Here is a 143,437-nt window from a genome sequence, read left to right as displayed (position 1 = left end):
CCATCAGATATTACTGGGTGCCGTCTGTATGGCAGGCACTCTCCGGAGCCCTGTGGTTATGGTGGGAGAGAAACAAAGTCCTGGCCTTTTTGGAGCTTATGTTCCTGTGTGAAAGACTGATGATAAACACGCACACACACACCCAACCACACATACACACAATGTATATCTTATATACTGTATATATATAATGTGTCTATATGATTACATCCACATATTATATATAACTATAAACTATATATAACTATATATATGTAAATGTACTATACACCCAGCACAGTGTGTATATTATATGTACACATTGTGTGTGTACATATGTGTATTATATGAATAACATGATACCAAATAAGAGCTGTTAAAAAACAAACAAGAGAGTAGAGTAATAGAGGGGAGAGAAGTTAGGGAAGCTCTTCTAAGGAGCTGGCATTTGAACAGAGACCTGAATGAAGTAGAGGAATGACCTCGATGAGCTCTGAGGGAAGTGTTCCTGGCAGAGGGAACTGTGTGTGCAAATGCCCTGAGGTTGCGTAGTGCTTGCTGTGGAGTGAGTGAGACCTCTTTGTTGTGCATTCTCCAGGCAAGTCTCCTCATGGTGGTCAAAGTGACCAGCCATTCCAGGCACCATAGGCAGACATGACATAGGCCAGTGAATAAGAGGGTATCCCTTATCTGTTTGTTTCTGCTTTGTAAATCTTTGAAGATACCATTCCCAGGAGTCCCCAGTGGGGTTTTCCTCAGTCTGTTTGGCCAGAGACACAGGCCCATGTCTGACCCCATCCCGACAGGGGAGTGGGACTACAGTGGTTGGCTTAAACCACTGAGGATACGTCCTGGGAACTGGAGCCAGGGCTGTCCTTTGACTTGTAGGATGGAGGGGGTAGATATACCTCTAATAAGATGAGATCCTGCCAGGGAGGAGGAAAGGGGACATAAGTAGAAAGGATGTGTACAACTATGGGCCATGACTTTAAAAAGAAGGGGCGTGTCCTTCCCTTCACTGGTTGGAATGTGGGCTTGCTGATGGTCAACAACTAGTGACCATGAGGACAAAGCCTGCTGGCTTGGGTTGGCAGAGCCACGAGACAGAAGGAGACTGGGAATCATCAAATCAGCTGGAATACTTGCCATTAGATGATGTATAGAGAGAAAGGAACAGGAAGTCTGATTTAGCTCCAGCCCTGCCTCAATAAGACTAAGTCCTCTTTACAAATCAGGGCTCCTGTCAGGCTTTACTATGCTTAAAACAAGACTTTGACAATGGCTGCTGTAGTCCAACCTCCTTGTGTGACAAACCGTACACTGAGATCCAACAAGGGGAAGGGACTTGACCAGGATTACACATTCAGCTGGTGTCAGAGCTGGGGCCAAACTCAGACCCTGCCCAAAGGGAGCAGGTTCCAGATTCCTGGATCTTTCCAATCAAGCACACTCTCTATTGGGATCTTGAAACTGTGCTATGGAATGAACCTTGGTGATCTCAGGCCTAATGGAAGGACAGCCTCATGGTTCCCAGGCATTACATTCTCATGTGGTCACTTCGGGCTTTATTTCTATCATCACATTCACCTCAGCCAGGGTGTAGACCTGGGCAGGGAGGTGGTTGATCCTGGCTTTTGTTAGCAGGTCTCAAAATATTCAAAGAATCACTTGGGTGTGTGCGTGTGTGTGTGGGGGGGTGGGCACCGATTTAGAATGCATATTCCTGGGTCCTATCCTGAAAGATTCTGATCCAGTGGGTTTGATGTAGGGCCCAGGAATCAGCCTCAGAATTAAAGTCTCCCTGGGAAGCTGTGCTACAAGTTGCCCCCAGGCTACTACACCCTGAGAAACACTGGCCCAAAGGATTCCCTCTATCAAAAAAAAAAAAAAAATCCATGACCAAATCTGAGACTTGACATTGCTTGTCCCCATGCCGACCCATTTATTATAGCTGGAGATCAGACTTGCTTCCTGGGGAAGAGGGTTGGGGTTGTTCTATTTCGATTAAAATGTGAAAATAAGTGGGATGCGCTCTTTCCTGAGAGAAGGTTTTGCAGGAAGCTTAAGGGTGCACTGGTTACCCAGGCATCATGAGTAAAGGACATTATAGCTTCTGCCTCACGGATCTGTCTCCCGCATCCCGCTCCCTCTGACGTGCAGTGGGCAGGCCCGGGGTACTGTGCCCCTTTCTTCCTGGGGTAGTTCTCTCCTTCATCTCCAGACCCCATGGATCCAGGGGCTCTACCTCAATATTTGACTTTCAAAATATTCCTTGCTCTCTATGGCACAGCTAAACTAAAACAATAAACAAAACCCCTGTCTTTTGACAAAATTCATAGTTGGAAAAGTAAAAAAACAAGTATGTGGATCTCTTGAAAATTAAGATTGCATAGTTCTATTTAAAAGAACACTTCCCCTCTTGGGTAAGAAGGTTGAGAAGGTGACAATGTCCAGCAGGCTGGTGTCTTCACCCTGCTGCATTGTGACCAGCACCTATGGCTGGATAGCCAACATGGAGCAGGTCATGGGAGCCCAGGTGCTTCAGGACAACTGGACAGTGGGCTATGTGATGGCCAAAAAGCCCCTGGAGATCTATTCTGATCATCCCATTGCAGAGACGCCCCAAGGTGGCAGCGGACGAGGACAAGGCCATCGAGGACCTGGTGGTGCTGCTGTTTGAAATGGCACTGCTGTCCTCTGGCTTCTCACCTGAGGATGTCCAGACTCACTCCAACCACATATGCTGCATGATCCAACGAGGCCAGGCACAGCCGAAGACGAAGTGACAGAAGAGGAACCTGGTGGTGTTGATCCTGACGAGATCTGCCCCTTGAGGGTGAGGAGGGTGACTCTTGTGTGGAAGTAGATTAGTTTCTACTAATCTAATGTGTGCCCTCTGCATAGTGTCCCCGTGGCTCCCCGGCAGCCCTTGAGTGGCCCCAGTTCAGTTGGTTCCCTCTCCTGACATCTAGTGGGGTTTTCCTCCTGTCTTTGTCTGAGGCAGGATACCCAGGCCTTAAGCCCTATCTCTTCCCATATTTGACAAGGGGCTTGGATATGTATTGTGGGTTTTTTGGTTTATTTTGTTCTGAAATTAAGGTATGTAGAATAAAGAAGATACAATTTTATCCCCCCCCCCCCCACAAAGAACATATCCCCAAAAGTAGTCAGGTCCTGATATTCCTTGCCTTTGGCTTAGATTTCCCGAGATCTAGGTTTCAGAACCCCCAAAGCCACTTGCCCTGCTTACCTGTAATCAGGAATTCCAGGGTTCATTGGTTTCAGGAATGGCTGGATCCAGGAGCTCTATGTCTATCTCTCTTCTACCTCTTGACCCTGCTTTCCTCTATGTGTCTTCATTCTCAGGCAGGCTTTCTCCCTGTGTTGGAAAAGATAACTTCTGGAAGCCTGAGGTATGCATGGTGCTGACAGCTTGGGATCCTAAGGAGGTACCCCATATGGATCTCTTCCAGCATCTATATACCAAATCTCATGAAAGGACTCTGATATGCCCTACGGAGGCCCAATTCTTGGATCAATCACTGTGGACTACAGAGCGGAGGTTCCATGGTCTGCAGGTGTGGATCCTGTGCCCATCTCCATCATCTAGGGATCAGCTGAGCACTGAGATCGTCCCTCATGAGCTGTGGAATGGGATGAGGGTGCTCTAATAGACAGAGGGCCCCTGCAGAATAATAAGAGCTGCCCAGCTAAGAAGTGATTAGTCTGGCATCATTCTAGTGTTAAAAAGCAAAGTCTGATTCAACCTAGTGGTCAGCCCATGGCTTGTCCCATCATGCCACTGGCTCTTAGGGGATATTGGGAGCCTCCTCTTGAGGCTAAGGTGTCTGTGGATGATGAATAAGGTAGGGCTAGGGTGAAAGTGGTCAAGGTCTTGACCAAGATCTCAGGCAGCCATGACATAACGGGCAGATGACTGGTCTCAGCATCAGTGATGTAATTCTCCCATTTACTCTGTATTTGGACTCTGCCACTTACTTGTAATTGTGAAATGTAGCTAACCTGTCTGACTCAATTTTCTCATCTGTAGAGGGGGACACTTTGCTCAGCAAAGCCTGGCATGGCATAGGGGTAGGGAGACAAGGTCACAGCTATGCCCTGGCCTTCGGAGTGGACTTGGCAGGAGATGGACAGTGTGGCTCCTCCACAGTGGACCTGTGGGGTTGGGGAAGGTTTGTGAGATTCAGCAAAAAAAAATATAGGATGCCCCGTTAAATCTGAATTTCAGATAATTAACAAATATATATATATTTATTTATTATTATTTTTTATTTATTTATTTATTTATTTATTTATTTTTTAATTAATTTTTTTTATTGGTGTTCAATTTACTAACATACAGAATAACACCCAGTGCCTGTCACCCATTCACTCCCACCCCCCGCCCTCCTCCCCTTCTACCACCCCTAGTTCGTTTCCCAGAGTTAGCAGTCTTTACGTTCTGTCTCCCTTTCTGATATTTCCCACACATTTCTTCTCCTTTCCCTTATTTTCCCTTTCACTATTATTTATATTCCCCAAATGAATGAGAACATATAATGTTTGTCCTTCTCCGACTGACTTACTTCACTCAGCATAAGACCCTCCAGTTCCATCCACATTGAAGCAAATGGTGGGTATTTGTCATTTCTAATAGCTGAGGAATATTCCATTGTATACATAAACCACATCTTCTTTATCCATTCATCTTTCGTTGGACACCGAGGCTCCTTCCACAGTTTGGCTATCGTGGCCATTGCTGCTAGAAACATCGGGGTGCAGGTGTCCCGGCGTTTCATTGCATCTGTATCTTTGGGGTAAATCCCCAACAGTGCAATTGCTGGGTCGTAGGGCAGGTCTATTTTTAACTGTTTGAGGAACCTCCACACAGTTTTCCAGAGTGGCTGCACCAGTTCACATTCCCACCAACAGTGTAAGAGGGTTCCCTTTTCTCCGCATCCTCTCCAACATTTGTTGTTTCCTGCCTTGTTAATTTTCCCCATTCTCACTGGTGTGAGGTGGTATCTCATTGTAGTTTTGATTTGTATTTCCCTGATGGCAAGTGATGCAGAGCATTTTCTCATATGCATGTTGGCCATGTCTATGTCTTCCTCTGTGAGATTTCTGTTCATGTCTTTTGCCCATTTCATGATTGGATTGTTTGTTTCTTTGGTGTTGAGTTTAATAAGTTCTTTATAGATCTTGGAAACTAGCCCTTTATCTGATATGTCATTTGCAAATATCTTCTCCCATTCTGTAGGTTGTCTTTGAGTTTTGTTGACTGTATCCTTTGCTGTGCAAAAGCTTCTTATCTTGATGAAGTCCCAATAGTTCATTTTTGCTTTTGTTTCTTTTGCCTTCGTGGATGTATCTTGCAAGAAGTTACTATGGCCGAGTTCAAAAAGGGTGTTGCCTGTGTTCTTCTCTAGGATTTTGATGGAATCTTGTCTCACATTTAGATCTTTCATCCATTTTGAGTTTATCTTTGTGTATGGTGCAAGAGAGTGGTCTAGTTTCATTCTTCTGCATGTGGATGTCCAATTTTCCCAGCACCATTTATTGAAGAGACTGTCTTTCTTCCAATGGATAGTCTTTCCTCCTTTATCGAATATTAGTTGCCCATAAAGTTCAGGGTCCACTTCTGGATTCTCTATTCTGTTCCACTGATCTATGTGTCTGTTTTTGTGCCAGTACCACACTGTCTTGATGACCACAGCTTTGTAGTACAACCTGAAATCTGCATTGTGATGCCCCCAGATATGGTTTTCTTTTTTAAAATTCCCCTGGCTATTCGGGGTCTTTTCTGATTCCACACAAATCTTAAAATAATTTGTTCTAACTCTCTGAAGAAAGTCCATGGTATTTTGATAGGGATTGCATTAAACGTGTATATTGCCCTGGGTAACATTGACATTTTCACAATATTAATTCTGCCAATCCATGAGCATGGAATATTTTTCCATCTCTTTGTGTCTTCCTCAATTTCTTTCAGAAGTGTTCTATAGTTTTGAGGGTATAGATCCTTTACATCTTTGGTGAGGTTTATTCCTAGGTATCTTATGCTTTTGGGTGCAATTGTAAATGGGATTGACTCCTTAATTTCTCTTTCTTCAGTCTCATTGTTAGTGTATAGAAATGCCACTGACTTCTGGGCATTGATTTTGTATCCTGCCACGCTACCGAATTGCTGTATGACACTAAACTCATATCTCTCAATAGTAACTCTGAATGTGAACGGGCTTAATGACCCCATCAAAAGGCGCAGGGTTTCAGACTGGATAAAAAAGCAGGACCCATCTATTTGCTGTCTACAAGAGACTCATTTTAGACAGAAGGACACCTACAACCTGAAAATAAAAGGTTGGAGAACCATTTACCATTCAAATGGTCCTCAAAAGAAAGCAGGGGTAGCCATCCTTATATCAGATAAACTAAAATTTACCCCAAAGACTGTAGTGAGAGATGAAGAGGGACACTATATCATACTTAAAGGATCTATTCAACAAGAGGACTTAACAATCCTCAATATATATGCTCTGAATGTGGGAGCTGCCAAATATATAAATCAATTATTAACCAAAGTGAAGAAATACTTAGATAATAATACACTTATACTTGGTGACTTCAATCTAGCTCTTTCTATACTCGATAGGTCTTCTATATTTAGTATAGGTATGTCTCCTGCAATATCTGGGATAGTCCTATTCTAAAAAGTTATTTATTTGCCTGCAATTCAAATTTCCTAGATTTTATCTGGGACCATTAATTAAGTCAGGGGCAGGGAAATCTGAGGATCTCATTGGTTCAGGTTGATGAACCTGATCCTCGGACTGCAGCCTATTTGGGGCTCTAGTTCTATCAGCAGGACTTTGTCTTTCTCTATCTCTTGGCTCTGCTTTCTTCAGTGTTGCTTCGTTCCCAAAGGCTGGGAAGGTGGCCACCATCCAGGCTGTCTCTCCCACAGCTTAGGAAACCCAACAGGGAAAAGCTTGCCTCCTTCTCATATTACCAGCAAAAGTTTCAGGCCTGACTCTCATTGGCCCAAACTGGGTCACACGCCCTTCCCTGGACCAATCACTGGGGCCTGGAAAGAGGAAGTGTCCTGATTGGCAAGGCCTGGGTCAAGTGCCCTGGGTCAAGCGCCCAATGATGGCTGTTCAGCTTGCTCCACCTGGATTGAAAGATGAGGAGTTCCCTGAAGGAGAAGTGGGGTGCTGTCTGCACCAGAGGAAGTAGAATCGGGCTGCGGAAAACAGCAGGTGTCCTCAGTGGGGCACCCACTTCCTCCCGCCTGGAGCCTTGTCTTCAGGATGGGTGGGGCCCCCTCCGCTAAGCCCAGGGAGCACCCGCTCCTCCCCACCGCAGGTCAGGCCTGTCTTTTGCTGCTTCTGGAGAGGTCTGGGGGCTCCAGCCAATGCAGACTTGGGATGAATCCCAGCCCTGTGTGACCTCAGGCATGTTCTTTTATGGCTCTGAGACTCAGTTTCCTCATTTATAAGTCAAGAGCTTATAGCAGCAACCTCATCAGTGTTATCAAGTCAGTAGGGGGCCTGGCTCTGGGGCTGGCAGGTGGCCAGCAGTCAATACGTGGTGACTCCTTTTCTGGAGATTATGGCTCCAGGTGGGAGCCTTTTAAGGGGTAAGTGGCCAAACTTTGGTCTCTGGATTGTAGGAAGGCACCGTCCTTCCGTATTTGGGTGGGTAAAATGTTTGAATGGCCCTAGCCCACCTGCTGTACCTACCTTTGAGGCTGTTGACTGGGGGTAGGGGTGGGGTAAGCAGGTCCCTCAGAAGGTTTCAACGGGTGGAGTCCCAGCCCCAGTGGTGAGTCAGGTGTCAAAGTCATGCGGAGAAGCACATGGACCCCAATGGTTTAGAAAGCCTAATGTAAGCTGTCCCCTCTGGGATCCATAACTGTCCTCGGTGGATACTCCCAGACTGACCTACAGAAAGGACCCGTGTGGGTTTTCTGAGCAGCCAAAAAAGCTCTGGAGTTATCCATTTGCAATCTACTCCAAGTTTGAACTTTCTTATCATGGCTGTGTGCCTTAAGTCTCAGACTTTCATCTTTTCTTTTTCTTTATTTAAGATTTTTATTTATTTATGATAGAGAGAAAGAGAGAGAGAGAAAGAGAGAAGAGAAGAAAAGAGACACAGGCAGAGGGAAAAGCAGACTTCATGCAGGGAGCCTGACGTGGGACTCGATCCCAGGACTCCGGGATCATACCCTGGGCAGAAGGCAGACGCTCAACTGCTGAGCCACCCAGGTGTCCTTATCTTTTTCAAGATATAAATATTCTGGGGTGCCTGGGTGGCTCAGCGGTTGAGCATTTGCCTTTGGCTCAGGTTGTGATCCTAGGATCCTGGGATCAAGTCCCACATCAGGCTCCCTACGAGGAGCCTGCTTCTCTTTCTGCCTAGGTCTCTGCCTCTCTCTGTCTCTCATGAGTAAATAAATAAAATCTTATTAAAAAAAAGTTAAAAAAAGATATAAATATTCCTGGGAGGAGTTCAACTTTATTCAGTTCATAACTGTTGACACCTCTTTGTGAATGAAGGAGGTGAGAACAGCTTTATAAGGAGAATGAAAGAGGGAGGGGAGGGGGTACTGGGTAGGAAAGGAGGTGGGTTCAGGCCCTACCAATGGGGAGAATTATTAGCACTGGGAGGCTGGGGCTGCTTCCTCCATTGGGCGCTGCCCCAGAGTGCGGGCTACTCACATTGTCCTGCTGTTCCCTAGGATTGTGCCAATGTGGGCAGCGCAAATGATGAAGAAAGAGAAGGTGGGCTTTGAAAACGTTGAGAACAAGGTGAGAATCCTGACTTTGCCTCCTAATCACAATGTTTGGTTGGCCTCAGGCAAGTGACTTGACCTCTTAGAACCTAGGTTTCTCATCTGTTAAATGGGGATCCCCTACCCCCTTTTATAGGGCCTTGTATCAGAATTTGTGGATTATAGCTCAAGACCCTTTGGCTTACCAGCTTAGGACTTTCCCAAAAGCAGTTGGATTGCTCTAGATATTTCCATGTTCTCATGCAACCCCACCTGAGGGGTTCCCCTGCTGTTCCTGGGACCCAGTCTGGACTTCAGAGGACAGACCCAGGCAGTGCATCAGATGCTTGAGGAAAGGCTTATGGGGTTTGGTTCTGGCCTGGACTTCACCACCAGATCCCCCAAATCAAGAGGCATCTTTACCTCCAGCACCCCCCACCCCAAGCACCACAATTTGCCTGTCAAGGAACTTGGGTCCACGTAGAGCTCAGACAATAGCAGCTTTGTTCTTCATTAAAGAATCTTAATTGACTGAATAAGAAGAAAAAAAATCTGAGCTCTTCCTTAAGAAGCTCATAATTTAATAGGTGAAATGTCAGGGAAAAATCATTGCCAGGCTGTTTCCTGGCGGCCTCATTATGCCGTCCATTAAACAACTTTTATGTTTTGTTTATAGTTGCTCGTTTGTTCCCCCCCCCCTTATTCCACCCCCTGCCTTTAAAAAAAATTTATGATGTTAAAAAGGGACATGGGCTGAGAAATGGAGTTACAAGAAACCTACTGGCTGTCTCCGGCAGGGCTGAGAAAATCAGGCCACCACAGAAGGGAGACCTTCCCAGGAGCAGACTCTGCTGAGGGCCGGGGCCAGCAGGATGGGCGCAGGGTCAGTACACTCTGGACATTTTGAAGATTTGGAGGGGTTTTTCTGAGGTAGAAGGGTCCTCATTTATTGGGCAATGGTCAGGGAGGCCCTGGAGGGCCTCAGGGGGACAAAAGAGCAAGTGGATCTTGGAACTTTCCTTTCTCCTTCGAGAAGAGAAACTCCAGGCTCCATTGTCTGGCAGGACCTGGTGGGGCAAGGGAGATGCTCGCCGGATGTGGTACCATTTATGGTTCTGTAAAGGAGCAGCTCCACACACAAAGGAAAGTCTTAAGAAGCAAGGCCTCCGGCACCATCAGCTGGGTCCTTGCTTGTTCCTGGTCATGAGTGTGACCACTTGGGGGACACCTCAAGATGTGGGAAATGACCCAGGTTGAAGATTAAGCTATGCCCAAGCTGGGGGTCTGGAGACTCGGTCAAGGCAGTTAGGCAGAGGTCAGTCTCTCCGGAGCTTCTAGAGGATGCTTTTGTGTCTACTATCCTTGCTTCTGCCAATCACCAGGGTCCGGACCGACTCCTGCCAGCCTGTCGGAGGGGAAAAGGTATTCTTTCCAGAGTGGTAGGAAGGTCTCTCAGTTTTAGTATAGGTTTCCCAGAAGCTGACCCAGAGACAAGGAACCCAGTACCAAAGGTCTATGTGGAAGCTGATTCCAGGAAATGCCAACGGAAGAGTCTGAAGTGAGGCAGGAAGAGGAAGGGCTTCGGTCAAGGGCGGATTAGCAAATGGATTACCCCTGCAGTGATGGGGGGTTTAAGTATTGAACCTGCAGAACATGCCCCAGGGAAGGCCATGGGTTCTGGAGTCAGAGCCTCTCCCCACTCCCCTTCCTTCTCCACTCTCAGCACAAGGATGTGGGGATGGAGAGGGGAGGGGCTGTGGCCTCTGTCCCCAAGGAAGTCCCCGCCCCTGGAGATCCAGAAGAGGGCAGTTCTACACTGGGGGCTGGCGTGGCTGCTGTGAGCGTACAGGGCTGGAGGGCCCCCTTGCTGGGCTCCTGATCTGCATGGCAGCCTGGGGTCAGCCCGTGGTCAGCCCGTGGGCCCTCTGCTCCCTCCGCCTGCAGAGCGGAGGTCATCATGCCTCCCAGTGGCCTGAGCCATGGCTGTAGAGGTGGTCTGGTGTAGTGGCTAGCTCTTCGCATGGACGGAACTGTGTCTCCTGCTCCCTAAATTCATATGCTGAAGCCCTGACCCCCCAATGTGACTGAACTTGGAGATAGGACCCTAAGGTTCAGTGAGATCATAAGGATCGCGCACTCAACCAGTAGGATTAGTGTCCTTACAAGAAAAGGAAGAGAAAAAAAAATAAATAAATAAAAAAGAAAGGAAGAGACCCTAGAGGTCTCTGTCTCTCTCTGTCTCTGTCTCGGCAAGCCAAGGAGAGAGGCCTCCCCAGACACCAATCTTTTTTTTTTTTTAAGAATTTATTTATTTATTCATGGGAAGACACACACACAGAGAGGCGGAGACATAGGCAGAGGGGGAAGCAGGCTCCCCATGGGGAGCCCGATGTGGGACTCGATCCCAGGACCCCAGGCTCACGCCCTGAGCCGAAGGGAGACGCTCAACCACTGATCCACCCAGGCGTCCTCAGAAACCTATCTTGATGGCACCTCGATCACCAGGCTCCCGGCCCCCACGCTGTGAGAAGATGAATTTCCATTGTGTAAGCCCCCCGGCCTGTGGGGCTTGCTGAGGGCAGCCTGAGCCCGGCAACCCGACGCTGAGGGTTTGAACCCCACCACTGTTCACGTGTAAGCTGTGGGACCTTGGGAAGTTTTTTCTTATTCTTGATTTTCTTATCTGTAAAAGGGGAGAGTAATGATACCCGCCCCACCAGGAGGCTGTCATACCCCAACTCGGTGGCTGGAAATAAACGACTCTTACTGCGTGTGAGCCCACATTTCTGCTGGTGGCTCTTGTCCTGGTGGCACATGTCTGCAGTTACGTGCGGCCGAGTGGGCAGCTCTGCCCCTCTTGGCTGGGTCCTCAGGTGCTCGGTGGGCAGCTGACCGGGAGCTGAGCCGGGCTGGTCTCGGCTGCCACCACACGCGTCACCACGGGCACACATGTATGCAGACGCTGCACGCGCCACCTCACACACCGCGCGTGCAAGGCCGTGCCTCTTGCCCTCGAGCTCCTCCGGAGCATATGGAAGCTGCCAGGCCTCCTGAGGCCTAGCCCTGGACTGGCATGACGTCGCTTCTGTCACAGTCTATTGGCCAAAGCGAGAGTCCCAGGCCAGCCTGGGTTCAAGGGCAGATTCAGACCCTGCTCTGCATGGGAGTTGCTACAAAGTCAGTGCAGAGGGTGGAGGTTGAGGGAGGCCATTGATTGCCATCACTCTACTCATAGGGTGTTTGCAGGAGGAAATGGGGTGCTCAGAGGGCTATGGCTGAGATGATGCTCTCCCCCAGTCTTTGTGAGTGAGCCAGGAATCTTCAAGAGGAGACTAGATGGTCAGGAGTCACAACCCGGTTCTTCAGGGCCACAGCTTCTGCTCACTCAAACCTTCCTCTATGAGGGCCGACACAGGGGTGCACTGTTTTCTCTCTGCCTCGTACGCGCACACACACACACACACACACACTCACACACTTAACCATCCGTAGGCAGACACACATACATGAGCTGTTCATACGTACCTAGATACACACAGGCGCATGTGCACACACACACACACATCTGGACACACAGATGGAGCACAGCACCAGACACACCTTCCTTGCACATGGGCAGGGATCCAACTGTGCCCTGCCAGGGCCCAGCAGGCCTTGTTGTCTCAGCTTCTAACCTCCACTGGGCCACGTGTCCTTTGGGCTTTTGGCAAGACCTCTTCAAAGGGGCTAGAAGAGGAGAGGGCAGGTGGGGTGGGTGGTAGGCAGGATGAATGTTCTTGTCTGGCCCCAGTGCCTGCCAGGGACGGAGAAACAGTAGAACCAGGTTGGCATTAGTTGAGGCAGACCTGAAGGATGCAAGACAGGTGGAGGATGAGTTCCAGCAGGAGAGGCGACCCTCCCCAGCGCCAGGCCCAGGACCTGAAGACCAGATGCTCCCTTCTATAGCACCCCAACACAGCAGGATGATTGCAACTCTCTAGACCCGACTTACCTCCCCACTCAGGGGCTTCTTAGCAGGCAGTTGGAGGTGATGGTCACAGGCAAAAGGCCCCACCGCTTTGTTGGTCATGTGGCCTTTATTGCAGAGTCTTGGCCATGGGCCCCAGCTGCTGCGGTCCCGGGTAGAACCAGGGGAAGCAGGAAGCTTCTGAGGCTTGGTCCTTCACCTCTCAGATGGCCTGGCAAGCAGCCACAGACCTTCTCTGTAAGTTGTGATGATAGCTTTTGAAGGGTTTATCATTTTCTGGGTTTCTGCATCTTCAGGGTGACTCTGATCCAGAATCCAGTCCCTCGGGGTTTGAGATGTGCTCGGGGCAGAGCATGACGTGCTCCAGGAGGCTGAGAGAATTGTCTGTGGCTTGAGGAACCCAGGCCTCTGCAGGGAGACGTTCATCTTTGTGTGCCTGCCCCAGGGACTGGGTCTACACCCCTCAAAGAAGGAAACCTTCTGGCCCACGGGGAGAAAGTGGGGGTTTGTATCTGTGGATATGGTGGGCAGGTATGTGAGACAAACCAGAATTATCTTTGTGTTCTTGTTTTCGGTTTTGCTGGTGGTGGTGGTGATGGTGTGTGGGCAAGCTTTCCTCCAGTGATCAGCAAAGTATGGCTCATGGGCCAAATCCCACCTGCTGCCTATTTTTATAAGTAAAGTTTTATTGGAACACAGTTGTGTCCACTCTATTATGTATTGTCTCTAGCTACCTTCAGGCTATAACCAAAGAGAGAGCAGTTGGGACAAAGCTCTGATGGCCTACAAAGCTAAGAAATATTAACTATTTGGCCCTTTATAGAAAAAGTTTGCTGATCCCTGAGACTAATGACCTGGGCTCCAGAATGAGAAAGCCCTGGAATTGAACTCCACTTCCTAGCTCCGTGACCTTGGGTAGGTCACTTAACCTCTCTGAGCCTCAGTTGCCCCATATCTACCTTGTCGGGTTGTGTGGAGGGTTGTAGCACTCAGCCCAGTGCCGGGCATGCATGCATGAGGGGTTGCTCAGTAAATGACTGTTATTCTGTGTCTTGCTAGAGGCTCCTATAAGTCAGTGTCTCCCCAAGGGCCTGGAGATAAGAATCCCTGGTTGGGGAGCTTGATAAAAATGCACAGTCTTTGCTTCAAACGTAAATGGGATCTATTCCTTAATTTCTCTTTCTTCTGTCTCATCATTAGTGTATAGAAATGCAACTGATTTTATATCCTGCCACTTTGCTGAATTCCTATATGAGTTCTAGCAATTTGAGGGTGAAGTGTTTTGGGTTTTCCACACAGAGTATCATGTCATCTGCGAACAGTGAGAATTTGACTTCTTCTTGCTGATTTGGATGCCTTTTTTTCTTTTCATTGTCTGATTACTGAAGCTAGGGCTTCTTGACAATATGGAAGTTCCTCAGAAGGTTAAAAATAGAGCTACCCTATGACCCAGCAATTGCACTACTAGGTATTTATCCCAGAGATACAACTGTGGTGACCTGAAGGACCACCTACACCCCGATGTTTATAGCAGCAAAGTCCACAATAGCCAAACTAGGGAAAGAGCCTAGATGTCCATCGACAGATGAATGGAAAAAGATGTGAGATATATATTACTCAACCATCAAAAAAAATGAAATCTTGCCATTTGCAACGACGTGGATGGACCTAGAGGGTATTATGTTAAGCGAAATAAGTCGGTCAGAGAAACACAATTATCAAATGATTTCAATTTCATTCATATGTGGAATTTAAGACACAAAACAGAGAAGCATGGGGGAAAGGAGGGAAAAATAATACAAGAGAGAGACAAACCATAAGAGAGTCTTAATCATAGAAAACACATTGAAGGTTGCTGGAGGGGTGGAGGTGGAGGGATGGAGTAACTGGGTGATGGGCATGAAGGAGGCTCATGATGTGATGAGCACTGGGTGTCATATGCAACTGATGAATAACTCTACCTCTAAAACTACTAAATACTATATGTTAATTGAATTTAAATAAAATTTAAAAATGTAAAAATAAACATCTATTATAAAAATAAAAAAAGCAGAGTCCTGAGCCTCACCCAAACCTGCTGAGCCAGCTGTGCAGAGCTTGTGGCTCACCGGGCAATACAGCTACGAGGGGTAGGGCTAGAGTGGAGGTGGGTGGTGTTTAGGGCAAACAACTGCCCTGTGTGCTTGGGACTAACCAGGAAAGTCACTGTAAGTGGCTCATTATAACAGCTATCCAGAGGGGTGGCCTGGCAGGCAGAAGCTTAGACCCCAGAGCACTGCTCAGTTGAAGAGACTTGCCCCAGGTCACACAACCTCTAGAGAGTCAGGGTCTTCAGAATTCTGTAGAGGGAACACATCACTATAGTTGTCTTAGGTGGCCTCACCCCACCCCTTCCTCCCTGTCCAGCTCTCGTCGTTTCCACATTAGGTGGGTTTCCACCATTTTTGGGGCCCATGCCTGCCTCCTCCCGTGCTCCCATTGAGACTAAATCTCTCAGGAAAGGATGAGCGATCAGTTAAACCTTAAAACTAATTTCAGCAAGTGAGATACCTTTCCCAGGGGCTTCACTTTTGAAGCTTCATGGTTAAGAATGAAAGGGGTGATTTGTTTTTGGTAGGGAAGATATTTTCTGCAATGAGATGGCAGGCACTAGGAAAGAGATGTCTGGATTCACACGGAGCAATAACACCTACCCTTACAAGGCCTGCCCCAGGAGCCCCAAGGAGAAACTCGGGGGGTGTCCTCTCACCCCCGAGGGGAGCCTGGGCCCTGGGCTGCCCTGGCCAGCCTTTGTCTTGACTCCCCTGAGAATGGTGAAATCTTAGCTTTTGAGCCAGGAATATTGTTTTGAAAAAATGAAACGCCCAAAGAGTCCCTATAGTCCCCAAACCTCATTTTAAAGGGATTATAGCAGCTGGCTTGTAAATCCTGTTTCTTAGGTGGGGGGCTTAGAGCAGGGCTCAGGCAAGCACTGGGGTGGGGAAAGAAAGAAGGTCATTTCATTTCCTGGAGAGGAAAACCCAGGTTCCTCCCACTGCCGGGCCTGGGACAGGCTCGCTACCTCTGCTGGGGAAGAGAGTCAGAGTCAAGCAATGAGTCCCAGCTTTGCCATCAATTCACGGCTAACCTTGTAGTTATCCTATTATTTCCTCTGGGGCTTGGTCTTCTGAGTGACAAGGATTTGAAAATAAAGAAGAGTTTTGCCATCCTCCTTTCTTTTCTTATGCTCCAAGTAGGGGTCCTATGCTCCGGGGCTCCCCCACAAGTGAAGTTCTGATAGAGGGTGGATAAAAGGAGGACTGGTCAAAATGCTCTGTCCAGGGATGGTGGGGAGCTATCAGAGGGCAGCTGTGTAGCTGAGAGTCTTCAAAAGCTTTCTTATTTTTATTTATTTATTTATTTTTTAGTGCATGAGAGGGGGAGGGAATGGGAAGGGGCAGAGGGAGAGGGAGAGAATCTTAAGCAGGCTCTCTGCCCAGCCTGGAGCTGACATGGAGCTCATTGAAAAACCTTGAGATCAGGACCTGAGCCGAAATCAAGAGTCAGTTGATTAACCCACTGAGTCACCCAGGTGTCCCTTGAAAAGCTTTAGTTAAAAAAAAAAACAAGGCTGATTTTTGGGGGAAGGGGGAGGTGGAATTGGACAAGGAATTTGACATCTGCCAGGAAGAGGGCCGAGGGGGAGGGTAGAGAAGTAGAGTAGAGAAGAGGGTAGAGAAAGAAGATTTTAGGTGCATTTTGCTGCAGTGCTGTGCAATGTAATTCCCCTCCACTGCCACCCCTGCAGAAAAGCTTCTCAAGGTTGATCAGCTATCAGAGAGTTTTGGGATCGCATTAGCAGTTCTTTTCGGCAAGTACCTGTGCAGAGGCAGTCCTTGTGGAAAGAATTTGAAGGCCCACTTTTTTTTTTAAAGATTTTATTTATTCATGAGAGAGAGAGAGAGAGAGAGAGGGGCAGAGACACAGGCAGAGTGAGAAGCAGGCTCCATGCAGGGAGCCCGACATGGGACTCGATCCCGGGACTCCAGGATCACGCCCTAGGCTGAAGGCGGCGCTAAACCACTGGGCCACCAGGGCTGCCCCTGAAGGCCCACTTCTATTTAGCTAGTATTTCTAGAATACCAAGAATGGTCCAGACCGGTGCTGACCTGAGTGTGGGGGTTGAATCACTAGTGCCTTGTGAAATGAGTTTGGATGGCACCTCTGGGAACTTAAGAAAATTGTTATTTATTAATTTAAACGGGTCTCAACAGAAAATAACTCATGTGTTGAACCTGCAATATTGAAGATATTATTGCTTAGGACAAGGTCAAAATAGGTACTTCTGTTAATAAACTGTGAGTTGGTTCAAAGGGAATATGAAGTGATGCCTCTGAGCATGGAAAAGGTCCAGAGCAGCCCTTAGTGGGACAGGATGGGAGCATCAGCTGGCCCACCTCCAAAGGACCTGGCTCTTTGTCCAGCCCCAACTGCTAGGAGGTTTTAAGCCCCTTCCCCAAACACCCAGCCACTACTTTGGGGGGCAATAGGGAGAGTCGAGCAGGAATCGAAAAGAATGAGTAGCGAGAGAGTTGATCCTAATTAAGTGTTAAGATGGTTGGATTGGAATGAATTTTAAACCAGACTGAACGAAACTCAGCTTCCTTCTCTCCTCTCCTCTTTTCTCACTCTCTCTTTCCATTCCTATCTTCTTCCCTTCTACCCACTGGGCACAGGTTCATAAGGGAATTTAGAGTAATTTTAGAGAAATAAACTACATATTCTTGGCATCCTTGCCTCACCTAGAGCAGTCAAGCTACTGGATGATCCTCACACACAAAGATAATACTAACCAAATTGAATAAATTTTTGGTCAATAACACCCTATGCCCCTTTCTTGGACAGTCAGAACATCACATGTGCAAATGTTAAGATTCTGAGAAGTCCTGCACTTAAAAAGGATACACTTGACTGTGAGCATTTTTTGAGTGCATTTGACTCTGGTATGCTACTTCTGTACAACACATGTTAATATCCAGCATAATTGGTTCCTGAAGAACCCATTTTGGAAAGTGCTGGACTGGAAGCTGGTGAAGGTGCCTTCCATCCTGACAATTTGGGCATGGATGATCGATAAGTCCCTGGAGACAGCTGCCTCCCAGGCCAGCCTCTCCTGGGTGGGCAAGAGGATTGGTTATGCTGTAGGAGGCTTCCGGCCAAGATCTGTCCCCCACTCCATCCCTGTCTCCACCAAAGAGAAGTCAGAGTGACCCGCCAGTCGTGGGGTGGGGTTTTTAGAGCTCCTGAAGAGTTTCCAAAAAATGCCTTCCCTCTGCCCAGGCTTCCTCTTGCCTCTGTTATTAGGATTAGAAAGAGAACAACAGCAATAAAAATACAAAACACCAAATAACAAAATCCCCGAACTGAACAATACCCCAAGCCACATCAGAGGAGCAGTTTCCCTGCTGGCCCCCCGCCTGCGCAGTCGGGATGTCTGGGTACAGCTCCGAGCTCCGCCCCATGGTCAAGAACAGCATATTCTCTGGGGGCCTTGGTTTCCCCAACTCTTCCCTCCTTCTGGGCCACCCTCCTTGGGTGGTGTGAATGAGTCGGAGGGTAGGGCAGGCCCCATGGTGAAATCTCAGCCTTATGGTGGTTGGGAGCTCTTTATTTAAATATTTAAAATTATGAACAACCTGAATACTCTATTCATCACAATTAGTAAATTAACATCTGTTCAGCATTTGACAGTTTACAAAGCAGTTATATAGTCATTCCTAAGAAGAGCCCATGAAATTAATAATGCTTCTCCACTCCATCAGTGAGGAAACAGGCACAGAGAGGATAAATAGCTTGCCCAAGGTCACAAAGTAGTGTGTGGTATTGCCGGGATTTGAACTTAAGTCTTCTGCTTTTTCAACCGGGCATTTTTATAGGGCAGAAGATCTAATCCCACCATTGAGAAATTTCCGTCCTGCTGAGAAAAGGAAGCTTGTTTCATACTATTTTTTGTTGTCTGTTTTTCGGATGTGTGTGAATAAATCCGTCTATGAGTACTGTAGACACTGACTCACTCTGGAGATCTGCATTCAGAGAAAAAAGAAATCCCTGTGGGATGATGTGGTTAAGTGGCTTTCTAGGGGAGGCAGACCCAGGGCTGGGCCTTAAAGAATAGCTCAAAACACAAAAAAAGTCTCTAACATATCAGTTATTCATACCATAGTATAAAATTCAGTTGGTACCCCATTTTTAAAATATTTTATTTATTTCTTCATGACAGACACAGGCAGAGGGAGAAGCAGGCTCCCTGCAGGGAGCCCGATGTGGAACTCGATCCCAGGACCCCAGGATCATGACCCAAACCAAAGGCAGACACTCAACCACTGAGCCACCCATGTGCCTAGTACCCCATTTCTAACTGTAGGATGAAAATAGGGCTTTCTTATTCATTCACTTAATACAGCATTTTGAGCCATTACTGTGTGGCAACCCTAGGGTAGGTGCTGAGAGCAGCTTGTCCCATGGAATAGGCCCCTCAGGATCAAGATATGCCTCCAAATGTGAAGAGGAAGGAGGCACAGCTCCCATAGCCAGGGGGTGATGGAGAAGGACCTACACCTGGCTCCCAGCCTATGCTCTCAGCACACTTTTTTCTATCAAAATGGTTGACCTGTCCTGGGAAGCAGCATCCAGGGCTCAGACAGGGCTGAGGACTCAGATGCTAAGCTTAGGATTTCAGTGGGAGGGGTATCAACCCCCCCCCCCCCCAAAGCAGGATTTGGACCTCAGGAGGTGGGAGCCTGCAGTTGAAGCAAGGAGGAACAGGTGTCTTAAGCACCTGGTTCCCTAAGAAGGTGGAAGAAAGAGAATTCTAGAGTATAGATTAGTAAAACTAAAGAAGGTCAAGAGGTGAAGAGGTGGAGCAGGATCCAGGGGAGGCTGAGCCTGTGGGCACTGGGGAAAGAGCTAATGAGGCTCTGGGTCAGGGTGGATAATTAGCAAATGAGTTGTGTTTCTAAAGGTATTTCTGATCCCAACCTGCTCATCTAGCGAGTGAATTGATAGGAGATGGGAAATCTAAAAAGTAAGATAAACTTGCAGTGGAAAGTGATTTATGAAACTTCATTAGGGGCTGTTGGCTCATCTCTCTAGTATTTATCAGCGTGGGTTGCAAACAGGGGAATGTCTTGTTCTTCTTTTTTAAAAAATTAATTAATTAATTTACTCATGAGAGACACAGAGAGAGGCAGAGACACAGGCAGAGGGAGAAGCAGGTTCCCTGTGCGGAGCCCAATGTGGGACTCGATCCCAAGACCCTAGGATCATGCTCTGAGCAGAAGGCAGAAGCTCAGCCACTGAGCCACCCAGATGCCCTGTCTGAATGTCTTCTTTTTGCTTGATGTTTGCTCACTGCCTGGTGATCTCTGGCCCCATGGCTTTTAACGTTTGTCTGAAAGCTTGAAAATCCTGTGTAGCTTCTCCAGTTCTGGTGTCTCCTCTAGGCTCCACCTCCATGACCGCCTCTTGACATCACCTCATACGGCCTCCCCTCTCCTCTCCTAATTCAATCCAACTCCCATCCTTGCTGTCCACACAGCACACTGGGTTTTCTGCCCCTTGAACATACCAAGTGTGATCTTATCTCTGAGGCTTTGTCCATGCTGTTTGCTCTGCCTGGAATGCTCTTCCCACACCTTACGTGGCCAAATCCTTTTCAGGTAGGGCTAAGTTCAAAGATTGCCAACTTGAAGTGGCTGTCGGTGGCCGCCCCATCTCAAGAAGCATCCCACCAACACCAGTCAGTCCCATTACCCACTATATGTTATTTATTGTCTTTGACATTGTGAAATTGTCTTCTTTCTTCCTTCCTTAATTACTTTTTTGAGATGTAATGTCAATTTTATTAAAGATATATGTGGCTTTGAAAGTCAGAGCTTTTATCAAAAACCAGCAATCTCCTGCCCCTTTCCTTTCTGCTTCTCAGAAGCAAGCATTTTTATTTCTTTCTGCTGCTGCTTCTAATCTACTTGTATGTTTGTAAATCATTTGCTTGTATTAGAAGTTCTTGATTTTTGTTTTATTCATAATCCATGGTCCCTCTCCTGATGGTTTAACTTTTATGCACACATATAAATGTACATGCAAACACAGGGCAGCCTTTCCTTCCAACCTCCCTCAGTAAATTATTGCAAGTTTTGGTAAAATCCATTATTTAATTCTTTATGATCATTGCCTATGTAAGTATTATTCATGGATAAGCCATGTGAAATAATATAATTGTTTGTGTGGTATTATTGGGGAGGGACCCAAGCATTTATTGGGAGTTTCCCAGACCAGTATCTCTGGGTCTTTCTGGGCATCTCTTTCCTCCTGTTTCACTCATTCATACCCCTACTGTTTACTAAGCACGTACTATGAGCTTGACATTGTGCAAGACTGTGGAGACACAGTAACAGACAAGGCGGGTAGAGTCCCTGTCTTTAAGGAGCTACAGTCTAAAGGGTGAGTGGTTACAGTCAGGTAGGGTAAACATCGAGAGAAAAACAGACAGGACTCTGGAGGGAGGGAGAGGGACTAAAAAAAAGTGGTGATTACAGTGACACCTGATGGCCAGTGAAAATTAAGCCATCCTGTTGAGGATGAGCCTGGCTGGAGTGTCCTGGGCAGAAGGGAAAGCATGTGCAAAGCCTGGTGTATTGGTTAGCTACTGCTGCATAACAAATACTACCCCTCCCCAAGTAGCAGCTTAAAACAACAGCATCTATTGTCTGAGGGTCAGGAATCTGGTCATGGCAAGCCTGGTTCCTCTGCTTTGGGTCTCTCCTATGTCCTGTCAGGCTGACAGCTGGGGTTGGGCTTATCTGAGGGCTCATCTGGGCATGGATCTGTTTCCATGCTCATTCAACTGGGTTTTTGCAGCATTCACTTCCTCCTGGGCTGTTGGACCGAGGGTCTTAGTTCCTCCCTAGAGGTTGGCCCTCTTGGTTCCTTTCCATGTAGGTGTCCCCACAGGACAGCTCACAACATGACAGATGGCTTCGTCAGAATGTGCAGGTAAGAGAAGAAGACAAAAGCCAGTGTCTTCATAACCTGATCTTGGAAGTGACACCCACCACTTTTGCTGCCTAGAGAGTTAGAAGGGAGTCCTGGGTCCAGCCCACTGTCAAGGGATGGGGACTCCATAGGCCCTGAGTCCCCAGAAGTGGTGACCCCTGATCACTGGGAGTCACTTTAGAAGCACCTTCCCTGCTTCTAAATGCAAGACTGGGGTGTTTGGCTGGAGCATACATACCCACAAAGTTGGGACCAAGAATGTGCAGGGGAGAATGGGGGGGGGGCGTGGAGAGACAGACGGTGGCTGAAGCTTTCTCAGCGGTGTTTTAGCTCAGGCTGTCATAACAGAATGCCATGGGCTGGTGGCTTAAACAACAGGCAGTTATTTCTCACAGGTCTGGAGGCTGGGGAGTCCAAGATTAAGGTGGTGGCAGATCAGTTCCTGGGGAGGGCTCTCTTCCTGGTGTGCAGATGGCCACCTTCTTGCTGTGACCTCATGTGGTAGAGACACAGAGAGACAGCCAGCTCTCTGGTGTCTCATGGGGCACCAATCCCTTCATGAAGGACCCAACTCATGACCTCTTCTAAACCGAATTACCTCCTGAAGGCCTGCCCTCCCGAACCATCATTTTGGGGATAGGGCTTCACATACGAAGTTTGGGGGAACACAATTCAGTTCCTAGAAGTAGGTAAGGTTCACGATCAGATGTATGGTTTTTGGAAGACCAGCTGGACTGCTTTGAGAGGTCTGAAGGCACCAGACTGCAGGATAGGGATGAGTTTGGATGAAGGGAAGTGGGCAGAGCAGACCCAAAGAGGGGCAGCCAGTGAGGCTGGGGGAAACCGGGTTCCGGGTGATGGCCTGATACCGAAGGAGAGGAAGCATTTCCAGGAGGTAGGAGCATAGGTTTGGCCCACTGGTCCAGCCACCATAGGTCCAACCTTCTTATAAGTTGTCACCTGGTCAAAGTATCCATGGTTCAAAATCCCGAAAAAGAAACTGCATGACTCTAGCCCCTTCATTTATAGGTGAGGAAACCAAGGCCCAGAACAGTGATTTCTTTGGGGCTGACAGGCTGAAGGCCACATTTTAGCACCATGGTTTCCAGGTCTTGTCAAGTGAGCAAATCTGGGTTCTGCTTGCTCTCAGCATGTGACGGAAAGCTCATGATTCTGCATGTGACGGAGGCCAAGAGAGAGGGTGGCAGAAATGGAGAGAAATGTCTCTTCCTGAGCCTTCCAGAACATGAGCTGATGGGGGCTCAAGGGGAAACGGAGTCTGACAGAAGAACCAGCTTTGGTGATATTAATTGTTCTCCTTTTGGGGTTCCTGACCACAAGTCCCCGTGCCCAGCCCAGATTAAAGCCCCATGTTGCTGCAATCCAGGCCTCCAATGAAGAGATTTCTAACAATGCAAAACCACTAATGAAGCAATCCTGGTGGAAGGCGCGAGTCCCCCTCCCTGGACCCCCTCTTGGGTTTGGCTTTGAAATCCCATCCAGGGTGTGGGTGGGGGGAAGCTGTGGCCCTGACTGGCTGGAAGTCCCCTCTCCACCGTGCTGGCGTCCGGGACCAGCCAAGGGTGGGGAGCACTCCCTGGATGGAGTTCAGCCCCTCCCCGACCTCCTGCTCTTGGCCACGCTGCACTGCGAAGCTCACTTTCTTGGCGGGGGTTCGCCTGTTCCAAGAGTCAGATCCCACCCTGGGAACCTCGCTGGCTGGGGCCTCCTTGCCAAGTTGCACAAGCGTTTACCACACGCAGGCAGGCTGGGAGCAGGGGGGGAACTGGGCTCCCCACTCCCCAGAAGGAGCAAGAGGAGGAGCTGCTGCTGTCATTCTGCGGTGCCTGCGCCTGACAGGAGGCCAAGGCAACACCTCAGGGACCCCTTCCCACACCCTCCTGGCCCACCCAGCCCTGCCTCAGAGCTGCCAGGCTGCTGGACTTTAAGATGAACATCGGGAAGGCGAGGTCCTGCCCTGGTGCCCCACCTCCCAGTCATAAAGAAGGAATGGAAGCGTCTTCACAGAGCCTCTAAGCACGGCCAGTCCCTGAGACAAGATGTGCTCTGACCCTGTGCTCCAGGCCGGCTGCCCTCTCAGCGCCTGGGAGACCTGGGGCAGGAGAGGGGCACAAACCCAGCAGAGAGGTGGTTGGCCAAGGCCAACCCCTCTATTGAGTATAGGGGAGAAACTGTAGCCCATGAGAGGGGGTCGCTTTGGGAACCCTCTGGGAACTCATATTTGATGCCCGGCAAGAGGCCATTTGGTCAAGGGGCCAGCTAAGGAACCTGTCCCAAAGTAGTCTTCCTGGCAAAGGACCATGGAAGGTTCTAAACCCTCTGAAAGATGCTTCATATGTTCTCAGGTGATTCAGGGGGGAATTGAAAAGACATTCAGTATATGTGAAGCACATTACATTCAGGATCATATTTGTTAAGAACTCTGCACCAGAGGTAGTACTATTATCTCCATTTTACCAATGACACCATCACCGAAGCATAGAGAAGCTAAGGAATATCTTTAAGGTCACCCTGACAGTAAGGGCCGAGCTGGGACTCAAGCCCAGGGCTGTTCGCGTGCACGCTCAGGGTCAGTGCCTCTCTCTCCTCTCTCGTATCTCCTTGGGCACCAGCTCCTGATGGCCACGTGCCCCCTGAGCAGATGCCCCAGGAGTTCCAGAGCCTTCCATCCTCCTGTGCTCCAGCCCCCACCCCTACCCCCAGGGGGCAATGTAGAGGAGGGGTTGGTTGGCCAGAAAGAGGCAGAGTTTCCCCTTCTCCGTTCTGCCAATTTTGCAGCTGGTGCCCTGAGTCACAGCCCACGTGCAGTGGTGCTGCAGGGCCCGAGGCCTCCGGACACCCCTTGCAGGCTCTGGTTTGGATCCGGCCTCTCTTGATGCGCCTCTCTTCTCCGGGGAGGAGCTGCGGGCACAGTGCAGAAAGAGCACTGGGGTCCAGAAGCTACACAGCCTCAGACCTGAGTTTCTGTTGATTTGCTACCCCTGCAGCGTGTTCTTTCTCTCTCTCTCTCTCTCTCTCTCTCACACACACACACACACACACATCCTGCATAATAGCTTCATTCTTGAGCAAATGACTTCATCTCTCTCTCGCTTTTTTTTTTTTTAAAGATTTTATTTATTTATTCATGAGAGACAGAGAGAGAGGCAGAGACACAGGCAGAGGGAAAAGCAGGCTCCCTGCAGGGAGCCTGTTGTGGGACTAGATCCTGGGACTCCTGGATCACGCCCTGAGCCAAAGGCAGATGCTCAACCACTGAGCCACCCAGGTGTCCCAGACTTCATCTCTCTTAACCTCAGTTTCCACGTCTGTAAAATGAGGATAATCTCAGTACCTAATTCTCAGGGCTGATGTGAGGGTTCAATGCAATGATGTGTCATTTTCATTTTCTCTACTTTTAGCCCCAAATCAAGCCTGTGATCCTCATCGCCATACACGGTCATCCTTGGGGGTGGGGGGAAAGGGAGGGAGTAGGATAGGGAACTTTAACCCCCATCCCAGAATCTTAACCCAGGCCAGCCTGGCCATCGGCCAGTACCAATGTAGACGTTTGGGGGTGTTCCTTTTTTTCCCCACCTTGCATTACTTCTGTCCTTTTTTTTCTGGTGACAGGATTGAAATCTTTCTATGGTTCCTGAGGTTCAAATGGATCTGACTTTGGGTTCCAAGACTGGGTATGTGATCATACCTGCCTGCTCAATCAGAACACTGCATTCTCTAGCCTAGTGTGGGTTCAGGGATGGTCATGTGATCCGAGATGTGCCAATGAGAGCCTTAGCTGGGACTTGGGCAGGGTTTGTCCAGCCCTCCTTCTTTGGGATTGCTCCCAGGAGAATGTACATTTGAAGAGCCCCACGATGTCTTTGACATCACGTGGGGAGAATCTGCCTGAACTGGAGCCATGAATCTACGTTGTCTGTCTTCTTTTTCTCAAGAGGGACTCAGATGAGGATAAAAAGAGAGATGTCGCTGTGGCTGTAGACTGTAGAACCTATGCTCTACAAGATTCTCAGTTGAAAGGAGTCTGTGGCCCACTGAATCTTGAAGGTACCTGCTGCACCTGCTTAGACATCAGAGCACACAGGGGCATATGGAAGGTTCCGAGAAGGCCTGAAAGCTGTGTCTCCTGACTTATGGCACGTTTACCAACTGACTATGAGATTCTCATTTCTGTTGTTCAACACATGGCTACTGAGTTATTGCCAGAGGTAATAACTCGGGATTCAGGAGTGAAGAGGACAAAGGCCCAGGCCTCAGGGGGTGACATGCTCCCATCACTCCGGTTAGCACCTTGTGGTTAATCAGAGGACACACTGGGAAGCCCCTTTAAATCAAGCCCTCAGCCCGGATGGTGAACCTGAGCCAAGTCCTAAGGATGCACATGGCCACAGCCCCGTTAGGCTTTTGTCACCTTGCACGTGACTTGTCGGTGCAGCATGGGATTGCCCAGGGATGTTGCATGCCCACTTTGCCCCAGGCACGCAGCCAGGAAGAGCCCAGAACTACCCTTCTGTGGTCACCTCGGCCAGTTCTGAAGTTGGGCCAAGAGAGCTGTGATCGGTCCAGGCAGGTTGTGCTGCTCTGAAATGATCAGTGGTGGGTGGAGGGTGCAGGCAAGATGGGGTGGGCCCTTTATTGTGGAGTCTGGCTTAGGAGGTACAGGTACAAGTTCTGATCGTCACTAGCCAGGCTCACTGGAGCCAGAGGCTTCCTATGAAGCAGTCACCTCAAAACGTTTGTGAATTGTGGGGCATATAAATACATAGCAATGCTAACTTTCAGGGGATTTTTACTTATTTCCTCCCATATGAGAGAGAGAGGCAGAGAGGCAGAGACACAGGAGGAGAGAGAAGCAGGCTCCATGCAGGGAGCCCGACATGGGACTCGATCCCGGGACTCCAGGATCGCGCCCTGGGCCAAAGGCAGGCGCTAAACCGCTGAGCCACCCAGGGATCCCCTGTGTTCTTTTTTAAAAAAGATTATTTACTTACGAGAGAGAGAGAGAGAGAGAGAGAGAGAGAGAGAGAGAACACAGGGAAAGGGGAGAGGGAGAAAGAGAAAGAATCCTCAAGCAGACTCCTCACTGAGCACGGAGCCCAATGCTGGGCTTGATCCCACAACCCTGAGATCATGACCCAAGCTGAAATCAAGAGTCGGTCACTCTACTGACTGAGCCTCCCAGGCGCCCCAAAACATGTAGGCATTCTTGGTGGCTGTGTTCATTTTCACTGTAGGCATTTTCACGTGCCTGGGCCAGTGCCACCTGCAAGTCTACTTTAAGATCACCAGACCTTATCTGGTTCTTTTCTTTGAATGGCTGCGTAGACATGGCTCCTGGAAGAGCCAAGAGTCAGAGAGAGCAGCAGGATGTTATCCAGGGTCCTTGACAGGGCGACAGGGTCGCTCTGTCCCATGCACATCCATCAGCAGGTACGTGCTGCACATGATCAGAAGCCACTGAGTTATTGGCTCTTGGGGACTCAATTTTCTGTGCAACGTCCTGACTGGTGCCTCTTTACCAACAGATTTTTAGGTGGCTTCTTTCTTCTTTTCATTGCTTTTTCTCTTCAGTTTTGACATTTGAATGATCCATCTTGGCTTTTCCCCCTCTTTCCTTCGAAATAATTCACTATAGAGACACTTCCTAGTTTCTGCCACTCACGAGATGGCAGCAGGTCCGCCAAGCCTGTGCCCCCACCACCAGTTACTTGCATCCTGTGGCCTTTTCTGGACAGAGGGAATAGGGACCCTGCAGAGGCCGGGGGCAGCAAGGACAAGCACAGCCCATTGCTCACAGAAGATGGTAGAGCCAGGGAGGAGGCATTCCTGGGATGTATGTCTTCACTCATCAACCAGATCTTTCCATGGGACTTCAATCAATTTGACCCAGTCTTTTGGAGGATCTTGCTGTCAAAGAATTCCAGAACTTGGCAGGCGCCTTAGAGCTCTTGTGCCAGGGTGTGCAGTCTCTGAAGTGACTCAGCCTCCTAGCAGTCACACCCTATGTAGCCCCCAACCCCTGGCATGGGCTGCATTGAAGACTTGCACTTAAGGAAAAGAATAAGCAAAGTGATGGGATGTCACTTTTGAGATTAGAAGATTGTGACTTCTGTCTTCAGGCTCTCTCTTGCTGTCTGCCACTTGCTCACATGGATGAAGCTGGCTGCCATATTGTGAGTTGCCCCATGAAGAAGCCCCTCGTGTGATAGGGAACTGAAGGCGTGCGGTCTCTGCTCAGCAGCCAAGAGGAACTGAGTCCTGCCAACATCCGTGTGTATGAACTTGGAAGTGGATCCTTCCTCAGGTGAGTCTTGAATAACCATGGTCCTGGATAACACTTTGATGGCAGCCCCGGGGGAAACCCTGTGCCAGAGGACCAGCAATGCCATGACTGGATTCCTGACCCTCAAAACTGTGAGGTAATAGGGTTGTTGTTTTAAGCCACCTTGTTTTTAAGGGGCATTTTGTTATGCAGCAGTTGATAACTATGACAAGTACAAACGCTCTATTTCCCCTGGAGACTTCTAAGGCCAGAGAGAGAAAGAGGCTGCCTAAGGTCCTATAGGCAGTGGTTGGGTGGGTGACCAGGGGCTCCCACGCAACCTCTTGTTCTCCAGTGCTGAACACTGTCCATCACACTTGGGGAAAGACGTGGAAGAAACCCCACCAAGATCATCCCCATGTATTCTATACCTAATGGAGTGAATAATAATTAAGTGGAAGGTGTATAGGTACCACATAGAAAGCACCTAGTGTGTGGCACACAGGAGGTGCGTAGTATGGAGAAGTCTTCCGAGAAGAGAAGCCTCACCCAATACCATCTGTGTTAAGCCTCTTAGAAAATCAAAGCAGCCAATCAAAGGGGGGAGTCCTAAAAGCTATACACATTTTGTCTTACTTAAAACCATAAATGGACCCATGGAAGGGTATATATAGACAGGTGTGGTGGTTGCACACCTTCTGGTAAGGCTGAAACTCAATGTTGGAGCAGAAGTACATGGGCGAGTCAGCGGCTGCTGGAGAGAGTTCCATGACATCAGGGGCCGACCTGGGCTGAGTCTGCCTGCCACACCCTGCTCCCCTCTGGTCCATGCGGGGCCCCTGTGCCCCATAATGGGATGGCCCGGGAGAGTGTATCCCCTTGGCAAGCCACCAGGAGCATAAAGAACAGCCATCAGCTGCCCCCCCGGATGGAAAAAGCCCAAACCTCCAAAGACAGAGGGACAACTTAACTAAATAAATTGTTACATGTTCATCCATAGAATGGAGTATTACACAGTAATTTAAAATGATGTTTTAGAGAAGTCACCACTTTCTCCATGACCCGCCCTCAATTCCATCTAGCACCTTTGTCTTTTTCTCTCTGCCCATGGTGTCAGCTCCACAAGGGCCATGATCATATCACTCTTCCCCCTCCTGTTCCCCAGCGGGCGCAATGCCTGGAGGGAGGGGGGACCCCGTAGATGTACAACACATGCCTGTTATGTGAATGCACGGATGGAGCTCGCTGCACAGGATGCTTCCTATTGGGAATCACCCTGGCCCCACAGCCAGTAAAAGTAAAAGCTTCATCTGGTTTCCAAACCCCAGCCTCCTGTTTTCACCAGCAATAATTTGCTGCAAGCCCTGCCAGCAAAGGGCAGACCATTTGGGATCCATAAAGCAAAATGGAATCATGTGTGAGATCTTTGGGGTGGGCTGTGCTGCTCATCCAAAGTCTGGGGGGCCACAGGGGCATGAGACAAGGCTGGAGGAGGAGCTGGGCTGGTGAGAAAGAGGGGGTAAGAGAGAACATTTGTCCCGTTGCTTGACTCCTTTCTCGCTATTTAAGAAACGAGGGGTGGGGTGGACAGTGAGGGGCATATAGACTGTGCAGATGGGCTAGGGGTCCCCCCTCCAGGTGGAGCTTGCTGATGGCAGGTGATCTCTTGGGCAGCCCCACTAATGGGTGGGCTTGGACACTGGAGTCTCATGCCTAGAGGGCTGCTGAAGGTTCTCGGATGATTTGTGGGGTTCCATCCAGGCTGCTTGGTGATCTCTTATAAAAAATACTTACTATCATATTGTTGGTTTTCTCTGATTATACATAAAATGAGGGCACACTATAGAAAAGAACATGAGAAAATCATTAGGCCCCCACCCATCACCCAGAGCTATCCCTGGTACCATGCTGCCATAGAACCTTCTGCTCTTTTCCCTCCTCCCTTGTTCAATGAGGAGAAGCTGGGCATGAGAATGGTTAAGAATATCGATTTTGTAGACTGACAGCCAGAATTAAAATCCTGACTCTGCCCCTTGCTAGCTGCATGACTTAATGCAAATTCCTTAACTCCTCTGTTTTGTGCTCAGCACAATGGGGCAGCAGCCTACCCGTAGTGCCCGCCTCTGAGAACGGTTGCGAGGATGTTCCGAGGTAAAGTGCACAAAGCATTTGGTTCCTGGTTAACACCGAATAAATGTGTGTAAATAAATAAATAGCTCTGCAGTGTCAAACTCATTCAGTCATTCGGTATTTATTGAGCACCTACTGTGTGCCGAGCAATATTTGAGGAGCTAGGTATGTAAGGGTGAACAAAACAAGCAAGTTGTCTGGCCTGGGGGCAGTTTACAGCCTCTTTGGGGTGAAGGTTGGGGGTAAACACGGTGCACATAATATGCCAATGAATTCATGCTTATGCATTGTGATGAGCCTCACAACCATAAAGAACAGGGTGGTCTGAGAAAGTTCTGTTTCGGCAGAGGCCTGAAGGACACGGAAATGCAGTGTGGGGCAGGGCATTAGGCAGAAAATGGGAAGACTCCCCTAGAGCGGGGTTTGGGTGTGTTGAGGTGTTGATAGCTGGTCTTGGTGGCTGATGGAGCTGAGCAAGGGGATGGATGAGCCACATGAGCGGGGCTGGAGGGGCAGCTGGGTCAGCTTACATAGGGCCTTGTCAGCGTCCTTGAAGATTTTTAATACAGTTTCATGTGCAGACTGGATGTCCATCGTAGGCAAAAGTGTCTGAAGAGGGACCATATATGTCCACCATTCTCTGCCCTGCTTTTCCCTCCCTTGACATGGAGCCCGACTTCTCTAAAACATCATTTTATTTATTTTTTAAATTTTTATTTATTTTTGAAAGATTTTATTTATTTATTCATGAGAGACACACAGAGGGAGAGAGGCGGAGACACCAGCAGAGGGAGAAGCAGGCTCCATGCAGGGAGCCCCGTGTGGGACTTGATCCCGGGACTCTAGGATCACGCCCTGAGTCAAAGGCAGACACTCAACCACTGAGCCACCCAGATGTCCCTCTTCATTTTAAATTACTGTGTAGTACTCCATTCTATGGATGAATGTATAACAATTTATTTAGTCGAGTTGTCCCTCCTTTGTTGGAGGTTTGGGCTCTTTCCATCTAGGGGGCAGCCCATGGCTGTTCTTTTCTTTATGCTCCTGGTGGCTTGCCAAGGGGATACACCCCAGGGACCACCCTATTGGGCACAGGGGCTCCCTGTGGACCAGAGGGGAGCAGGGTGTGGAGCTACCTCCCTTCCCAGACAGACTCGGCCCGGGCCGGCCCCTGATGTCATGGAAAGTTGGCCAGCAGCTGCTGGCTCTCACCGGAGCTGGCTGTACAAGGCGGGCATCCGCCCCTTGACCGCAACTTGGAACCCAGACCCTCCACCAGGACATCAAGGGCCCGGCAGAGCCTTCTGGGGCCTCATTGCTCCATCTCCTGCCTCCTCATTTCATCCCTTTGTTCCGTTCCCGAGGCCCCTGCCCCTCCCCCCAGTCCTAGCTCCCATGGGATGGGTGAGCTGGGGAGGGGGTCTCTGGCCTGTTACTAATTATTTCCAAATGCTACTTGTGAGCAGACAGGTTGGAATAGACACCAGTTCTTCTACTGTCCTACAGCTCATCCTGCAGAAAGCCCATTGCAGGGGCAGTGGCCAGGGACAGGGGCAGGGGCACGAGGGGAAGGGTTTCCCTGGGAGGACAAGTCTCTGGGGGGAGTCCCAGAAGACAGGATTGACGTGGGACCTGGCACAGCTGGTGGGAGGGCCCCACACCGGAAGAAATGTATGGGTGCCATATTCATGTTGTCTTCTCTCTTCTAGAGCCATCTTGGGAATGGGGAGCCAGGGGTCCCCTAAGGGCCTGGCACAAATTCCTTGATCAGTTTGCGTGCAGGAGGGACTGAAAGTACCCTTGGATTCAGAATCTCAGGGGGATGAAGATGCTTCGAGACCCCTTGGTTCCATGTTCAACTTCTCTTGGGCCAGGAACTTTTAGGAGAATCTGATAAAGGTTATGGTCCACTTTTCAGAAGCTTAGTCTGAGCCCCCCACCCCCATTCAAAGCTTTAGTATGGTTTGGAGGAATCCTCAACCTCTGGCATTTTCCTCTGACTGCCCAGCCCTCCCGCAGTCAGGGAAGTGGCTGCCCAGAATGGTCCAGGAACCCGCCTGAGTCCTCAGCAAGTGGTGGCCAATGTCCTCTTATCCTCTCCCTCCTCCCAGCACTTGGAGCCCCACGCGCTGGGATCCTGGGTGGGCCGTTCATCATTTGTGGGATCCTGTCAAGATCCCCGAGCTCTCTGGGGCCCCAGCTTCCCCTGTAGATGGGGATAAATAGTCCTCATGCCTGTGGCTCTGTATTTGCACTAAATGAGTACGATTGTTGACTTCCTGGATGCCAAGGCTGCTCGCTGGGTCTGGCACGTCCCCACCGCACAGATGGAAGTTAGGGCTTCTGAGAAGGGAAGTGTTTTGCTCAAGTTTCCCACTCAAGGTAGAGCATGGAGAGTCCTCCCTTCACCCAAATACGAGTCCCACGACACCGGGTCCGTCCCCTCCCTCTGTGATGTCAGAGAAATGCCCACATTTGGGTTCCGGGTGTCCCAGGCAGGCCATGTGGCTTTGGGTCTCCGCCTTCTGATCGAATGAGGTAAAAATCCAGGACCTTCATTCCTTCAATGCCTTAGCTCCTGTCCTCTTAGAAATGATCTCTTCTGTCCCAATCATAAGCTTTGTGAGGGCAGGAGTTGCATATGACTTGCCCTCTTGCATATGCACAGCCTGGCACATAGGAGGTGTTCAATAAATATTTGTCAAATTAGTGAGCCAACCGGTCTACAAGGGCACAGGCTTTGCTGGCTCCAGTCCCAGCCTGAGAACCTCGTTAGCCAGACTCGACAGTGGCAGCCCTGAACACAGCAGCACCCATGGACATCTGTGCAGCCGCCAGCCAGCTCCCAAGCCCCTGTGACGTGCAGTTGGCATTTGGCATGTGGAGGCATCCGCTGGGCCACTGAGCGCTTTCCCATGCACGAGGCCCCATGGAGGCCCCAGGGAGTGGGGCATTGTCCTGCCCAGAAAGCTTCCACTTGGGTCATTAATAATAGTGCATTTTATTAAAGGAAAGCGGGCTTCAAAGAGCTGTGGGTTTATGGGAAGAGGCTTGGATGGAAGTCATTATTCTTGCCATCCCATCTCGCTCCTCATTCTCTCTCTCCTCTGTCTTCCATTCAGCCCACGTTTGATCTCCTGCCTGTGCTTTCTTCTGCTGGCTTGGGGTCCAGGGGGAATGGGCTATTGTGTCCATGATGGGAGGGATGGGGAAACCCTTTGAACTGGCCTCTGGTCCGGGACAGGCGGCGGGCATGGTGGGGCGGGGTGGAATGGCTCTGAGAGGTGTCTGGGAGTGTGAACTGAAAGCTGGGGTGGTGGTAAGGACGTGTGGAAGGTTCTCTGCTGGATCAGGTAAAGAAGGAGGCTCCGTTTACAAAAAGCCTGAGAAAGAGCCAGAACCTCTCTGCTCCATCGCCCCTAATAGATGTAGTAGTAATCACGATGATTAGTGTAGCTCATGCTTACTGAGCGCTCACTACGTACCAGGTCTGTGCTGGGCAGGGGCATGGTTTCATTTCATCTTCACAACAACATCTATTCCCATTTTACAGATCATGAAACAGAGGCCCCTGTAGTCTGGCACCTGTCCACGGCCACACAGCTGATCTGTTTCCTCAACCCACAGAGATGTACCCAGGATCCTTGTTTCAGCAGCGCAGCTCCTGGGTCCTGGGGGAAATACATGGCAGGGAATTCTCTAGTAGGTGCCTCTCCAATAGCAGGTGAGAACACATGCTGATAAAGCTGTGGCTTGAGGATGAGTTCTAGTCCTTACTTGCCATCAGTGGAAGGTGGAGATTGAAGAAGGATGGGGCCTTGCGTGCAAACCAGACCCTGGGGACCCAACTGTGGGAGATAGAAAAGGAGGGGGACAGAGATATAGGAGAGAACATGAGAGAGATAGAAAATGGGACATGAAGAGAAAGATAGAGACAGTCGCACAGAGAGATGGTGATGGAAAAACAGAGTCAGAGAGAGGAAGAGAGAAGAAGGTCAAAGAAAGCCAGAAGCAGAATAAGACAGGAAGGGAAAGGAATTCAGGGAGAGGAAAAGTCACAGGAGACTCTTTTTTTTTTTTTAAATAAGATTTTATTTATATATTCATGAGAGACAGAGAGAGAGAGAGAGAGAGAGAGAGAGAAGCAGAGACACAGGTAGAGAGAGAAGCAGGCTTCCTGTGGGGACCCTGATGTGGGACTCGATCCCAGGACCCCGGGATCACACCCTGAGCTGAATGCAGATGCTTAACCGCTGAGCCCCCCAGGTGTCCCAAGTCACAGGAGACTCTTATGGGGAGAACATAAAGGGAATGAGAGTGGGGGTGGCCCAGGGAGGCCCCGCTTGGCACTGGGCTTCACCCTTCTGTGATTGTAGGTGTGCAAGCCCGAAGATAGTAGCTGAGAAGTGAAACCCAGCACACCCCAGACAGCTGCCCAGGCCGAAGGGCCTGGAAGGTGATCTAGAGATGTGAGGCCTTGGACAGTGTTCGAAGGGGAGAGAGAAACCTGTGGTTCTTTTAGTTAAACCAAAATTATGATTGTCCAGCTCAATTTCAGGAGTGAGCGAAGATGCCCCAAAGCAGGCCTCGTGTTCTCTCTGTGTTTTATGGGAGCTGGAACATTGTGGGTGTTAAGCAAACATGCTCTCTCAAGTTCAATCATGGAGGGAAGCTGGATGGGGAGCTATTAAGCAGAGCAGCTCTTGCAGCTGGAAAAATAAACCCATGAGCTGAGGCATTGCTCAGTGAAATGAGCTGTCCTCCTCATCCAAAATGGCAGTGGGAGTCCTTCTGTTGTAGGGAACCCTGTTATAAATGGGAGCCCTGGGGTGGCCAGTGGGCCCAGGTATCCACTTAAACTCTCAAGGCCACTGATGCTCAGATGAGACAAATTCTTGGAGATGAATAATAATAGCAGCTGCCCTTTATGGGGCAGTGACGATGGGGGCCAGCCTCATCTAGTGCCTTGTAAATATTCTCCTTCATCCTCAAAATAACCCTATGAGGTAGATCCTATTATTTAACCTATTTATTTACTGTCCTTAACTTGTTCTTTAATGGAGTAGCCCCCATTTTATACGTGGAAAAACCGAGCCCTCTTGATTTGTCCAAGGTCACAGCTAGGAAATAGCAAAGCCAAGAGTCAAATCCCAGTTCTCTGACTTTCCTGGCCATTGCTCTCCAGGTGGTCATGATGAGATCTTGCAGATGCTTCCAATAGAGAAGGCCTGGGCTATGGTCACAGATCCACCCCGCCCCCATGTTTTGGGGATAAGGAACAAAGGGGATTGCTGGAGGTCATGACCTGGGACTGCAGCCTTGTCTTTTTTTTCTAGATCCTCTCTTTTGTTGTAGGTAACCTGTACCCTTTTGGGGAAGTGAAGGGGGGATGAGCAGGTTGCAGGGGTGAGTGATAGGCAATCACTGACTTGTTGGCTCAGTATCTTTTTAGCTGCCCTTTTGCCAATGTAACACTTTCCTTTTCCTCCGGGGGATCCCTCCCCACCCCATTCCATGTCATTCTGGGGGAGATACCCATCCCCAAACTTGCCCCTGCCCTTTACAGAAGCGCATATATGACATCCTCTGCTAGTCATGCTTCACCTGCAAGTAATGGAATGCACAGCTACGAGAAACTTCAACACTTAAGACATTTAATTGAGAAAAAATTAAATGAGAAAAAAATCTGGAAGCAGAAATTTATAAGTTCGGTGCAATAGTTAAACAATAGCATCAAAGACCCAGATTTTGATCCTTCTCCTGGTATGACTGTACTGGATTTTTGTCCTTGGGCTTTTTGCCTTGTAGCGGCAAGGTGGCTGTAGTGGCTTCTGCATCATGAATGCATTAAAAAACCAAAGATGTGAGACTCTTCTGGCAAACCTGGCTCTTACCAAAGAGAGAAAAACTTTCCCAGAAGATACCAACATTCTTCCCTTTATTATATATATAATTCAGGTTTTCTACCCGGACAGCAATCTATCCCTCCATCTACCTGTCTACTGTCTATCTTTCTATCTGTTTATCTATCATCTACTTATGCATCTACCATCTATCTATCTAAATTAAAGTTGTCTAGGTGTAAAATCTGAATTTTAAATTTCTGACATGGCTAGATTATAGGTAAAAATCCAGTGAGATCTTACCCTGGGGTAGAAATGAGTACTTGTAGAATTGTGTGTAGAAGGCAGTCTTGTGAAGCTGTGGGGATGGAAGGACGATGCGCGGGGCTGCCTTCCTTAGAGATCTTTTGAAGGAGAACTCTATTTGTTTTCCATTGTGGCATACTAAATGACCGCACACTTAGTGGGTTAAAACAACATGCACTTTTATCATCTCAGTTTCTGTGGGCCAGCAGTCTGAGCACAGTCTCTACTCAGGCTTTACTGTAGGTGCTGGCTGGGGCTGCAGTCTTATCAGAAGCTTGACTGGGGAAGGATCCATTTGCAGATGCGCTCTGGTTGTTGGCAGAACTCATCTTCTTGTGGTTGTAGGACTGAAGTCCCCACCTTCTTGCTGGCTGTCTGCTGGTGGCTGCTGTCAGCTTCTAGAGGCCACCCCCAGGTCCTTCCACATGGTCCTTGCTCAACAACATGGCAGTTTACATCTTTACAGTCTGCAAGGGAGTCTCTTTCTAGTCTGTTAAGATGGGGTCTTTTGGAAGGAAGCATAACCATACAAATGGCATCCCAGCACTGTCACCACATTCTTTTGATTAGAGGCAACACAGGTTCTATCTCAAGGAGTCTCAAGGAGAGGGGATTCCAAAAGGCATGACTTGGTATTGGGGAGGTTCATAGAGTCATCTTAGGGTGTGTCTGCCACAAGAATTGCTCTTCAAGTGCTTCTTAGAGGAGTTTTGCACAAAGGCAGAGGGGTAGCTTTGATGACCTTTGACATGTCTGTGCATGTCAACAGTCCAACCAGAATGTCATCGAGAGCCTCACTGGGCTGAGTTTTAATGGCCATATGTAAAAGGCACTATATCACCCTCCATGGATTCCTTGATATGAGCCTGGTTTGCAAGCCTCTGATTGGCTGGCATACTCTGCTCTCTCCCTGGAACATGTCCCCCGCATTGTAGAGGTTGGCTGTGACCAAGAGTGTGACCACAGGTGTCTGGGCTTGAGCACTCCCCACAACTGAGTGCCCAAGTGTCTCTAGCCTTTTAAGGTCCTATGTCTCTAACCTTTTTAGCTCCCCCTACCACCTGCTTGCTCATCGGGCACCTGCCAGGCTGAGGAAGGAAGGTCTAGAGGAATTGGACACATTCTGACTTCCACATTCTGTTGGCTGCAACTCTGCTGTGTTCTCTCTCTGGGTCCTGCTTGCTGCTGCAGCGCTGCCCTCTTGTCCCACACACTGTCCCTGCCCCAGCCCAACCCTCCCCTTAGCTTTCCTCTGCATCATTCATCAGCCTGGTCTTGTTTGCCACCTGCTTCTGAGTCTGCTCGTTCATTCACTGATTCATTCATTATGTATTTACAAACCATTCACAATAAGCCAGGCACAGGCTAAGCACACTTAGCAGTGAACAAAATGGAAAAAAAAAAAAAAAACAAAAACAAAGTCCCTGCCTTCTTGGAGCAAATAGGTATATGGACAAATATGAACAGATAAATAGATAACAAGTTGTCAGATGGTGAGAATCGCTATGAAGAAGATGGAGGAGAACTTAAGGGTTTTGAGAGCGAGGCTGCTGCTTTATACACATGGTCTGGGGAGGCCTTTGATAAAATAGCAGCTGATTAGAGCCCTGTGGGGGGTCTGTGGTGAGTGTTTCTGGGAGAGGGAACACACATGCAAAGGCCCTGAGGCAGAAATGTGTTTGGTGCGTTTGAAGAAGAGCGAGGAGGCAGTGTGGCTGGCACAGAGTGAGAAGGAGAGTGGTGAGGGAAGAGAGGGGAGAGATTGGCCGGAGCCTTCTAGGCCACTGAAGGACTTCAGATGTGTTCTATGTGGTGGGAGAGTCCAGCTCTCCGTACTTGAAATGCTGAGAACAAACCACCAGGAGATGTCACCTAGTAGATCTCTAGGACTTATCAGCCATGTGACCTTGGAAAGGGACCCGAGTTCTTTGGGCCTCCGTTCTTTTTGTAATCTGAGAAATGGGGGCAATGATAACATTTATATCAGAGAGCTGTCAGTCACTCATCCAACAATCAGGTGTTGAGCTCCTCCTGGTGCCAGGCCCGAGCTACGAGCAAGACAGCTCACTGGAACTTGTGGGAAAGATCACAAGGGCACAAGTACACACATAACAGAACTGCAGGTTGTGACACCGACTACGTGGGAAATGAACAGGGTGCTGCTGGAATGATAGCAAGTGGGACTTACTTCAGCCAGGTTCAGGACATCTCTGAGAAGGGGACATTGAAGCCAGGCCTCAAAAAGAAAAACAGTTGCTCAAAGTTGAGGAAGGAGGAGGGTTTAAATGAGATGGGTTTGGAGAACATCATGCCGGGCACATAGAAAGTCAACGGCCATGGTTTCATTGGCTCTGAGGTCAGGGAGGTGGCGAGTAGGAAGCCTCAAGGCCTATCACCCCCCATCTTACAAGCTCGGGTTAAGAAGATTGAATTTTGGCCACAGGGCAGGGCAAGTCTGTGATGATTTCTGCCGTTGAGTTATTGCCCGTGCTGCTGTTGAGAGAGGGCTGGGAGGCCCCGGGGACAACAGAGAGCAGGGATTTTGGTGGCCAGTGGGTGGAGGGTCCCCAATCACCTTTATGGCCTCTCCTTCGCTCCCTGGAGCCGAGTCCAGGAGGGGACAGCACCATAGTGGTTATCTTCATACCCCACACGGGAGCAGCACTTCACAGTTGGTAGGGTGACTTGGCGTCTTTTCTCCCACTTGCTCGGAACTGCTCTCTAAGGGAGGGAGGGCAGTTGTGTACTCGCTCCATTTCACAGCTGAGAAGCTGAATCCCGGAGAAGTCCGGGGATGTGCCGAGGGCTCTCATGTCAGGTGGCTTTGCCCCCGTGGCCAAAGAAAGCCTGGGGAGCCTCGGACCCTTCCCTGTGTTTGCGTGGGGGAGGGGGCATGGACGAGGGAGACCCACCCAGAGGGGAGACACCCTCGTGGTTAACCAAGGCATGTCGGGCACATCCCCGTGCCAACCCACTTGCCCGCCAGAAAAGCAGCCACACGCCCCCACAATATGACAAGGACATTCTTCTCCTCTCCCTGGGGTTCGCCAGCCTCAAGACAGAGAGGAAACCAAGCAGGTTTATGAGCTGACGCGACGAGAGACACAGGCTCATAAACCCGCTCCTCTCCATCCCCTGGAAGACTGTGTTCGTCAGAGGCTCTCTTCTTGCATTTTTTCCTCTGCTCGTCTCCTGGCCATTAATCTACAGGCTTTGCCAAGGCTCTCAGGCCCCTCTGTGACCCCCTGGCCTTCCCAGGAGCTTCTCTGGGACAGGGGACTCCTCCACTCTCACGTTTCTATTTTCCTTCTTGTATCCACCCATCCATCCATCCATCCATCCATCCATCCATCCTTCTGTCCATCTGTCAATCCGTCTATCCATCCACTATCCATCCTTAAAGTCATTACTTCTAGGGGTTATAAGGAGGGGCAGGAGGTGGCCCTGCCCTGACGGGCCTGGCTGCGCTGTCATATAGCGTGAAGGAAGAGGGAGGGGTTGGGGGAGGCGGTGGTGGTGACGGTGCGAGGCTTGGGACCCTCTGCTCAGGGCTCCGTCTCCCCAGAAGGCGCCGGAATTTAGGAACTTGCTTCAGATGGTCAGGAAGAGACGGCTAAGGGCTTCTCCGTGGGCAGGCACCTTGCCTCTCAGGGAGAGGAGTCACAGAAATCCTGAGGCCTCGGGAAAGAGCCTTCTGCCCAACAGCCCTCCTCCCCGCTCCATCCTCAGAGTGGGCTGCTAAAGCACAAGTCTGACCAAGACCCTCCCCTGCTCAACAACTTACTGTGGCTCCCCGGTGCCTTCGGGTTAAAGTTCAAGCTTCTTTGCTTTGCCTCACAGTGTCTTTTCAGTCCCCTCTTCTGTAGTATTTTGTCCCCAGAACTCTGTGTTCCAGCTCATCATCACAGGCACTTATGCCTTCTCTTTGACTTTTTCTTTTTTCCCCTAAGTAAACTCAAAGCCTGACGTGGGGCTTGAACTCACCACCCCGAGATCAAGAGTCACATGCCCCACCACCAGAGCCAGCCAGGCACCCCTCTCGCCTTCTCCTATGCAAGTGGCGTTGCTGGTCAGCCAGCTCTCTGGAATAAATAAAATTTAAAAGCCCTGATTTATAGCATTTGACGATTTCTGCAGGTGCAAATACTGTCACCAGGGGCGAGTCCAAGCTACCAGCATGGACTGGTTGACATGGTTGAAAGCAGAGTTGGGGAGAGATGCACAGGATGAGTTCTTGCCAGTTGCTCTCCCCTCTTCTCCATCCGGGGCAGCACTGGGTCTGAGTTAAGAGTGCTGCCCTCCCATTTTCCCACCTGGAACCATATGGCATTGGGAAAAGCCCCTTAGGCTCTCTAAGCCTTGGTTTTCCCTTCTCTAAAATGGGCACAGGGATCACATCTCCACACGACCATTGTAAGAATGAGATCAGCGGATGCCTCTGAGTGCTTAGCACAGAGCCCGACAAATAAACACTACACCCCACCTGCCTATGAAATGCTCCCCATCTTTCATCCTCAGTCGAAAGCCTCCTCCTCCCCAGAGACTCCCGTGACTTCCTCACCAAATCAAGTTACTACTTTTAGACACCAAAGCACATGCCTCATATCTCTCTTTACCACCAAGGTTGTTTCACCTTGTAACACAATTGCTGGATCTTTGGCCTCACTGAATGGCCTGTGCCTGATGCCTCGCCACATCCTCAGTGTGTTTGCAGAGCCTCGGTGTGTTTGCAGAGCGTGCCGTAGGTGCTCGGATCCGTACTTAAGAGTGGTGGGTGAGCTTGTGCAGGAAGAAGGTGTGTGTGTGCGGTGGGGGGAGTGGGGGGAGGTGGAAAAGTGGGGGACGTGTGTGCGCAGGTAGGAGCTGGCGGGGCGGCAGGGGGAGTGGCACACGTGGGGTGCCCTGCTCCACGGACTCGACAGGCGAGGACATCGGGCCAACGGTGCCCACCTGGAGACCCGGGTGGCCCTCGGTGCATCCCATCGTGGGGGAAGGAGGGGGCTCCTGGGGTCGGGCTGGTTATTGGAGAGAAGCCGGCACTGAGCCGCGACCCAACGGAAAAATAAATCCCCATCGTGCCAGACGAGGCTGGTTCCAGGCGGGGGGAGTTAATAAAGCGGCTCTGAGGTGGTTTGGAACCACCCCGGCGGGGCTGGGGAGGAATTTGCTCATTTCTCGTAAAACCTTAATCAGTGTTAGTCACTTCGAGTGATTATGAGGGCTTAAAATAGCCGCAAACAGGGAGCTTTGAGGGCCCATCTGAGGCCGTTTGGGTTTACTCCTCTAGGGAGCAGAGCTGGGCCCTGCGGGACACATGTCCTCACTGGACCGCGGGCGACCCTGAGCTCCTGGGGGACAGGGATGGGTTCGGCTGGTCCAGCACCCCCACGTCTGGCACAGCGCCTCGGATGCCAGGGGCCCCACAGGCCCGGCTGGGCTGCCACTGACGGCCTGAGGGGGCCTGTCGCCTGACTCTGATGTCGGTCAGCTGCTCTCCCTCTAACACCTCTTTTTGTTTGTTTGCTTTTTATGTTTCCGTCCTGAGAGTATCAGTGTTCTGTTTGCTACTGTAGTCCTGGAGCCTTCAACGGTGCTGGCATGTGGCAGGAGGAACGGATGAGACGGGAATCTTGGGAGGGCACCCGTATCACCATCACCCAGGGGCCTTCCAACCAATGTGTTTGTCCCACAAATTCCTCCCCGGGCACACTCACGCTTCCCTTTCACCTCCACTCATGACACCTGATAATACGTGCTCTGAGGGAAGGATTCCAGGGCAGTCATTGACACTCTAGTATGAATTTCAGGAAGCATGTCACCTCTCTGGGTGATTTGTGGAAGTCTCCATCCTCACCATGGGTGACTAGGCTTTACTGCTTCTATAAATTCATCTTGGGCATGAGAGGAAGAGGGAGAGAGTTTAGTCCCAGATCTGCCTAAGGGAGCTTGGTATGTAATCATTAAGAAAGCAGGTTTTGGAGTCAGTCTGCCTGAGTTCAAGTCCTAGCTCTGCTCCTTCCTAGCTTTCTGAACTCGGTGTTCTCATCTTAAGATGGGGCATGTCAATAGGCTTTATCTTCCTGAGGTCGTGAAGCACAGAGGATGGGACACAGGTGCACAGTGGGCACCCAGGAAACACTCGCTGCCGCCATTCCTTTTCTTCTCTGAGCATCAGACTCAGCCCAGAGTCACATGCTGTAGTGGTTAAGACCACAGGCCATGGAGTCTCACCGGCCTGCCTTTATTTCCCACAACTGCCATCGCCAGCTGTGGGAACGTGGACACAGACTCATCTCCTCTCATCCCTGTAACTCCATGCCAGTCATCACACAACACTGGTAAAGTCTGAGCGCCTGGGGCCCAGTCTATGCCAGTCATGTTGATCAGTGTCCTACCTCTGAGTGGAGAACGTGACCTGGCTCATCTCCTGGACCCTCCCCCCACCAAGGCTAAACCAAGAGGCAAACCTTTGCCAACAGAACATCCATCCCTGCTTGTCACCTGCCCAGGGTTCTCATTCCCTAACAAGTGCCCCCTCTCCCCAGAGCCAGCTGGATCTTGGTGGATCAGACTGTGTCTTTGTGTTGGAGGGGCAGGTGGTGCAGGGGAAATTCAGGGAGGTCCGCGTCTGGAGGAATGGAGGGGAGAGAACCCGCCAATGGCACATTGGGCGGCTGGGCCAGAAACCCTTCATGGGTCTCCTCCTTGCACCTACAGTCATGGCCAAATCTCCACCAGTGAGGAGACCCCCCTCCCCGCACTCACCACTCTTTTGCCACATTGGCCTTTCTATTGATGTTGCTCCTTCCTGCTTCATGGCCTTGGCACATGCAGTTCCCTCTGTCTGAAATACCCTTCCTTCCGTCTACATGGTCAATGTCTACTCACCCGGTCAGGTCCTTTTCCTTAGGGAGGGCACCCTTGACCCTTCCCTGGTACTTTAGGCCCTCTACGACATTGTCATAGCCTTCATCGTAAATACCCTCGGTTAGTCAGTCAATCAATCGTGTGAGTTAATGGATCAGTTAGTTCGTCAGCTGTGTAACATCCACCTGCACTGGCCTCGGGGCTTCCACTGGAGCAGGGATGGGGTTTGTCTTGTTCACCTGGTGGGTGTCCGAGAAGTATTCATTGAATAAATGTGGGGACTGCCCGAGTTACGATCTACTGGATCGGCCTTTGTTACTAGGTAAGGCTGTTTGCAATGAACACATTGTGTGTTTTCATTCAGCAAATATTTGTTGAGCACCTCCTGTATATCAGGCATGTGGAATTCTTGCTCCTTTCCCTAAGGGGGCTGATAGTCCAGGAATCCAGACTGACACGAAGAGAGACAATTGGAAAAACGTTGCACTGGGGGAACGTTCTGGGTGTTATGAAATCTGAATGGAAGGGGTTACAACACAGTATGGGGGAAGGCTTGGGAGGGGATGAAGTGAAGGCTGGGAAGGCTGCAGGCAAATCAGAATTGGGTCTTTGCGGATGCATGGGAGCCTAAAGGGCATTCCAGATGTATGCACAGCATGTGCGAAGGTCCTGAGGCACCCCAGAGTAAAGTGAGCTTGAGCATGTGAGTATTTGGTTTGACTGTGTTGAGTGGGTTGATGAGAGAGAAGGTAGGAGTGTGGGCAGTACCTAAGTTTGGGCTTATCCTGTAGGCCAGTGGTCCTCAAGTGGGAGCAGTTTTGCCCTCTTCCCACATTCCAGTCTGCTCATCAAGTTGATGGCTCCTGGCTTGGTCGGGAGGCTGTGTCTGAGAATCTGAGGGGCGTCCAAAGGCCCTTAATTCACAACACCCCAGATGCCTGTCTGGCCATGCTTTACCCCTTCTTTGGTCACTAGGGTGCTCCTGCCCGTGTTCTTTACACCACCTGCTCTCTGGCTGGGCAGGGGACAGAGAGAAGACACTTGCCACCCCCGCAGGTGGGATGGGTGGCTCCTGGGCTCTACAGCCAGGCCATCTAGGTCCAAATCCCAGTTCAGCCCTCCCTGCCTATATGAGCTTTGGCAAATCGTCCAACCTCTCTGTACTCACTTTCTCCCTTGGGAACCATGCCTGTTTGGCAGTACAGTTGTAGGGATGACATGAGATGAAGAGAGTATAGAGTAAGATCCTGGCTGTGGCGTCCAGCTGACCCAGCCGTGAGTCTCGGCTCTGCCCCTCAATGACTGCGTGGCTTGAGGCAAATCACTGAACTTTCTGGATCGCAGCTTCCTCCTTTGTAAATTGGAGGATATTGCAGTACCTGACTCATGTGTTGCTCTGAGGGTGAACTGAGGCCATCCCAGCCCCGCGCCTGGCACCCCAGTGAGCAATGAACACACATTACTCACATGGTCCCCTGTCCTAGCGTGGAGCCCGGCACATGGGACGTGCTCTGGGGATGTTCATTCCTTCCACTATTGTCCCGGTCAGGCCCCAGAGAAGCCTTGGCTCCTGCTGGGACCTCTCTGTTTGTGCAGCCTGCCTCCTGGGCCACCGTCTGCCTGGGTCTCTGGGGAGGGGCAGGCACCCTAGGTCAGGCCAGGGCCTGGAGCAAGGCGGGTCTTCAGCTTTCAATTTCTGCAGCTCCCCCATCCCTCCCGCAGCCCAGCCCAGCCCTGGCAGCTTCCTGGATGCCCCAGCTCTTCCTCTTCCCCTTTGAAATCCCTGCCGCTGTCCCGGGTCCCTCCAGATATTGCACAAAGGCCTCTTGGATTCCAGCATCAGCCCCAGAGGCCAGCACAGTAATTCAATTACAGCGAGGAGGCTTTCTCCTTGCTTTCCCCCCCTCTTCCTCTCCCGTCCTTTCTTCCTTTTTTTTTTTTCTTTTTTAGATCAAAAACGAAAAGACAGACATTGTGACCCTCAGAAGACGCTGTGAGTGAAAATTCGCTTCTTGGCTCCAGCCCCCACTAATGAAATACCAAGAATTTTCTCCCCTCGGAACACGTGTGCACAGCATTTGATGTGTGTTCTTTGTTTGGGGCTTTTTTCCCTTGCGTCTCCCGTCTGAGGCCAGGGACCCATAGAAGTTTCCTACCAGAGCCACGACGGCTGTCCCTTCATCTGCCCAGCCTCGCCTGGGGCACCCTCCGGCTGGACCCAGGAAGAGAGACTGTCTCCAATAACGCCCCGCTCCACTTCTGAGCTTGGCATTTATTCTTTGCAGACTTCACACATGTGACATGTGTGGATGGGGTCACTGCCTGGAAGAGAGTGGGCCAGAGAGATGGGGGACGGGGCAGCTGCGGTCCAGGGGCCAAGCCCAGGCCCCCCGTCCTCATTCGGGCTCTTCCATGCTGTGTGACGGAGGCAGCTCACCGGCCCTCTCTGGGTCCCCGTTGTGTACAGACCACAGTTCTGTCTGCGGTTCAGCAAACCTGCGCTGGGTGTTTGCTTGAGCCCAGCTCCGCACAAGGAAATGAAAAAAAATTGTAGCCTGGACCTCCAGGATTTTGGAGAAGATGCTCTTGGGAGCCCCTTCTGTCTCTGACATGCTAAAAGCAGCCAAGGTGGGCAGAAAAAGCTGATTTAGCCAGGGGCCACCAGGAAACCAGGTGGCAGGGATAGATTTTCTGTTGCCTTTATAGTGCTTCTTCCAGAACAAATAGAGTTTTAGAGGCAAAACGATTCTGAGTGTTTGGCTGCCCCAAGTCCTCTCTGCGGCATGAGGTCCCTCGAATGCCCTCCTCCCCGCATCCGCGGGGAGACAGCTGCCCCCAGGGGGCAGCACAGAGCACGCTGGGAGAGCAGGCCTCCGCGGCCCCTCATACATCCTACTTCTGCCCCCCAGGGCCTCCCAGAGAACCCGATCCCTGCCCCCTCTCCCCCCAGGCAGATGCGGGAAGATGGTGATCCTGTTTCCAAAAGCCCTTCTGTAGGTTTTCCTTCCCTAACACACCCCCCAGTAGTCCCGATTCCCGTGCTCAGGGGACCCCAGGGTACCAAGAATGACCAGATGGGGGAAATGACAGGCAGAGCAGGACAGAGTGACATTGATGAGCAGAGACGGATCCATGGGCTAAAGAGCCAAGACAGCGTGGGCAGCCCGGAGGCGCACACCTCGACGGCAGCCCTATGCCAACGTGTGGAGAATGGCCGAGAAGGAAGGCTTCTGTTGGCAAGTGGGAGGGAGGTCCAGAGGCTTGGGGGTGCTCGTCCTTTTTCACCTCGGTGCTTCTGCTTCCATTCTCCCCTTCTTCCGGGAATGCGCTCCCCGAAGCTCTGCACACTCACACCTTGCCCAGCCATCCCTGCCCGGCTTGAAGGGCCCCTCCTCCTTGAAGCCTTCCCAGATCTCCCGGTATGGGGGCGCAGGGTTGGGGGGCTGCTTTTCCCTCTTTTCAAACTCTCATTCATTTTGCCCGCCTTGCTCGAGAGACATTTAAGACTCTCCTGCTCTGCGTCCCACGTGTGCTGGTCCCGGGATGCGGGGCTGTAAACTCCTGGGATGGTACTGATTGTGTCTACTCCTTTCCAGACCCTCCACGGCTGGAGCACAGGGCTTCCTGCTGTTGGTGAGTGAATCAGGGAGAGAAAGAGCGGCCAGCCTCCACGATAGACGCTTTCGGTGCCTCATCCCAGTTTCAGCCCCGCACAACCGTAAAAGCTGTGGATTGCTGTTGGACCCACTCTGCAGATGAGGAAAGCAAGGCTCAGAGACTCCTACACATTCTCCAAAGCTGCAGAACTCAGTTATTGCCGAGCTCCTCCCACTCTTTTCTCCCAGAGCAGTCTGCTCATGATTCATATGTGCTCTAAGCAGTGGGTTGGTTTTTTTTTATGTTTGGTTCCCCCCCCCGCCACCACTGGGATGATTTAAAAAATTGTAGTCCTTATTTACTTCAACGTTTAGCAGAAAAAAATGTAATCAACACAGTGAACCTGTTATTTTGTAAATGTTACTGCATAAAATGAAGCCAAAGGAGGTAGATGGGTTTAAAAAAAAAATCAGAAGGTTAGTGATGGATGAATTTAAATTGGATTCTAATTAGAGAGTGTGCATGGAGAAATCGTGAATGTGGTTAGAAGTGACTGGAGCTTGTGGGACATGGGTGTGCAAAGGAATGCAAGGCCTCCAGGTGTTTAAATTTTTTTTTTAAATGACGAGGAGTAATGGTTGCATATTAACTGGAGAAAAATTGGACAATGGAGATAAGCTGGGAAAGAAAAGCTAGAGCCCTCCTCCATGCCACGGGGAGGTGCTGTAGGTAGCTGTGGCAGGGGTGAGGCTGCTCAAGGGGACAAGGAACAGCCTGCAGGGGTGAGCCTGCCCAAGGTGATGGGGGGCAGCCTGCAGGGATGAACCTGCCCAAGGAGACAGGGGACAGCCTGCAGGGGTGAGCCTGCCCAAGGAGCCAGGGGACAGCCTGCAGGGGTGAGCCTGCCCAAGGGGACAGGGGACAGCCTGCAGGGATGAGCCTGCCCAAGTCCAACACTGTGGACAAGGGGGTCGTAATCCCCTTTCCCCCATCCCTGCTCCAGGAGTTCAGTGTAGGCCCCAGGGGGCTCATGCAAACATCCCCCTGCTCCCACCCTTTGCCTCCTCCTGGGGAAGTTTATCCCCATATTCAACATCCTCCTCCAATCCCCTAGAGCTTTCATGAGGTCACAGATGCTTTCCATAGGCCTGGGCACATAGTAGGGACTCAATAAATACAGATTTCACGTCAATGCCATCCTGTTTGGAGACTACTGCATGTCAGATTGGTCCTGAAACCCAATGGGACCTCGAAGAGAAAGCAAACTTGGAATCTAGATTCTTCACCTATGAGACAAATTGTCTCTCTTACTGCAGTCTTCTTGGCTTTCACTTTTCCTAAAAAGTAATCACTGGATACCCAGCTACCTATTTGTCTGTCTGTCCATCCATCCATCTGTCTAGATCTTCAAGGTGGATAGTATTGCTCCTTTGGGACAGCCGGGGGAGGAGGGCAAAGGCCTTGATGCCAGGTCACTCCATGCTCCTTCTGGCTTTTTTCATTCTGTCATCACACCTGTCTGAGACGCGATTCTTCTTCCTCTTTCCATGGAGAGGAAGCTGACACTCAGAGAGCATAAAGACTTGTCCGAGGGGCTGGTGCCCGTCATGAGGGTGGTTCACCAAATATATTTGGTTGAACTCCGTGGCACATGGTAGGATCGTCCTTCCTTTGGAGTAGTCTGTGGCCAGGTACTTGTTCTAGCCAATAAAACGTGAGCACCACATCCCCTTCCATGGCCCAGGCAGATGGTGGCATTTCAGATGCCGGAGACTCTTGACAGTCTTGGCTCTGGAGGGAGGGTGTCATGGGAACAGAGCCTGCCACCCACCAGCTAGCAGGGGATGCGTAGTAAGCTCCCGAGTCTCGGGGATGTTTGTTACTGCAACATAACCGAGACCTTCCTGAATCAAACACTTACAAAGCGAATGAGTTGGCAGGGCTAGAATTTGAATTTTAGTACCTCTGGCCCTAAAGCTACTGCTGGTCTTTCTATATTCCCATCGTTTGTGACCAAGTCGACCTATATTATAGCAGAGGATGGCTTCCTAGCAGTCAAGGCAAAAATTGACAGCAAGGGATCGTACACTTTTGCATCATCTGTTGGAAGGAAGCATGCCACATTTTGTGCTAGGGAAAAAGTCTGCCACCCCAAGAAAATTAGAATCGTCCCATGGATCATTTTATGGGGAATACCGTGGAGTGCGTGATTTTTTTAAATGAAGCCTTTTGTTTTGAAGCCATTGCGGAGTTCTAGAAAAGTTACGAGAACAAAGAACCCCTGTATGCCCTTCGCTCACATCCACCTGTGTTGACATTTGTGTCATTTGCTTTAACATCCTCTGTCTGTAATGTATGCCGATGAGTTTTCCAAACCGTTCGAGAATAAGTTGCAGACATCATTCCTCATCCAGATTCCAGCCCAGACTCACACATTACTACATGGAGTTGTAATGTCTCTTTGGTCACATTTAATCGGGAGCTGTGCCTCCGTCGCTGACATTTCTCCAGAGCAGATAATGTATTCGTAGAATGCTCTTCGATTTAGGTTCGTCTGATGTTTCTTTGAGAGTCGATGTGGGCTGTGCGTGCTCAACAGGCATCTCACCAAAGTGTGGCTGTCGCGGTGCATCACATCCGGAGGCACGTTGTGTCCGTGTGTCTGTCTCATTGTTGTGGATGTTGGCTTTATCCTCTCGAAGGAAGTGGGTGTCTTCCAGTTTTCTCCGGCACAGAGTTCCTACCTCTCTGTTTGTAATTAGTAAGTGACTGAGGTGAGAGCCTTTTGAGGTTATGTAAATATCCAATTAACCTTCAAATTTTCACACACTCGTCTTAGCGTATACTAATGATTCTCGGTGTGATTTTTTTTTTAACCGTGGTTTTATGAACGCTAAAAACAAATTCTTCCCAAGACAATTTCTCATACAAGAATCACTATGAACATCTGGGATATCACCTCTGCTCAGAAAGGCCATTTTCAACTCACTGGGCTGACGGAAGAGGTCTTGATATTCATTGACTGCTTGTCCCCAGAGCGGAGGGGAGAAGGCTGGAAAACCTGGAGGCATTCCAAGTATTTGGGGGTACGCAAAGGTTGCTACTCTTTGTAGGAATAGGTGACAGAAGGAAGGGGAGGTTCACATCTGGAGAGCCCAACCTGGTATATTAATTTGCTGGGGCTGCCACATACAAAATACCAGAGACTCAGTGGCTTAAACAATAGAAATTTATTTTCTGAGTTCTGGAGGCTGGAAGCCCAAGATCTAGGTGCTGGTGGGGTTGGTTTTCTCTGAGGCATCTCTCCTTGGCTTGTAGATGGCCATCTGCCCACCATGTGCCCCCAAACTCCTGAATGGCTTTCCCTCTGGGGGCACACATCCCTGATGTCTCTTCTTCTTATAAGGACGCCGTTCGAATTGGATTAGGGTCCCACACCTCAGACTCATTTCACCTTAATTGCCTCTTTAAAGGCCCTAGCTCCAAATACAGTCACACGGGGTGGGGGGAGGTTAGGGCTTCAACATATAAATTATGGGGGTTAGGACACACGATACGGTCTATAACAGCTGGATGGAGGACATAATCAGGATGGTTAAAGAATGATCTACGGGTGTGTGAATTCCTGTCCTTACTCCTCTGCCCCATGTACTCAGTGGGTCTGTTCATAACCATCATGAGTGAACAGGCCTCACCAGGGCAGGCCTTCGCATTCCTTCCTTCAGATAATACGTTCAACCCACTGGCAACCCCACAGGGTACAAACAACTTCTATCTGCCTAATGTTGTTCGCCTAAAGGGTCTTCCAGATTATTCCAGATTGAGGAGTAGACATGAACAATGGAATGCTAAGGTGCCCCCTGGGTGTCTCTCAAAGAAGTGCCAGATTAATCTAGGGTCTGTGCCATATATCGTCCCCAAGCCGGCTTGCATAGGGAGTATCCAGGAGGGCCAACTGAGAGCTACAGCAATAATAAACCTATAGGAGTCAATCCCTTAGATCTCAGCATGTGTCTTCTATAAACCGAATCCTCGGCTCCCTGTGCACTTTGTCTATACCTTCTTGGTGGCAAGGGATCCATCTATAAAGAGTCACTCCTTGAATCCAGACATAAAGTCTTTTTTCTATGCTGGAAAGACTCCCCTCCTCCAAGCAGCATTCGCAGAAAGCTCATTGGTGAAGCATGTTGGGGGAGGGTCCTCCCAATATTTTCAGTTTCTTGATCCTGAAAGTCTCCTGGGCAGCTCAGTGCCACTGTCTTGGGGGTTTAGTGTTTCCCCCCATGCCATCAGCTGCAGCTACCTCTACTCAGGCCAACCTCCCTATTCCAAATTCTGTTTCCCCTCCCTATAGTCCTTCACCAAGTCTGATGCACGAAGCCCACAGCCACTTGGGAGTGGTCCCAAAAGTTTTCTCTCTCTTCCAGATCCTGCAGGGTGGTGCCAAGTGGGAGGAGGTGGGGCGCAATTCTCCGCCTTCCTGCAACTCAGCAAATTGCAATTTATGAGTTTCAATCCACATGAAAGGGCCCCCACTAAGTCTCTCTGGATTCATTTGGAATGTTGAATTAATTTGGAAAACAAGGGGAAAAAACAACTTGGTTTCAGCCCAGCAAGGGCTCATGACATTTTACCAAGTCCTGTCACCCTCTTTACATTTTCTTCATCTCCTACTCCAGTATCTCCTTCCAGAATGAGCATGAGTAAAGTGGGGATGGTGGCAAAACTGTTTCTCGTGGTGAGGGTCCCATTGAGTGGGTCAACATTCACCCAAGAGAGTGCAGAGAGCCCGGGAGTGGGCACAGGACACCTGGGGTCTGGTCCTGCTCCGCACTGTTTGCCTTCTCTCATCTTTCAGACATCTGTGACTCTGCACGAAGTCTAGGGACCCGTGAGGGGCTTTACTCACATGAGAGTAGCAGCTACTGACAATGCCTTTTCCCAAGGGCCTCCTCCTATGGAGTCTTATACCCCAGATCTGTTCTCTGCCTGGCTGCTGGAATGATCTGGAAACCCAACTGGATCACGCCAACCTACTGTGCTTAAACCCTTCAATGACTCCCTGTTGCTCAGATCATAAAATCTGCAAGCAGCATTACGACCTGGAGTCCCTGCATGGCCCGGCTTCTGCCCACCTCTGCAATTGCTTCCTGAAGCATGCCCACTCCCCTCCAGCCACCCAGAGCTCTCCACTCCTGCATGCCCTCTGTGCCCCTCCATCCAGCCTCACTGCCCTTGCGTGTGCTGTTTTTCTGGCTTGGATGCCTTTCCTCACTGTGCCCTCAGCTGTCAGCTCAGACTTTGCTTCCTCAGGGAAGCCTTCCCACACTGAGTCAGACCTTCCCTTTACTCACCCTCAGCTCAGAAGTGCTTACCCAGGAGTTGTGTGTGTGTGTGTGTGTGTGTGTGTGTGTGTGTGAGATGATGATGATTTCATGAACTTCTGACTCTCCCACTAGACAATGGGATGCAGAAGGCAAGACCATGTCTGTTTGCTTTCACCACTGGGTCCCCAGTGCCTAGTACAGTAGCTGAAACACAGAGGGTACTTGGGAATAATTGGCACAAGAATGAACTAATGAATGAATGAGTACAGACAAGACACTGGTTTCCTTTGTTTTAAGCCATTGGTTGCTAATGACCCTACAAGTTCTTGAAGAGAGGCTGGAGGGGTCCTGCCCAAGCACAGGGGTACCCAAGCACAGGGGAATGACATCTCTTGAGGAGGGGGTGCAGAGCCAAGAGGAGGACCAGCTCCTGCTCATCTGTTGTCAGGTGGGGACAACTGTAGCATCTAGTCATGGGGCTGATGAGGAGAGTCCAAAAGAAACAACATGTATGATGTTTTGCCCAGTGCCCGGCACAGAGTGAGTGCTCAGTACGTGTCTCTGTTCTTCTTTTTTACTTTCTTCTTCCTTCTATTGCCTGCCAATTGACTTCTCCGAAGTAAATTAATCTAGAGGCCAGGCCCGTGGTCCCGAGTGTGCCTGTACTTGCTCCTTTCCTGCAGATTTTGTTGGCCAGGGCTCCTGTAGGCCCTACTCTTCTGACCTGCGAAGGCATTGATGTCCACATGCACCTCTGTGTTCAGGAGCATTCACTCAGAACATCATTCTGGATAAACACATGGATGTGGAAGTAGGGGCTTTGCCGGGGGGCATATCTGACGTTCCTGGTGCATGCGGAGGAGTTTGGCCCTTTGCACATCTGGGCGGAGAGCAAATGAGCTGAAGGGAAAGGAATCTCTCATGGGGGCGTTCCTGGCATTTGGGAAGCATGAGCCTTGAACTTCAAGGCCTACAGACTGGGATTCGAATCTTGCCTCTCGGCAGGATATATATTTCTTGATTTCTTGAGTGCCGCCTTTCCAAATAGTCCTGGGGGTGGGGTAGGGCAACAGAAGGTGCCCCCTCCAAATGCATCCTGTATCTGCATGTCTCTCTCTCCTGAGTTCACAGGCCTTGCTTCGGTGCTTACTGCCAGTCTCCCACTTTCCGCTGTCCCCACCCTCCCACCTTCAAACCAATTCTCCATGTAGCAGCCAAAATAGTCATTTTAAGATGTACCTTGGATCATGTCTCTGCTCTGCTAGGCCTTCCATTGCTTGTTGTCATACTTGGGTACAACCCAGACTCCTCTCTGTGGCTCCCTGGGTAATAAAACCTGGCCCCTGCCTTCCCCTTGACCTCCTCGCTTCCCCCCGCCCCTCACCTGCATAATCCCCTTCTCTCTGCCCCTCAAACCCACAGGCTCATTTGCTAGAACCTTCTTCCCCCTTTACCTGCTTGGCTCCTTCTGGTCCTCTGGGTGTCAGCTCAATGCCCCCTTTTCAGAGGGGCTCTCACTGACCCCTTGATTTATAGACATGCTCCCTCTCCCCCCATCTAGTTTGTCTTGTTTTTGTAGTTATTACCAGTCGAAAGGATCCTCTCTGTTTGGTTGTTGTTTGGTTTGGTTTTTTGCCTACCTTCTCCACTGGAATGGCAGATCTGTGAGCACAGGATCTTTCCAGTGGGTCTTGTCTACTCCTGAATCTCCAGGGGCTCAAAAGGGGCCTCCTGGCCCACAGCAGTTGCCCAACAAATGTCCATCAACTGAATGAATGATCAGTGAGGGGACAGGAGCGGGCAATGGGCCCCTCTCAGCTATGAACTATAAGGGCAGGGTCAGCCGTTATAACAAACAGCCCCCCAAATTACAGTGGCTTAAACTACCTGCAGTTGCAGTCCTCTCTCACATAATAGCCCTGGGCGGATGGGCAGCTTCACCATCTTTAATATATGGCTCTCAAGTGGCTGCTCGCATTCCAGCCACCTCCCCACCAAAGGTGGAGGGAGGGCAGAGCGCAGGGATCCACAGACTCAGCATTTTAAGGGCAAGACGTAGAAGCACACTGCTTACTTTTGCTTGCATCTTACTGTCCGGACTGGGGTGCAGAGGAGGCTGGGAAATATAGACATGTGTCTAGTACCTCAGAGAAAGGGAAGAGCAGGTGTGCACGTGCAAAACGCACAGGCTGCTACCGGTACCCAGAGCTGCCCTCGAGGGCTGAGATGCCTCTTGCTCCCCTTCTGCGACACAGCGCAGCCTCCCATGAATGTTGGGGAAATGAATGAGACCGTGGGGTCCAGAGAGATCCCTCGTGACCTGGATTGAGAAAGCAAAAACTCAAAGTTGCCTAGATCTTCCTCCAATCCCACTTGTGTGAGCCCGGGCAAGTTGCTTGAAGTCTTTGAACCTCAATCACTTGATTTATAATGTGTGGACAGTAATAGGACTGTGCTCATAAGTTGTCTGAGGATGAGATTAGTTCATGATATAACGTGCCTAGAGCACTGCCTAGCACACACTGAGCACTCGAGAAGTGATAGCTCCCAATATGATTATTTTAATGTAATTATCATCAGTGCCACAGATGCTCTCTGTAACTCTAAGGAGAGTCTCGGGGGTGCGACGGTATCTAGGGTTGGTTTTCTCTCCAAGGGATGTCCTTGAGTACCCCCATGGTGGTGGATGCCCCCTATCATGCCCTGCCCTTCGGAGGCCCTGGATTGTTGGCAAGAGCATCAACTTTAGTCAAATGGAGTGGAGTACAGGTCCCAACTCTGCCATTTTGAGCAACAGACAAGATCTAATCTCTTCAAAAAGGAGATTCAATAACTCCCTATTGTTGGAAGGGTTTCTGACACCCAGCAGGTTCTCTGTAAAGTTCCCTCCCCAGAGAGTCCGCCTGGGCCCTGCCGGAGAAGGAGGAGTTAGCGGGGGCTTCTGGTCTCCCTGGGAGGCCAGCATACCTGGGCCCCGCCACCTCTCTCCGTGCTCGGCTGCTAGGCACTTGCCATCTTTGAAGAAACCGAACATTCTAGGGAAAGTGACGCCGGCCAGGTTGCTAATGTCCAAGACGCAGCAGGATCTGGAGGGCCTCCCCGTCTCCCATTGGAGCTGGCTTCCCTCCGGCAGTCCCCCCTCTCTCTCGGCCCTGGGTGCATAATAAGGCCTGGCGAAAGGCTCCCCGTTCACCCAGTACTGGTGTGAGTACTCATCACAGTGGCCCAGCTGGCTGCCGCCGCTGGAAGGCAGTGGTTAGATTCTCGGAGTCTGAGCCAGGCATGGGCTTCAAATCTTTACACCACTATGTATTGTTCAAGCCCAAAGGGCTGCAGCCACATTGAATCCCATGTCTGAGGAACCCCAGGAAGCAGGGATTACACAGAAGTCATGCCCCCAAGTTTGCATGGGTTTGTGCAAACACACCTCAGCGTCCTCATCTGTACAACGAACATGCAGACGCGATTAAACAAGACAACATATGTTAGCAAGGAGGTGAGCATAGGAAACGCTCCGTAAGTGGCCACTGTGGTTCTCTTTCTTTCCCTCTCTGGGTATCCCTGGGATATTCACCTGTGTAAAGCCCTGAGGTCTCACTCCTGTCTGCCCAGAACAATCTCCCCCAGGCCAGAGCACTGTTCTTGAGATCTTCAGAAGCAAACACACCCTCCAGCACATCTTTCCAGTGGAAAATACCCAGGGTGGCTCCCAGCTAGTCCTTCCCTCCATTCTTCTGACTGTCCAGGGGGGCGAGTCTCCCTTGGGTCCTGGCTGCCAGGGTGCATTTAAGCAGCGGGCTTCCGCCAGGGAGCAGCTACAGCCCGAGGAGCTGCTGGTGTGGGATGGAGCAGCGAAGCCCTAACCTCTCCCCAGCCTGGAGCATCACCTCTTTGAAAGGCCAGGAGTGGGGAGACCTGCCCCTGGCTCGCCTCCCCCCGCCCCAGCACCCCGTAGCCGTGTGAGGTGGGGAGGTGAGGCCTCTGTTTGCTGGAAATGAATCCATGGAAAATGCTGGAGTGATGTCCCCGCCTCTGGAGCCACTGGGAGGCCGCAGACCTCAGGCGGGGAGCGGCAGATGGCGGCCCATGGGGGGAGAGGCGGGCCAGGCTGTGGGAACACACAGGGCGGACGGGATCAAACTGACTTTTTGACACATTTCTGTGGGAAGGCGTCCCTGAGTGTGAAGCCGGCTCCCAGAGCAGCGTGGGACCTTTCATGTGGCGCCAGGGCTGGCGCGGGCCCCCCGCACTGGGCACTGGGGCCTGGGGCGGCCTGGGCAGGGAGGCCGCGGGGGGGACGGGAGGGGGTCCAAGGGGCACACCAGGTGGCCCCGGGCCCAGGCCTCGAGGCAAAGGCCGAGACTCCGGCTTCTTCCTACCTCCAGCGCCCTGGCATTCTCCTCACCCGAGGCTGGGGTCAAATTCTGATTCCGCTGTGTGACCTGGGACAAGACAACTCAACCTTCTGAGCTTTCGGTTCCTCCTCCGTAGAACGAAGATTGCTCCAAAATGAAGCCCCAACGGGTGGGCAAAGGTAGTGCTAGTTACTGACCGGCGAGGTGTTCCAGGCACCTACAGGTGCTTCCATTTCATTAGGTTGTTCTATTGAACTAGATTACCTATATTATGGGTCATTGAATCAGAACCATCCTGCAAGGCAAAGATTAGGAAGCCCATTTTACAGATGAGGAAACGGAGTCTGGAGCCTGAGAAACATCCAGGCGGTGAGGGGGCACAGCCCAGTGCAAACCCGTGCCATCGGCCTCCAAAGCCTGTGGTTTTTTGGGCAATATCCAGAGACCTCTCTGGTTAACGCTATTAAATAAATATCATTTACATTTTGTTAGTAAAGCTGATCGCCTGGAGCACACAGCGCACAGCATCTTCACGATCCTGCGGTTGGAGCCTCTGGACATTCCCTATGGGGCGGGTGCAAATGTCCCCATGTCATGGGGGTGGGTTGACACTGAGGCTCATAAGACCAGTAAAGGGACCCAGTGAGGAAAGGGTACGGGCAGCACGCCTCCCACTGATGGCACAATGTCCAGTTCTCTCTTCTTCCCCTGGAACCATGCCAAGCCTGAGAACCATGGGGTCATTTGGAGAAAACCACCTGAAATTAGAGTGGACAGGCAGGGGGGGTCCACCCTTGGCCTCCCTGCAGGCTCCCCACATAGCTGGCGGATGAGTCACCCACCCCTAGGGGACCTTCCTAATTGCCCACAGGTATGCAGGGCCTCCCTGGCCAGCCTCCCCGGTGCTTGACAGAGTCCAGGCAGAGCACAGGGAGCTGGGAAGCACAGTGGCTGGAGAGGCTCAGATGAGGTCAGGAAGGGGTGGCTGTCTTTGTGTCACCTGACCTAGGATCCCCAGGGTTCCGTGTGTGAGAGCAGTGATGGATGAGCTGAGACACAGGCCGGGACAGTGCCCTGGGGCCACATGGGAGAAGAGTTAGCTGGGGAGCCAGAACCAGCCTCGAGATCCATTTCTGCCACACCAGCTGGGTGGCCTCGGAGGACTGACTGACCCTCTCCAAATCTTAGCTGTTACTTCTGAGTTAAGGAGTAATAAAGGTGTACCCTTCACAGAGGTGTTGAAGGACCCACAATACTGTAGCGCTTACACAGGAATAAAGGGCTCAGCACATGGAAACACTCAACGCGCACTGGCTGTTACTGCTATCGTCCTCGGCCCAATGTCTAGAACCTTCCATCAGCTCAAAGCCACACACTGAAGGGGGTGGTGCCCAGAACTGGTTGATAAGTCAGTGAAGCACATAATCCCATTTGGGGGATGGCTGAAGGTCAGTGAAGCTGTTGTGGGATAATCGAGAGATGGAGTGGAGGCTCCCAGTGAGGCAGTCTGGGTGGGGATGCTGGCAGGTGAGCCTTGTCCATTCCCTGACGGCCTGGCTCAGGGACTAGAACCTGGATGAACTGGTGCGCTCACTCTGAAGCAGTGGTGTCTGGGATGGCACCTGGAAGCCAGGTTTCAAATGATCCAAATCATGTCGCTCTCTCCTTGACATGTCCCCCTGAAGGCCACTGACGGGACATGGCCATCCTTGCTGCTGAGGTGTGGTGCCCTCTGAGTTGCTAGAGGACCACAGGGCTGACTCACTGTGGCCTTGGGTGAGATGAGGCCCCTCTCCAGCCCTCAGTGTTCCCTTCTGAGAAGGGGGTAGAGGTTCTCTGGCTTTGTCTGCCCCTCTTGGAGAAGCTAAGGAGGATGGGGAGGCTGGCTTTGGCTGGTGAGTTTGCCTGGAGGGACCCAGGATGAACTCCTGGTTTGACTGGGAGCCAGGCTGGGTTCTTTAGGGCTCCCCAAGTTGGCGGCCTTGTCCACACCACCACGGGCGGTCAGCATACTCGAGGCCTCCGCCTGAGCTCAGCACAGCCGTCGGAGGCCCCTGCTTTCTGGGAAAGGAGTGAAGATTAATTAAGGTTGTCAGGGCCTAAGTAAAATCACCAATGTCAATTTCCTCCCTCTGGTTCTTGCTGTCAGAATAAATTGGACAGTCATTACCTAATACTCAGCCCTATTTTCCCAATATTTCATGCACGCTGAAGCGTTGATGGGAAACAGGGAGGGTGAGGCCCTTTGGAGTGGTAGAGACCGGGGGCCGTGTGGAGCTAAGGTTGTCCTGGCAGAGTGGCTTCGCCTCCAGCCACTCCCGGGGACGATGACCTCAGGAAGGAACCCAGAGGACAGTCCTGGGGGCCAGGGGTTGGGCTCTGTCCACATAGGTCACCGTTCTGACCCAAATGAGACCTACTGGCAACAACTCCCAGGGACCTCCCAGTGTCACAGCAGCTTGTACTGCCATGGACTCCAAGATAGCCTCAGTTTCTTAATCTGAAGAATGGGAATGAATGAAAAAGCTTCACTCGCAAAAGCGGACAGTCTGTCCATTCCGAGGTGCAGCCATCTTCCCAGGGGATGCTCTAAAGACCAGGAATCCTTCAGGCCCCCAAATAAGAGCTGAGGGTGCTGACAACGGGCTTTTAGGGCTTCCCATGAAGGGTTACATGCCTCACGGACTTATCGAACCAGCCCTGGGCACCACCCTTCAGTGTGTGGCCTTGGGCTGGAAGAAGGTTCTGGAAAGGGGGCCAAGGATGATTACAGCAGCAACAACAACAGTCAGCACACATTGAGTGAATGTCCATATATACTTCTCAGCTGATGGTTACTTTTGCGAGAGCATTGATTGGGAGGAGACAGAGAAAACTTTCCAGGGTGCCAGAAAGACTCAATTTCTTGATTTGAGGATGGCTATCCCAATGCACACAAATAAAAACATTCACTGAGCTGTTCACTTAAGACTTTGCTTCACATACACTCTATATTGTTAAAAATTTTGAACAGCCAAAGGACTCAACCAGCATTGGGATCTGGGTGTTGATTTGAAAACTCAAAAGTGCTCTGTGATGCTACTTCCCCTTGAAGAAAGGGCCCCTTATTGGGCATCCCCCGTGCCTGGCCTGGTGTGAGAGTGCTCCACAGGCCCTCTTCTGTTAATCCTGCGGGAAAGCCCATGAAGTCGGGGTGACCAGCCCCACCGCAGAGGGCACAGCGTGGTGAGAGGGGCGGAGGACAAGCTCTGCAGCCAGGCTGGTTTACGAACCTTGGCTGCCACCTCTCACACGGAGCCCTTGGGCAAGTCAGCCTCAGTCTGCACACCCATGGCAGGGTGATGAGAGAGCCCACCTTAGAGGGCCGTGATGAGCCACCGCTGGCAGGAATGTAAAGTGGTGCAACCCCCATGGAAACAGTATGGTGGTTACTCATAAATTAAAAATAGAATTACTGTATGATCTAGAGATTCCCCTCTGGGTATATACTCAACAGAATGGACAGCAAGGCCTCAGAGAGATAGTTGGACATCCATGTGTCCACGGTAAACACGGCCAAGAATGGAAAGTGCTTGCTTCATTGAGGCTAAAACTTCAGCCAAGTGGCTTCCATTCTCTGGACCTTGGTTTCCTCCTCTGCTGGGGGATGTGTGTGCCAGTCCTCCCTGCAAGGATTGTGCCCACTGATGGATACCACCCAGACCTGTAGCTCTCGGGAGCACCCTGGCACCAGGGATGGATGTAGGAGGTTCTGTTTAAGGCTGGGCTCTATGCTCCCCTTTCAACTGGAACCTGAAAAAGATATATACTCCTACTCTTCTAAGTCACAGCCAGCCCTGAGGCCTTCTATCCCTACCAGGTCACTGCAGAGACATTCCTTCCATCTGATGGAGGCAGCTCAGGCCACTTTTGGACAGAAGGGGAGGGTGCTCATTTCTTTTGCACAATAGCATTTTGGAGTTCCTATGTGTGCTGGGCCCTGTGCTGGGTTTCATGCAAGTTACAGACCATACATCAGGGCTGGCTGCCTCCTCCAGGGAGCACAAGAGCAATCAGGATGTCAAGTCCCTGTCCACAGATCTCCATAATGCAAGAAAAAAAAAATGATAGAGGCTGTGAGGAAGGGATAGAGTGGACCCGACAAGGGAACTCTGAGCTACGGCCACCAGATTGCACACAGTAATGTTGGTCTTTGCCCAAGGTCTCTTGAGCTGGAAGAGGACTTCCATCACACGTGGACAGAAAACTTTCTGAAGACCCCCTCTAGACATTCAGATGGCCCCCTTGGAGTCCCAGGGCATAGCAGCCCTACCCAGTTCTCTATCTCCTCCTTTTACCACTGTCTGGGGATAGGGGACTAGAGAAGCTGGTTGAGGTAGGGGAGGGAGTCAGAAAGCTGGAAATTTCAGACTGCATTCACCCCAACTTTGCTGACTTGGCAGCAAGTTCCTTCACTTTTCTGAGCCTCTGTGTGCTGATCTGTGAAATGGAGATGCTGTTTTTTGGACCCTGCCTGTGTCCGATGTCACCCCAGAACATAACTCCACCACACCAGAGCTTAGGACTAGACATGTCCAATCCCCAGGGCCTAGAACACAGCAAAGAGTGGGGACTTAGTAGATATCTGTTGAATTGACATGTATAATAAAATCATGCATGGGATGGGACCCCAGGTGGCCAAAACAGTCTTGAGAAAGAACAAACCTGGAGTGCTCACACTTCCTGATGTCAACACCTGCCATACAGTTGTGGTAATTCAAATAGTGTGCTGTTGGCATGCAGACAGACATATAGAACAATGGAATAGAATAGAGGGCACAGAAATTAACCCCCACACATATAGTCAAATGATTTTTGACAAGGATGCCAAGACCATTCCATGAGTAGAGAACAGTTTTTTCAACAGAGTGCTGGGAAAACTGGAGATCCACATGCCAAAGGATGAAATTGGACCCTTACTCACACCATATACAAAAATTAATTCAAAATGGACCAAGAACATAAATGTAAGACCTAGTACAATAAAACTCCTGAAAGAAATCACATGACAGTTGACATTTTGTGCCTCAGAAGGCACCATCCACAGAGTGAAAATGTCTCCCCGCAGAATGGGGAAAAAACATTTGCAAATCATACATCTGACAAGAGATTCATTTCCAGAATACAGAGAGAACTCTGAAATTCAACAACAGTAGAATTCAAAAATGGGCAAAGGGCTTGAAGAGATATTTCTCCCAAGAAGATATACCTATGGCCTAACAAGCACATGAAAAGATGCTCAGTATGGCTCAACGTTAGGGAAATGCAAATTAAAACCCCAATGAGAGACCACCTTATACCCACCATGATGGCTATTATCAAAACAAACAAACAAACAAACAAAGTATTAGCAAAGATATGGAGAAATTGGAACCCTTGTGCACTGTTAGTGGGGAGGTTATGTTATATGGTACGGCTGCTGTGGAGAACAGTACGGAGGTTCCTCAAAAAATTGAAAATAGAATTCCCACACAAGCCAGCAATCCTGCTTCTGAGTAGATGCCCCCAAAGCATCGAAAGCAGAGTCTCAAAGAGGTATTTGCACACCCATGTCCATAGCAGCATTATTCACAAAAGCTAAAATGTGGAAGCAACTCAAGTATCTACGGACTGATGAATGGGTTACGAAAATGTGATACACAGTGGAGTGCTTTTCAAGCTTAAAAAGGAAGGAAGCTCTGCCATATGCTACAACATGGATGATACTTGAGGACATTATATTGAGATAAACCAGTCTCAAAAAATATTATATAATTCCACTTACGTGAAGTGCTTAGAGTAGTCAAAATCAAAAAGCCGGAAAGTAGAATGATGGTCAGGCGCTGGGAGGGCGGAGGGGAGGGAGATTGAGGAGTCACAGTTTAATAGGTAGAGTTTCTGATTGATAAGAGGGAAAGAGTTTGGGGGATGGATGATGGGGATGGCCACTCTACAGTGTGAATGCACCTAAGGCCACCGAACTGTACGCTTAAAAATGGTTGAGATGGTAAATTTTATGTCATGTGCATTTTAGCGCAATGAAAAGAAGAAAAAAAGATCAAGCATGGGAGAGTGCTTTGTAAACTCTGAGATGAGATGCATCCTGGACCTCGTTATTCTTATCCTGCGCTGGACCCTAAGGGATAAAACCTGGGACCCCCCTCCCCCCATCAGTTTGGGGGGCATGATGGGGGAGGAGGCAGCTCCTGGGCAGTTGGAGGAGTTTAAGCAAAGCCTGGAAATGGGAAGGGAAAAGCCAGGGGTGATGGAGCTTTGTTATTATTTTCTTTTCTAACCAGTATGTGGGTTTAGAGCAGACATGGCGTCACCCTGGTCCCCAAGTCCAATGACACCAGCCAGAGGGTCCAGTCTCGGTGTGGACAAGAGGCACACCACGGCTGCTCTCTCTGAAGGCCTCCTCGTTCCCAGGGCTTCGCAGTATTGCTTAATTCTCCCAAATACAAGCAGCCTTTAATTTATGGGGACACAGTAGTGGCCTGGGGGGCTGAACTAGAAATCAAAGCAAACAAGCATCATTTACCATAAACAGGACGCTCCCCAGTGGGTTCTGAGGCCCAGGGACAAGGAAACCCCGAGATCCTCAGGAGCTCACAATAGACACCCGGCCTGGGTCCAAGGCTCTGACCGCCAGGCCCCTCCCAACTCCCCGTCTTTGAGGAGCCTCTGAGCAGCTGGGCGGGCCCGAGGACAATGGGGGGCGGAGCCCCCCGCTGGATGGGGAACAATGGGTCCCATCAATCCTGGAGACTCCTCGGTGGTTCTAAAATAAGTCCTGGAGGTCTGGGGGTGGAAGTAAATCCCACTAGGGAAAAGCAGCCTCCCATCCCTCCTTTGGGGGTGGGCTCGCTCCTAAACGTGTAACATCCAGCTCTGGAGGAGATCAGCCCTGATGTGGAGGGGTTGCTGACTTCCCAGGTGTAAAGCCGCCCTCTCGGCCAGTTGCAAGCTCCCAAGGCAATATTCTGGAAGGCAGAGCTGGGAAGATGTTTGCCGCTGGGCGCCACAGGGGAGCACTCCAGCATGCACACGCCATGGACATAAATGATCTCAGGTGCCCTCCTGACAGGAAAAGTGTACCCAAATGCTTAGGAAATGATGAGTCTTGATTATCACCTTCGTTTGAATATAATGTATTTAACTGCATATTATGTCATTTAATTTTTTAAAAAGATTTTATTTATTTATTCATGAGAGACACAGAGAGGCAGAGACACAGGCAGAGGGAGAAGCAGGCTCCGTGCAGGGAGCCTGATGTGGGACTCGATCCCGGGTCTCCAGGATCACACCCTGGGCTGAAGGTGGCACTAAACCGCTGAGCCACCCAGGGCTGCCCTATGCCATTTAATTTCTTAATGATGGCCTGGGAGGTTCCTGACAGAACGCGGAGGTTCACCAGTTGGAGCAAGTTTGTATGAGTTGGTGTGGGTCCAGCACACCTCCGAGTCCGGGGCCCCTGGGCCAGGCCCATCGCTACCTCCCTTCCAGCCTCTGGGTGACCCTGAGCTTGGTCCCTTCAGCCTGTGGGACCTGGAGACAAGCGAGGCTGCCCCCGAGTGAGGTCTGGACATCATTTAGGTGATGGAGAAGAGACGATAGCGGAATTGCCATGACTTGGGCTCTATCTAGCCCTTTGATACCTCTGCCTGGACACCCTGCTTCTTCCTCAGCCCTGCCTGACCCCAGCCTCCTTGCAAACCTCTGCTCCCCCAGCAGGGTTTTTGACCAGACTCCCCCATTATCTTGGCCACCCAGCTATGGGCAGTTCTCATCGAGGCAAGATTCCACGGATTTATCATAAGGAAACTCCTTGGTGATGTGCTCCAAGATGCTTCTGGAACCCCAGACCGTCCACATGGCTCCTTGCCTGCCTATGACTCCGATGGCAGCTCTCATGTGTATCGACTGTGGCCTAAGTGCCAGGCACAGGGCTGCCACAATGTGACCCTATGTGGTAGGGGGTCACTGTTATGCCATTTTGCAGAGGGATAACCCAAGGCACACGGAGTGGTGAACCTTTTGTCAATAGTTTTAGGACCCAGATGACCTGGGCCACAGTCATCAGGCCCTGACTGCACCCCTGCTCCGAGGCTCTGGCCCCTGTCCCTACCCCCTCACCGGCACCACTAGCAGACTGCTTCTCTGGTATTTTGCCAATGAGATTCAAACCCCCATCTGCATGCCTGGGTGGGAAATGTTAACGGAGCTCCCCGGGGAGCAGCGGCTCGGTCCCCCTGCTCTGGGGCTGCCTGGTTATTGACAGCATCAATGCTCATGTGAAACACCAGTTGCGCCTCACACTTGCCAAGCTCTGCTCCAGCTCTGGACTCTGTGTTTGATCATGTTGAAAGGGCTTGACGCAGACAATCCAGGTTTGGAGGCCAACAGGCGAAAGCGTGCTGAAGATCAAGCACCGGCGGGGTGCTCCTGGGACCTCAGCCCGGCCCACAGAGCGGGGCCAGCAGCCTTTGCTAGCCTGGCGCTTCTCACCAGACACAAACCAGGCCGGGAAACGGGTGAGGGCAGCCAGGAAGCCAGCCTGCCAGGTGCCAAAGAGGCTGAGGATCTGTGGGGCTGCCCTTGGACCTCTCTCTTCCCCAGCTGCCACCCTGGCCTGGCTTATGAGACCACATTCTTCTCCCAGGGGTGGCCAGCGCAGTGATGGGAGCAGAGGGTGCCAGCACACCTCTGTTCTCCAGCTTTGCCAAAGAGAGACACCCCTGGCTCCGATGTGGGCCAAAGGCTTAGCTTGAATCATCCTCACAAACACCTTTGGGAGGCGAGAGAAAGGCCCACTTCACAGATGGGAAGGTAGAGGCCCAGAAAGCTCCAGTGGGTCAGCTGTGAGCTGCAGTCTGTCCGCTTGATCAGGGTCTTTCTGATTCACGGTCTAGTGCTCTTGCAATTAGGCTACCACCGTTCCCATGAAAATGACTGGGTGTGTGGCACCAGGCAGAGGGAAAATTCTTTTTCGTCCTTCTTCCATAGGGGCCATGGCCACCCCAAGTCTGGCAGCTTTACAAGAACAGGCTTGTAAACTCAGCAACACCCCATAATCCTTTTTATGGGGCCTGCCGTGGTAATGGACATTCATCAGCTCTCCCAGACGAAGCCTGGTGGGCCCTGGAGGGGAGATGCTGAGGGGAGCCAGGCCCGCGCCCCTCTGCCCAACCCCATGGCCCGGGTGAATGGCCCCAGAGGAGGGCCAGAGCCCACACGTTTCTGAACAAGGCCAGGACTCTCAGCCAGGGGGTGCTGTGTGGCCAGGGCAGCAGAGGAAGCTACAGAGGAAAATCACCTGCATTGACATCACCTTTGTATCCACCCAGAAGCTCGCAGGGGCTGGGAAGAGGGGAAGCATTGTTTAAAATTCAAATTCCCAGGCTCCTTTCCAAACCTACTGATTCAGAATCTCCGGGGGTGGCCCCAGGAAAGTGCATTTATTAAGAGCCCTTGGTGCCTTTAACATTTTATATCTTCTACCTTAGGAAGAGGTAGAGGACAGTGGCAGGGAAGTGAGAGCTAGGTCAGACGCCTAGATTATCACTTTACTCCCTCAACAAACACTTGCCAAATCTGGCCTTGATCTTAGAAACGTGAGGCCGCCCTTCGTTTCCATGTGGGTGGGTAGGGTCTGCTTCCACCCTCCCCTGTTCGATGACCTTGGACTCTCTGGCCTCTGGGTTGTCCTCCTTCAAATGGGAGGAGTCTTTGCAATCCCTTCCAGTTTCATGATTCTATCAGGGTGTAGCTAGTTAACCAGGATGACCTTGAAATCTTTTAGCTTCCTGGGCTATTAGGGGATTGAGAGTAGATCCCGGGGAGAACTGGAACCCAGGGCTCATCACTTCTCGGCCTTTTGGCTAAGATCAAGTGTGGAACCCAGGGCTCCAGGCCAAGAGGCTTTCAGTTCTCCTTTGCACCTGCCCACTCTCCCTGAAGATGGGAGCTGGTGCCCTCTGAGCCAGGTCAGGCAGAGGATGGCAGTGCCCTGCCCCCCTCAGTCAAAGCAGAGCTTGAGAGGGCCAGTTGAGGAGGTCTGTAAGGCCTCACCTGGATGCCCTGACTGCGAGGGATCTTCACGCCCCCTCAATGGCAACATTGCTTATTGGGTCCCCATTTGTTTTCTTTAGTTCGATTTGGGTTTTCACAGGTTGCTATGTACGATATGCCTACATGTTTGTGAACTATGATTCTGTGTGTATATAAAAAAGTCAAGATCAATGATTCTGAACTTTTAAGTGTGTCTTACTATCCTTGTCTGTAAAATGGGATAATAATAGTAGGACTTACCTCTAAGACCTTTTGGGTAAATTTAATGACATGATATATATATATATATAGATAGATAGATAGATAGATAGATAGATAGATAAAGCATTTAAAACAGTGTCTGGACCACAGCAGAAACTCCATATAAGCTGCTTTTCACACAGCATTTTTGCCAGCTTGGCCATAGCTGAGTATAATCTACATCTTTGTTTTCTTAATACATTTCCTCAAATCCATTTCTTCTTTCTTTTTTACTGAAGGTGATTTAATTAAAGGGGAAATATTATGTAATTACCATAAATGGAAAAATAATATCAATTGCACCGAGAGAATATAGCAGGAAAAAGTAACATAAAGAAAGCAGAGCAATGGTATTAGAACCCGGGTAGATCTACATCGTACTGCAATGGCACAAAATTGTACCCACACGGCTGTACCAATGGCAATTTCCTAGGTTTGACGGTGTACTTTAGTGATGTAGGATGTAAGCTTTGGGAGAAACTGGGATAATAGTGCATGAGACCTTTGCAACCTAGTGTGAATCTATAATTTTAAAATAAAAAGTAAAAAAAAAAAAAAGCTATCTTAAGTATATGGGTGCTTTCTCCTAGTCTGAGGCTGGGCCTCTGTTTAAAGAGGAACCAGCAAGGGTTGGTGTCACACATCCTAACCCCCTACCAAGACTTTCTCCTTGACTATCAGAAGGCGAGAAAGAGAATTCTGAAAAGAGCCAAACGTCCCATTACAGGAGTCAAAATCCCTACACACTAACCCACCTTATATGCCATGAGTGGGGTGTGTGCCCTCTTAGGGAAACATTGCCCTTGGTTTTGTCTCTGCTTCCCTGTGTGGGACAGACAGCCATGGTGGAGGGACTGCCTGCTTATCCTAAAGGAGCACAGAGCTGCAGAGACCAGGTCCACTCTAGACAGTGCTGTCTACACTTAGGAACCCACCGTGCTCTTGCCAGGCACCTGCTGTGGGCTAGCACAGAGGATCCTGAAGTCAGGAAAGTCTGGGTTCTAGTTGCAGCTCTAATTGTGGACCATGTGACCTTGGGCGAGTCCCTTCCCCTTTCCATATCACCCTTTCTTTATCTGTAATGTGGAATCAGGGGTTCCCCAACTAAAAGTCATGAGAGGAAACCAAACTTCTTTAAATTGCATGGCAGCTGTCATCTGTGCATTGTTCTGGAGAGAAGCTATGGTCCAAAGCCAGGCTACCCAATCTAGGACAACCAACTGTCCAGGTTTGCCCAGATCGAGGGGTTTCCCAAGACACAGGACTGTCCGTGCTGAAACCAGAACTGTCCTGGGCAAACCAGGACACTGGTCACCCTAAATGTGGCAGCTAGTAGCCACATGTGGCAACTGAACCCTGGAAATGTGGTTAGTCTGAATCAGCTGGGCTGTAAGGGTAAAGTACACAGCAGATGCTGAAGACTTGGTAGGAAAAAAGAATGTAAGATCTCTTCTTAAAAATTTATTTGTTGATTATGTGTTGCAATGATAGTAGTTTGGATATATTCAGTGAAATAAAATGCTATTAAAATTAAAATTATTGTCAAAGTAAATGAGTTTCTTTTAAATTTTTTTAATGTGGCCACTTAAAAATTTTAAATTATATATGTGATGCATAAATGTGGTTCCCATGATATATCTATTGGACAACACTACTCTGAGAGCTTTGGGCAGATTTCCAAAGGGGTCTGGTCTATGACTCACAAAATGCTCCAGCTTTTCTTGATAGAAGATTCCAAAGTTCCTTCCAAGTTCGTGAGAGCACTTCGTGCTTTTTCAGGTAGCGGCCTGGACCCTTCTTTGTGGAAGGCACTAGTGTGTTCACACACGCACCAATGGCTACCTCGGCCAACTGTCTCTCTCCTTCCCTAATGGCTGCCCAGCCCCCATCCTTTTCTTGAAAGGCGCTCCTGAAAGCCCAGGGCTTCCTGTCCCTCTGCTCCATGTGATTTTCATTTGTCTAATTAAAGCTAATCTGATAAAGGCAGGAATGGCAGAGATGCGTAAAAGCTCCAGTGAGCACAGGTCATGGCCTGCTCTAAAGAGGGGGCCTTTGTCTCCCTACCCCCGGGCAGCAGCCAGCTGGGCAACGGGTCACCCAGGGGAGTGGGCAGAGGAGCCAAGACCAAGGAGGGGGCTCTACTGGGACAAACTGGGCTGACATCACTGTATATACCATTTGCAAACCAAAGAAGCCAAAGAAAGAAGCTAAAAAATGAGAAAACTCTGAAAATCACAGGACAAAAGCCCTATGAAAACAGGAGGGCTTAAGCAGCTCATTGTGGACTAGAATCTCAGCCCCTTGTCCCTTCACCTTTCTCTTCTGGTGAGTGGCGGTGTCAAGGTGAGGCTGAGGTTGGAGTTGGTGCTCCGAGCAAGAAGAGAAGGGTTTGATAGGGCTGACTGGTATCCTGTAACCATGGACACTGGGTTCTCCCAAGAACCAAACCCAGCCCTGGAGCCAACCTCCGAGGGCTCCCCACAGAGGCACTTCTTCAAGAGTGGAGACCCCTGGAGCAGCCCCTCTGACCATATAGGACATTGTGCTGCTCGCCTACCCACTCAGTCACTCAGCATGCTGGGAATCGAAAGGAACCGGACATGGTGTGGAACATCTAAGATTTCCTGTGTTTGCTTCAGCTCCGCAGTTGAAAATTTTCTCCTCCTTCCTAGGTTGGGGGACATAGTCCAGTTGGGGAAAACCAAAGATGCTGGCCATTAATGAGTTAACTGAGCCAAAAGCATTTACCCAGGAGCTGGTGTGTACCTGGGTTTCTGCTGGGAATCTGATGGAGACAAGAGAAGCAAATAGGAGGCCCACTCTCACCGGGGGACTGAACTCATGCACAAGAGCAACTAGAGAATAGGATGGGCACACCTGACGGCCAAACGGAGCAGAGCACAACCAGGACTCTCCAGAGAATGGTGAGAGGGCGGAGGAGCCTCGGCATCAGGGTGGACATGCTCAGAGGTGCACATGGGCCGGTCTCACAAAATGCAGGTGAGGCTCATGGGAAGAGGAGTACAGTGGCCCGCGTTCTGCTGGGGTTCTTATATCAACTCTGTGAGCTGGGCCAACACAACCTCCTCCCTGGGCCTCACCTTCCTCATCTGTAGAGTGAGAGTGGTGGCCGCTTTGGCATCTTTACTGACCATAATATTCTAGGATTTGAAGCACCAGAGAAAGAGGATGAGAATTCCAGGTGGGAAGAAGCATTGGAACACTCCCGATAGGACCAAGAAAGTGTCAGTAAATGGAGGAACCTCGTCCAGAAATGTTGGAAGCGAGCTCCCCAGAGCTGGGGAAAGTGGCCCAGGGCTTTCGCTCATTCCAGCTCATCTCAGCGCAAGGAAGGCCTATGGCCTCGCTGGGGTCTCAAACAAGTGGCTGTATTGTGTGTACCCAGCTGGGGTGCAGGCCAGGGCGGGTGTCATGGGAAATGCCCCTCTGTTTTTGAGGAGAGAAGGGAGCTCTGGCCTCAGAGGCCTTGCCTGGCGCCTCTGTTCTTTGCTGAGAGAGATTTGGCCACTTCCCGAGAGCCCCTCTCTGGCCTTCTCCATCATCTTCCCGAGGCCAGCATGACCCAAGTCAGAGCTGACTGTGCAAGGGATGCAGGGCAGGGGTCAGAGGTGTCAGATGCGGACCCTAGAGAAGTGTTAAGGACGACGTCCCCCATTTTGGTTTCATCCATATTGGAGCTCCATCCGGCCGCAGGCTTTGTTGCACGCCGGCTTGGTTTCAACCTGTGAGAACCTTTCAGGAAGTTCACCGATGTACATGACGGTGAGCTTTCTTTCTTGCTTTGTTCTTTCAACAAACCGATCTGCAAAGGGTCACAAAAGGCTGTCTTGTGCCAAAAAGCGGGCCGTGTGGTTTGCGGGGGCAGCTCTTCTGACACTGGAAGATACCCCATATGAACTGCACCCCAGATATGGGTGTCTGATGCAAGGTGTCTGAGGCTGTGTGTCCTTCTCCATCAGTGACCCTGCTTTATCTTCTTCCTACACTCGTATCTGAGTGTGCTAGTGGACTGCCCATGTCCCCGGCCTCTCCTCCCACAGGAGCACATGGCCTGTCCTGTTTCCTGCTGTGCCCTTGACCCCCGGCAGGTGGTGAAGATATGAATGTGCAGACACAGGCATGAGGGCACCAGTCAGGACAGCGTAGAGCAGTGGGATAGGGCATGTGATTGAGCAAGCTCTATTTGGACGGGCATCAGCCACCAGTTGAAGCCCTGGTGGGAATCAGGGGGCACTCCCGGGAGGGTACACAGAGGGGAGTTCAACAAAGGGCTCTTGATAAAGGCACCGCGGGTGTTAAAGGAACAGTAAAGGGACCAGGAAGCACAGGGGTAGGGAGGAGAAGGGCCTTACCCCCCAGGCCTGGAGCGCTAACATGTGGGGGCGATTACTGGAATCTAGAGAGCAAGCAGTCCAGAGACGGGGGCCTAACAGGAGCTGTGGTCTCTGGCAGAGGGTTCTGCTGACCGCCGGGACCTGACAAGAGGGAAGTCGGGGAGAAATGCCTCAACTCGTTCTCCTCACAGTGCCCCCCATCAGCTAAGGCCCACCAGGAGCCAGAAGCCTGGGCACCCCAATGATGCTGTTCACACAGACAATGGGGGGGGGGAGGTGGCTTCCTGGGGACGGACAGACAGATAAGAGAAGAGTGGAAAGAGACCCAGGGGACAAAGGGAGAATGTCCAGCCCAGGCGGACCATGGCTGTTTCAGTTACTATTAGTGCAAAACAGACCTCCCTGCAGCTCTGCAGCCAGAAACAGGCACAATCCATCCAATGGTTCTCACAGTTTCTGTGGGTCAGGAGCCCAAGAATGGCTTTGTGGGGTGGTTCCGGCTTGGGGCCTCTCCTGATCCCAGGCAGATGGTGGCTGCAGCTGCAGTGGTGAGGGAGGGGCTGGGGGAGCAGTGTGGGGGCTGGCCAGGTATCTGCTTCTTCTAGAAACCTCTGGCCTCTCCGATGCTCTCTTCACGTGAACCAGTTCAGGCAGCCTCACTGTGGCAAAGCCCCTGGCATGGGACCCAGAGGTTCGGCTCGAGTATTTAGGGAACCCAGGAGAAGCAGCGTGGCCGCCTCTGACCCAGCCTTGGAGGTCACCCAGTGTCATGCCCACTACGGTCTAGTGGCCAGTCAGCTGCTAAGCTTGGCCCAGATTCCAGGGAAGGGACTGTAGTCCCCATCTCTCTCTCTTCTCTCTCTTTTTTTTTTTTTTAAAAGATTTTATTTATTTATTCATGAGAGACACAGAGAGAGGCAGAGAGACACAGGCAGAGGGAGAAGCAGGCTCCCCACGGGGAGCCTGATGTGGGACTCGATCCCTGGGCCAGAATCATGACCCGAGCCAAAGGCAGACGCTCAACCACTGAGCCACCCAGGTGCCCCTAGTCCCCATCTCTTGATGGGAGGAATGTTGAGGCATTTGAAGATGCGTTTTAAAAGACTAAAGAATGTGGGGCGCCATGAGTTATAATTGAGTATTATTTGGGCGTTCACCAGAGAAGTCTGTGAAATGTCCTTGGAGGAGACAGGGACAGGATGGGAAGCCTGCAATATTTTAGGGGGTTGGAAGTTGGATCTTTGGAATTTCTCCTCTTCGGGAGCTGAAGGTTAGAGGCTCAGAGAGGGAGTATGACAGGTCAAAGGGCAGAAAGGGCATCAGTTTAGCAGAGTAGACCTCTTGCTGGGGTCTCAAGAGATTCTGTGCTAAGTAGTAGAGAAACCCAGGTGGCAGGGGGGCAGAGCCAATCCCACAGGCCTCCAGGGCTGCTCATCCGATGCTGGAGAGCCCAAGGCCGCTTGCTTTTGGCTAATTTCCTCCCTTCCTCTCCCAGACTCCTGCAGCCTCCCTCCCTGGAAGGAAGGGAGAAAGAAAGGCAATTTGGAGACTATCAAAGCAGTGGCTTTCACTTTCAGGGAAGGGGCTGAGGAAGATTGCTTCCAGGTGGCCTCTCGGGCCCCTCCCCACCCGGCTGGGGCAAAGGGTGGGCCTGGAGGCGTGGGCAGTGGGCCTGGCGAGCTGGAGGGGTGGCTCCCACCGCCCCGGGGATGCTTGTTCCCAGAGCTGTCAGGACAGCCTGCTCCCCAGGCCTTCACTTGTCACCTAAACCAAATCAGCACCCCTGCACGGTGGCTACCTATATAGGACCGGCCCTGGGGCCTGCTCTGGCTACTACCCTACTCCTGAGGTGTGGAGTCCATGGCCCAAGGTGATGTGCCTACCTGGAGAACAAATCCACCCGTCTACACTCTCAGGGCTCTGAGAACTCTCGAACTCCCTGTCCAAACACCCTGAGCCTGCTTCAAGGCATGGGGCCCTCTTGTCCTGGTCTTTCTTCCAAGGGGGACACCACGCTGTGTGTGTGAGCAACCCCAGGCGTTGGCCCAAGGGGTGGCCACAGTGGCAGTGTGGTGTGGGTGGCAGAGGAGGTAGACAGAGCTTTTATGTGTCCACACTGCATGAGAGGCCCCTCAGGATGTAGGTGGTGACTGGGGAGGAAAGGGAGGGGCATGGGCTGGTCCCTCCATTTGTACTTTTGCTGGGTCCCATGAATACCAGGGATGTGCCTGGATTTCTATCACATCTTTTTTTTTTTTTTTTTTTTTTTTAATCCTGCTGGCTTTTGCTAACATTTGTCACCCTTTGCCTTCTTGGTGACCCTCCTACCAACTGGAATACACATTCAGCAGGAGCAGGGGCCTTGGGGTGCATGGCTGCTTCTCCACTGGGGTCCCTCCACCCTACATGGGGTAGGGGTATTCATCTGTGAGAATGTCCTAGTGGGAAGGAGCCTTTTCGCAGATGGGTACACTGAGGCCCAGAGAGGAGAGACTTGCCAAGGTTACCCAGGTGACATGTGACCGGAGGGGGCATGCCCCAGATTACCATGCCAGCCCCTAACACTGGGATGGTGATTTTTGGGTCAATTGAGCGGCCCGGCCCCTGCCCCCACAAAGGACTGGAACTCCTCTAAGCAGGCAGCTCCCAAGTGGGAAATGTGTTAAAAATACAGCTGCCCAGCCCCATTTGGCCTGATGCAGGATGCCTGCAGGGCTGCCGAGATGTCCGTGTTCCCAGCAAGCACCACAGCGGGGCTGGGGGTTGGGGGTGTGCAGTGTCAGGAGGGAGGGCATGTCAGGGCAGCCCTGGGCGTCACAGCCCTCGGTGCCAGGGAGTCCGTTCAGAGTCCCATCCAGATGTTGCCCCTGGCCCTCGCTCACTCTTTCGTGGGAGAACATGATGCCTTTAGCTGACACCGCCTGTCACCACAGCCCCGGGGCCAGCTCCATGCCCTTGCCCAAGCCATGAGTCAGAGCAGGCGACGCCCCCAGGAGGGCAGTGAACAGACAGGGACACGAGGCCTCTCGTGTGTCACCTGCTCGCCCACTCACTCACCCAAGCCCCCACCCCTGGGTGCTTCTCTCCCGGGTCCCGCTCCCACTCCCGGAGAGCACAGCGCCGGAGAGGAGTAGCCTCCCTCATCGGTCCTTTGGCCGTGATCCTCTGTCACTGCACCTGGACAGGAAAGCATGCAGCCCGGGGTCAGGAGACCTGGGTGCTGGCCCCGGGCTCTGCTACAAGCAAGTCACTCAAGTTTCTGTGTCCTTAGGAGTAGCATCCTTCCCAAAGAGGATGTGCAAGAGAGGTGCAAATCGTGGCTGCATGTGTGCCCTGAGAGCTCAACCACACGTGCGTGTCTGAGGATGCTTATTCGACTTAGTGGTGACTCTGCAGAAGGAAGGCATCCAACTCAGGACGCCTGCTGTTCTTTAAAAAATAAAAAGGGTGGGAAACACTTGGGTGGCTCAGAGGTTGAGCGTCTGCCTTTGGCTCAGGGTGTGATCCTGGAGTCCCGGGATCGAGTCCCACATCAGGCTCCCCACATGGAGCCTGCTTCTCCCTCTGCCTGTGTCTCTGCCTCTCTCATGAATAAATAAATAAAATCTTTTTTTTTTTAAAGGATGCCTGCTCTGAGTGAGTATCCTTTGTGTATGGAAAAAAGTAAATATGTGTGTTTTTACTCAGGCCCCTAGCCTTAGAGGGGCCCATGCAGCCTGTATAATCCCCAGCATAGTAAGAGATGAAAGCAAAACCTTCCAAGAGGAAGACCAACAGGGCAAGAGGAGAAGAAGGAGTATAAGACAGCAGAAAATAATGACAAAGTTAAGAACAGCCCAGAGTTAGGGAGGCCTTACTATGTGCCAGGCATGGCTGGAAGTGTTTCCTAGTCCCATCAGTCGGGCACTATTTAATACGCCCTTCAACAGGTGAGGAAGCCGAGGCATGAAGAGGCCCCAGAACAAGTGGGTGGCAGAGCCGGGATTTGCATGGAGGACAAGCCCTACCAGCAGGTGTAGCGGGGCAGGAGGGCGAGGCCAAGGACTCCCCTCCTTGGGGTGGGGCACAAGAGAGGGCCTCTGGAAATTGGTTAAATGAATAGGGTAATGCAGGCCTCGTCCTGGCCCCAGAGGAAAGATGCGATTTCATCAGACTGACAGGATCCCCCAGGACGGACCACAGCAGAGCAGGAGCGAGCATGCTGCGCATTCCCAGACTCAGCCGAGTCTCTCGGTGCCCAGCACAGTGCCCATGAGGGTTTCTGGGATTCTCCGGAATCCACCGTGTTATTAAGCCTTGCTGTGTTGGGGGCTGGGATCTCTGGCTTCTATCCCCCTCCCCACAATGTTCTGTGGGGCTTGACACGGTGTAGGTGCTCACAGAACCCGAACTGTCCCTTGGTGGGATGGGGACCTGCCCCGAGAACAGGCTCTCCAAGGTAAGGAGGCCGGCATAGGGGCTCACTGAGACCTCAGGGCTGCCCTGGCCTCCTGCGAGCCTGCCTGCTGCCCCCTCCTCCCTCATGCATGCCCCCCCTCCCCACCTCAAGATGTCCCAACTGCCCATTCTCTTCTTTGAGCCAAGGGGGTGGGGTGGGGGTCAGACAGGGACCAAGGGTCTGTTTCTTGGACAGGTGATGATGGGTGTGTCCTTGCCTTAGACCCCTCCCATCCCAGGTGGCCTTGTCAAAGCCTCCCCTCAGATGCCTGCTCCTTTCAGATGTTTCCGAACCCTCCCCAGCGGAGGCCACCACTTCCTCGGTTCACCCACGTCACTGGACTCACAGTAACTGGGCCATTGCAAGACTTGGCTTCTTTTAAAAATTGTAGTAAAATATGCATAAAAAATTGACTGTTTTTAACTGTACTCTTCAGGAGCCTCCATATTCCCAATGTTGTAAGACAGATCTCCAGAATTTTTTTCATCTTGCAAATCTGAAACTCTACACCCACTCCTCAGCTCCTCATTTCCCCTGCCCCCAGCCCCTGGCAAGCATCATCCTACCTTCCATCTCTTTGAACTTGCCACTCTCTAGGTAGCCCGTACGAGTGGGATCACGCAGTATCTGTCTTTTATAACTGACTTATTTCACTAAGCATAATGTCTTCAGGGTTTAATCCAAGGTAGCACGTGCAAGAGTTTCCTTCCTTTTTAAAGCTGAATAATATTCCATAGTATGGATATTGCATATTTTGTTTATCTATTCCCCTGTTGACCGACACTGGGGTTGCTTCCACCTTCTGACCGTTGTGAACGACACTGCCAGGACTTTGCTTTTTAGATAAAAAAGCCTACGCTATGTATTCATTTATAATCAGGTGCTTTATGAACTTTTCTAAGAGACTATTATTGTCTGCATTTTACAATCAGCAGAGGCTGATTTTGGATTCATGTCTGCACCAACCCTCACATTTACCCCTGCTTTCTGCTCCCTCCTCTTGGAAGGTTTTGCTTTCATCTCTTACTCTGCTGGGGATTATACAGGCTGCATGGGCCCCTCTGAGGCTAGGGGCCAGAGCTTGTCAGGGACAGTATAGCATAATGGTTAAAATCAAGGACTGAATTCAGACTGCCCAAGCTCAAAAGTTGGCTCCTCTCATTTATCAGCTGTGTGACATTTGCCAAATTACTTAACCTCTCTGTGTCATGATTGAGAATGTCTGCCATGAGCTCAGGATGGAATACATATGCCTCATGTCTGCCTCAGTGGACAAAAGGAAAAGCTTGCCTGAAAGGACACCCCATGCCCAGGCTTCTTCCAGATTAAAAAATTTTTTTATAAAGATTTTATTTATTCATGAGAGACACACAGAGAGAGGCAGAAACATAGGCAGAGGGAGAAACAGGGTCCCTGAGGGGAGCCTGATTCGGGATTCAATCCCAGGACCCGGGGATCATGCCCTGAGCCAAAGGCAGATGCGCAAACACTGAGCCACCCAGGCATCCCTCCTTCCAGATTCCTGGTCTTGGAAGCAGGAACACTTTACACTTCCTACAGAACTGCAAGAGCAGTAAAGCCTTGTCTGGGATCTGGGCATGAGTGGCCCCCGGGGGATTTTGGTTTCCAGCAGAGTGGGGGTGCCTTCCCTGGCTCACAGTCCACTGACTCTGGGGCGGTGGGATTGGGTCTCCAGGCCAGCAGGCCCCAGGTGGGGAGATTAGAGTACATGGGGTCTCGTGCCCACACAGGCCTTTGCCCATGCGGCATCCTTACTGTCCCTTGAGCCCATTGCTCATTGTCCGAGGCCTGACCACATCTCCAATGCATTTACGAGGTCTCCGGTGGTTCCTTCCTTCCCAGAGTGTCCATGGCCCTCAACCTCTCTGCCTCTCCTCCTGGCCCCCTACTCTGTCAACACAAAGTCTTCATCTGAGGTCCCGGGAGAGGTGGCATGGGATCTCCGGTTTGGTGGTGCCCTGCACAAAAATCTCTGTTGGCCCCGGGGCGGAAGAGGAATGGGTTTGCAGGCTGTGCGGAGGTGGGGCTGGATGCCACGCGGGACACCTGTGGAAGGGTTTGGCTGGACTCCACGCTGCTCAGAGGTGACAGCGAAAACAGTTACGGTGGCATCTGGGCACGTGTCCTGCTGTGGGTGATGGTGTGATTGTGGGTGACGGGGTGACAGCAGAGAGCATGGGTGGGTGATGGTTTGAGGGGGTGGGACAACATGGTTGTGAGGCTGGGGGGGTGGCAGTGCCGGTGACCCTCCACATGTCACCGTGAATGACTGGCAGAGCTGTGCAGTGGGGATTCGAGGGGGTGAGCTCGTGGGTGGGTTCCCAGGAGTAGCCGAGGACCGAGGCGGGTGGCGGGATGGCAGGCGCCGGGACTCGGGCCGGGCGGAGCCACCAGCAGGCCCCTGGGCTTGTCTCCTGGGGACATTGTACACGCCGGAAAGAAAGAACGAATGTGTTTTCTCTGCCTGTTGAAAATGATTCTGAACGAAGGGCCTCGCCTCCTGGCCGGCGCGAGCCTGACTCCGCTGTGTCAGAAGATGATCTTTCACAGATGCTGAAAAGTTAGGAAGTGTAATTATGGGGAAATTGCACTCAGGCAAACGAGTACAAGCCAAGGGCTGCCAGGCCCCATTCCTCACCTGAGCCCCCTGATTGTGGCCGACAGCCCCACATCTGTATGTGCTTTGCAGCCAGAAGAGGAAAGAAAGAGGGAAGCAGGACTGGTTCAGGGAGAAGAGGGGGAGGTGAGGGGACCTTTAGCTACCCTGCCAAATGCCCCCCCAGCTTCCCCGGGCAGGAGCTGAGAGGGGCAGCTGAGGCCTGGGGCACATTCCCCGGTTCTGAGGGCCTTCGGGGCGCACTCGCTCCTGGGGAGATGGGAGGAGCCGGAGATGACTCTGGGGTAGGCTGAGGCTGCTTCCAGCTCAACCTCCTCATTTCACTGGTGGGGAAACTGAGGCTAGTGACGGCTCAGGGTCCCCGAGTCAGTTACTGGTGCAGGCGGGCTGCGACCCTCGGCCTCCTGACGGGCCAGGGCTCTTCCCGCACTGCCCGGAGGAGGTGGGGGCAGACAAGGAGCTGACCTGGAGACAGCCAGGTGCCCCTGCCCTGGCCCAGCCCCTCATATGAAGCCACCAGCAGCCTCTGCATTCCTCACATTCCTCTGTCTCTCCTCACTCTGGCTTCTGCCCCTTGACATCTTCCTCCTGGGGAAGGCCACAGGGAACCTCCAGCTCCCCCCATGCCGTGAAGACCACGGCTCTGTGGCCCCGTTGGGACCCTTCTCGTGTCCCTCCTTCCAGCTCCTGGGATGGCCCCCAGGGAGTAGGGCCACGCCCCTTGTTCAAACCGTCTGGGGCTAACTCAAGGGCACCCCGATGCCCGCTGCTGCCCCTACTGGGCTCTCCCCTGGTATGTGGAAACTATTCTTTCCTCTGAGTTTGCTCCCATTTCCATTCTGGAAATGGAAGTGATTCGTGGAGGTGACAAGCCTCCCAGCCCCCAAGCCTCAGAGCTGAGCCCCAGGAGACCCAGGCTGGGCCCATCATCCCACCATCCTCCCAGCCCCGGTGACTGGGTCAGGTGTGATGCCCCCGCCCCACTCCCAGGGTCCACCAGGGCTTGTCCCCATGAGGGACCGGGAGTGGACAGCTGGCTTCAGTCCCGCTGTGCGTGGTAGACTGAGAAGCTGTAGATTTGGGGATCCTGGGGCCTCTCTTTATCTTGTACAGGAGCCCATTTACAAGAGACAAGAATGAGGTACGTATTGACAGTTGGGGGCAGAAGGAGGAGAAAATTAATTATGAGCATTTGAGAACTCTGGATTCAGTCTTATCCCCATCCCCACAGCTCTTGGTTGTACTGGTCAATTTCTATTCTATTCTATTCTATTCTATTCTATTCTATTCTATTCTATTCTATTCTTATTTTGCTTTCAGTGTGTCCAGCCAGTGTTTCTGTCACTTGCAATCAGGAGACCTGATTAACACAGTGGCCACAGAGCTGGAGCCTGGGTGTCCCTGGAGGTGTTGATGGGTAAGTTGGCAGGACTGAGGCAGGACCCGTGCCAGAGAGGATGGGCAGGGCTTGGTGGGACAGCGTGGCATGGTGGAAACTTGCCAAGGAGCAAGTAGGCCCAGAGGGATTCAACAGGAAACCCCAACACAGAAGGATGGGGGGCAGCTTTTACATCCAGCTGCAGCGGCTGAGGGAGAGAGAGAAGCGCTTCCCCAGGAGGAAAGGGCATGTGAGGGAAGGCGGGCCTTGGAGGCGGTACTGGCCTGGGAGTCACACCTTTACTGCCCGGCTGGGGGCGCTCCCAGGGCTGCTCCTGTGGCAGCTGCAAAGGATGCTTCTGTGCAGGGAAGGGAAGAACCAAGAACACTCTGGAGAAGACCTGAGAGGAGCACCAGTGTCATTGCCACCCGCCCAGGAACTGAGCAGGAGCAAACTGGAAGGAGCCCGAGTGTGGTCAACACCCCCGATGGAGGCCGTGTCTTGGGGCAGACCCCCTTCCCCTTGACCACCTCAACACTGAGGAACTGCAGGCAGCCAGCTCTTGGCAGGTGGGGCTCCGGGTCCCAGGATGGAAGGGCCACTAAGCCACGGAGCCCCGAGCTGTGGGTCCGCAGGACCTGACCCGGCCCGCATTGGTCTCTGGCTGCCCCGGTGGATGGTTTGGTTGGGTGGTTCCCAAACCCCTCATCAGGAAGGATGGGGACTCGCCTCCTCGGCTGTGCGCTCCCTTACCCTCACGGAGGCTGGTCAGTCTCCCTTGGGACATTTTACAGGGCAGGTTCCATCCTCCAGAGGGAGCATGATATAGGGGAACTATCAGAGTTTGGAGACATCTAGATCTGAGTTCAAGTCCTGGCTCTGCCACTATCTAGCTCAGAGACCTTGAGCAAGTTCCTTAACCGCCCTGAGCCTTGGTATTCTCATCTGTGAAATCTCCTCCACGAGGTTGCTGTGGGATTAAGTGAAATCACAGATGTGATGTGCATTCAGGGCAGCAAAGGTCGGCTCATTTGCCTGGCACACGGCAGGTGCTCCTCCTTTGCCTTTGTTTGCTGTGCTCGAAGAAAAGCCCTTAACTAATAGGAACCACTTCGGTTGTCTTTAAGGCAAAGTACTGAGCTAGAGAGACTTGCATGTAACTCGTCAGCACTCTGCTGGGGCTGCCCGAGCTGGTGGCTCCCCACCGCTTACCAAAGAGCACTCAAGGCAGTTCTTCTTGGGAAAGCCAGGCTTCCCAAGAGGGCGCGAGACTCGACGCCCTGAATAAAGTAGAACGGGCTTGCTGAGCCTGAGACTTTTCAGTGTCAGTTAGTGGTAGCATCGGCAGGCTCTGCGCTGGTGGATCCGGGGATGCTGAGGCCCTCCACTCCTTGCCCACCTTGCCCTGCTTTTCCCCGCTCCAATTCCTCTCACGCACCCCAACCTCAGACATGCTACAGCCCTGCTCTGCAACCTTCAAGAGCTCCCTCTTTGCTTGGAATCAAGTACAATTCTCCTTGACATGGCACTTGGTGCTACCCACTGTCTGGTCCCAAGCACTGTACTCGCCTTACCTTCCACTGCTCTGCTTCTTGCTCCTTATTCTCTGGTCAAATCAAACTGCTCTTTTCCAACCACAGCCTGTGCTTTCTCATCTCTATGCCTTTGCTCAGGCTGTACCGACTGCCAGCTTTGTTCTTCTGCCTTCTTCTGTCTGTGGAAATCTGATTCCTCCTTCACAGTGTGGGGTGAACCCCTTCTCCCTTGTGAACTCCTCTTTATCCCTTATCCAGATATGATTCTTTCCACCCCCTTTTTCCTGAATCCTACTTTGTGAATTTCTTGAAGACTGGCTTCATCACCATCATGGATGTTATATGATAACATTCATCCCCCAAGAAGGATTCATCTCACCCACTTTAGATCTGCAATATGCTATTCTCAGCTGGTGCCTAGGACCACTTGTTTAAGTGACTTTTTTCTCTACCAGGGCATAGAGACTTGCATTTTTGAACCTTGCCTATACAGCTCTAAGCCTTCCTTGAGGGCTTGGACATGCTCAATCTGTTTTCCAGAAGGATGCCTGATGGGCCCAGAATGCTGGCTGTTCCTTTTCTCTGCATTTATCAGGCATGCCTGGGGTTAGAATGATGGCAGTAGCTCCAAGCATAAGGGACCTCATGTTCCATCTGCTCTCCCTGCTGTCAAAACTCCTCTGCCCCCAAGCAGTTAAACCTTGGGTAAGTAACCTACTCCCCTTGAGCAGGGGTTTCCTCATCAGAAAGAAGGACAAATTGACCAAAATCATCTCTAGCATTTCACCTCAAGCTAAAAAGTTCTCCCGTCAGACTCTCTCAGAGGTAAACCCATGAATCATGGTAGATAAATAGTTAATAATACCATATTATATATTTGAATGTTGCTGAGAGGGGTCTTAAATGTTGTCACCTCGAAAAAGAAAAGTTAATTATGCAACATGATGGAGGTGTTCGCTAACCCTACAGCGATAATCACTTCGCAGTAGGTAAGTGGATCAAATCAACACTTTGTACACCTTACACAATGGTATATGTCAGTTATATCTCCAGGGAGCCAGAAGACTCTATCATGGTGGGTGAACATTCGAATGGTAGAGTTCTAAGCACCTCAAGAGGCAATTGGAGCAGAGGAGAATGAGCAGGGTGGTGGGGGTGTTGACAACGTTGATAAGATTTATTATTATCGTTTATTAGGTGTTGCTGTGAGCTAGGCACTGTGTAGGCTCTATCTTGGATCTCCCCTATAAACCTTTGAAAGAGTACTAAAACCCACTTTACAGGCAGGGAAACTGAGGCTCAGAGCGGCGATGTGACTTTCCCATTCTCCCCTCAGCAACGGCCATGGCACATCTTGGAGCCGGGCCCACGGGGCTCCCTCCCATCCTCCTCTGGCGCATTCCAAGCGGGCCCAAGTGGCCGGAGCAGGCCCCGCCCGCCTCCCCTCCTGCCCTCTGCGGCTGTTTCGCATCCTGCTGGATTCCTGAGGTGTCAGGCCTCATTAGAGCCTGTGGCCCTGCGAGCGCCGAGAGGCAGTTGACAGGTATACAATCTGACCGCGGCTGCCTTCAAATCATCAAGCTGTCTTCAGGCAGGAACGTGCCGGGAAGCTGGGCAGAGGCCCCGGCGTGGCTGCATAATCTGATGCACATTAAAAACATCTTTCCGACGCCTTTGCCTTGCTGCACGCTCGTTCTCACTCTCCCGGCTTCTCGTTTTCTCCTTCCAACAAAAGCTGCCGAAGTTAGCCGGCTCCGCGGGCCCAAGCGGGGTCTCGCTGACCAGACCCCCAGCCGGGGAGTGGCTGTCGTCCTCGGGGTTTGGCTGACACCTGGCCGAGCGCGCCTGGGGCGTCGGGCCCCCTCCGGGCATCTTTCCACGGGGGCCGGTATCTCTGTCCCCTCTCTGGTCTGGGCAACGGGTGCGATCATACCGCATGCATCGGTGCAAAGCCGGGCCCACGATCATCCCGAGTGGCCTTGCGTGAGTGCTCCATCCGGGGGCTGAACCCTTTCCTGTATCGGAAGAGCTCTCCGTCCCTTGGCGTCAGGAGGGGGAAGAGAGCCAGCCTTCGGCCAAGAAGCTGAAAGGGCCGATCTTAGCTTTCCCAGAGGCCCTTGCAACCAGGAGGGGGACATGTGACTGAGAGCCACCCAGTCCCACGCTCCTGCCCAGCACTTGCTTCAGCCCTGGAGCAGCCGAGGGACTGGTCCCGCAGCTGCCCACCTCCTATGGCAGGGCCCCAAGTGGTGGCAGCTGGCATTGGGTGCCCAGGGCTGGGGCAGGGACCCGGAAAGCCCCGTTGGGTGGCTTCGGTGGCATGGCTTGCACCGTGGCTGCCAGTTCTGGCTTGTTCTGATATTCTCTGGCCCTAGATTTCCAGCCTTCCTGATGACTTTGAGTGGCTCCTTTTCTGCTTAAAGCAGCAAAAAGGCGACTCCTGTTGTCTACAGCTACGGTTCTCAGGCTAGAACTCACAGTCTAGCTTCCATATTTCTAACAACCACCTTTGAGAGAAGTTTCCCTTGTGAGTTTCATTTTACAGATGAAGAAACTGAGGCATAGAATGATTACATAAGTCAGGGTCACACAGTAAGAAGTGGCAGGACGTGCCCTCAAGCCCCGGTCTGTGGACATCAGAGCCTGGGTTCTCAACTACTTCGAGAAAGAGCTTGTAGAAGGCTGATTGATGGGCACCTGCCCTCCCCAAACATGTCTGTGTCCTAATCCCTGGAGCCTAGGAGTATGTTATCTTCTAACGCAAAAGGGAATTCACGGATATAATTAAGGATCTTGAGATGGGGAGATTCTCCTGGATGATTCAGGAGGGCCTACTGTAATTACAAGGATCCTATAACAGAGAAGGATGTAAGGACAGAGTCTAAGACAGGGAGGAGGGAAGATGCTACACTTCCGGCTTTGTGGATGGGGGAAAGGGCCAGGAGCTAAGGAATGCAGGCAACATCTGGAAGCTGGCAAAGACGAGGAAACAGCTTCTCCCCCGGAGCCTCTAGAAGAAACCAGCCTGCCCGATACCTTGACTTTAGCTCAGAGAGTCTGATTTTGCACTTCTGACCTCCAAATCTATATGATAATAGATTTATGTTGTTTTAAGACACTACATTTGTGACCTCACACCAGTCAGAATGGCTAAAGTGAACGTCAGGAAACCACAGATGTTGACAAGGATGTGGAGAAAGGGGAACTCTCGTCTCGTATTCTGTTGGTGGGAACGCAAGCTGGTGCAGCCACTCTGGAAAACAGTGTGGAGGGTTCTCAAAAAGTTGAAAATAGAGCTACCCTATGACCCAGCAATTTCACTACTGGGTATTTACCCCAAAGATACAAATGTAGTGATTCGAAGGGCCACCTGCACCCCAATGTTCATAGCAGCAATGTCCACAATAGCCAATACAACCCAGATATCCACTGAATGGATTTAAAAAAATGTGGTAGATAGACACAATGGAATAAAAGCCATCGAAAAACCAAAATCTTGCCGTTTGTCATGACGTGGATGGACCTAAAGGGTATTATGTTAAGCAAAATAAGTCAATCAGAGAAGCACAATTATCAAATGATTTTACTCATATGTGAATTTAAGAAACGAAACAGAGGAGCGCAGGGGAAGAAAGGAAAAATAAAACAAGATGAAATCAGAGAGAGAGGGACGCCTGTGTGGCTCACAGTTGGGCGCCTGCCTTTGGCTCAGGTCGTGATCCCAGAGTCCTGGGATCGGGTCCCGCATCGGGCTCCCTACATGGAGCCTGCTTCTCCCCCGAGGCAGGTAGGCGTCTCTGCCATGGACACCTGTGTGCCCCGTTCTTTTCCCTTCTATGGCTTAATTCATCCCACAACGTGACAATCTTTCCCATTAGTCTAGTTGCTCATGAGGGAAGAGGCTGTGTCTTATTGCACTTTCTGCACCTGTCACAGAGCATTGACATTGTACCTGTCACCGTGCTAAAACACTTTATGAGCTCTCCGTCTATTAACTCCTTTAATGCACATGGCGACCCTGAGGGTAGGCACTAGTGTTATCCCCATGTCACGGGTGAGCAAATTGAGGTCAAATAGTGACATAAGTCACCAAGCGAGGAAATAGCAGGGCTAGCACCAGGGTTCGAACAGCTCGGCCAGCCTGGCTTCAGAATTCAGGTGCTGACGCCTGTGCCAGGGGAGGCCCTGGGGCTTGAGGCCTGAGCCAGCCGTCGGCAGCGGTTAGCATCCCAGCTTTGCCACGTGCCAGCTGTGTGATCCTGGACAAATGACTCAACCTCTCTGAGATCGGTTCCCTCCTCGGTGAAATGAAGAATGAAGAGGAAAATAAAGACGACTTCTCCAGGAGTGAATGGGGCATATCAAGCGCTCAGCATGGTGCCGGACTCGTAGCAACCGTGCCACCGATGATGGTAAGTGGTGACCATGGGGACCGCGAGTGAGGTGGTAAATGGTAACCATGGTGATGGTGCTCCGAGTAAAAGCTCCATTTAATGCTTGCTGACTCAGTGAACAATGCAGGAGGGAAAGGGGGTTATTACCAGTTTCTGGAAGAGTCCAGACATGATAAATTTGGTGTCAGAGGGAGAGCAAACTGCAGCCCGCAGGTCAGTGACTATCAGTCCGGAGACCAGAGAGGAGAGAGTGGGGTAGGAGCCCCGGTGAAGGGAACATGGCCAGTGGAGGGAGGGCAAATAGTGGCAGAGCAAACAGTCCCACCACCAGACCACATGCAGACTCTTCTGGCTCTTGGAGAAGGTGGATGTCTCCACCGTGGCCTCCTGTACTGCCCCAGTCCTGGGGAAGAGCAAGCCAATCCCGGGCAGCCCTGTTTCTCCTCCTGCTAGAAAGGGCTTGGTCTGTTTGTTCCACAATTAGAAACGGGCTCTTGTCCCTGCTGGAGCAGGAGCGCTTTTGTTTGGCAGGATGAGGAAGAGCCGGGCTGCGCCCCGAGGAGCCCCCGATGCCACATGTGCTGAGGTCCTGCTACGGCGCCTGCCAGAGCCCAGGTGGGCGTGGGGCCTGCGGAAGCCCTCGCCACCCAGCATGCGGGGCTCCAGAGGCCTGGCACCACCGGGAGGGGTGGCAGCTGTCAGCGCCCAGGAGAAGAGCATTCCGAGGCACAAGAATAGCCCGACCGCAAGACAGGGAGGTGCTGTCTCTGCAGCATCGCCCTCCTCCCTGGAGCATTAAAGACCACATGTTAGCAGACCCCAGGGATTCCTGAAACTGCTAGGAACAGAGGCTGTACCCCACGCACCCCAGTTTCCCTAGTGGAGCCCCAAAGCCTCGTGCGTGGGGTGGGTCCTCTTGGGGAAGGCGTTCACGTCCTTACCTGCTCGTGTTCTGTGAGACACCCTCCTCCCGCAGCTGACGATGGTGACAGGGGTGTGACACTCATGCAGCCACCTTCAGAAGACAGTGAGCACTTTTATTGTTCCTGTGAGACCCCAGGCCACAAGAAAGTGTTGGCAGAGCCTGGATCCCAAGGCAAACCCCAGAAAACACAGGGAGACTTCAGATATACTTCCTTGTGCCTTTCATTGTTTGCTTGTTACACTTCCTTGTGCCTTTCATTGTTTGCTTGTTACATAATGCTTGAGTGCCTTTGTGCCAGGCCCTGTTCTGGGAACAGAGACGTGGGGCAGGATAGAATGGCAAACAGGACAGACCTCTGCTGTCGTGGAGTTTGCATCTAGGAGGGGGACAAGAGGCAATGAGCACGGATATAAAGAAAGACAGCAGACACTCTCAGATAGCAACAAGTGGTGCAAAGATGCCAACTGTGATTATGGGACGGAGCTGTATGGGCCTGGGGACAGGGGGCAGCAGCTCTAATCGAGTGGTCAGGAAGGCTTTTGGAAGAGGTGACACTAGAATGGATCTCTCGGAGGTGAGAAACAGCCAGCCATGCAGACATCTGGATGAAAGAAGGTATTTTGAACACAAAACCAACCAAATTGCAAAGTCCCCAAAGAAGGAGCAAGCAGGGAAGAGCAGAGTGGCTGGTGTGAACAGGGGAAGGCTGGCGGAAGGGTGGTGTCTGCATAGACACGGAGCCAGATAAGTCAGGGGTGGGAGGGATGCCGGACTTGATTCCAAGGGGAATGGAAGCTACTGGAGAGCCTTAAAGAGGCACGGTGTGATCTGGCTTTCGTTTTCTAGACTCTACTAGCAGTGAGAGGAAAAGCGGGTTGTAGAGGGGCAGTGGGAGGAAGCAGGGAGAATATATGGGTCCTTTTCAGTTCCAGCTATGGAGGATGACGGCATGGACTAGGCAGGTAGAGCACGGCGCAGAATCAGCCTGTATTCTGGAAGGTTGAGCAGCCTGCAGAATAGATGTAAGAGGATGGAAAACAGAGGATTCAGATTCAGGGCTGGAGCAGCTGGCTGAATGACGATGCCCCTTTGCTGCTGTGGGCGTGAGGGGGTCCAGGTAGCACCACGTTCAATGGGAAGCTGGACACGAGGGCCAGCCTCAGGTGTGCACAGAGCACCAGGAAGGTATCTCAGGTTCATGGGGCTGCCGCAGGGTGTGGGGAGATGGTGGGAGAACTCAAATCTCAATTCAAATACTACTCCTCTTTTATCTTTTTTTTTTTTTTTTTTTTGTAGATAGAAATGATTTGCAGTGATTCTGAAAAACAACAACAACAACAACAACAAACCAAAAACCCCACAACACACTGGTTTAGCCTACTGGTCAAGACTAGAGCTGCTGATACCCGTGTCCATAGCAGCATTATTCACAACAGCCAAAAGGTGGAAACAACCCAAGTATCCATCAACAGATGAGGGGATAAACAAAATGTGGGGTGTGCATACAATGGAATATTACTCAGCCACCAGAAGAAATGAAATTGTGATAAATGCTACAAAATGGGTGGACCTTGGAAATGTTACACTGAGTGAAATAAACCAGATACAGAAGGACAAATATTGTATCATTCCATTAATATGAGATACCTAAAATAAGCCAACTCATAGAGACTGAAAATAGAATAGATATTACCAGAGGCTGGGGGAGTGAAGAGGGGAAATCTTATTTAATGGGTCCGGAGTTTTTTGTTTGGGATGATGAAAAAGGGTTGTTGTAGATAGTGGTGATGGCTGCAGTTGACCCTCTGGGTACCCGGCTCCAGGTCGAGGCAGATCTGCCCCCAGGTGGAAGTTCACCCAAATTCACTTCTATGTCTCCACCTGACTGCCAGATGCCTCCCTCGGATGCCCCATGTGGCCTTGTCTTAGCTCCGGTTGCCATAACCACAGACCGGTGGCTTAAACAACAGTTATTTCTCACGGTTCTGGAGGCTGGGAAGTCCAAGATCAAGGTATCAAGGTGCTGGTCAATCTGATGCCTGGTGAGAACTCTCTCCCTGGTTTGCAGAACTTCTCATTGTCATTTGGCAAAGCGAGCGAGTGAGAGAGACAAAGACAAAGAGACAGAGAGAGAGAAAGACAGATAGAGACAGAGAGACAGAGAGATCTTTCTGTGTCTTATGAGGACACTAGACCTACAGGTTCAGAGCTCTGCCCTTATGACCTCATTTAACCTTAATTACTTCCTTACTCCAAATACAGCCACACTGAGGTTAGGGCTTCAACATATGAATTTTGAGGGTTCACGATTCAGTCCATAGTGGCATAGTGGGTGTCAACCTCAGGGTGGTTTGATCCAACCTGTCCCCTTTTCCCCAGGTCAGCACTTCTCTGTTCTACTGGTGGCAGCTCGGTGCTCCCAGTCACTCGGTGGTGTCTCCTCCGTCTCCCTCATCCCCATGCCCCACCTGTCACCTGCTCTCCTAGGTACTTCCTAAAGCACCACTCAGACCATACCTTCTCCATCTCCGTCATCGATGCTCAAACACCCTCAAACGTGGCTCCCCGATGCCAACCAAATAACATTTTTAAAATGTTTGCCCTAGTTTTCAAGGCCATCCCACAGAATGGCTTACACCTGTCTTTCCAGATTCTCCCCTGTCTTCTAGAGGACCTCCATGTAGTGTGGGACAGAAAGAGAACACACGCATGCTCAGCAGCAGGCTCCCATCATCCCAGTTTAGTGGCCCCTAGTGAAAGAGCATCGGCCTACGGTCCTAGGGAATGGTTCTGACTGGCCAGGTTTGCATTACGGGCCGACCCAAACTGGTCACGGAGACCTAGGGAATAGGGTCCTGTGATGGCCAGGCAAGAGGCACGTTACTACCTGGCAGGCTAGAAACATGGAATATTGTGATTGGTACCTTGCGGTAATGGAATAAGAGAGAAGCAGCTTCCCAAAGGAAGGGGGTTGTGGCAGACAAGAAAACAAATGTCTATCATGGCACTTGTCCTTCTTACATACTTTTTATATTTGTAATTCCCTTTTATGTATCTGTGTGCATCTCATACACCAGACTTGAAGTTTCTGGGGACAACGGAATGTGTCTTGTTTTTCCCGGGAGTCTCGCACTTGGCTTTGGGTCTGACACCCAAGTGCTCCCCAAATGTTACTAGCTATACACAGAATTGTCCTCTTCCCCCGACACTGATCTTTGCTGGGGGAGGGGACACAGAACAGGGGGCTGTGTTCCTCAAACACTGCTCCAGGGCTTCCCTTATTAGTTCTGAGATACTCCCCAGGGGTCCCCCTGGGAAGGACAACGAATCATCAGACCTCTGTGTTGTTTCCATTCCAGTTTGAATCTGTTCTGCATAAAATCTATTAGATTTCTTATGGAAAATAATTTGAAGAAAAGTGTTCTGTGTCTTTTTAAATGTTTGAAAACCGCTGTACTGGGGTAGGAGGTTCCATGAACACTTGTTTCTTTGAGCTAACCCTCACTGAAGGATTCTGTGGTCAAATGAGCTTGGGAAACTTTGTTCACTATATCCCCTTTCTGGAGATTAAAAAAAAAAAAGCACATTAGCATATTAAATGCTCCGAGAAGTCTTGCATTGAACATCTTCTTGGATTGTTTAATTCACTGATTTTCAAGATGATTTCATCATTAAATCCTTTTGGTGGGTAGGATCAATTGATACTTCGCAGAACCAGCATGCCACAGAAGCCACACTGGGAACCCCTGGGCTGGGGTTCCATATGAGGAGTGGCTGAAGGATCTGGGGATAAGGAGGCTGGAGGAGGGGACCCATGGTCACAGTCTCCAAATCTCTGAAATACTGTCATGGGAAGAGACGGCTATTTTGTAGGAACCCCCACCCCATCCTTCACCTCCCCACCTCCAGCGATGACTGCCTTAAAAGCCTAAGCTCTCCTAACTCAGCCATGAAACAGGTCAGCTTTTCTTTAGATCCCTTTAGCAGTGTGTCTAAAATCTTAAAAAGATGTGCATCCTTGTTTCCAGCCCTTCCATTTCTGCAACTTTATCTGAAGGAAGTAATGGCACAAACGCACAGAGAGACTAGGGACAAGGATGTTCATCACGTATTGGTTATTGTCCTGAAAACCACCTGAATGTCTAGCATTAAAAACAGGTAAACAGGGGCACCTGGGTGGTTCAGCAGTTAAGTGCCTGCCTTTGGCTCAGGGTGTGATCTCGGGGTCCTGGGATCGAGTCCCACATCGGGCTCCCTGCAGGGAGCCTGCTTCTCCCTCTGCCTGTGTCTCTGCCTCTCTCTGTGTGTCTCTCATGAATAAATAAATAAAATAATAATAATAAAAAAGAACTGGTAAACAGAAATCAGGGGACACGGATGCCATGAGATCGAGACACCACTAAACACAATGTGACATGGTAAGGGAGACACAGTATGGAAATGGGGGAGGGAACAGGTTACAAAGCAGGATGTTTCTTAAAATAATATCTGTCTTAGTGTCTCTCATACTATGCTCGAAGGACCACTTTGTCATTTCCCTTCTGTTCCATACTTTTGGAAAACACACAATAAATAAAAATGTAGTGGCCTCGTCAAACTGCAGTAGAATTTTCTACACGTTCACATGTGTTTTTCATACTTAATTCTTCAGGAAACAGTTGGGCAGACCCCACCTCGAATTGCCCCGCTTCCTATCTTATATAAAAGTCTGGGAGAGGAAATGCAACACAAGGACAATGGTGATTTTCTCTAAATAGTGAGTTGGGGTGATAGTTCTTTTTCTCCTCTGTATTTTAGCTTTGCTATAATGAATATGCATTGCTTGAGTAATAAGAGAGAAGCTGTTCCGGCTCCGGGGAGGCAGCCAGGAGCAGATGGTCACGGGTCCTCCCAATTCCCAGACCAGACCTGTGGCTGCCTTTGTTGGAGACATGGTGGGTCAGCAGCTTCCTGCAGGCACAGAGGCAGAGGCACAAGGCTCCTGTGCTCTTCTCAGTCTGGAGCATCATCCCTGGCCCCCATCCCTGCTGACTCTGCCACCCTGTCCCGGTCCCCAGGCCCTGAATTCTCTGGAACCTGGGAGAAGCACATGTGTCACCTGCACAGCGCAGCCCCGCCTGCCAGTGCCAGGCCACCAGACATCCTGCCGATGCATCCAGACTGGAGGCTGAGCCGCGGAGGAGGCATCCTGAGTCCGGGACCCTGCCAAGGCCCCGGGCACCGTCTGCTGGCTCCTCAGCCACGAGAGTTTTCCCAGGGACCTCCACCCTGCCGGCCGCCAGCCGGAGAAGAAGGGAGGGAAGGCAAGGGCTATACAGTTGTGGTTAGCAGGGGTGGGGGGCAGAGAAACTCTCCCCACCACCATTCCTGTGGGATGGAGGCAACACTGTCCCCCAGGACAGGAGTCCGGCTTTGTTGTTGTTGTTTCCTAGAGAGAAGAAGAGGCAGAAATGAGTTTCCACATTCCCCAAGTGGGGAAGAATGTAGAGCCCTGCTGGGATGACAAAGCCTCTTCTTCTGTGGTACCCCCATCCTGGGGATGCCCGGGGGCCAGGGGACCTTGGCCAACAAAGCTGGCTGCCCAGATCTCCGAGGGAGGGCAGGTGATGTTGGGTGACTGTCCATCTCTCTGTGCCTCCCCAAGGTCAGGGACATCGTGGCTGCCAGGACACAGGTTCAGAGTGTTCTGCAGTTTTGCACTAACCCAATGACACAGGCGTCAGTGTTAGCTCAGTTTTGCAGATGAGGAAACTGAGGCTCGGAGCAATGAAATGGCTGGATGACCCAAAGCCACAGAGCTGGGAAGTGACAAAGCCTGGACTCAAACCCAGGCCAGGCTTACTCGGAGATGTCACGCTGTCCCTGCCAGGATATCCTGTCTTGGAAGATAATAAAGCATGTGAAGTCTGATTCCGGTTTGCACCCACACCCCTTCCCAGACACCCTTGCTCCATCCAGGGCCCTGAACTCTTGGCATACGGTCTGTGCTTCTTCCTGGCCTTCATCCCTGTTGGAAGGGACTGGGATGTTAGCTGTCAATGTGTCCATTGCAACAATCTGGAAAGCTTCCACCCCAGAAAGATGAGCATTTTCAGTGTGGACTCTGGGAAATCCAAAATCTTCAGGATCCAAAGGGGTAAATGTCTAATGGTGGAATTTCAGACATAGTGGCAGGTCTTTGATTGTGGGGTCCTTCCTAGGACTTTTCAAATTCTCTTCTGCCTTCCATGTATCTAGCTCTGTTCCCACTGACCTGCCTTGAGCTAGATCAGAAGACCTAGATTCTCACCCAAGTTCTGAACCCCCTTAGCTGCGTGACATTAGAAAGCTACCTGTCCTCTCTGAGCCTCAAGAAATCGAGGCGTGTGCACCAGAAAGTGACTTAGGGCCTGCCTATATCAGAACCACCTCTAAGTGATGTGATAATTGCCAGTTCTCATATCCCACCCCAGCCCTAATGGATGAGCCTGTCTGGTTGGTGTTGCTTGGGAATCCACATTTTGAATAGATTCCTCGGGTGATTCTAACAGCAGAGGAGTTTGGCGATTGCTGACACAGAGGACGTCTGAGGTCAGTTTCAGGCTCTGCACGTGTCTGTGAGGTAGTGAGCATTGTCTGTCTCTCTGCCTCTCTACCCCAAGACCATCCCCATACCGCAGTTTACGCACAAGGACAAGTAGCAGTAGAGGGCCAGGCATGCATGGAGCTGGGGCCATCCCAGCAGCTGCAGCAGGACAGCAGTGGGTGAAGGCTGGAGCCTGGGTGGAGCTGGAGCACTGCCCTGGGACCTCCACGCTGGGTCTTGCTTTGGGGTTGGCTGGGCTTGGCCCCAAGTCCAGAAGTCTATGTAGGCTGGAGCCAGGGTGGGGCCACTGCTTCAGCCCACATTATCCTGGCCTGTTCCAGACCCCTCCCTATGTCACAGCTTTGGCCAGGGTACCTGACATCCCAGGCACAGGCCTACGTCTCTGTGTCCACACTTAGCTGTACTAAACTAACCCAGTCCTCCTTCAGAGGTGCTTCTGGATGATGTCAAGGACCAGGTATGGGCCAAATAAGGGTAAAAGCCTGGTCTGGGCCATTCCATCTGTCTCAAACTTGAGAAAACAAGTAGAGACCTAGAATTCTGGCTGGGGAACTGAAGCAACCTGGGATTCAGGTCAAGTCCTTGGAAAGACATCACCAACAACACTCAAGTGGTGGGAAAAAAGCATCTTAAAAAATAGGATTTATAGAGCGATCTCATCCTTGTAAACACATGTCTTTCCATGAGGATTAATATGTGTGAGTCCATGTCTCTGTCCAAATGGACCTGGAGTGGAGCCAAACCTTGCAGGTAGAGGGCACAGTCCTCCACATGACTACTCTCACTTCAGACACCAGCCTTGGTGGTCCCCACGGCCGCCTTCACTTCAGACCAGTTGGCTACAAATGTGGAGGTCCCCATGGACTCGCTCACGTTCAATAATTCTCTAGAAAGGCTCACAATACTCAGAAAAGCGCTGTCATTACAATTATCATTTTATTACAGCAGAAGGATACAAGTTAGAAGAGATGCATGGGGCTTGGTCTGGAGGGTTCCGAACGCGGTGCTTCCATCTCGTCCAGGACTGCGTTACCTTCCCGACATCGGTGTATGGCAGAGTACTGCCAACCAGAAACCTCACCAGAGCTTCAGTGTTCAGAGTTTTTAATGAGGTTTCACTCCATTGGCATGATGGGCTCAACTCAGTCTCTAACCCCTACCCCACCTCATAAGTTGGGCAGATATCATGAGGCTCAAAGCCCCAACCCTCTAATCACAGGGTTGGTCTTTCATGTGTGGCCAGTCCCCATCCTGAGTCGCCGTTAGCATGAACTGTCAAGGGTGGTCTGAGGGGCACATCAGGAATAGTAAAGGCACCCCTACTACTTGGGAAATTCCAAGTGCTTAGAGTTCGCTTCCCAGGGATTAGAGACGAAGACTAGCCGAGAGCTCTGTTACACAAATGCACATGGCATAGAAAACGGAATGGAAGGGGAGTCCTCAAAACATGAATGGTGGTTCTCAGAGTGCTGACATTCAGGAAGTGGCAGGCACCGGTGAGGGCCTCCCATCATCCCATCCCTTCTTCCTGACACATAGTTAGACTACATTTCCCATCCTCTTTTGAGGTCAGATGTGACCATGTGACCTAATTCTGGCCAATGAAATATGAGCAGAAAACCTACTTGCCATTTCCAAGCCTAACAAGCAAAACCTGCTGTATAATCTTTACTCTTGTTTCCACACCCAATGGCTAGAGACGAAGCACCCAGGGCTCCAGAGGATGATGAGACCACAGAAATGAGGATTCTGGGTTCTGAATCATCAAGAGAAAGGCCATGTACCAAAAGCTGTCATTGGGCTTTTGTGTGAGGGAAAAAAATCTATTATGTTGAGCTACTGAAATTTGGAGGTTGTTTATTAACAGCAGGTGGCCTACCCTCTAATGTGTGGGCAATCTTCTTTTATCCCCCTTGTGCGAATTTTCTTAACATTCTATAATAAATACTTGTTCCTTTTTGTAAGAAGCAAAAGTAAACACCAAAGTTATTTTTTAATGACAACATATAAAACATTATATTAGATGGTTAGAGTGGAGGGCGCCTAAATAATTTTAAAATGTTTTGAAGAAAAATTTAATGGAAACGTTTGATAGCCCAGAAAGAAAAAAAAAAAAAAAAAGCTCTGTTTTTCTGGAATCCCTGAACCCTGAAAGGGCTCTTCCCATCTCTCAGTGATTCACCCAGCAGGACTGAAAGTAGCTTTTCTCTATAAGCTACTCCCTCCCTACCTTCATTAGGAGTATGTTCCCCAAGGGACTTTTCCCCAGGCTGCTTTCTTGGGTTACACCACTGGAGATGCTTCTGCTCCTCCCCAATCCCCTCTGCCTCTCTGCCTGGCTCACTGTACTGCCCAGCACCCCCAGGGCATCCACGCTGGGGGCTCTTGGGAGATTTTAGAGCTCTAGCCTTCATTATACCTTACATATGGGGAAAAAAAAATACCTTACATATGGGGAGTCTGAGGCCCAGGATATAGAAGGGAACTCAGGCCAGGATTCCAGGCTTCTCTCCATCCACAGTGCTTCTCCACAAGGCAGGTCCTTGAGTGTAGAGAAAGGTCTAGGCTCCTTTAGACATCTCACCAAACTCACTACTTTCACATTTTTTCCAAGAAGCTTTCTTGCCTTCTTCTGAATTTGCTATGGCTTCACACAGTAACCAGCCCTAGGTCTGCCCCTCACCCCATACCCTCACCTAATCGCTCTAGGCCTCCCCAGGGTCTGGTGCCACAAGAGTCAACTTCCTGAGGCTACACTTTTAGTTCAATTTTAAAGAACCCTGCTGAGGACTCCTTCATTCTTATTTTTCATCTATGAGGTGGCGGCACTGGGCATACTTTCAATCATCAACAAACACAGGATCTGTATTAGGATTCTCTGGAGAAACAGAACCAGTAGGATGTGTGTGTGTGTGTGTGTGTGTGTGTGTGTGTGTGTGGCAGAGAGACACATTCATTTTAAGCTATTGGTTTATACAATTATGGAGACCAACAAGTCCAAAATCTGCAGCATTGATCAACAAGCTAAAGACCCAGGGACCAACCATTCTTGCAGTTCAAGTCCAAAGGCTGTCTTGTGGCAGGATCTCCTCTTGCTTTTGCTGTATTCAGCAGTCTTTTGTTGTATTCAAGTCTTCAACTGATTGGATGAGGCCCATCCACCTTAGAGAAGATAGTCTGCTTTACTCCAATTCTGCCAAATTAAATCTTTTTTTTTTTTAAGATTTTATTTATTTATCCATGAGAGACAGAGAGAGGCAGAGACACAGGCAGAGGGAGAAGCAGGCTCCATGCAGGGAGCCCCCTGTGGGACTCGATCCTGGGTCTCCAGGATCACACCCCACGCTGAAGGCAGTGCTAAACCAGAGCCACCTGGGTTGCCCTCCACCAAATTAAATCTTGATTTCATCCAAAACAACCTCACAGAATAATGCTTGACCAAATATATGGGCACTGTGGCCCAGTCAAGTTGACACATACAATTAACCATCACAGGATCCCTGAAAACCCAGCCTTGAGATCAGTTTTTCTTGCCACCCAAGACCTCATACTCATGAGGTAATCACAGCCACTGGAACACGCCACCATGGAACAGGCACCTGCTGGGTGCTACCTTGTGCTCCTCACATCAGCATCACCACTGTTACTATTACCACCATTATGTTCCCACTCTACTGAGTACCTGCCCCAAGTTCAGAGCGACTCAGTGACTCTTCCTTCTGTAGCTGGGAGGAGAGAAAACTGGGCTTGAGCTCAGACACGGAACCCAAATCCGTTACACCATGCTGTCTCCTCAAGCAAACACAAAAACATCTACAACACGGCGTGGCACCGTTCTGGGCATGGATAGACACCGACTCCTGACATCCCTAAGACACCAGTACCTCTAAGCCTCCATGTGACAAGTGGGAAGAATAGAGCACAGGGGATAGGGTGGAACCTGGCACCACGGGCGGCAGAGTCCATGGCTGGGCCACTGCCCTAGAGGGTCTCTCCAAAGTCCCCCTATCCTCGTCATCCCACACATACTTTTACTTTTGTTTATTTGTTTGTTTGTTTATGAGAGAGACACAGAGTGTGACTGGGGGGAGGGAGGAGCAGGGGGACAGGGAGAGAGAGGGGGGAAAGTATCTCAAGTAGACTCCATGCTGAGTGATGCAGGGCTCGATCTCATGACCTCAAGGTCATGACCTGAACTGAAACCAAGAGTCAGACACTCAACTAACTGAGTCACCCAGGTGCCCCCAACCCCTACCCACCCCCCACACATTCTTTTATTTTTAAAGAAATTCTATAAAACAGGAGAATCTGAGAAGTGTTAGGCTCCAGCTCTCTGCATCCCTCTGAACTCTGAGCCTGAGCCTCTAAAACAAATGCTCCTCGTCGTCACTGTGGCCACCAGCTTTCAGGGGCTCTGCCTTTTGCCCTGTTACCTGCCAGTTTCCTCGTATCCACAGAGTCAACATGTTGCCACCCCTGTGGCACAGTGTCTCCCAACTTGTGGATTTCCCCCACGTGTTTACCAGCTCCCCCCAGGTTGGCAGGGGGTCACTAGGAGTGAGCGTTTTCCGAAAGCCAACACCGAGCCAAGCATGGGGCTGGGTTTATACACATGGACTCCCAGAAGCCTCTAGTAACCCTGTGAGGCAGGCACTGGGGCATCCCCGTTACACAGATGAGTCAACCGAGGCACAAAGCCATTAGGGACTTGGCTAAGGCTGTGTGGCTACTGAGAGTGGCCTAATCCAGGTCTGACTGACTTGCCAGGTGGACTTTTTGGAAACATCAGCTGAAGTCCTACTGTGTCCGTGGTCTCAGGGCGCCCTGGGAACCCAGGTATGAGTGACACGCAGGCCCTGCCCTCCGCCGCTCGCAGTCTGGCCAGGCAACATAAAAATATCTTATCTAACAAGCAAGCAGCTTGCCAGGACCGCACGTTGCAATCCCTGGCCAGCCTCCAGGTCAGAGCTTCCCAGCCTCAAGCTTGCCGCCGCGTGCCAAGGCCTGGCCTCCACCAGAGGGTGGTGGCATCTGCTTCTGCTTTGCTTGGGAAAACAGCTCCGTTTACAAATATTTGGACCGTGGAGCTCCTCTCCGCACTCGGCCTCAGCTTGGGCATCAGAATGAAGCCTTCCTGAAAGAGACCTGGAACAAGGCTATAGACTGGGAAAGATAGCAAGGCTGAGCCTGCAGTGGGGGGCAAGGGCAGGGTACGCCACAATAAGATCCAGCCCCTGGGCACCTGGTGGCTCAGCGGTTGAGCATCTGCCTTCGGCTCAGGTGGTGATCTCGGGGTCCTGGAATCGAGTCCCCCATTGGGCTCCCCACAGGGAGCCTGCTTCTCCCCCTGCTTGTGTCTGTGCCTCTCTCTCTGTGTCTCTCATAGACAAATAAGTAAAATCCTAAATAATAATTTAAAAAAAGACCCCATACCCTTTCCTGTGACAACTCAACAAAAGGCCTTTGACTCCCTTTCCTCATAACTCCCCCCCTGTCCTCTCTCCCGCCCTGTCAGTCTGGCAGCCATTTGGGCTCTCCCTGGAGCCCCGCGGCCTGGAGAGCAGGTGACCTGGGTGTGGGGGTCTAGCCGCATGGTGACCAGGATACTTCTTCTGGAGGGGAGTGCCTGGTATTGCTGGGGCACAGCTGTGTCTCAGCCAGGAGTCTCCCCTGAGGACTCACAGGCAAGAGGCAGAGCAGTCCAAAGCTGCCAAGAGACATGATTCACTCTCTAGCGAATTACTGAGTTCCTATTCAGGGCCAGCTCTGAGCTAAGAGGTGGCGAGAGATCACACTGATGGGTGGGAATTAAAACCAAGAGGAAGTGCTGAGAAGAGGAGCTTGATTCTATGACACTTGAAACAAAGAACCAGATGGGAGTCTGGGAAGACTCCCTGGAGGAGGTGATGCGTGGCCCATGTTCTGTCATATGGGTAGGAGTCAACCAAGGGAGGAGGCTGAGGAGTGAGAACCCCAAGTTTGGATGGGCAGGGAGATTTGGAGGAAGTGAACCAAGTCCTGGTTGGTGAGAGGACAGAGATGGGGGGGGGGGGGGTGGGAGGTGATGGAGGATGGGCTAGAAAACCCCAGAGGAGGGCTGGGAGAGGCAGAGCAGGCTTTGCAAGATGTGTTAAAGATCTGGGTCCTGGCCACTGAGGGGCTCCCATGGTCTTCACTGAGGTCCTGTGCCTACTGGGCAACCTGCCTAATGCCCAGGGTGTCTAATGACCATCCCTCATAGGAGAATTTTGACATCCACATAGACTCATTATTTATTTTATTTCTTTTTGGCCATTCTTTCAATATTTTAAGGAAACGTTAAATAATCTAGCCAAGTGATGAAAAGCTGTTGAAAAATAGAAAAATGTTTTTAAACACAACGGTTTTTAAAAATCCTATTATTGAAAAAAGTTTAATTATGAAGCCACTATTGAGTCTAACAGCTCCGAGCAGGCCGACTCGGGTTTGCATCCCGGGTCTGTCCTTCATAAGCAGAGGATCAGCTTCCCCTCTCCCCAGCTCGGCTCTCATCGGGAAGTGGGAAAGTAGCTATTTCACAGGATTATTGATAAATTAATGGAACGCATGTAAAGAAATAGCAAGCACCTTGTGTTTGATGAATTTAGTTACCTTTGTCAGTGTTATCATTCTTGAACTTTCATTTCCTTGCGCCAAAAACCTGTTCCAGCCTCTGTATTTCTTATGTGGAAAAATAATCTCACCCCTTAATTAGTATTGTTCAAGCCCCAAATCCAGGAGTCACCAGTAAGAGCTCACTTTTTTTTTTTTTTTTTTTCTGGATAGCTTACTTTCTTTACCCCCCAGGGCAGCCCCGTGTGCAAATGGCACCACTTCCTAAATCTGCCACCATGTTGGCCATGTCAGCATTTGCCCCCCTTCCTCTCCTTCCAATTCTCCATCATCACCCCCCACCCAGCTCACTGCATGGTTCCTAAGGGGTCTCCCGCTTTCCCCTGCCTCCACACTCCATTCTCTGTAGCATGGCCATAGTGACCCTCCTATCCTCTCAACTCTGGCTCCTTCTCAACAATTGAGCATACCTTAAATTTCAGCTCCTGGGGTAAGCCTCTCCTGACCACCTGTGTCAAGTCCCTCTTCTCTGCTCACTTTCTGTCCCTTTATCTTATCTATACCACTTCTGACTGTTTGAAATGATCTTATTCATTCATTTGTCTACTTGCTATTGCCTGGAATGTAAGTTCCTTGAGGGCAAGGACCCCTCTGGCTTATCACTATCCCTAGCTCAGGATAAGGGCTTAGTAAATAGTTGTTATATAAAGGGATTAACCTCAATACGGGTCATACAGAATTAACTTGGAAATCCCTCAAATGTCACCTCCTCTCTGAAGCCATTCTGATTTCCCAGGGCATTTTGTGCCCGTGTCCACTGGCTAGCTGCTCTGTGGTTGAACTGGGTTTAGGCAAGTAGGTCCAGAGCTGCTGGTAGGAGTTGCAGGGTTTCTCTGAGAGAATAGCTGAGCCCTGTAGCCTTTGAGGTCAGGAATCCTCACCCGGAAAGAGGCTGGCATGAACAAGGAGCCTCTACCCTCACCTTACAGCTGATGGACCAGGGAGCAAGAGGTCAGGGCCAAAGATTAGCAACAATTTTCAAAAAAGGGAGAAAACTCCAACCACCGACCACAGGGTAATGAAATGAGAGAGCCACCCAGAGAAAATTTGGATTTTAAAAACTGTGACCTTCCAGGGTTTTACCAACTTAGTGTCTGGCTGCTGATCCATAACTCAACTCCTCACCCCATACTTGGAGCCTGCCCAGATGGCTCTGGCCGGCTGGTCTGATATCCTGGGGCTGCCCGGAAAGCTGGGAGCCCCTGACTTCTTGAGGTGGAGGAGTCAAAGGAGATGCAAAAAAGAAGAAAGCAAACCCTGGTTAATTTGGATCTGGGATTGGGAGGTTCTTGTGGGGTTTTGATTAAGAAATAGATTTCTACTGGGTTTACCCCCATCACTATGGTGGCTATGGTCAAAGGGCTCTTGAGTCACTGGATTCAAATCTTGGCTCTCCCAGCCATAAGCTGCATGACCGTGGGTTAGTCGCTCAGGCTTTCTGTGTCTCTGTTTCTTCACCTGTGAAATGGGGCTAGCACTGACACCCACCTCAAAGAAAGATGCCTTGAAGATGAAACGAGACAATGTATATAACATGCTTAGGACCCTGTCTAGCCACCTTTATTCACACTGATCAATTTCCCATACTACGGTCCTAAAGCAAATCATAAAATTAGATCTCAAGGGTTTGAAGATTCATTTTACCACATTGCCATTTCAACGGGCAGGCAGTGCTTCTGGACTCTTTCAGCTAATCTGAAAGTTTTCAGTCCTAACTTAGATTATAAGAAGGAAGACATACTCAATAGGATAGCCCAGTTAGGGCGAAGGACCCACTCTATGTCTCCCACCTCCAATTTTTCCTAGAGAATAATCTTTCTGGGGATCCCTGGATGGCTCAGCATTTAGTGCCTGCCCAAGGTGTGATCCTGGAGTCCCGGGATCGAGTCCCGCGTCAGGCTCCCTGCATGGAGCCTGCTTCTCCCTCTGCCTGTGTCTCTGCCTCTCTCTCTCTCTCTCTCTCTCTCTATGTCTCATGAATAAATAAAATCTTAAAAGAAAAGAAAAGAAAAGAAAAGAAAAGAAAAGAAAAGAAAAGAATAATCCTTCTGAAGCATAGATCTGGGAGACCAGAAGATTGTTTTCATCTACCTGTAGAGAGCAAAATAATTGATGAAAAACTATGATAAACAATAGAACAGCTTATGTATAGTTACAAAATAAGTATACAAAACCCAGTAGCTTTCTTATATAGCAACAATAACCAGTATAACGGAAATTAAAACTTTGTTCATGGGACGCCTGGGTGGCTCAGTGGTTGAGCGCCTGCCTTCCACTCAGGGCGTGATCCTAGGGTCCTGGGATCGAGTCTTGTATATGGTTCCCTGCAGGGAGCCTGCTTCTCCCTCTGTCTATGTCTCCGCCTCTCTCTCTCTCTGTGTGCCGCTCATGAATAAATAAATAAAGTAGTTTTAAAAAAACAAAAAACTATTCACAAAGGTAAGAATGAAACATACAGGTTTATATGAAATGTAATAAATAAATATATTTTATATATTTATCATATACACATATATGAGTGTGTGTGCATGTATATATATATAATCTCCAAAAGTATAGAAATGAGGACTTGAATAGACTCATACTATATGTTGTGCTTATCTAGAAGGACTAAAAAATTATACAAATGCCAATTTTCATAGAGTGTATTGAACAACTCAACCCAATCCCATCCAAAATTCCAACATGGTTCTTCATTTCTGGAGCTTGACAACATGGTCCTGAATTTTGTCTGGAGACAAAACTAGGAGAGAATAAATATCTGAGGCAAAAATGAGGAACGAGGGAGAAGTTGCACTAGCAGATATTGAAACGCATTATAAAGATGGAATAATCTGGATGCTAGGGTACAGAATTGAAAGCAGGCAGGTCAGTAGAATAGAGCAGAAAGTGCCACTTCATATGGGAGCTCAGGACACTGGAAGAGACTTCTAATAAGAGGCGAGAGATGTATTACTTAGTAGATGATGTGGGCAACTGGCTGGCCATTTGGGGAAAAAGAAAAGATGGATTCATACTTCTCTCACCAGAATAAATTCCAGATGGAATAAAATTTAAATGTAAAAAACCCCTAACCATAAAAATATTAGAAAAAAACTATGGAAGAATATTTTATGAGGATAAAGCCTTTATAAGTGGCAAATGAGGCCCAGAAGCCATAATGGAAAAGATAGGCAGTTTGAGGTTTTACAGATTTTATAGTAAAATATGTTGCAAATGAAGTTGAAAGACAAGCTTCACTTGGGAGAAAATATGACAGAGGTAGGTTTACTCTCCGTAAGATAGAAAGAGCTGCTACAAATCAATGAGAAAAAAGCAAGGAACCTGAACAGCATTCAAAAAGATGATCAATCTCTCTAATAATAAAGGAAATGGAAATTGGAACAATGAAATATATTCTCCTCACATCATACTGACAGTTTGCAAAGATCAAATACTCAGAGTTGGCTAAGAGGTTGGGAAATAGGCATCTTCATACACTGCTGGTAGAAGTATAAATTGGTTCAAGCTTTTTGGAGAGAAATTTGGCAATATCAACAAACATTTTAAATGTGCAAAATGTGTAGAATACATTTCTGTCCTCTTTTAGGCACTTAATACAGATCTTTTCATGTGAGAACAGCTGTGGCGTGGTGGATGCTGTGGTGAGTGGCCCAGGGCTCCCTCCAGCTACTGAGATGATTGACAGCTGGGGGCTCAGAGCTGCCTCCCGCCCCCACCCAACAACCCTGGGATTGCTCTTGGCTGGAACAAAGCATCTTGCCCGAGGTCATGCCTGCCTCCTGGGGCAGCCTGTATTCAATGCCTGGCTAAAGAAGGTACAAGAAGTACCCAACCCTCTCGCCTCAATATGGGGTGACTCTGCAGGGTCCTTCTAGTTCCAGAACCCTCTGTGGGATGGGCTAGAGCTTCCAGGGTGTCTACACGGCAGCCCACCCTCTTCCTGTGCCCAAACATGCTTCCTGCACACCCCCTCAGACATTGATGTTGAGAACATCTCCCAGTAAACTTTTGTAAGCAAACCCCTGCCTTGGAGTCTGATTCTCAGGGCACCTGACCTGTGACTTTGGGTGCCATGAGTGACCCAAGAAGGCAGACGTTAAAGTGGGGTTTGGAGCTGGATTATTCACTGTCTGAGCATCAGTGGGGGCCCCATCACGATTAGTTTGTGCAGTGCTGGCAATCACTCAACCACGGTAGCAATGACATGGCTAGTCTTTGACTAGTGGTGAAATGGGATGACTGGTGAGAAGGAGAGAATGATGATTGGACAATGTAATGGGAGTTTGACAAGTATGGGGGAAGTCATAATTCTAAGGACAATGGAACTGCATGGCTATTGCTAGGGGCAATAGATGTGCTGGAGATAGGCCAGGACAAGCTGAGGGTGTTGAATTCAGCAATGAAAAGTTAAGTGTGAAAGCCAGAGGGCCTCTTTGGCAGCTTTTAGGGCAGAAGCAAGAAAAGCTGAGGATACGGTCCAGGGCTTCTATGCCTAGAGTAGAAGAGCTCTAGGGAAGGAGTGTTTATGAAAAGTCAGAGCTTTATGAAGTAGTAGAACCCTGAGATATGAGATAGGGGTATATCTTGATTGATACACTTGAAAATCTTCTGTTCTTAGATGGCCCTGATCTTCTGGCGCCTGCTTGTAGGCAAGGCAGAGACCTCTGACTTACAAGGCAATACACACCTTCCTTAGGATGTGCCCCTACCTCCCCTCCTGACCATCAGATCAATAACTAGGACTGATTCACAACATAACTCAGGCAGGCAAGGGGGTGCTGGGCCTGCTGAAGGAGGAAAGGGACTATACTCTGAAGGAGGATAGCCGGCCAGAGTTGGTTAAGAAGGAAAGGTATCTCTGGGGTTGGATGGGCCACCACCAAGGGTATTTCTTAATCTATACACTCAAATCAAGCTCCTGAAAGAAGCCATCTAAATAAAAAGCCACGATCCCTTGACCAGTTTCTGATCCTGAACCAGTTTCCAGATCTAGAACCCACTGGCTGAAGAAGAGGCTGAATCTCCAGGAGGAAGGAGCCTGCATTACCAGGGCAGGTGGATGTCATAAGGATCCCCCAGCCCTTCCATCAGAGGGACCGACAGCCATGCACTTGGGTAACTGAACAATGGAGGAGAGATTTGAGGACTAAACATTTTGAGGTTTATGAAATGCAGGGCATGACATTGACATTAATTCTCAGGACTCAGAGCATCATCATGGGCCTCCTGTTAGAGTGGAGGCATATGGGAGCCAGGTCCCACCTAATGGGTCCTCTGGGTCTATCATTTGCTGGCCCCCACATTTATCATCAGAATGTCTATGCTTGGAAGGGGGCAGAACAATTTGGTTCCTTGGCATATGGAGTGAGATCCAAGTGTAAACGTTTAGAACTGACCCTCTCGCTCTGACCAAGAGAGTAAACAAAAGAACAATATTGTATCCCAGCGCTGGGGAATGGGGGCTGAAGGATGGCAGCAATTAGTGCCACTCTTAAAGTTCTGGCCCCCTGTAAAAGCCAGGGAGACCCTAAAGGATGACAGGTACTACTGCACACTTCACCACGTGATAGGCCTTGTGCAGTTGTGTCAGATGTGGCTTCTTTGTTAGAACAGACCAGAGTGGGCTCCAGGAAATGATTGATATATGACCACCGACCTGGTGAATGTGTTATTTCCCATCTATCAAATAGGACCATCCAGAATAGTTTGCATTCACTCAGAAGAAGCCACCGTCTACCCTGATTGTCTTGCCCCCAGGACTACGTCAACTCTGCCATAATATAATCCGAAGGCACCGTGCCATCTGCACATCCTGCAGAACACTGCATCGGTCTTCCACACTGAAGGCCTTGTGTTCATCAGTCTACGTGAACAATAAGTAGCTGGAAGACTTGGTACAACGTGTACCCCGGGGAGTGGGAGGTAGTTTTAGCAGATTCAGGAGCCACCTTAGTGAAGTTTTGGGGTCCAGTCTGCTCCTGGTCTAGAGCACTCCAGGACATTACCTCTAAAGCAAAGGTCACAGTATTGTGTCTTATACCTGTTACCATCAAAACAGAAGTATGATGCCAGTAGGCCTCTTCAGGTTCTAGAGGCAGCATGTTTCACATGTGTTCTAGCCCATTCATCAGATGTATGAAAAGCATCCAGCTTTGAGCAGAGACCAGAGCAGAATGCATCTGCAACAGATCCAGACGTTAGTGTGAGAAGCCCAGCTGCTTGGGCCATACAACCTGACAGACTGTGGTATTGCTGGAGCTCTCCATGGTGGGAAAAAAAGGCCATGTAGATTTTATGGCAAGCCCCAGTAGGAGAATCTCTGTGTAGACCTCTGAAGTTCTGGAGCAAGGTTGTGCATCTTTATTTCTATCACCACATTTCTCTGACTCTCACCCTCCTGCCTTCCTCTGATAAGGACCCTTGTGATCCTAGTGAGCCCACCTTGACCATTCAGGCTTCTCCCCTCATCTCAAAGTCCTTAAGTTAACTGCATCTTCAAAGTCCCTTTTGTCACACGAGCCAACGTATTCATGATGGCCGATCATGAAACCCTACCTGTAGTTCTTTCACGCACTGTGGCTTGCAATCTAGTGAGCTGGTCTGCCTGATTTTGGCCAGGACAGAGAACAGAGCAAGGCCATGTTGATTTTGAACTGTTGAAAAGCTAATGGCTTGGTGGGAGCTGAGGGGTGGCAGTGGTGGTGATGCTGGGCAGGGAGATTAGCCCAGCGTCTCCGCACAGGGTGGCGATAGGGAATGTGACACGCGGAACCTGACAGGATGGCACTGTTGTGTTGGTAAGACAGCCTCCAAGCCATAGTCCATAAATATACCCCAGTCACCTGGCCACCACTATTAGAACACAGGAGAAACTGATACTTCTGAGAGTCAGAGTTGTAACAAGGCCCCTCAAGGCCTTCATTCCTTAGCTGGGAGGAAGATGGGGTAATAATAAGGATCCTCCCTCATGGAGCTGCCATGAGCATCCATGAAGGATAGGTGTAAAGGACATCATGTGGTGCCAGGCATGTAGTGGCACTCAGGGAGCATTAGTCATTGAGACGGGGCAGCCGTCTATCCACTAAGACTCATGCCACCCTTCCAGAGTGCAGAGTCATCACTGGCAAACAGCAGTCCAGCCAGACTCCACATTTCCTAGCCCACTTGCATCTGTGTGTGGTCATGGCCTTGTTTGCATCAATGGAATCTGGGGAGAAGTGATGAGTTTCTTCCCAGCTCAACCCATACAATCCCTCCGTCATATCATCTCTCTTACGTTTGGTGACTCAACGTGGATGCCCAGCCTGGCCTTTGAACCTAGAGGGTGAAGATGGCAGAAACTCCATCGACCTGAGTCCCTGAGCACACAGGGCTGGCATCTTCCTGGTATCTCACTGTTGTTGTTCTAGTGTTAAACCACTAAGATCTTGGGATTTACTCTTTGTGTACCCTAACAGATATAGTCGTCAATGATTGGTTGGCCATCTGATCATCCTGAAGATCCAACCCAAGAAATAAACTTAGCAGGAGGCTCAGAGAGAAGCCTCAACAGATCTGAAAATGAAAGGATGGGACAGTGCATCAATTATGACCCTCAGGTACCAGGACTGACCCTGCTGGATAGTTTGGGGTACAGAGGCTAAATGTTGTGTCTGGGGTCAACGGACCTGTTCCTCATGACAGATTCAAATCATCAAGCACTTCTCATGTGCTGTTTCTCAGATGCTTTGTGGTTTTCTTAACATTGCCCTGCTGGAGGAGCAGGGGAGCTGGGATTCAAGTCTAGGGCACGCTCCCTGTGCCAGACCCCCTCTGTGGTCGGCTTGGGGGAGCGAGTTGCCAGACTCCCAAGGAGATTTTTAGTTTCAACAATGTCCAAGACATGGCTAAAGCCATCCTAATAAGATGCTTAGAATCAGATCTGTATAATCAACACAAAAGTCCTCAGGAGAGGGCTTTAGTTTATAATTCTGGGGCCAAGAAGTCTACAAAATTTGGGTTAGAAGATATAGAAAGAGAGAATGACCTGGCCTGTTTTCTCCTCTTGCTTCCTCTGTCTGGCCAACATCATTAATGTTTCTGGCATTTTTACTCTTGGCTCTTTACCTCAAACAAAACAAAACAAAACAATGTAGCTTATTTATTATATTTTAGATTTTGAGATTTATGGGTTCACAGTTAAATAATCTTACGGGGATTAGGACAAGGGTGAACTCTCATTACAGATGTCAATATCTTTGGGTCCCAGATCCCTGAAGAGCCGTCTAAGAGAGTCTGTATTTCATAAGCAAGCATTAGTAATATGGCATATTAATATCTATATTCATTATCTGTTGCCACAATAATGCTGAGTTATGGCCACAAAGACTCAGAGGCACACACCAATAAGCGTGTGTTTGGCTCAAGGGTCTGTAGGGTTTCCTGGATCTGGGGCAGGCTTGGCTGGGCTTGGCTGACCTCGGCTGCATTCACCCACGCCTCTGCAGCCAGCCGCAGGTTGTCTGGGCAGCTCCGCCGATCTTGGCCGGGTTTGTGCTCCGATCTGGAGTTGATGGGCTCTCAGCTGCTCTGGGATGGCCTGTTCTGAGATGCTGGACCGACTCAACACTGCTGCACAAATCACATCCTCCAGCAGGATAGACCAGACCTATCCTCATGGCAGGTGCAGAGGAGCTGCATGAGGAAGTAGAAACATGCAGAAGCCTTTCCAAGTGTGTGCCTGCGTCACATCTGCTAGCATCCCATTGGTCAAAGCAAATCCCACATCCAAGCCACAGTCCAAGAGGAGGGACACTAAAAAAGGTGTATAACAGAGGACACAGGGAGGGGTAAAGAATTTGGCAGTAGGAGGAGAGGGGAGGAGGCATTAATGCCATCGATCTACCACAAAACTGATCATTTATCATGTGTTTACTGTGAGCCAGGTCCTGAGTCAGGTCCCTTATACACACGACCTTCAATACTCCGGAGTATTATCCTTCTGTCTCTGACTTGGAGCCTCAGAGAGGTGGAGTAGCGTGCCCAGGGTCACAGAGCTGGCAAAGGGCAGAGCTGAGATCAGAATTCCAGGTCTGCTGACCGCAGGAGGTGACCTTTCCATACCAACCCATGGCTTGGGTGGACGTTTATTTTATCGCTAATTTTGAAGGATGTCTTACACCTTAACTGTTTAGATTTCTAACTAAAACAGAAGATCAACGTAGAGGGTTTGGGCCTTCGTTGGTTTGTTAGTGTGAACACTGTGAGTATAAAATTTTCATATAAAAGGATTACTCCCAGATAACAAGAGTAACAGTGGTGGCAATAAAACCTTAACGAGAACTTACCAGTGACAAGCACTAAGAACTGTCCATATGTGACACTGTCCATATGATTTAGGCCTCATAATTACCTTATAACACAGAGTCCATTCTCCCTCATTTTAGAGACACTGGTAAGAGGCAGATGCGGGCTGTAACCCAGGTAGGATGGTGCCAGAGGTCATGCTTCTAACCATCCCGCTAAATGGCTCCCTTCCTTTGTTAGGTAGAATGCAATGGGTTTGGGGGCCACTTTGGGGACAGTCGGCCATGGCCCTGCGAGCCTCTCTGCCTTCACAGTGCCCCTCTATCTCAGGTGATCCATCTTCTCGGGCAGGGATGAGCCAAACTTGGGGCGGGGGTGAGGTGGGTGGAGGGGAAGCTTCCAAAGCTGCAGCCAGGAAATTGTGCTGGGAGAGAGGGGTGGGCGGGGGGACCTCTGCATGGAGTGAGCAGACCCTGGCCATGGGGACTCGGCTTCTTGGCAGTGTAGCCTCCAAGATGGATGGCCATGGCCTTCGGGGCTGGACAACCTCTTCTTAGGCCTTTGATGCCGAAAGCAGAACAAATGGGAGCCGGCCGCCCGGCCGCAGCTGCCTCTCATTAGGGCCTGCTTCCTCCGGCTCAGGACAAGGTGGACCCGCGCGGTAAGCCGGGGCAAACACCAGATGTGTCCGCCACAGCTGGCTGCAAAGCCTTGCTCTTGACTTCTTGGCCTCCCTGCCCCTCACCGGACGGCCCCCGAGCCCTCCAGCCAGAACCTGAAGTCAGAGTGGGTCCTCCCTCCTGCTCTAGCACCGCTTTCCCCCCACACCCACCCCGGGCAGTGCACCGCCCCTTCCCCCACCAGCTCCTCTTTCAAAATTCGTCCCTGTCTAAACACTCTCTCCACCTCCACCTCGGCTGACAGGGCCCGAGCCAGGCCATGCACTATCCCTCCCCAATATTGCAGTAGCCTCCTGTTGTGGGTTGAAAAATCAAGAATTTTAAATTCCTGTGTTACAGTCCTAGCCACCCCCCATCCCCCCTGCCTCGGAAATGGGACCTTACTGGGGACCAGGGTCATTGCCGATGTCACTAGTTACAATGAGGTCATACAGGATAAGGAGGGGCCTTAACCCAATAGGACTGGTGTCCTTATGAAAAGGGGAACCTTGGACACGGACAGGCCCACAGGGAGAGCACCATGTGAAGAGGAGGCAGGGGTCAGGGTGGCTCTCTGGAAGCCTTGGAACACCGAAGATTGCGGGCAAACCACCAGATGTTAGGGGAGAGGCCCAGGACACACTCTCCGTCCCAGCCTCAGAAGGAGCCAGCCCTGCTGACGCCCCGATCTCAGGCTTCCAGCCTCCAGAATAGTGAGACAGACGATTTCCATCGTCTAAGCCACCCAGTCGGTGCTTCTTTGTCGCCACTAGCAAACCAGTACATCCCTGAATTGCGATCTCTGGTTGCTTTCTCATTCCTCTCTCCTCCCCCACATGCGCATTACACTCCAGAGAAAATGGATATTTTAGAATTTCAGTTTAGGTCGTGTAATTCTCCTGCTTAGCATTCTGCAGCAGCCCACCATGGCCTGCGAGGCTCCCGAAGATGTGGCCCTGCCGGGCCCTTCCTCTCTCCCTCTTTTGCCCTGGCCCCCTGCACACCACTCTCACCAGGCTCCATGCCAGTCTTGGGCGCACCGAGCCCTTCCAGCTAAGGGCCTTTGCACATGCTTGTGCCCTCACCCCTGTTCCTAGGCTTTGAGTGGTCCTCTTGGCTAAACAGCCAGGGAGACAAGGACACCAGATGCCATCATCATGATGGGGAGGAGGACGCCGACAGAGAAGGGGAAGGGGCAGGGAAGGATGCTGATGGAAAGCTGCCCAGCTCATAGCTCTGAGACGGGAGTTCTGTTTGCCAGGGATCTTCCAGTTTTGATATGAAGACCCAGACTCTTATCTCTATTCTTCTCCAGGGACTTGTGTAACCTGGTATAGAGAGTCTCTGGCAGAGTGGTGTGGCCTCACTTTACCCACCTATAAAATGGACCTGTATATGACCTCATTTAATCCAAACAGTGTAAGGTAGATGGTGCCTCCCTCAACAGTCGATGCTATCACTGTATTTGTTTTTGGAGGAGAGGAAAGCAGGCGGAGTCACCCAACACGAAGAGAGGCAGAGCTGGGATTTAAACCTGACTGTCCCCGGCTCCAGAGTTCACATCCTTGGCCGCCTTGCTACAGTGACTCCTAGAAGCTGGGCCTGTGACCGTCCACATCTGTGACCGTCCACATCCATCATGGGCAGGTGTCCATGGAGGTAGGGTTATGAGGCACTGCGTGCATCTGTCCAGTGTGAGTCCACAGAGCCTTTCTAAAAGGTGAAGTCCCTGCAGGTATAATGCAAGGCGGGAAAACACCCCACAAGTACATACACAGAACGGGTAGAATGGGTACACACGGAACACATTGTGTGCTATCTGCTCTGTGGCTTAAATAGGGGAGAAATCCCAAGGACACAAGTCACACTCTGTAAGGAAAGCAACAGTCACTGCTTTTAGAGAGAGAGAGAGGGTGCAACAGCTGGGGTAACCTGAGATTTTCATCAAGAAGGGGATGTTCCCACTGGGACACAGATTCCGTCTTCTCCCTTACACCAGCTCTGAGTTTGTTTGTTTGTTTGTTTGTTTTAAGCATGAGCAATATCACAAAATCTATATGTTTGAAGCAAAATTTTAATCTATGTAAACAAGCTGTTTTTAAACATTCCTAATGTGGATTGCACATTCTTAGTGGAAAGTCTCATATACAGCTTCCCTGTCACCTGAGTAGCAACTACTGACCAGCACCAGGCCTGTGTGGAGAGCCAGGCCGTGGGCTAAGAACCTTGTACATGGCTCCCCTGCAGCCCCACACGACCTTTGGAGGTAGATGGCAACATTGCTGTGCCCATTCTACAGAAAAGGAAACTGAGCTTCGGTGATGGTGGACAGGGGAGCCCATGCTGTCATCACACTGGGATCATGGCAGGCTGAGAAGTGACATCTTAATTACCTTGTTTTTCAATAACTTTATTCCAAAGATACAGATGTAGTGATCTGAAGGGGCACCTGCACCCCAATGTTTATAGCAGCGATGTCCACAATAGCCAGACTATGGAAAGAGCCCAGACGTCCATCGACAGATGAATGGATAAAGATGTGGTCTATATAGACGATGGAATATTACTCAGCCATCAAAAAGAGTGAAATCTTGCCATTTGCAATGACATGGATGGAACTAGAGGGTATGATGCTAAGCAAAATAAGTTAATCAGAGAAAGGTAATTATATGGTTTCACTCATATGTGGAATTTAAGGAACAACGCAGAGGATCATAGCAGAAGGGAGGGAAAATTAAACAAGATGAAATCAGAGAGAGAGAGAGACAAATCATAAGAGACTCTTGATCATAGGAAACACTGAAGATCGCTGCAGGGGAGGGGGGTGGGGGACAGGGTACCTGGGTGACGGGCATGAAGGAGGGCACGTGATGGGATGAGCATTGGGTGTTCTATGCAGCTGATGATCACTGACCTCTACCTCTGAAACTAATAATACACTATATGTTGATTAATTGCATTCAAATTTTATTTTATTTTATTTTTATTTTTATTTTTTTTTTGCATTCAAATTTTAAAAAGAAAAAATAAATGAGTGAAAGAAAAAAATATATTTTTCGATGACTTTCTTAAGTCTTTGACGCTCTCCACCTGTCACACCCGAACATTGTGCCTTTGGCGTTCAGCAGCCCTTAGCTAGTAGCCCTTAGCCAGCCCCCAGGGAGGTGTCACGAGCAACTGAGAAAGAATGGATTTGATGTCATTTTGGTGAAAAGCAGAGCACTTTGGGAAGAGGATCCTTTTCGGGAAGGGCTGAACCTGGGGAAGTAGCAGGAGGCTTTGTCTCAGAATGGGGGCTCTCGCAAAGCCTTGGGGGGCGGGCAGCAGAGGGAAGTGGTGCGTTGAGGCTTAGGGAAGCCCACAAGCCTGGAGCTTAGCCCTTTGTCCCAGTGAGGGGACAATGGCCACTCGAGGGGGCCTGTGTCCTCCTCCCACCCCCACCCCGAGCAAGCAGGATCTGGAGCCGGAGCACAGAGCTGGGTGTGCGGGGTCTCCCGTGGCCCAGAATGTGGCGGGGGGGCCTCCAGGTGGGTGTCCAGGGACTTCCTTGCTGCCTCTGTGGGGTCAAGTTGGCTAAATGATAGAAAGGTGGGGAGGTGGGGAGGGCCCCAAGCTAGGGGGAGCTGAAGGAGAGGCCGGAAGGAGGCCAGGCTGCCTCTCCCCAATCCCGGGACCAGCCTGAGGGGTTCAAAAGGCCAGAGGGACGGGATGCAGGAATCCACCCGCATGGCCCCCGGAAGCTCACTGCCCTCAGTGTGTGGAGCTAAGTGTTATTCCGTCAGCAGATGAAGGCCTTCTGGTAAGTGAACATTTGTCGCAGAAAAATAAAGTTTCAGGTATTTGCACACCTGGGTTCACAGCCTATAAAACCTACACCTGCCTGATTGGTCTGTCTCATGCTGAGCTGGTTCCTGCTAGAATGTCCACCTCTCTGCACACCCATCAACACACACACACACACATGCATACACAACACACACCTACTTCCATGCATGCACACACACCATCACAGATACACACCTACTTCCATGCATGCACTCACCTTCACACACACACACCTACTTCCATACTTACACACACTCCATCACACATACACACACACCCACACACACACACTCAGGAGCGTCTCTCGCTGACCCTGTGTGAGAGGCAGAAAATGCCACCCCTCCTCCACATTTGTCCGCGTCCTAATTCCTAGAACCTGTGTTGTGTTATGTTCCATGATGGGGGAACTAAGCCTTGTCCTAGTTCAGGCTGGGGGCTTGCACAAGAACTTATTTCTCACGGTTGGGGCTGCTGGGACGTCCAATATCCAAGCACCTACAAGTCCAGCATAGAAGGTTCAGGCCTTTTTTGGTCGTGAGTGTGAACGGCTTAAAATAAAATACAACTTTAACACAAAATGATTACTCCCAAATCAAAATAATAACAGCAAGCATGACCATGATTTACTGAGAACTTACCACGCAGCCAGCACCGTGCCGAGAGCTTCCCCGTTCCCGCCTTGGAGGCAGTCACATTCTGCATGTGTCTCACGGGGGGCGAGGAACCGGACTAGCTCTGTTTCCCCTCTTATAGGAACACTGACCCGATCAGGGGGCTCCATCCTATAACCCAGTTGTGTCCAAAAGGCCCCCTCCAAACACCATCATGTTAGGATTTCAACATGTGAGTTCTGGGGGAACAGACGTTCCGCCCATAGCAAGGTTGCAGAAGGAATGAAAGGTGCTGTGGGTCCCGCTAACCTCGAGAGAGGAGATTAGCCTGGATATCAGGGGGCCTTGTAAGCGAACGAGAGTCAGTGTCAGAGCCACAGGGGGTGTGCAGGGAGGCCTGTACCGCTGCCTTTGAAGAGGGAAGAGGGCCCTGGGCCGAGGAGCACAGGGCCCCCAGGGGCTGGAGAGGGCAAGGGAGTGGCAGTCCTGCCAACACCTTGGTTTGAGCCCAGTCAAACCCACTTTGGATTTCTGACCTCCAGAACCATAAAATCATAAATCTGTGTGATTTCAGCAATGAAGTTTGTAACAGCCATGGTGGGCAACTGATACACCTGCATCCTCGGGGTGGCCCTTTCCCTCTGCTTCCCTCCTCCTTGCTGCTGTTCCCTCACCCCATTCCCTTATTCTTTGGCCCCCAAGACAACTGCTCTCCATTCCTGGACCTCTAACCTAGTCCAGAGCAGGGCACACTCCTGGCATTGGGTGGCTCCCCAGTTCCCGTTCCCACGGGGCATGGTGAGGGTGAGACAGGCGGAGGTCCGGGCCTTCCTTGGGCCTTGGTAGTCTTTTCTGGGCCAGGCCAGCCGCCCCCACCCCGGCCAAGGGTGAGAGTGCAGGCGGGGGCTCCTGCCTGGAATGGCTCAGCGAGGGCCGGGAGCAGGGAAGGGGGCCAGAGGGGCTGCTGGAGGTAAGTGGAGGGGGTGGGTGCGCAGGGAGAGGGTACCAAAGTGTATCACACCTCGTAAAACAGTGCAAACTGGAGCGCGGAGAGGTACTGGCCTCAGGACTTTCATCTCCTGTCAGTGAAGCCTGATCAGCACTGAGCCGGGTTTTCAGCTCTTTAATTCCAGATGTGGCCCAAGGCCCATCCGCAGCAGGGCTCCTTTCTCCCTGCCCTGTTCCACAAAGGCCGAGCAGGGAAAGGCTGGGCTGGATGGGGAGGGGGCGGAGGCCTTTGGGACCGTGTTCTGGCGTCACAGGAGCCCGGCCAGGCCAGCCCGGCTGGTGGAATGTCATGGGCCACACTCTCCACTGGGTGCTTGGAGGCCTGGAAATCGGAAGGTCAGGTCCTTCTCCTGAATGGAGACCTTGGTCAAGTCAGTTTCCTTTTCTGCCTCAACAGTCTTGGTAAAATGAGGCACCTTCTCTAGCTCCTTGCGTTAGTCAATAATTAAGCCTGTAGTGTGTGCTACTTTTTGTTTAGTCTTGGGAGACGCAGGGGGATGAAAAGCAGGTCTCTCTGCTCTTGTAGAGTACCTATTCCAGTGGGAAGGAGCAGTGAGTCCCACATAAACACACAAAGAAGCAAATTACTCAGACCATGAGAAACGAGATGGTGCGGCCAAGAAAACCTTAGGGGAAGGACCTTCAAGAGGAAGGTGATCAGGTCTGAAGAGGGGATGTTTGAGTGGAGCCAATGGCCAGAGGAACAGCATCCTAAGCTCAAGGAACAGCAAATGCAAAGTCCCCAAGTGGGAACAAGTTTGGCGCATCAGAGGAACAGAAAAACCACTAATGCTGGCATAGGGTGAGGGACAGGGGTAGGAGGTGAGGACAGATGGATAGTCACAGGGGTCAGATTCTCTAATCTTAAGACTAGGTCAGGTGCATGGCAAAGTCTAGAGGTATGTAGTTTGGGGCTGGCGTGGCTCTACGCAGCGTCACGTCCCCAGCTCCTTCCACGTTGCTACTCCACATTCTCAGCACGTGACTTCTCTCCTCATGATCCAATGTGGCTGCTGGAACTCTAGGCATCAAGTCCAGTTCCCAGTTACACAGAAGGATGAATTAAACACAAAGGCAGGCAGCCTTTCTCCTGTTTGGGGCACTGTCTAGTAGTCAACACAACATTTCTGCTCTTATTAGCAGGAATTCTGGGAAATATACTCTTTATTTCAGGTGGTTACGTATCAGCTAAGAATCAAGGGAGGAAGAGGAGACTGGGTATTGGCTTAGACAACAGGCAACCCTGCCACCTGCCTACAAGGTAGAGAGTTCTCATCTAGAGCCCCCCATCCCTGCTGCTTGCACCTCTCCAGCCCACATCCAGTAATACACGACTTACCCCATAAACTTAGTCTTCCCCGTCTTAGAAATTGGTACCATCCCTCTGTTGCCCAAGACACGAATTTGACAACTGTTCCCCCAGCCCTCACAAAGACCCACATCCAACATATCACCAAGGTCCTCCCATTCAGCCCTCAAAATACGTCCTGAATCCATCCTCTTCTCTCCATCCCCCCTGTCACCACCTTAATCAAAGGCCCAGCTCTCCCTTGGCTCACTCCAGCCACAGTGGCCTCCAGATGGTCTTCCTGCTTCGTCACTATCAGTTCTCCACGGAGCAGACATAGTCATCAGTCTAAAAGTCACTGGCTCTGTCTCAAGTCCTTCAGGGGCTTTCAGGATAAAAATAATGAAGTCCCAAATCCATGACATGTTTCTGTGATGACCAGGCTCTTATCTTGTCTCATCTCTCTCACCTGTCTCTTTTTCTCTCTCCTCCTCTCCCCCCCCCCCCACCCGTACACCGGGCCTTCTTTCAACTCCTCAAACTCCCCAAGCTCCTTTCTCTCACAGGGCCTTTGCACATACGGTTCCCCCCACTGAGAGCACCTCTCCTGCCTCCTTCCCACCTGATTGAATCCTATGTAACAGGGCCTTCTTACCGCCCTACCCCGGAGGAGCTAATTTGCTCCCGCGCCACCCTGTGTATCTCACCAACAGTCATCGCAGTTGCAGATAACCCACTGTTTCAAGGCCGTTCTCCTACCAAAATGTCCACTCCCAGGGGCAGGGAATGTGTCATTTTCACGAAGTGGGGGGTGGGTGTGCAACAAACACCGGTTTAATGAATACACTGAACTCTGTCAACCCCTGCCCTCGGGCCAGTGCCAGCTGAGGCCTCCCAACCTAAGGAGGGACACCAAACCTCCTCGAGGGGAGAAAGCATACGTGGTGGGGAGGAGCATGTGGCTTCTACTTCCCGGTCCTGCCTCAGTTTCTCCATCCATGTAAAGGGGACAGTGAACTATAAGGTCCCGAGAGTCCTTGCAATTAGCTTTCATATTGGTAAATAAGAGCAGAGCCCTTGAGTATCTCTGAAAAACCTAGGAGACGTATTTAAATGTGCAGCTACCACTCCGTGAGGTTTGGCTACGCTGGTCGCCGATAAAGCCTGACATCTTGGTGGCTTTAGCACATCAACAATGTATTTCTGGCTCACATCATGTCTGCTGTATGTCAGCTGCTTCATCTGGAACATGTGGCCGCCAAGGTCCGGAGGCAGGGGAGAGAAACTGAGGGAGCGCATACCGGCTCCGACTGCCTTTGCCTGGAAGGGACGGCACAGTTTTCGTGCAGCGCGCACTGGCCCCAAAGAGTCCGGCGGCCTCATCCCAGCTGCAAGGGAGTCTGGGAGATGGGAGAAGCACTTGGAATATTTGGTGGGTCCTGACTGCCTCCAACATGTCCCCACGACGAGAGGTGGCAGGGAGGGGCGGGCTCAGGGCAACACGGGGCAGCCAGCACCTTCCCAGGGCAGGCCCCCCAGCGCACTCTTGCGCTCACGTCCGCAACCTCAGCTGACATTCAGGGACCCCCACCTCTCCTCTCTACCCGCGGAGCATCCAGCTCCTCAGAAACATCTGGAATCCCTCTTTCCCAGTGGGAGACACGGGGCTGGCCACAGATGGTGTCTCGCCAATTCTGGGACATCCTTGGTATGACTAAGGGGACATCTGTTCTCCCTTTGTCTGGAGTGCGGTCAAAGCGAATGAAAAAGGAGAGTGGTCGTTCAACCGAAGAGAACACATTCGACATAGCTAACTCGCTCCGTCTGCCCTTCATCCTCGCACCCGGCCATTCAGTGATGCAGGACGCGTTTCGTACCAGACGCTGGCTGACACTTTGGATGCAGAGCCCCTGGAACGTGCAGAGGAGGGCTGAGGACGCGCGAGCATGGCACAGGGACCTGCCCTCAGCAGCAAGGCTAACCGGCTCGGCGGGACGGATAATCGGAGAGTAGCCGTGATGACGACAAGGATGCTGAAGACCACGGTGACAGCGGTCATTTCCTGAGCGGTTGTGTGCCAGGCACTGGGGTGCTGCGCTGAGCGCCTTACAGACAGGATTGCCTCTGGACCTCAAAACGATCCCAGCGGAGCGATAACGACCATCCCCACTTTCTCAGTAACTTGGTGTCCGAAGGCAGCTTGTGGCAACTGTCTTCTCAGGGAACGTGGCGGTGTCTCCACGGATCAGTTCCCCAGCGTGATTGAGAGCATGGGTCCTCACGGCAGGGCCTCTGAGCCTGGGTCTCCAGCCCTCCTCTGTTTAAAGTAGCTACTCCAGGAGCTCTGTGTAGGTGGCATCAGCCTGTGGGTCAGTGCCCCATCCTTTGCTTCCCCTCTGCCTCTGCCTCTGTCCAAGGCCATATCAACTCTCCCTGGGTCTTAAGATGGTCCCCTATATGGCCTCCTTGGTTGCTCCTCTACCCACCGTGCATATGGCCAGCAGAGGGCCCTTTCCCATGTAGATGACCCTCCCACCCCAGCTACAAAGTGCCGTGACCTGTAGGACAAAGCTCCTTCCACCACCAGGCCTTCCAGGCACTTGCGGTCTGCCACTGCCTGCCTGGAACCCCGGCTCCAGTCCTGCCTTCTCTTGACCCCTCTGGCCTATTTCTCCAATTGTGCCCTGACCCTCAGCTCTCTGAGCCCTCCTTCACCCTGCCCTACCCTAGATCCCTATTTACCCAGTAAATAGTTGTTGAGTGTTGAGCCCATGTTGGTTTTGTCTGCATCTGTAGCGTCCACACAGTACCTGACACATCTTGGGTTTTTGGGAAACGGTTGTTGAATTCATGGAGTTAAAATGAGATGAGATGGGACCCTGAGCGATTGTCTCATTGAGAGGTTTCAAACAGGTGGCCCATAGGCTGGTTTCAGCCAGCATCATTTAAAATTCAATTTTAAGCAACTGTCAGCATTTTTAAAGGGGGCGATTCCACAGAGGAATGAATCCCGCTTTCCGACTTCTCTTCAATAATCAGAAGAGCTGCCCCCTCCGCCCCCCTCTTCCAGGACCAACTCTGACAATGATCCCATTGGTTGGAGCTGAGTGGTGGCTGCTTCTTACAAACAGGGCAAAGGTTCTCCGTTCTTCTACAGCTCCTACCCAGCTTACTTCTGTCATTTATGCAACATGTGTCCTGGGCTTCTGTAGGCATTGACATCTTCAGTCATTTAAAATCTTATTTTATGGGATGCCTGGGTGGCTCAGTGGTTGAGCATCTGCCTTTAGCTCAGCGCGCACATGATCCCGGGGTCCTGGGATTGAGTCCTGCATTGGGGTTCCTGCAGGGAGCCTGCTTCTCCCTCTGCGTATGCCTCTGCCTCTCTCTGTGTCTCTTATGAATAAATAAATAAAATCTAAAAAAAAACCAAATAAACCTTATTTTCTGAGTGGACATAGGTGCCTGCTGGGGGTGGTGCACGGTTGCTCTTAGCGGCAAAGCTAGGGCTAGGACCAAGGTCCCTGCCTCACCTTCTCCACGCCCCACTCCCCGCGCGGTGCAATTGGCCCTGCACGCACCCCACACGTGCTTGGAATCTCCGTTTTGGATTTGACTTAAGCTCCTTCTGCTACAAGGTTAGGATGTTTTAGAGCCTTCCTGAGTCTCCATCGGCTCCTCCCATGACCACCCCCAGCGAGCTCCTCGGTGCCCTGAGCTGGGCGTCCAGAGCCACATCCATCACGGACACTGGGCTGTCAGCACGGCCACGTGCCCCACTCAGAGGCCTGAATCCAGAATGGATTTATCCCGGGGGGAGCCCCGTACACTTTTATGTCTTCAATTCATTAGATGTTCTGTCAGCAGCATAAATCAGGGCTGGACCCTCTTCTCGCACACTCGGGAACGGGGAAGACACGCAGGGAACAGATAGGAAAAGCCCGGAGGGCTGGACGGGGCAGATGGTGATTTTACAACCCTTACATTTATCCCTGTGTGTGTGTGTGTGTGTGTGTGTGTGTGTGTGTGTGTGTAAACCGAAAAGAGGTCTTAGAGAAATCCTAGAGGGGACGAAGAAGGAGAGGATGGATGAGGAGACTGAGATTGGGATTGTGGCTTTCTCATAATCCTACTAGATTCTTCTAACTCCATAGTCAAAAAATCTTCCCTTTTATCCTGCCCAAGCACGCCTAAGGGGAGTGGTCGTCAAAACACAAACAAAAGGGACGCCTGGGAGGCTCAGTGGTGGAGCATCCGCCCGCGGTCCTGGGATCGAGTCCCGCATTGGGCTCCCTGCAGGGAACGTGCTTCTCCCCCTGCCTGTGTCTCTGCCTCTCTTTGCGTCTCTCATGAATAAATAAATAAAATCTTTAAAAAAATGTTGTGTAGGTGTAATGTCCCAGGGCATGCCCCAGCAAACACCCACGGCAAAAAGCTCCATTCTCCATTCTCCTGATGCCAAGAATGCCCCTCCCGCTCCTCCCTCCCTCATCTCCCCTCTCTAGCTCAGGTCCTGCCCAGATTATTCATTTACAAGGCCTCCCCATGGTTTATCCCACTGGAAGACAGCACACGGAGTAATCCTTTTAAAATGTAAAGATGAGTGTGTCACTCCCCAGCCGAAACCCCCAGAGCTCCCACCACATTCAAAGTACACCCAAAGTCCCTACCATGGCCAACTGCCCCTGCAAGAGTTAGCTTCTGGCCACCTCTTATGACTTCACTTTTGCCACACAGGCCTTCTTGTATTTATTTGCATCAGAACTTATGCAAAGTACTTGTACTTATTTGCATAAGGAACTTGCATGCTCCTACCACAGGGCCTTTGCACTTGCTGTTATATCTTCCTGGAGAGCTCTGCTTCCTTCCGTCCTGGAGGATCATGCCCTCATTTCACTCTGACCTCTGCCCAAATGGCACTGCTTCCTTGGGTCTCCTTGGGTCACCCTGTCCAAAATATTCTCCCCTTTCATGCTCTATCCCTTGTTCTGCTTTCTTTTTATAGCACTTACCACAATCCAACATGTTATATGTGTTTGTGTATTTGTAATATTGCCTCCCTTCCATTAAAAATGTAAGTTCTGTCAGGGCAGGAGTTTTCATGTGTTTGTTCCCTACTGTACTCCAAGAGCTTATAAAAGTGTCTGATGTCTAGCAGGTACTCACTAAACATTTGTTGAATGAATGAATGAATGAATGTAAGTGTTTTTGCAACTTATCAAACAAAGGGGGCAGGGTTGTACAAGATGAGATGTGGAGAGGGAAAGGCTCAGACCACAGAGGTCTTGGGTGACCCTGGTAGGGAGTTTGGGTTTTGGACTAATTGCAATGAGGAGCTGCTCAAGAATTGAGCATGATTTGGGGTTTTATTTGTTTGTTTCTGTGTTTTTAAAAAATATTTTATTTATTTATTCATGAGAGACAGAGAAAGAGGCAGAGACATAGGCAGAGGGAGAAGCGGTCTCCCTGCGGGGAGCCTGATGCAGGACTTGATCCTGGGACCCCAGTATCATGCCAAAGGCAGATGCTCAACCACTGAGCCACCCAGGGGTCCCACCTACACACCATTTTTATATTATTATTACCTCCACTGAGCCACCCTGCTGTCCAGGAACCACCACAGGCGTGGACTCTCATCTATCTAGCCTCCCCCGCCCATGTTTTCCACACACCTGAAAAGGTATTAGACTCACCCTGGCATGAAGTCAGACTCGTTGGGAGAAATGCCCTTCTCAGGATGGAGAAGGGAGAGGCAGGGATTTTGTTCCTCATATCCCCAGACTCCTTCCCATGTCAGGGCTGCTGCTTCTAGAAGGTGGGTTCCCCCAGCCCGTCTGGTACCTTCGCCTAGAGCTTCACCCTACCATCCTTCCCCGATGCCTATGTTGAAGTCCTAACCCCCAGCGTGACCGTATTCACAGTCAGGGCATTTAGGAGGCAATTAAGGTTAAATGAGGTCATGAGGATGAGGTCCTGACCCAGTAGGATGGGAGAAGAGGAGGAGATGGAGACAGCTGTCTCTACTCCCTGCTCTGGCGCCTCCGCACCCACACAAGGCCAGGTGAGGACACAGGGAGAAGGCAGGTGTCTGCAAGGTGGGAAGACAGCTCTCACCAGGAACCGTCCTGGCGACACCTTGATCTTAGGCTCCCCGGCCTCCAGAACTGTGAGAAATAGCCTAAGTCCCCAGCCCATGGCCGTTCTGTTAGGGCAGCCGGAGCGGACTGGGAGGTCTCGATCATGCGGTAAAAACACTGGGCACACCTCCCGCCCCAGACGTACAGCTGTTGATGAATTTCTTTTTTTTTTTATTGATGAATTTCATACACATATCACGTGTTCTACTCTCAGTCTGTATATTACATGCACAGAAAATGTCAGCTTCTCATTTTTAAGATGGAAAAATAAAAACAAAGAGAAGTTTTGCTCTTCTCAGGTACCCCCTTGAATCCTCTTCACCCCACTTCACTTTGGAGAGATTATTTTAGAACGTAATGTCTGTTCTTCAGGAAAGCATTTTCTGACCTACAACTCATTCATTCATTCGTTCATACACTCGGTCACTCATGGAACAAATCCTCATCGAGGACCTACCAGGAATGGAGTAAAATACAGGCTGCATCAGGCACCTGGGTTCTCCTCTTGAAGGCAACGTCTTATGGGCCTCGCTGTAATGCTGTCTCCTCTGTAACTGGCTGTTTAATTACCTGTATACGAGACAAGACATCTTTCTTTCCTTCTTTTTTTTTTTTAATTTTTTATTTATTTATGATAGGCACACAGTGAGAGAGAGAGAGAGGCAGAGACACAGGCAGAGGGAGAAGCAGGCTCCATGCACCGGAAGCCCGACGTGGGATTCGATCCCGGGTCTCCAGGATCGCGCCCTGGGCCAAAGGCAGGCGCCAAACCGCTGCGCCACCCAGGGATCCCTCTTTCCTTCTTTTTAAGATTTTATTTATTTATTCATGAGAGACACAGAGAGAGAGGCAGAGACACAGGCAGAGGGAGAAGCAGGCTCCCTGCAGGGAGCCCGATGTGGGACTCGATCCCAGGACTCCGGGATCACGACCTGAGCCGAAGGCAGACGTTCCACCACTGAGCCACTCAGGCGTCCCCAAGACATCTACCTTTCCCACCAGAGGACAGAGGCCGTGACAGTCCTCACTCAGTGTTGCCTCTTCGGTCCTTGGCGTATAGAGAGCATTCAGCAAATAGTGGGTGGATGAACCATGAATGAACCACTCAACGCAAAGTGAATGATAGCATTCACTCCCCCTTTTCTCTCCCTTTCTTCGGTTCAGTCTTGCCATGAAAACACGTTGGAGTAGCTCAGGGGCAGGCGGGCAGGCGGGCTGGCCAGCAGAGTGGGAGCGGGCTGGGGAGAGAGATTTGTGAGCAGGGGCCAGGTTAGCAGTGGTTCTATTACATCCCATTAAGCATATGGTCATGATTATAATAAGCACATGAGTTATGGCGAGTGACATATGTTTCTTAAAAAGAAAAAAAAAAAAAAGGAGTGAGGAGGAAGAGAGAAAGAAACACAGCAAGGCCCAGAAGCAGCCTGGCTGGCTGGGCAGGGGAATGGCCCAGAGGGGGCCTGCTCAGGCCCACAGGGGCCCCTGTGGTTTTTAACTCCTTCCCATCCTGGGCATGGTGTGCAGGGAAAGAGGGACTCCTGGGGGTCCAGTCAGGGTCCAGGGCCTCCAGAGGGGATCTTACCCACCTGTCTGAGAGCCACCAGAGGATGGGGATGTGGTCAGCCCAGCTTGGTGGCCCTGGATCTGGGGCAGGGCCTGGCCCAGAGCAGACATATGGTGTGGGTGCGTATGGAAGGAGAGAGGCAGGGTGGACAAAGGAGAAGAGGAAGGAGAAAAGAAAGGATGAAGGAAAGAAAGAGGGAGGGGAGGGAGGAGAAGGGAGTTTCACAGCTTTCTTATATTCCTGCAGCAGCTGGGCTCCGTGCTGGACACGACGTGGTGTAGCAGGGGAGCCCTGGGTGGGGGTGGGCACCCCTGCGTCCTCCCGGGATTCACCATGCACATCCTGTGTGGTCTTGGACGAGTCACTTTCTTTCTCTTTGTCTCCCCTGCTCTGACTTTATGGGGGCTGCAAACCTCCAGGTGGAAGGAGCACAGAGTCACCTGCCTTCTGGCCTAGCCTCAAAAAGCCCTTAGCAGGACAGGTCCTAATGGATCACCTATTCACCTTCTTTCTCACCCATTTTTTCTGGACCAGAGGCCTGTGTGTCTGTGCTGCCTGACAATGAACTTGCCAGTTTTCTTTCACCTCCCTTTCCTAACCTTCCCCTCGCCCCAAGGTCAAAGGGGATTATAACCAGAGAATCAAAGACCTGAGCATCTTCAGCACACCTTCTTTGACAGAGGAGAAGACCACATCTGGGCAGCAGCAGAGGACAAAGCCTCCTGTTCTGGAAAACTCCACCTCACCCTCTTATCCAGGCTCTGGGAAGAGACATCAGTGACTGTTGATGGAGAGCGTGGGACTGGGCGTGAGACCTTGCCCACCCAAACCTGGGCTGTCAGGACGCGCCAAGCCCCATCTCTGAAAATGTGCCCAAGAGCCCGATCACCTACTGAACTGCTCCTTGACTCACTCGAATGGTTTTACACACTCTTACCAGATGAGGAGACGTGGTCTGCTCAAAATGTCACAGCAGCAGGTGGCAGAGCCAGGCTGGGATCAAGCGTCCTCCTCCCTAAGGCCTCTACCCACCACTTCAGAGAAGAGATTGGCTTCTCTCAGCTGGTGTGACTGCGGGCAAATCGGGCTACCTCCTCAGGACTCGATGCCCTCACCTGCAGAAGGCGACCACCCTCAGAGGATGTCCTGGAGGGGTAATCACAGCGACACCAGGCACAGAGCTGGGGCAGCAGCATGGGGCTGGGGGCTGGACCAAATTAGAGCTTTCCCGGCCTTTCCCCCCAGGCAGGCTGCTGGACTATCCTGTGTTTTGAAAGATCTTATCTCTTGAACAAACTTTGTTTTAAAGTAATAATTAATTTATTTCCCCCTTCTTATCCCTCCAATAAGCCTGTGGTCATCCTGTGAGATGACCTCCAAGTCCACACTGGGCTGTGGGAAGTCCAGCCACCTCCACAGGAGTCCCCGAGGAGGGGAGCTGTAAGGGCCTTGGATCTGTCGGGCCCCACCGCTACCACCCCTCCCCGGAACCCCTTGCTTAAAGCCCCTGAGAGGTGGTGATGAGGGCAAACGCGGTCACGGGCCACCATGGAGCTCACCTTCTGGGCCTACTTGTGTTCATTTTGCATGGGAGGAACCCGAAGTCAGAGACATCATGTGCCCCCCAGGTCAGGAGCTGGGAAGGGGAGAGGCAGGGCTCCAGCCCTGTCCGACTCCAGAACGAACCCTCTGAATTCCTTCCCATGCCTGAGTCTGGGATTCTGTGATTGAGGTGGGGATGGGTGGGGGGGGGTCCGAGGCACCCCGAGCCTTGCCTGCAGGACTTCCCAGACTAGCAAAGGCCACCCGACTCCAACTGATTTGCCCCAACCTGCAGGGCAGCAATGCAAAGGCACCACAAGGCCCTGTGTGATGCGGCCAAAGGCTGGCAGCCAGGGGGCCCTTGAGCTGAGGGACTTCCGTCTCTGTGCCTCAGTGTCCCCCAGTATCCAACACAGCCGCTAGGGCTTCAAAGGGCTCTTGTGAGGCTGCCAAGAGCTAGAGGCCAAAATGTCCAGCCAGCATGGCCTGCGGCTAACAAGAAGGGCCCCGGGGCGGCTGCAGGCCTTCTCTGTGCCTTGCCAGGAGGGGGCGGGAGGGGAAGGCGGGGGAGCAGCGCATTCTGGGGGCCTGTCCTGAGAACCCGGGGCCGCCCCGCAGAGTGATGGCCGCAAGGGGACAGACCCGAAGATAAATAAGAACAGTCCGCGTGAGCCGGGGCTCATCTTAACACTAAGCAGAGGGCCCGAGGCTGGACTTGAAAGCCTCCGGGGGAGATGGATGGGCTGCTGCCGAGGCGGGGGCGGCCGGGCGTGGGGGGATGAGTGATGGGGTGTCGGGGCGCTCGGTCCCCGCCAGCGCGAGATGCCGGCCTCTGTCCGGGCCGCCGGGACATGTGCGGGGCCCGCCCCTCCCGCCGCTGGCCGGGATTTATGGCTTCGTTAAGGCCCGGAGAGGGGCCGCGGCCAGGCCTGCGGAGGGAGGGTTTGATGTCAGCCCGGCTGCCCCTGCTGGATTTCCGCCCTGCGCAGCCGAGGGGAAGCCGGGCCGGGCCCCGCGGGGCCGCGGTGACTCGGGTCACGGAGGGAGGGGGCGAGGCCTGGCCTCCTTCCTTAGGTCCCTGAGGATTCGGGGGTGGAGAGGCCCGGGCCTCCAGGTGCCTCCCTCCGTGGAGCATCCTCCGCCAGCCTCTGCCCCTGCCCCTGTGCTGCCCCAGCGCGCTCGCTCTTCCAGCTTTTCCCTCGCAAGCCCGACGGCCCGGAGTGGGGGCTGCTCTGGAGACGTCCCACCCAGCCTCGCAGCCGTGGCGTCTGTGCCACCTGCTCCGGGAAGGCCTCCGGCCAGGCAGCCTGGAGCCCCTTCCTTCTCAGGGCTCTGGCCCAGCCTCTTCCACGATCACTGGGTCTTTGTCCCTTAAACGACCATGAGCTTGAGGGGCCGGGAACCCATTTTTCTTCACCTTGACATCTCCAGAATGTACTCAGTGGCATTAACCAAATTACCATTTACTGAGCTCTTGCTGGGTGCCAGCGGCCGTGCTAAGTGTTTGACGGGAATGGAAACTGAGGCTCAGAGAACCATTAGCTATGATTCAAACGGAGTCTGTCTGAGTCCAAAACACCAGTGCTCCGACTACTCAGCTAAGCACCAGCCTGGGGCTTAACCAGCAAACGGGGAAGGAGAGGTTTCTCTTTTCCTCTGAGGTCGCCACCCAACCGCCACGGTGCTCATCTGCGTGACAGTCTGACTTGGCGTCTGTCCTCCCATTGGTCCCCATAGCAATCCTGTGAGGTCAGCATATTATGATCACCCATTTCACAGATTGAAAAAACAGATTCAGAAAGGGACATGCCCCCCGCCAAGGTCACAGCCAGAGGGTGGCTGAGCCAGGCCTAATGGACGTTTCCCTCCTACCCCATGCTCAGGAGGACCAACCTCGGGGCTGTGCGGGGACTCTGCAAGTGGACCCCTGGTCCTTCCAGCCGGGGGGAAACAGAGGAACCTTCTAAAGTCCAGGCCTTCCCTAACACATCCCCACTCTGGGAGGGATCGTTCCCTTCGGTGGGATAAATCCTCTGGCGGGCAGCCAGCCTGCTCCCTCCCGAGTCCGGGATGCTCCCAAGTGGGCCTGACTTCCTGCCCACCTTCAGCCCAGGCCTCTGCGCCGGCAGTGGGGCTCCTGCCATATTCCCCTTCCTGTCCCGGCCTGTGGCTCCAGAGTCAGCACAGCTGTCGGGAAGCAGCCTTCTCCCACCACCTCGGCCTCCCCAGTGGGGGCTCTGCTTCGAGCCGGGGTGTGGGTGATGGTCCATCAAGGCCGTCGGGGAGGAGTGAAGCCAGGCGAGCTGGTTCCACCTCCAGCCTGCCCCCCCTGTGCCCTCCCCTTCCCTGCGGTTGACAAGTTGGGACTCTCAGCACCTGTCCCAGAAGATTAGTCAAGATCCTGTCCACTCACCACTTAGGAAGGGAGGGAGGCTCGAAGGAGGAAACTGGCAAGACTGCAACCTCTTTGGGACAGGAGCACGGTCAGAAGTTGGGTCTGTCTCTGTCACCCATTTTTTCACCCATTCGCCCATTCACCCACTGTGTGCAGGGCAGGGCTGGTGGGACGCCTACTGTGTGAGGCGCTGTTCTGAGCATCGAGAGGCTGCCGTCCTGAACAAGACAGTTTTCATAGAGCAACAGTCTGGCAGGAAAGATGGACTTTAGACAGATCACGAGAGAATGACGAACTCCCGCCTTGACACATCACTTGCCTCACTGTTCTGCTCAAATGTCACCTCCTCAGAGAGACTTTCCCTGACCTCCAGGCCTAAAATCCCACCCTGTCAATCACCATCTCGTTTATTGATTACTTAATAGCAGCGTGTGTGTTTGGTGCTGTGTATTTTTTTATCTACTGTGTTTCCTACAAGGACGAGGTGCCACGAGAGTGGAGATGAGGTTTTCTGGTGCCTGGTCTTCACCACCTGGCAGGTAGGTAAGTGCTCAATAAATGCCTGTTGAATGAATGACGAATGGGTGAATGAGAGGAGGCAAAGAAGAGCCTCCTGTGCAGAGGCCAGGATGCCCAAGAGAACTGATCAGGCCCCTCTTAATGTTCTCGAACAGGAGGGTCCCTGGAGGTGGTGGAAGGAGAGAAGGGCGGGGGGGTGGGAGTGAATGGGTGACGGGCACTGGGGGTTATTCTGTATGTTAGTAAATTGAACACCAATAAAAAATAAATTAAAAAAAAAAAAAGGAAGGTCCCTGGAGGCTGCCAGAATGGCACTTGAGGGGGGTGGCATCTTTCAGCAAGCCCTGGTGCCACCACGAAGGGCTGTAGATCTTTGGAGTAAATCCTAGAGCTGCCACCTGCTGCATGAGTGATTGTGGGCAAGCGTTTAACCTCTCTTATTCTCGGTTTTCCTCATCTGCAAAACGGGGATGAATGGAGCAGCTACCCTGCGGGGCAATGGTGAGGACACATGGAATGACAGCTGTGGGGTTTTTTTTTTTTAGACGAGAGCTGACCTGTGGTGAGAGTGTCGCACATCCTGGCATCATAACCCAGTGCTGCCTCTCGTGTCCCACGTAAAATTGAGCCAAGGCTTCAGGAGTTTAAAGAAGTGGGTCCTGGTTGGCTTCAATTTAGGAATGATGGGGTGAAAAGTCGAAAGCACTGAGCGTTAGTCCCTTTCCGGTCTCTCGCTGGACCATATCTGCCGCTCAGCCTCAGTGTCCCCATCTGCTTGAGGAGGCGTCAGCCAGCTTCTCTCCAACGCTGAGGCTCCTCCCCCAGCCCATTCCCAGCCAAGCTCTCCGTTCCCAGAGGCCTTAACTTCCCGTCAGAGACCTCAGGGCCGTGCACAGCCAGGCCTTCACCTCCTGCACGAATATTTTGCACCTTCCCCCAGCCCAGATGTCCTGGAGTCTTGCCTCTTTGGCTCTCTCTGGGCCTGCTCTCTGTCCTTGCTGGCTCCTAGCCAGAAAGCCATTGGCTGTTACCCATGCCCCTAATGCCTGCCAGGGGCTGCTCTGCCCTGAAAAGCCCTCAGGACCCCCTCTCCCCACACATTCCCTAACTCCCATCCACTTTCTGCAGAGGAGGTCATGCCCATACTTGCAGTAATCAATTTCAGGGGGTTGACTCACAGTGTGGGTTGGGAGCTCCTTGGTCTTGAAAAGGGCCCTGCTTGCCCCTCTACCCCCTATCCTGGGGAGACATGCCCCAGGAAAGTGTACACACACACACACACACACACACACACACACACAGAGACAGCCTCAGGAGGGCTGCAAAAGCTTTCCCCCCAAGACAGAGAGCTTGTTCCAGAAACTCAGGACAGTGGGAAGGGGTGGCCGAGGGGCAGGCTCTGGCAGCGGGCCCAGAGCTGTGGTTTCTGACGCTGCCTCTGCCTGGGGGTTGGAGGGGAGCTGGGGGAGGGGGAGGAGGGATGGAGAGGAAGCGCTGAGTCGGCAGCTGAGCAGTGATGTGGAACATCTCGCAGGGCAGACCCCGGGGCCAGGTGACCTGGCTTCTCCTAGTTCGCTGAGCCCCGGGAAGTTACTGTCCTTCCCCAGGCCTATTCTGGCCTCTGCGAAATGTCAGTTCCAGACATCAGGCAGGGTGCGGCCACGCAAAGAGCAGGCCAACTCAGGTCCCGGTCCCAGCCCAGAGTGGAAGGCTGTCCCTTACCCTGTAGAGCTGCCATGAGGATAAGAACTAGTCTGTGGAAAGCATCTACTGTGGAGCCTGGAACACACATCCCTTCCTCGGGGCAGCCTGCCTGAGCCCAGGGTGAGCTCCATGCCCCCCTCCGTGGGCCCTTTCTCCACAGACCCTATCCTTCAGAGCAGTGACTGCTGTCTGTAATCATACATGTATTTATGGGGTGATTGGATGAACGCCCTCCTTCCCCACTAGATTCTAAGGCAGGCACCTGAGCGGGGCATGCAGTAGGAGGTTCTATGAGATCCAATTAGGAAACCAGAACAGGTATTTCAATGGAGGGAATGTAATACAGGGCACTCGTTCTGAAGATGCTGGAAGAGGCCTGAGCAGGATGGTGAGGCATGGCACTGACAAGGAGGGACAGGAGACCGATACTTCCTGAGGTCCAGGGGACCAGAGACGAATGATGACGACAGAGCCTGGGAGTCAGGATTATTGGTAGGGACTTGGACCGTAGTAGTACAGGGGCTGCCCACAAGAGCTGAGACTTGGAAGGAGGGCCTGTCTCCGGGACCTGGAACCATAGAAGTGACCCAGCCACTGCCCAAGATGCCATGAAAGCAGGGGGTTGGGGATAAAGTACCCTGGCTCCTGCCCTCTGGTTCCCAACCTGTTCTTCCCACTGGCCCAGGTGACAGTGGCAAGGGAACCTGGGAGAGATGTAGTTCGGCAGGCTCAGCCCTGAGACACAGAGTAGGATGGAGAGTAGGGGACATATCTGAGAGTGAACAGACAAATGGCAGGCCCAAGCCCCAACTCTCTTATCTGCTCACAAATATGTAGTATTACAAGGCACTGGGCATGGATTTAAGCTCATTTATAAGCTCACTTATTTTTTTTAAGACTTTACATATTTGAGAGAGAGAGAGAGAGATTGAGAGAGAATAAGAGAGAGAACACAAGCGGAAGGGAGGAGCAAGCTCCCCACTGAGCAGGGACCCTGATGCTGGGCTCGATCTCAGGACCCCGGGATCATGACCTGAGCCAAAAACAGATGCTCAACCCTGAGCATTTGGCTCACTGAGCCACCCGGGGGCCCCAGATGAATGCATTTAATGAGCATTTGTGTGTAAAGAGAGAAGAGCGGACACACAACAAATGCTGAGGATCCTTGTTAGCGGTGCTGCTGTTGTTAGACTGGCTCGAAAGGACTCAGTTCTGCCGTGATTCTGGGATTTTCCTGACTCCAAGACCTGCACCCCTGCCCTGGCCTACGTGGGCCGAGAGAGCCGGCACCCAGGCCCCAGGATCCCACGGCTGAGAGCAGAGGAGGAAGGGCAGAGGATGAGGGCCCTGGGGCCCCAGCCCCCGCAGAGCCCCTCCATCTGCCCCGGGCTCCGGGCTCCACGGGGAGTCAGCGCTCCCTTTCTGAGCCTGTCAGTCAAACCCAGTCTCTTGGAAGTTCAAGCGTGGCCAAAAGGAAGCAGATTTCAAAACACACCTCTGCTTGCCCCCTCTCCTCCCCCCGCCCCTCATGGCTGCTGATCCGGGCTCCCCGGGGGGCTCCCTTGCCCCTGGCCTGTCCCAGGCAAAGCCCAAACCATACAGATCTGGGGCAGAGGCCCAGGGCGGGTGGTGGGGAAGGAGTGAGGGGGACCCGTGTGGGTCCCAGGCCTGGCTGCGGGCTGTTCCTAGTGGGTGGGTGAGCAATCCTGAGACACATCAGCTGCCCCTTCTCCAGGGAGGAGGGACCGTGGGGGCGGCAGGGGAGAGGGGCCTGACCTCTGAACATCAACGAGGCTGAGGGCCCTGCTGTTTTTATTGCTCGATCCCAGCACCAGCACTAAGCGTTAGCTTCTAGAAGAGTCTCCATAAGTTTCTATTGAACGAACGAATGAATGAATGGATGAACATATTCCCTAAGGAATTTATTTCTTCCAACTAAGAAGTCTAACACGGACGCTGAAAGTAAAAGCGGGGAGGTGTCGGGCTGGACTGCCCCCCAAGAACCAGAGCCTTTGTCTCAGCTGGAAGTGTGGGGTCAGAGCCCTCGGGCACCATCTTGATTCGTTGCCTTCTACCTGTGTGACATTGGACAAGCCTCAGTTTTCCTCACCTGCAAGATGGGGAGAGACCCCCCTCCTCCAGAGTGTGCTGTGAGGCCGGAACTGAACGAGGTCCTGCAAATAAATCCTAACACAGCCCCCTGTGTGCAATAAAAGGCTTTACAGGTATCGGTGACCGTTGGACGTCACGGAATGAGCCAGAATGTCCTCCTGTGGCGTTGTAAATAGTGTCACAAGCATGGCCAAGGGCCCTAGCGAACAGCCATTGCTTCTTGTAATGTCTTTGCAAAAACAGATGAAAGCGAAGCAATGCCCAGTCACGGAGGCCGCTCTAGAAGGAGCGCCTTGACCTGAGGGTCTGCCCTTCCCAGCTGGTTGGTTACGCCCCCCCTCGCTTTCCTCCCCTGGCACTCCCTCCCTGTCACAGCCCAACCATGAAAGCAGTGACAGCGGGGCCATGCCGCTCACTTTATTGCAGCGGTGTTTTCCATTTGCAGAGTCTCTCTCCAGAATGTACATGGAAATTTTAAAGAAGTGAGTTAATATATGGATGATGTCTTTATTGTCAGGACACTTCCTGAATTAGAAATAAAAGGCTCTGCTGAATTCAATAAAATGACATGGTAGGGGGAGGGGGAATGTTGGTTTTCTTGTGTTGTTTTTTTTTTCTCCCCCAGAATCAAAGCCCTCTTATTGTAGCTAGCTGGAGAGGTGGGGGGGTGGGGGTGGGTGGGTAAAACTTTCTGAAGTTCAGAGCTTTCGCCGGAAGATTCCTCTGATAACTCAGGAGTAGGTTGGACATTGGTGTTTAGCTTCCCCCAAAGTGAAGCAGAAACCCGCGCCTTCCCGGGAGCAGAGAGCTGGGCTCCCCGGTGCCCAGGATGCCCAGGATGCGGGATGCGGGCTCACCTCTGGCCCTTCCCTGGCCCTTCCCTTCCCTCTGCCCCTAGAGGCCCCCAGCCTAGGAGTCACATGGGAGCAGGGTGCAGACCGTCCCCCCTGCCCTCGGAGTCCCCCTCCCACGGCTGAATCCCCCTTCCCTTCCTCAGGCCCCACCAACCATGCGCCCTTATCTCCAGCACCCCCAGGCAGGGCCCACCCCACCCCCTGCCCTATCCATCTTTTGAGTCTGAAGTCTATGATTCATTAGAAGAGGCTGATGGCAAAGTAGACTGGAAAGACAAAGCCTTGGGGACTTGGTCCCCTGCCCTTGGTCTCTCCTTTGTGCGTGGCCTTGAGAAAGTATCCTCACCTCTCTGTTCCAGTTTCTGCAGCTCTGATGGGAAGGGCCAGCCCAGGGCCTGGAGGCGCTGCTGCTGCTAGGCCCTCCCCCAAGGCCCTGCTAGGGAAGAAGCAAGGGGGGGAGGGATGGAGCCTGTGGGATGTTGGCAGTGCAAAGAGCCCGGCAGCAGAGAAAGGAGAAACAAAGGGGGGGGGGCATTTTAAGGAACACCTGCTATGCCCCCGGCAACCTTACTCTCCAGAGTCAGAGAGATTAAGTTACTTGGCCAAGGTCACACAGCTAACAAGAGACTCAGATTCAGACCTGGGCTGTCAGACTCCGGGTTCATGGTTAGTGTCTTCCACCCTTGAGAATGTCTCCCCAGAAGCCCCACGTGGGCAGGAGTCTTGACAGGCAGGTTATGATGATCCAGGAGTGGGCAGCAGAGAAGCCCCTCGGGGCAGAGCCCTGCTGCGAGGAGGGGTGGGGAGGGAGAGCGGGTCGGGCACAGGCCCCGCAGTGACCCTTCCCCTGGCAGCCCGGCTGTACGCGATGATGGATTCCGCGTCCACCCGGACCACGCAGGTTCTGAGCGCTACCATTTGTCCCTGAGGGAAGCCCCTGGGGTCTGGGAAACAGCCTGTGGACTCAGACACCTGAGTGGGGTCTGTTTCCCGGGGTCCCAGTGTCTCCGAGTCCAATCCTCATGTCCTGGTGGTGGATTTGTCCGCTCACCCTAACCCCCAGTCACTCCCAGTCCCTGCCTTCCCTGCTGCCCTCTGGGTCCCCATTAGACCAAGTGCATGGAGGACCAGGACCCAGAGACAGGGAGCTGGAAAGAGCCACGTTCATTGGCCAGTCTCCTCTGCATGGGGTGGGGCTCCCAGGGTTTGGGACTCCAGCAGGAAGGAGGTGGGTTGCCTGGATGGGGAGGGAGCCCCTGTCACCCCTCATCTGAACAATCCTCAGGGAGCCACAGGGTCTGGCCGAGGAGGGGACACTTTGGCCAAAGTTGCAGCTTTGCCAAGGACAAGAGAGGCTTTGGGTTCCAGCCCTCTGCCCCACTCGTTCCCTCCAGCCACCCCGGGAAGGACCCACGATACCAGGCCCTCTGCGATGAGTCGACCCAACTGCTGAATTCCTTGAGTGAATGAATGACGGCTCTGCTCTGTGCCTTGTTTCCCCCAAGTAAAAAAAAAAATAGGAAGGATGACACCCTTCCTCATACAGTCCCCACTTTGGGACTGTAGGACCTTCTCTACCTTCCTCGTTCTAATCTTTCCCTAAAATAGGATGACATCCTGCCTCCTCCTCCCTCTGGCGACCTGGCTCTGTTTTCCATGAAATTTCTAGCTAATCTAAGGAAGGCGTCCTGCGTTCCTAGGCTCCCCTATCCTCCCCGAGGCCTCCCCATCCGGTTCTGCGGAGAAGGTCACACCAGTCTCATGGCGATGGCCAGCCCTGTGGTCATACCCCGACTCCACTGCACCGGAGCCGGCGCCCTCAGGCAGGGTGTCTCCTGCTCCCCGTGTGTGTGACGGCGAGGGCCCCCTGGGTTGTTCGGTGTGTAAGCTGAGCTCCCACGGCCTGAGTCACCCTCTTGATCCACCTGACCAAGAGCCAAGAGACCAGCCTTAGGTTTCAGACCTGGTCACTAAGCTGCTGGGACCTGGGGTACCTACCTCCACATCTTTGTGCCTCGACTTCCCCGTCTGAGCAGTGAACACGTCCCTCCTCCGTTCCACCCACCTCTCCCATTGCCCCAGACACTCAGAGGCGCCAGTGGGGCGGGTTCGGTGGCCGCCGCCTGGGGAGGAGCTCAGTGGCCAGGCCTGGAGGCCCCGAAGAGGCCGCAGAGGTGGGAAGGGAGCTGTGGTGCTGCCGCCCCTCCCAAGCGCTCGCCCCGGGCACATCTGCAGCCCCATCTGGCGCAGCCGGGCCCCACCCGCGCACATGGTCCTGCGGCCAGACCTCCAGCACGCCCTCCCGCACCCCCACCCCGCCTGGCTGCCTTTCCCGCCACCCCCGGATTTATACCCATAATCAGCATATTTAGCAGTTCACCACATTGTAGGCCAAACCATAAATCCATCTCAGGCAGGGCCCTGGGAAAGAGCGCCCCGAGCTTCCGCAGAGCCCCAAGGCTTGCTCCCCGAGGCCTGCTCCCTGAGTCTCCAGGCGGGCAGGGGTGTCAGCTGTGTCCTCAGGTGTCCCTTTGCCGCCAGAGGCTGAGCCGGGCAGCTAAGAGAGCAGAATAATCCAAACGGTGGGAGGAGGACTCAAAGGGAAACATTCTGCTTTCAGGCACTGAGTGACACAGACTGGGCTGGCCCATTCTGTCCTTCTGTTGAGGGGTAAACTGAGACCCGGGTTCAGTCTTGAGTCATCGAGGGCCAGCTCAGCAAGAATGCCAGGATGACCTGTCATGTCTCGAAGGCCTGGCCAATGCAAGTGAACTTCTAATTCTTGAGTCTGGAAGTGGCTATGAATTATGGGCAGGAGGTGGAGTAGGGGGCCTCCCCATGCTTCATCCCCATTTCCAGCTCCGCCCCCATTTCCAGCTCTGGGGTCATGGCAATGGGGGTATGACCCCCTCTGAGACTGTTTCTGCCACATTTATTTCTGGGCTCTCTCCAGCCTCCTGATCCAGCCTCGTAGCCTCCCCGCCTCCCCAGCCCCAAACCTAAAGAGATAGGACCGTTTAGTCACCGATTCTACTCAAAAAAAAAAAAAAAAAAAAAAAGGAAACAATGCTCTCAGAAAGCTGTTACCAAGAAATGTGCATAGCAGACATCCTGGTGTCCTTAACCCACCCTTGAACCTGACCCCTGCCCTAAAAGGCCAGCTATGAGAAATTTCTGAGCTCTATATGGCCCAGATGGTGCAATATGCACTTTCTGGAGACTTCTCACTAAATCCTGACATCAGCCCCTTGGACAGGTAGGAAGATGATGAAGAAGATGAAGCAGATGGTGTGGGCGAGGAGCAGAGGTAAGGCTGTCTGTTAAGGGATCTGAGCCTTTGTGGCCGTGGGCATCCTGGGTCAGAATGAACCTCCTTCTTCTGCTCTTTGCTGTTCCCTGCAACCCAGCTGGCCTCAAGTGGCCCAGCCTTTCCCGACCCCAAAGGGCACGCCGACCTCCTCATTTTCAGTGCCACCATCTGCACTGTGCCCCCCCCCCACCTCCTCCGGGGGTCCTGGGGCATCTACTCACAGAGATGGATACCAACAGGTGACCTCCCCAGCCTGACCAGCAGCCGGATGCCTAGTCTTTCTCCCCAGCAGCCCCGGGTGCTTGTCAGAGCAGGATTTGGGGTCCCAGGCCCTCTGTTCTCTGCTCCATTTGTGCTTTTAACAAGGGTTTGTTGAGCTCCTGCCTCAGGCCTGGCATCGTTCTGGTGATGGAAATAAAATCTTTGGAAAACAATGTCCTCTGTCTTACTATCTTCGTCACAGGCTGTCCCTGGGCCTCCCGTAAGTGTCCACTGATGGACGGAAGCGGGGCTTTACAGAAGTAGAAAAGCCACGCCTGGACCCAGAAGACTGGGGTGAAAGTGCTCCCTTTGCCATTAACTTACCGTGCGACCCTGAACGGGTCTCTCAGGCGCTGGGCCTCAGCCTCCTCATCCGTCAAGTGGGAGACGGGAACTCTCGCAGCCCCTTGAGCGAGTTTTCCTGTTTCACTGTCTCAATTTTCTCCATGCCTCCCTGCCACTTATAACTTTATTAGCTGAATATTATGCTTTAAATAATGGCACTTTTTTCCAATTAAATGAATTTATTTTAAAAGGAAATTTTAAATCACTTCCACAAATGCAAAAACTCAGTATCACTTGCCATGAGAAATAAAAGGTAACCAGAAAAATAAATACAATGAAGACAAAATAATGTTATTAGCGTCATCGGAAATTACTCCCTGCCAAAAGCTGCGGTCCCAGGGCCGTGCTCTCTGCTTTATTCATTCACTTAACGAACGTCCCTTGAGCTCCTTTCATGTGCCAGGCACTGTTCTGATGCTGGAGATAAAGCACTTAAAAGAAACAGACAAAAATCCCTGCTTGCCCGGGGCTCAGGTGCTGGGGGATGGAAGAACACAGGATGTGTCAGGAAATCAAATGGGGGGGGGTGGCCCCCTCATCCTGGAGGGTCAGGAAAGGTCTTGATATGAATTTGAGCTCAGAAGGAAGCAAGGGCCCAAACCATCAGGGTATCTAAAAAAAGAGCATTCAGATGAGAGAAGACAGCATGTGCCAAGGCCCTGAGGCAGGAATGTGCCCGCGTGTCTGGAGAATCATGAGGAGCCCAGTGTGGAGTGAGCTGCAGGGGAACAGTGGGAGCTCAGATCGGAGAAATAACAGGGGGGCTGCTGGTAGCAGCGACAGGTAGGAGTATCCAAGAGGAGCTAAGGATGGCGGAGCCCCAAACGGAGACCTCCTCCCTGGCTTAATGAGAGGGAGAGAAAGGAGTAAAGGAACAACTCTCTGGGTCCGTGACTCAGTGCTGGGAACTGCTGGCTCTTTCTAGCCTCCCAAGTCACCCTGTGGAACCCCAGTGGTGGCCCGCAGTGGCACACATTCCGACTTTCCAGGGACCACACCCCCCCCCGCCCCTGCCCCCAGGGGTTTTATTTATTTATTCATTAGAGACAGACAGAGGCAGAGACACAGGCAGAGGGAGAAGCAGGCTCCCTGCAGGGAGCCCGATGCAGGACTCGATCCCAGGACCCTGGAACCACGCCCTGAGCCAAAGGCAGAACTTCAACTGCTGAGCCACCCAGGCGTCCCCCAACCTCACATTTCTGTGTCTGCACCTTGTGTCGCCTACCTCCCCGGACAGCCAGCTGCACACTGGTAACTCCAAGCAAAGCCCCTGGAGACCCCCTCTGTTCCAGAGGCCCCGCGAACACAGAGAAGGTGATGGCTCTTGACCAGGGAGGCCCGTCCATCCTTGCACCAACCCCAGCGGGGCAGACCATTACTCCCCCATTTTACGAAGGAGGAAGCTAATGCGTATGGGGGCGGTGGGTGGGGGTTACGACAGGACCGCCTGCTAGGAAGTCATGAGATAGTTGGCCCCCCAAGCTGGACTGGTGGGACCCCTAAATCTTGTCATCGTCCTCCATCCTACATGCCTTACCCTGACAACAATGCTGGTAGCGAACCACAGAGGCTCCTGGTTGAGAAGAGAAGCTCCAGGTTGTGGGGTGAGGGGTTTCTGAGGCTGGGTGGCTGAGTGCCCCTAATCGCTGGGCACCAGACCCTTGCTCAGCTGGAGAAGTCAAAGAAATCAAAGTTCTGAGCTCCCCTTCAGGCAGCCGTCAGAGTAGGGAGACAGCTCTCTTTCCCAAAGCTCTCTTTCCAGAAGGATCCACTCCGGGGGTGGGGAGACAGCCCCCAAAGCCCTCTTTGCAGAAGGATCACTACTGGGGGTGGGGAGACAGCCCCCAAAGCCCTCTTTCCAGAAGGATCCCTACTGGGGGCGGGGAGGCAGGGGAGCCCAGGGCTGGGACTAGTATGAAGCAAGTCAGCACCCAGGGCACAGAGTCGAAGAGCACTCCCTGCAGAGCGGGTGCCAGCACCACGGAGACAAGTGTCTCCTTATATTTTGCTCCCTGGTGTCTGGCTTGCTTCAGCCCAGCCCTTGAACTGGGGCCCTGCCCCCTAGCTTCACCCGAGGCAGAAGGAACTCTGGCCACCCCCCACCCCCTACCACCACCACTCTTTCCAACAGCCCAATGCTTTAGAGTCACAGGCTTGCGGAGGTGACCCTGCTCCTGACTCCGGTTCTGCTTCCTATTCCTGTTCTGTATGATTTTAGGCCATTCCCTCCGCCATACCCCTGGGCCTTGGTTTCCCCACCAGGAAACATGGAAAGTTGAATTAGATTAAATCGCCAGAGCATTAGGATCACTTGCAATACATGCACGGGTGGGGTGGGGGAGCCCTACAGATTTCAGGGCCCCCCTTGCAACCTACCAAACCAGAATCTCAGGGTGGAGGGGCCCAGAAATTAGTATTTTAAGTCTGATGAAGTATCCGGTCTATGAGCTACTTAGAGCTTTCCAGCTCTAGAGAAAAACACCGGCCATGCATGCACGCATGTGTTCATCCAATAAAGCAACATATGTCTTGCGTAGCTAGAGCTGTTCTAGGTCCACAGCTGGCAGGTGGAGGCAGCCACGGTTCTGCACTCGGAGTGCACACCTGATGTTGAGGTGAGAGACAAGAGACAAGGTGAGATGGTTTTAGGTGATAAGATCTGGGAGGTAGAGACACTGTGGTGTGGGGTGGGAGGGGCAGGGCTCCTTTAGGATCCTTAAAGATGCCTCTTTGAGAAAGGACATTTGAGCTGACACCTGGATGACATGACACTCTGGAGGAGGGGTGTTCCAGGCTGTGAGAACAGTCGTGCAAGGGTCCTGGGGCAAGTACAAATCTGGGGCATGGGAGCCAGAGAGAGGCCAGTACAGATGGACTGTGGTGAGGGTAAGGAAGGAGCAGGGTGAGGAGAGCAGGGCCTGGGGCAGGCAGGGGGCGCCTGGGTAAGGCGTTCAGTGGGTTATAGCAGGATGGGATCTTCTTCAACAGATGGCTCCGGGTGCTGGCTGAGAACAGACCAGAAGGGACGCCAGCGGAAGCAGGGAGGTGACCTCAGTTGTCCAGGTGAGAAGGCCTGGTGGCCGGGCTTGGAGGAGGGACAGGTGGGGTGCAGGTCCGATCACACATCCTCTTGGAAGGAGGGTGGACAGAAGTCTTGAATGGACCTACCTGTGCTCCTGCGGAGGGACGTGCGGGGGGCCCTGAGTGACTCAAGGGCAGGGCAGGTCTCACTGGGCCCTGTGCCCCCTTCAGAAGCCAGGCCTGGCGGTGTGTAAGGAAACAGCCCAGCAGAGCACAGCTAATTCCTCATGTGTCCTCAAGATGGCACAATTCCAGCAAATGCAGGAGAAGCTGACAGCGGCCCCTTCGGGGCAGGGGGCTCCCTCCGGCCGGACCAAGGGGTGGTCCAAGTCCAGGGGGCACCCCTCACGCTGCCTCCTAGGTGAAGGGTGCCGCCCGGGGTGGCACAGCGAGCAGCCGTCCTGGAGTCTAAGCTCTGGTTCTCCTGATGATGCTGACCAGTTAGGGGGCTCAAACCGGGCCTGCTAACAGCCCAGGCTTGAGCTGGCGTGGCTGGGCTCAAGCTCAGTGGCCCAGCTCTGGTACGTACCCAGTGTGTGACCCAGGAGGAGCTGCTTCCTCTCTCCACGCCTCAGTTTCCTTGCCTGTAAAATGGGGCAATGACAGCATCCGCCTCACGGGGTTGCTGGGGAGATTAAATGAGCTGACATGAGGAAGGACTCTGGGAGAGGGCCTGGGCCCTGGCTGCCCTCGAGACCCGAGACCCGGAGCGGCTGTGATCAGTGGTGTTGCTGTTAACATTCCCTTCTTTGGTAACTGGACAGGGAGGGAGTTTGGTCTGGGCAGGACGAGGTGTGATGAGGAAGGGCATGTACGCCCTTGGGTGGGCAGGTGGGGGACAGACACCACTTGTGTGCCTGGCCCTGGATGAGCTGGACGCAGAGGGTACAGACAGGCCCTGCTAGAAAAGTTTCATGTCTCAATAGGGGGTGGAGGGGCAGGGAACTTAGCCAGAGAGAATGTTCCCACCCAGCAGGGTGAGTGCTGGCGAGTGGGAACCAGAATGACCTGGGAGGCCCCTGGGAGTAGACTGGCATGGCTGAGGAGGGACCCCACAAACAGACAAGAGGAGGGAGGGAAGGAGGGGACTCCTGGTGTCTCTTGATGTGCCGGGAGACAGGTGGGAGTGGCGGCAGCAGAAGCAGAGCGGGTATTTGCTAGAAAAGCAAAGGGGCCAGTACCTGACAGAGAGAGAGAGAGAAAGAGAGGGTTTGGGGAGGGAGGTTGGGGAGGAAGGGGAGACGTTCAGAGGGCCTGGGGCCAGACGACAGAGCTTGGCATGCTGAGAAGTGAGATTTCAATTTCTCTCACTGGGAGTCCCTGGAAAAATTAATAAGATGATCTACCAATGGCCTATAAAGGGTCAGGTGCTGACACACCATCTCCTGTCATATTCTGAGCCACCATCCTGCCATCAACAGCTAGTATTACCTCTGTGAGGGATGAAGACACTGAGGGCCAGAGAGGGCAAGTGATTTTCTCAAGGTCCCACAGCTGGGAGGTAGTAGAAGCAGGAGTAGAGCCTCGGCTCATGCTCTGGGATACCTTCCTGAAAGTAGGGAGGGTGGGTTCTGGGCTGAGAACTGGGGCCAGGTCTATCGTGGCCCTGGCCTTGCTATGGGACCCTGACTCAGAGCCTCCTGCTCCTTCCGTGGGAAGTGAAGGGGGAGGTGAGGGAGAGGCGGTGGGGAGCGTTGAGAGATGGGCCTGGAGGAGAAGCAAGGCTGGTGGGGCTGGCTGTGACCTGAGCAGGCGCCAGAGGCTGGGTCAGCCTTGCTCTGGGGAGCGACGGTTGGGGTGAGATCCCAGCTCAGGAGCGTCCTGGGAGCCTCGGGGCCTGGCCTGGAGTTAATTAGCCCCGGGAAGGGGAGTGTGCAGGCGGTGACCCTCAGAGGCGGCTGGCGTCCTGCTGGCCCGACACCGGGCCAGCACCCACGACATCCGGCCCACTCCCTGCAGGCCCGAGAGAGGCTCCAAGTGAGGGCCAGAGGTGGGAAGGGCCCAGCTCCAGCCTGGGAGTCAGGGGACCCGGCCTCCAGCCCTGGCTCTGCCCCCGGGCTCCGGGGACCTCAGACCCTGCTCACCTCTTGGCCAGTTTGCCACCCACCTATGCAAGCCGATGGATGCAGCCATCCGCTCCTTGCTCCTTCCGTGGGCCCCCTTCCAGGCCTGAGCGGGTGGGGAAAGGCCAGGGAGATGGGAGGTCCCCTGGGGGGCGCTGTCTGGGCTGTGGGAGGACATGCAGAGTCATCAGACTTGCACTGGGAGGGGACTTTGAGGGACTGGCCTGTGCTTTGAGCTCTTTGGGCTGCTTGGGGTCACAGCAGGGGACGAGGTCAGAGAGGGGTGGAGCTTCCTGGCCTTGCTCTATCTGCTTCCAGGCCTGACTCTCCCAGGAGATGCCCTGGAAGCAGGCTTCTACAGCTCAAGGTCAGCCTGAGAATTCCCGACCTCGGCCAGTCCCAGTTCACAAAGAGGGGAGGGGACTTTCTGAAGTGGCACGGCCCAGAGGGGACAGAGGTGAGACAGAAGTGCCAACCTCCACTCCCTTGTCCCCTTAGCTCTAGCATGTAGGGCCCTCGAGAAAGTTCCTTCCTCTATCCAGGTGGGCTCATGCGGGCACAGAAGTCACCCAGAAGTAGGGCCCACCTGGACCACTGGGCACCCCAGACAGCCTCATTTATTCCTCACCCTTTGTCCTTTCTTCCTCAGAGGTCCCGGCTGATGAACTTCTCATTTCGTTTCCATGCAGAGAGCCAGAATCGGTAAGCAAGGGAGGTCCGCACGTGTCCCGAGGCTCCCCGGCAAATACAGGGGGAAAGTCAGCTTAAAAACAAGCGATAACTGGGATGCCTGGGTGGCTCAGTGGTGGAGAGTCTACCTTTGGCTCAGGGCATGACCACGGGGTCCCGGGATCGAGTCCTGCATCTGGGTCCCTGCATGGAGCCTGCTTCTCTCTCTGTCTGTGTCTCTGCCTCTCTCTGTGTCTCTCATGAGTGAATAAATAAGATCCTAAACACACACACACACACACACACACACACACACACACACACACAAGCAACCAGAAAGCAAATCAAACCTTTCCTATCAGGGGTGGCCTGGTAAGCTACCTGTGTCCTGTCCTAGCATTATGGCTCCCACCTGGAGGATGAGGAAACCCGCTCACAGAGGTAAGTAGACACTTGGCGTTGCCGGCTGGGACCAGAGCCCAGGCCTCGAGGCTCCACGGTGCACGGTGCACG

Source organism: Canis lupus, chromosome 18 (genome assembly GCF_011100685.1).
Source record: "Canis lupus familiaris isolate Mischka breed German Shepherd chromosome 18, alternate assembly UU_Cfam_GSD_1.0, whole genome shotgun sequence".
In the NCBI taxonomy this organism is placed as follows: domain Eukaryota; kingdom Metazoa; phylum Chordata; class Mammalia; order Carnivora; family Canidae; genus Canis; species Canis lupus.
The sequence above is the reverse complement of the archived record's forward strand: the minus strand, read 5'-3'. Positions refer to the sequence as shown.